We start from the raw sequence: 144179 nt of genomic DNA on the forward strand, positions 1-144179 counted from the left end.
GATAGTGAAGATGGTTGTGAACGATTGCAGCAGGATCTTGATTAATTGGCCAAGTGGGCTGAGGAATGGTTGATGTAATTTAATACAGAGAAATGGGACGTGTTGCATTTTGGGAAGTCTAACATGGACAGGACCTACACAGTGGGGCTCTGGGGAGTGTTGTAGAGCAGAGGGATCCAGGAGTGCAGGTGCATGATTCCTTGAAGGTCGAGTCACAGGTAGATAGGGCGGTCAAAAAGGCTTTTGGCACATTGGCTTTCATCAGTCAGAGTATTGAGTATAGAGGTTGGGAGGTCATGTTGCAGTTGTATGAGACATTGGTGAGGCCACATTTAGAGTATTGAGTTCAGTTCTGGGCACCATGTTATAGGAAAGATGTTGTTAAGCTGGAAAGGGTACAGAGAAGATTTACGAGGATATTGTCCAGACTAGAGGGTCTGAGCTAAAGGGAGAGGTTGAGTAGGCTGGGACTCTATTCCTTGGAGTGCAGGAGGATAGGGAGAGATCTTATAGAGGTGTATAAAATCATGAGAGGAATTGATCGGGTAGATGCAGAGTCTCTTGCCCAGAGTAGGTGAGTTGAGGACCAGAGGACATTGGTTTAAGGTGAAGGGGAAAAGATTTAATAGGAATCTGAGAGGTAATTTTTTCACACAAATGGTGGTGGGTGTAAGGAACGAGCTGCCAGAGGCTGGGACAATCCCAACATTTAAGGAACAGTTAGACAGGTACATGGATAGGACAGGTTTGGAGGGAAATGGATCAAATGCGGGCAGATGGGACTAGTGTAGCTGGGATATGTTGGCCGGCGTGGGCAAGTTGGGTCTATGGGGCCTGTTTCCACACTGTATCACTCTATGACTCCTGTCACTGAGCTCATGCGTGACACCAGTTCATATTGAAAGTTCAAGAGACTGAACTCTTGGCAACACCCTGGTGAATCAAGGTTACCACCATTTCTGTCCTGCACACGTTAAGATCAGCTGATGGGAAGACAGAAGAGCAAATTAATCTTGTCTTCGAACTCTTGCTCATGCTTCAAACCTGTGGTCGAACAGGAGCCAGTCAGAATTTATTTTCAAAATATTTGTCCCTGGGACATGAAGGACCAAATGGTGAGGCAGGATTTATTTGCTACTTGTGTTTGTTCACCCTCTCAATGGATAGCCTTGCGGTTGTTGAATCAGCCAAGCGGCACAGAGAGAGTGGGATCGAATCCAGCCATGGAAAAAGCATGGAAACTCATTTCAAAACGACTGAAACTTACTTTTAGAAGAGCAAATTGAAGAGGTGCTTTCAGTAGAGCGTGGAGTGGATGGCTAATTGACCGGTTTCGACGCTCAATTTCCTCTGTGATCCACTCTTAATTCCAAAGTTCGACCATGAAATCTGCCAGTCTTCAGTCACGTCAATCAGAGAAGGGAATTTGCCACTGTGAGGAGCGCAGGCCTGGAATTGACTTGAGTCCCACACGCTGTGCGGTTTATGCCCTCATGCCTTCAGGAAAGCAAGTGCTGGCCAGTAAATGTCAAAGCAGCTTATTTCCCGAGAATAATTGTAAGCTGTGAGTGTTCACAGATTTGGCTATTTGTTCTGGTCAACCAGACGTCCCCACGGGTTAATGTTACGCAGCCTTGTTTTACAGAATCAATCTCTGAAGCTTCCAAGGGAACTTGCAGCATGGAAATATAAGTGCAGCAGATAATGGTGATCCCCCGACACACTTTAACTCCCCCTCCCATTCCCACACTGACCTTTCTGTCCTGGGCCTCCTCCACTGTCAGAGTGAGTCCCAGCGCAAATTGGAGGAACAACACCTCATATTTTGGTTGGGCAGCTTACAATCCAACGGTATAAATATTGATTTTCTCTAACTTCAAGTAACCTTTGCTTTCCCTCTCTGTCCATCCCTCCCCCACCCTAGTCCTTCGACCAGTCCGACTGTCTTGCTGATTAAATTTTATCTTTGAACGCCTTGTTGTCACCTTCCCCAAGCTAACAATGATCTAATCCACATTTTCCTTCAACCTCGTCCCCTTTGATTTCTCATTTTCACACCTTACCCTTCCTTATCTCTGTGTCTCCCTCTCCCCTGACTCTCAGTCTGAAGAAGGGTCTCGACCCGAAACGTCACCCATTCCTTCTATCCAGAGGTGCTGCCTGTCCCGTTGAGTTACTCCAGCATTTTGTGCCTGTCTTTGGTACAAACCAGCATCTGCAGTTCCCCCCTACACTCATTTAGTTTGCGTTGAATATGGCGTAGCTAGAGAGACAGCACAATTTGTCCGAATTTAGAGAAATCCTGTCATACTGTACGTCTGTACTATTTATATTAAGAGGTAAACAAGTTCTTTGGGATTTATCAATACTGGGAAATATTTTCCAAGATTTCCCTTTTAAACATTGTGCATAGAGGAAGATGCCATGGTGCACGGGGTAACTGTGAGATTTCTACGTTTTTAGGTTATTTGTATACAATATGGTAGTTAGACCCCTTTGGTTATATCAAATATAGACACAGAATGCTGGGGTAACTCAACGGGACAGGCAGCATCTCTGGAGAGAAGGAATGGCTGACATTTCGGGACGAGACCCTTGTTTATACCACTCCATGCTTAGTTACTCCAGCTATCTTATGGCAGAGTGACCATATATTGTGCAGCCAATGCCATCAGTTCATAGTTTTTCAGTGTGCTACTTCCACTGGTAGCACAGTGACACTGAATAGAGAGAGAGACAGCCTCACAACTCCAGAGGCCCAGGTTCAGTCCTGACCTCTCGCACTATCTGTGTAGAATCTAAGTGTTTGCCCTGTGACTGCAAGGAGTTCCTCCAGACACTCCATTTTCGTCCAGCGTCCCAAAACGTGCAGGTCAGGAGGTTAACCTGCTGCTGTACATTTCCTCTCGTGTGTGGGTGTGAGTTTGGGTGGAATGCGAGGAGAACAGGTTGCAGAGGATGTTTGTGGCATTTGGTAGTGCTCGTCGAGCCTGCATGGATCTAATGGGCTAAATGGCCTCCTTCCAGGTGGGAAGGAAAAACTGGTCAGTAACGGCACATCATAGACAAGTAACCTCGCAGGACCCTTAGTGTGGTACATAGCACTGAGAGGCAACAGAGGGATCAAATTAAGAGTCATCGAAAACATGCAGTGGAGAAGGCAGGTCTGACCAATCGTTCAATGGTCCAACCATTCTTTATTACAACATGTACCGAGGTACAGAAAAATTATTTTTTCACGTACAGTTCAGTAAATTATTACTATACATAAGCACAATCCTAGATTAAGTACAAAGTGTATAGAAATAGTCAACTGAGACCACATACATGGGTCGCCAGATCTTGGCGCCATTTTCAGAGATCAACTTGCTCTACTTACAGCTGGCCTTAAAGGCCCATTGTCCTGCAGGCCTTGCAGGGTCAGAGTTCAGTTCAGTTCAGTTAGAGTTCAATTTGGTTCATTGTCACGTGTACCGAGCGAGGTACAGTGAAAAGCTTTTGTTGCGTGCTAACCAGTCAGCGGAAAGACAATACATGATTACAATTGTGCCATTTACAGTGTATCGATACATGATAAGAGAATAACGTTTAGTGCAAAGTAAAGCCACTAAACTCAGATCAAAGATAGTCTGAGGGTCACCAATGAGGTCGATACTGTAGTAGTTCAGCACTGCTCTCTGGTTGTGGTAGGATGATTCACTTGCCTGATAACAGCTGGGAAGAAACTATCCCTGAATCTGGAGGCGTGCGTATTCATACTTCTTTACCTTTTGCCCGATGGGAGACGGGAGAAGAGGAAGTGACCAGGGCATGACTCGTCCTTGATTATGCTGCTGGCCTTGCCAACAGGGTTAGCCTGGCCAAGCCAAGGTGCAGGTGTCCTCCACCGCTGCTCCACCGCTTCGTGCCGCTACATGTCACGTCCGGTCTGTACGTTCAGTCTCTAGGAGCGGTGCCCAAACCCCTGCCCAGCTTGCGTGCTTCAAAAGGTTTACCCACTCGATAACAACATCACCATTACATATCATACCACACTCCCTTACGAAAGCTTGATAAAGCTTCTCCCTGTCTTGATTCATTTAGTTACATGCACTTAACATGACACAGAAGAAGGCCATTCAGCCCATTTAGGGTCATTGCTGGCTCGTAGCATTTCCCCCTCTCCTTATTTCCATATGGTCTTTCTCCTCACATGTCAACCAACTCTACTTTGATTCTTTTGCCACCCACCTACAGCAAGGAGTAATTTATAATAACCAAAGTACCTAACGCAATCTGACCACATGCACACAGTCCCAGCTTTCAGACAGTGTCCTTATCTGTCTCAGCGACCATCTTGTTTCACTTGGAATTCGAAAATACCATCAGGTGAATTGCTAACAAAAGGTTGAGCTCAGATTTAACGGCAGGTTTTGCTTTTTCAGACTCTGCTTTGACCACAACCTCTGACATAGCCACAGACTATTAAATAAGTCGCAGGAGAGGCCCATTTCCACACCACATCCACACTTTTCCAACTATCCGATAAGAAGCAAGATGACCTTGATGTTGCTGGGATCAAGATGTATGATTAACCAGTGACATAGTACAGATTGACATAAACTTTATGCTGCAACACCACTATTAGGATATATGGTATGAATATCGACTTCTCTAACTTCAAGTAACCCTTGCTTTCCCTCTCTCTCCATCCCTCCCCTACCTAGTTCTCGGACCAGTCTGACTGTCTCCCTGATTAAATGTTATCTCTATGCTTCATTGTCACCTTCCCCTAGATAACAATGATCTATTCTACATTTTCCTTGATCCCCTTCCTCTTTGATGTCTTGTTTACACTCCTTAGACTTCCATATCTGTGTCTCCCTCTCCCCTGAGTCTGAAGAAGGGTCTCGACCCGAAACGTCACCCATTCCTTCAATCCAGAGATGCTGCCTGTCCCAGTTATGCAGTTACTCCAGCATTTTGTGTCGATCTTCGCATCTGCAGTTAATAGCTAACCAGCGTCTGCAGTTTCAAACATTGTCTCGTTGTTTCACGAGGTCCAATTTTGTGAGCCACCGACTTCAATTAAAACTTGTAAACTCCTACTGAAGCTGAGTCTGAGCCTTTTAGAGAAGTTCCCTTAGTCAGCAGCTGGTGACGAACGTGTAGCGATGTTTGGAGGAGCTGGTCACAACGCACAGGTTTGGCCTGCCTCCTTCGTGACATGTACTCACATGAACCCATGTCCTGTAAACGGCATGGAATATGGAACATGGAGCAGTACAGACAGGAACAGGCCAATGTCTGTGCCATACGTGATGCCTGTATTTGAGAGTGTTGGCTAAAAGTAAAGGTAGGACAAACGTGGATTGTTTTCTACTAAACCACTTTTGCACCCTTTCAATGGTCTTCACATCTTCCCTGCAATTGGGCAACCAGAACTGCACACAATATTCCAAATGTGGCACATTCAAAGACCTATAAAGCTCCAATATGCCTTCCCACCTCTTATACGCAATAGCCTGACGTATGGAGGCAAGCATACCGGACCACCTTTACCACTCTATCTACCTGTGCTGCCACACTCAGTGAGCGATGCACCTGGACTACAAGATCCATCTGCATATCAATGCTGTGAGAGTCTTGCCATTAAGTGTATACTTTCCCTTTACATTCAACCTCCCAAAGTGAAACACCTTACATTTGCCCAGTTTAAACTCCATCTGCCATTTCTCAATTAATTTTGCTGTAGCTGACCTACACACTGACAACTTACTTTGACAACCTTTCTCACTGTCCATAAATCCAGCAATTTTGGTGTAGTCCGCAAACCTATTAACCAACAATTCTACATTCACATCCAAAATATATGGGCCGGCACAGTGGCGTAGCGGTAGAGTTGCTGCCTTAGAGCACTTGCAGCGCCAGAGTCCTGGGTTCGATCCCGACTACGGGTGTTGTCTCTATGGAGCTTGTACATTCTCCCCGTGACCTGCGTGGGTTTTCTCCGAGATTTTCGGTTTCCTCCCACACTCCAAAGACATACAGGTTTGTAGGTAAATTGGCTTGGTAAATGTAAAAAATGTCCCTAGTAGGTGTAGGATAGTGTTAATGTGCGAGGATCATTGGTCAGCACGGACACAGTGGGCTGAAGAGCCTGTTTCCGCACTGTATCTCTAAACTAAACTAAACTAAAAAAAATCACAATCTAATAGAGGTCCCAGCACAGATCTCTGCAGAATTCCACTGGCCACAGAACCTCAGTCAGAATAACATCCCACCATTACAACTCTCTGTCTTCTATGCGTAAGCCAGTTCAGAATCCAAAGTATCAAGTCACCATGGATCTCATGGATCAGCCTACTATGAATGAGTTAGAGTCATGGAGTCATTTGGCACAGAAACATGCACTTTGGCCCAACTTGCCTATGCCGACCAAGTTGCCCCATCTCTCATTTGCCTGAATTTGACTCATACCCCTCTAAACCTTAGGTAGACATAAAAAGTAACTCAGCGGGAGGGGCAGCATCTCTGGAGAGAAGGAATGGGTGACGTTTCGGGTCGAGACCCTTCTTCAGATTCCTTCCTCTAAACCTTTCCTGTCAAAGTACCTGTCCAAGTGTCTTTTAAACACTGTTATAGTATCTGCCTCAACTACCTCCTCCAGTTGCTCATTCCATATACCCACCACCCTCTGAGTGAAAATGTTGCCTCTCAGGTTCGAATTAAATCTTATACCTCTCACCAGATTCCCCTACCCTGTGTAAAAGACTGTGCATTGACCCTATCTATTAGCCTCGTGGTTTCGTACACCTCAAAAAGATCACCCCCTCAGACTACTGCACTCTAAGGAATAAATTCCTAGCGTGCACGACCTCTCCCTGAAGCTCAGCCCCTCCAGGTGGCACAGTGCCAGTGCTGGTAGAGCTGCTGTCTCACAGCGCCAGAGACTGCAATTTCATCCTGGCCTCGAGTGCTGTCTGTCTGTGTGGAGTTTGCACGTTCTCTCTGTGACCATGGGGTTTCCTCTGGATGCTCTGGTTCCTCCCACATCCCAAAGATGTGGGGGATTGTAATTTAATTGGTCTCTATAAATTGCCTCTCCTGTGCAGGGAGTGGATGAGAATATGGGATATTGTAGACTTTATCAAATGCTTTACTAAAATCTATCAATATATCATCCACTGCCCTATCCTCATCGATCACCTTCTCCACCTCCTCAAAAACTCAATCACATTTGTAAGATATGACCTTTCACAGGCAAAGCAATGCTGACTGTCCCCAAATAGCCCATTCTCTTCCACTTAGCACATCCACTTCAATTTTTTCTTAACATTGACCCTGAGTGGCTGAGATGGTGAACCACCCTGGTAGTGGACATTTCAGCAAGTGGACACATTATCCCCGTGTCAGCCTAATCATGTTTCACAATACATTTTTATTTTTCTGGAGATCACCTCTCATTCTTCTAAATCCAGGAGAGTAAACTCTCCTAATCTAACAACTTTTTGTTTGGTGTTGGTTTATGATTGTGTGTGTTATTGCTTGTTTTTATTTGCTCTTATTGTTGGACTATGGGTGATCTTTCATTTCACTGCGCATTTATGTGTATGTGACAAATAAAATTGACTATTAACTATTGACTATTGAACTCCCACGATCCTATTAAACACCATTATCATATCTGTGGATTCTAGGCACCTGTGTAAAAAAAACTTGCCCGGTCTGTGTCCTTTAAACTTTCCCCCTCTGACCTCTAGTCGTTGACTCCCACCCTGGGGAAAAGGATCCGACTGTTTACCCTAAGGTCACATTTCCAACCCAAAGTCATTTGTTAATTTGTACTCTCTGTTTTCTGTCTGTTTACTGATCCTCAATCCTCACCAGTCGCTCAATTTGCTAACCTGTTGTGTAGCAACTTTTTTTTAAAAATTATTTTTTTTAGAGATACAGCGCGGAAACAGGCCCTTTGGCCCACCGAGTCCAAGCCGCCCAGCGATCCCCGCACATCAACACTATCCTACACACACTAGGGACAATTTTTTTTACATTTTGCCCAGCCAATTAACCTACATGCCTGTACGTCTTTGGAGTGTGGGAGGAAACCGAAGATCTCGGAGAAAACCCCCGCAGGTCACGGGGAGAACGTACAAACTCCGTACAGACGGCGCCCGCAGTCAGGATTGAACCTGAGTCTCCGGCGCTGCATTCGCTGTAAGGCGGCAACTCTACCGCTGCGCCACCGTGCCGCACAAACTTATTGATTTGCCTTCTAAAAAAGTCCAAATATACCACATCCACTGCTCCGCCATAGGAATTAAGAGCAGCTGTGGGCCATCTGGCCCATCAAACCTGCTCCACTGGTCATCTAGGTCATGGCACATTCGACCACAACACTGATTTCCTGTAAGATCCCTTGAGGCCCTGGATGTCTAGATAGATACTGCGTCTATCTTAGGCAGTACTTGCTGTTTAACAGCCATTCGGATGTTACCTGTGGGCATGGACTACTTCATCATCTGAAGACAAACAAATGGAGTGTACTCTGTGCAATGATTCCTTTCAAAGGATGGAGGCTAGACAGATCCCATTACACTCTAGACAGCTCTTACTCATCTTACCCATCCCAGCATACTTACTGGAATTCTCTCTTCCCACCCTTTCCCCATATTGATCTGTTATTTTCTACTTTTTGCTATTTGCCTCAATTGTTCAATGTGTGAGTTGCTTCCACATCCCCACCACCTAATGTGGAAATAAATTGTCCCTGTGTTTGAACAGTTTTAATGGGTATCTTTCCTGAGTCATCTGAGCCTCCCTCTTCCTGGACAAGCACTCCATCTTGCTCCGTGTGCTCTGCTATTTTGCCGCGCCGTTACCCTGCTCTCATCTCATGACCATCACCCGACCCGCAAGGGAGAGGAGTGGTAGGAATGAGGTGAACAAGATGAACGTCTTTGGAAAAACTAGAGAAAGAACAGCAAAGAATGTATGTGGTAGGCAGCTCCGGTGATGCACGAACACCAACATAAAACTGGACTGGCAACTTTCCCTGGGCTGAGACTCACAAGCCTGCACCAGAGTGCCAGCAAGATGTCGTCAGTGGAATGTCTAATTCTGACCATACGCACATCGAACTACTGCACAGCATAGAACTAGACCCCACAGCCCACCACATCCACAGCCATTGTGCCTATCTATTATATTATTTATAATATCACTTATAATAATACTTTATATATAATAATTATTTATATTAATTTATGATTTATAAATAACTATTTATAACAATAATTATAATAATTCCATTTGCCTGCATTAATCTATCTATTGTATTATTTATAATATCACTTATAATAATACTTTATATATAATAATTATTTATATTAATTTATGATTTATAAATAACTATCTATAACAATAATGATAATAATCCCATTTGCCTGCATTAATTTCATAAGGTCATATAGGATTGGAGTAGAAATTAGGCCATTCGGCCCATCAAGGCTACTCCGCCATTCAATCATGGGTGATCTATCTTTCCCTCCCAACCCCTTTTCATATTTCACATCTCTCTCTGCCCTGCTCATTCAAGTGCCTATCCAGATGCCTCTGAAATGTTGTCACAGTTGCTCTCTCCATCACCTCTAGACCCCAGTGACATTTTACGTGACAAATCTGCTTTAAATCTCCTCCATTTCACCTTCAACCTCTGCCATCACGTTTTAGACATGCCAAGCAAGGCAAACAGACATTGGCTATCTACCGTATAGGTGACTCTGATCATTTGGTATACCTCTATGTATTCTATAAAACTTAATCATTCCTTGACAAATCATACCTTAATTAGACCTTAGATCTCCCTTTGGCTTAAGTTTATCAATCTGGTATGGAATGAGGCAGAAGTGCAGATTGTTAGTGAGGGAACATATTACACTTGGAGAAGCAAACACAAGAATTGCAGAATGCGGAGAGAGTGGGCTCTGGGACCGCACAAAGACCCCAGTAGAGTAATTCATCATGCAATATGAGCAGCTGGGTTGGTGATCTTCCAACCAGGCTTGCCAACCTTTGGGTTCCACAGATTCCCTGCAGCTAAGAGATGTAACTTGCTAAGAGGAAGCATTCGCATATTTCTTCCCACCAAGACTATCCTATCACTTGGTGACAGACACAAAATGCTGGAGTAACTCAGTGGGACAGGCAGCATCTCTGGGGAGAAGGAATGGGTGACGTTTCGGGTGGAGACCCTTCTTCTATCACTTGGTGTATCGGCTTGGAGAGTTACCTGTGATGAATACAAATTGGCTAAAGCCCCTGTCCAACTTAGGTGATGTTTTAGGCGACTACAGGTGACTAGGCTGTTGCCACACGGTCGCCGGGGTGTCGCCTGTACGGTCGTGAGTCGTCTCCAAAGAGTCGTAGCGTTTTTCTGGTCGCCGCTGGATTTTGAAATGTTTAATTTTTCAGCGACTGTTGGTTTGACGCCAATGATCGTAGCTTGACGTCTCCTGACGGGGGCGCTGTCGTAGGTTGTCACCAGGTGACGTAGGTTGTCGCCGGTGCTGACTTCGGTGAATTCCATTGGCGACTTCCTACGTCAACCTACGTCAACCGGCAACAGGTACCGGCGTCAAATCTGGAGGCCAAAATGACGTGAATTGTCGTCAGTTGTCGCCGACAGGGTCGTAGCTTGTCGTAGCTTGTCGCGGGTAGATGTAGGTTGACTTCAGTTGTCGTAGGTTGCCGCCTGTGTGGTCGTAGGTTGTCGTAGGCGCGGTCGTAGGTGGATGTCCTAAGTTGCGACGATTGGGTCACGGGTTGTCGGTAGCTTGACGTCGACTAGGTAGTAGGTTGTTGTAGCTTGTCGTAGACATTGTCGTAGGGGGGATACAGTCTTTCGGTGACCTACTACGACTATGACAGTCGCCGGCAGTCGCCTAAAAAATCGTCTAAGTGGGACAGGCCCTTAAGAATTCTCGCACACTTCTGACATAAGTCAAGCTAGTTAACCAAACAACAAAAGTACCCAGCCTCAACTACCTCATCTGGCAGATTGTTCCATACACCCCTAGCCCTTTGCGTTATTAGTTCCAACAGCAGATCACTGCAGTGTTAACTCTGCTTCTTTCTCCACACCTGCTGAGTGCTTTTATTTTATATTTCAAAAGGAAATCGTTTGCAGTGGACACATAGTCATCGGAGGTGTTGAGGAGAAGGGTCGCGACCGGAAAGGCCACCCATTCCTTCTCTCCAGAGATGCTGCCTGTCCCGCTGAGTTCCTGCAGCATCTTGTGCCTATCTCTGGGGGAGTTGGGGCGCTGGCTGGGAGCAGTCACACAGTGGTGACGTGTGAGGAGAGGTCTCTGCCCATCTGACATGGACGTCCAGAACTAGGAACCCTCTGTTCAACCCCGGGGGCCTTCACACCCACGATCGCTCACACCAATTCCTAAAACTCCAACAGCCGATTCGATATCTGTGCTTGCTGTTTACGAACGATGCAAGGGCCATCTGGACTGGAGCCTTAAACTGGTGCCAGCCTCCTGGAACATGACAACACCACTGCTTGTTTACTGCCCTCTCAAGCAATGGCAAGCATCCAGCCCAATAGTCAGCTGAAACAAGCTGCTCAAAGAATAATTAGGAGACGACTAAGAAAGGTCAGTCTGTGCATCATTAGCCGTCAGTGTAACCTGATTCTAAAGTCACAGTGGATGGCCACAAACCTGTTGCTCCTGTGACTTCGTGTTCATTCATGACATTACCATCTCAGGTGGCATCAGTAAAGGCAACGCTAGTCAGAACTTATTTATCTGTCTGTAATACCCTGGTTAACATAGATCCACAAATCAACAACAAAGTTATTGTCTATAATTTTACTGACTTGATTTTTCAAACATACATTCAAATATGATAAAATGTACAAAATCATGAGAGGAATAGATCGGGTAGATGCACTGAGCCACTTACCCAGAGTAGGGGAATTGAGGACCAGAGGACATAGGTTTAGTAGGAATCCAAGGGGTAACTTTTTCACACAAAGGGTGGTGGGTGTACAGAACAAACTGCCAGAGGAGGTAGTTGAGGTTGGGACTATCCCATTGTTTAAGAAGTAATTGGACAGGTACATGGATAGGACAGGTTTGAAGGTATATGGACCAGGTGCAGGCAGGTGGGACTAGTGTAGCTGGGACATGTTGGCCGGGTGGGCAAGTTGGGCAGAAGGGCCTGTTTCCACACTGTATCACTCTATGACTCTATGACTCCCTCCAACATTAAAGTTATCTCACTAGACATACACGTGGAGTGTGACTATTAGATGACCTTTCTCTATTTAGTTCAGTTTAGTTTAGGGCACGGAAACATAGAAACATAGAAAATAGGTGCAGGAGTAGGCCATTCGGCCCTTCGAGCCTGCACCGCCATTCAATATGATCACGGCTGATCATCCAACTCAGTATCCCATACCTGCCTTCTCTCCACACCCCCTGATCCCTTTACCCACAAGGGCCACATCTAACTCCCTCTCAAATATAGCCAATGAACTGGCCTCAAATACCTTCTGTGGCAGAGAATTCCACAGATTCACCACTCTCTGTGTGAAAAAAAAGTTCTCATCTCGGTCCTAAAAGACCCCCCTTATCCTTAAACTGTGACCCCCTTGTTCTGGACTTCCCCAACATCGGGAACAATCTTCCTGCATCTAGCCTGTCCAACCCCTTAAGAATTTTGTAAGTTTCTATAAGATCCCCCCTCAATCTTCTAAATTCCAGCGAGTACAAGCCGAATTCCAGCGAGTACAAGCCAAACAGGCCCTTCGGCCCACCAAGTCCGCACCGAACAGCGATCCCCGCTCATTAACACTATCCTGCACTAAGGACGATTTTTACATTTATACCAAGCCAATTAACCTACAAACCTGGACGCCTTTAGAGTGTGGGGGGAAACCGAAGTTCTCGGAAAACACCAACACTGGTCACAGGGTGAACGTACAAACTCCATACAGATAGCACCCACTACCAGGATGGAAGCCGGGTCTCTAGCGCTGCATGAGATGGAAGGCAGCAACTCTACCGCCCTAATTCTAGATGTATTCTAGATCAGATACGTTCAAAATATGAATGACTTTCTCAGGAACAGTCATAGAACCGTGCAGCTTAGAAGTGGTCCTCTCAGTCCACTGGTCTATGACCACTGTGATGCCTATCTAAGCTAATATCATTTGTTTGCCTTAGGCCTATTTTTCTCTACTCCTTTCCTATCTACGTACCTATCAAATACCTTTTCACAGAATTGCATCTGCCTCGACCACCTCCTGTTATAGCATGTTCCACACACCCATCATGCTTGGTGGGACCCACTTATCCCCAGATTTCCTTTACAGTTCTCCCCCCTCACCTTAAACCTGTGCCCCTAAGTTCTAAACTCCACCGCCAAAAGACTCTGACTTTCTGTCCTCTGTTTGTTCCTCATAATTTCATTAATCTCTGTAAAGTCTCCCTCTTCAGCTTCCAACATTCCAGGGAGAATACATACATCCTATCCAACCTTCTCCCCACGACCATCAGGCTATTAAAGTCTGAAGAAGAGTCTGAAGAAGGGTCTCGACCCGAAGCGTCACCCATTCCTTCTCTCCTGAGATGCTGCCTGACCTGCTGAGTTACTCCAGCATTTTGTGAATAAATACCTTTGAGGCTATTAAACTCTATAACCTCCAGATAAGCTCTGAACTACATAGACTTGGGGGCAGACACAAAATGCTGGAGTAACTCAGCGGCACAGGCAGCATCTCTGGAGAGAAGGAATGGGTGATGTTTCGGGTCGAGACCCTTCTTCAGACATGGGGGCATTGGTTTTGTCTTTTTGTACTATTATTGTTTGTTTGTCTTTTATGTGTATGTATGTGTGTATGTATGTGTGTATATATATATATATATATATATATATACCACCGATCAGCCAAAACATTATGTCCACCTGCCCAATATGCTGTTGGTCCTCCATGTGCCGCCAAAGCAGCGCCGACCCGCCGAGGCATGGACTCTACAAGACCCCTGAAGGTGTCCTGTGGTATCTGGCACCAAAACATTGGCAGCAGATCCTTCAAGTCCTGTAAGTTGCGAGGTGGAGCCGCCGTGGATCGGACTTGTCGATCCAGCACATCCCACAGATGCTCAATTGATTGAGATCTGGACAATTTGGAGGCCATGGCAACACCGTGAACATTTCATCATGTTCCTCAAACCATTCCCGAACAATGTGTGCAGTGTGGCAGGGCGCATTATCCTGCTGAAAGAGGCTACTGCCATCAGGGAATACCATTGCCAAGAAGGGGTGTACCTGGTCTGCAACGATGTTTAGGTAGGTGACACGTGTCAAATTGACATCCACATGAATGGCCGAACACAGAATTTACCAGCAGAACATTGCCCAGAGCATCACACTCCCTCCACCTTGTCGTCTTCCAACAGTCGGTTCAGACCAGACGGGATAGCCTTCGTTGTCCTCAAACATCGATGAGCCTTGTCCAAAACCCTGTCGCCGGTTTGTGGTTTGTCCCTCCTCAGACCACTGTCGGTAGGTACTCACCACTGCTGACCAGGAGCACCCCACAAGCCTTGCCGTTTCAGAGATGCTCTGACCCAGTCGTCTGGCCATAACAATTTGGCCCTTGTCAAAGACGCTCAGGTCTTTACTCCTGCCCATTTCTCCTGCATCCAACACATTAACTTCAAGAAGTGACTGTTCACTTGCTGCCTAATATATCCCACCCCTTGACAGGTGCCATTGTAACAAGATAATCAATGTTATTCATTTCACCTCTCAGTGGTCATAATGTTTTGGCTCATTGGTATATATATATATATATACTACTGTATACTATATATATGTGTGCATCTGTATATATATATATATATATATATATATATATACGCACACTGAACTTTTTTTCTCGTTTATTATATTGCTTACAGTGTACTATGTTTACATATTCTGTTGTGCCACTGCAAGTAAGAATTTCATTGTTCTATCTGGGACACAAAAGAATAAAATACTTTTGACTTGATCTCTCATAACTACAACCCTCCCATCCATGTGAATCACTGCTCCACATTCTCTATTGCTACCAAATCTTTCCTGTAGTGTAGCGATTAGACCTGCAGATGATACTCGAAGTGCCCCAAACTGATTTAGATTTAGATTTAGATTTAGATTTAGAGATACAGCGCGGAAACAGGCCCTTCGGCCCACCGAGTCCGCGCCGCCCAGCGATCCCCGCACATTAACACTATCCTACACACACTAGGGACAATTTTTTAAAAACTTTTTTTTAACATTTACCCAGTCAATTAACCTACATATCTGTACGTCTTTGGAGTGTGGGAGGAAACCGAAGATCTCGGAGAAAACCCACGCAGGTCACGGGGAGAACGTACAAACTCTGTACAGACGGCGCCCGTAGTCAGGTGCAAGTGCAAGTGCACTCAGATGAGTGCAGGTGCAGCTGCAACTTGATGTCCCACTCTTATATTCAATACCTCAGGTTACATTCAGGCATACTGAATGCCTTCTTCACTACCCTACCACTAATGTATGCTGAATGTTTGACGGCTCTGGGCCTGTACTCTCTGGAGGAGATCTCTTTGAAACTGACAGAATAGTGAAGGCCTAGATAGAGTGGATGTGGAGAGGGTGTGGATGTGGAGAAGGAGATGGGAAGGAATTTATTTCACCAGAAGATGGTGAATCTGTGGAATTAATTGCCAGAAATGGCTGTCAAAGCCAAGTTATTGGGTATTTTTAAAGCAGAGATAAACATGTTCTTGATTGGTAAGGTTGCCAAAGGTTACAGGGAGAAGACAGGAGAATGGGGTTGAGAGGGAAAGATAGATCAGCCATGACTCAATGTCCTTCCTTAAATTAGGAGACCAAAATTGCACACAATACCCCAGGTGCAGTCTCACCAAGGCCCTATTCAACTGCAATAGGACCTCCTAGCTCCTAAACTCAAATCCTCTCGCAATGAAGGCCAACATGCCATTAGCTTTCATCACTGCCTGCTGTACCTGCATGCTTACTTTCAGTGACTGATGTACAAGTACACCCAGGTCTCGTTGCACCTCCCCTTTTCCTAATCTGACACCATTCAGATAATAATCTGCCTTCCTGTTCTTGCCACCAAAGTGGATAACCTCACATTTATCCACATTATACTGCATCTGCCCACTCACCCAATTATTCAAGTTACCCTGCAGCCTCATAGCATCCTCCTCGCAGCTCACACTGCCACCCAGCTTTGTTTCATCCGCAAACTTGGAGATGTCACAATTAATTCCCTTGTCTAAAACATTAATATATATTGTAAACAACTGGGGTCCCAGCACCGAGCCTCGCGGCACCCCACTAGTCACTGCCTGCCATTCTGAAAAGCACCCGTTAATTCCTGCTCTTTGCTTCCTGTCTGCCAACCTGTTCTCTATCCATGTCAATACCCTACCCCCAATGCCATGTGCTCTAATTTTGCACACTAATCTTTTGTGTGGGACCTTGTCAAAGGCTTTTTGAAAGTCCAGATACACCACATCCACTGGCTCTCCCTTATCCATTCTACTTGTTACATCCTCAGAAAATTCCAGAAGATTAGTCAAGCATGATTTCCCCATCATAAATCCATGCTGACTTTGACCGATCCTGTCACTGCTTTCCAAATGCACTTCTATAACATCTTTAATAATTGACACAAGCATCTTCCCCATTACCGATGTAAGGCTAACTGGTCTATAATTCCCCGTTTTCTCTCTCCCTCCTTAAAAAGTGGTTACATTGTCTACCCTCCAGTCCACGAACTGATCCAGAGTCGAGAGAACATTGGAAAATGATCACCAATGCATCCACGATTTCTAGGGCCACCTCCTTGAGTACTCTGGGATGCAGACCATCAGGCCCTGGGGATTTACCTGCATTCAGTCCCAACGGTTTACCTAACACCATTTCCTGACTAATTCACTCGTGTTGTTTAAATTGCCTTTGTCCATCCTAATAAAATTTCCATTCCAACTGCGTGGCCTCACTCTTCTCTCAGTTTATTGTCACGTGTACCGAGGCACTGTGAAAAGCTTTTGTTGCAAGCTACCCACTCAGCAGAAAGACAATACATGATTGCAATCGAGCCATTTACAGTGTGCAGATACATGATAAGGGAATAACGTTTAGTGCAAGGTAAAACCAGTAAAGTCCGATCAAGGATAGTCCGAGGGTCACCAATGAGGTAGATAGTAGTTCGGCACCCCTCTCTGGTTGTGGTAGGATGGTTCAGTTGACTGGATGTGGCTAAACCAAGTTCAACAACCCAATGGTATGAACTTTCAATTTTCCAATTTCAGGTCATCTCCACACCCTGTGTGCCATTTTCTCTCCCTCTCATCCAGCACAGTTTCAATCAGCCATCATTTCCAACCCCATTCCACTGTTGGGCAATTTTGCTTTCCTCCCCCACTGGTTCCATCTACCTATCACCCTCACATTCTACCTACTGGGTCTTTAACCTTCTTCCCCAACTAGTTCCTTCTGCCCATCTGGTTTTATCTGGCTCCATTTACCTTCCTCATTTATCAGATTCCAGTATATGCAACCTCCACTTACCACCTTCCAGCCTCTGTCCCTACCGCCCCCCTTCCCTCCCCCTACCTGGTTCCATCCTGCCCCATTTTCTTAATCTGCCTCTACCCCTCACCCACCAGCTGCCGCCTCCCAACTCCACCTCTCCCCTCCCCAACCTGGCTCCATTTGCCAATGGACCTCCCCCCCTCACCCGGTTCAACCCATCACCTGCCAGCCCCTGCCTCACCCTCCCACCTCACCTCTTTATACCGACTCTTTGTGCTCTACGCTGCCAGTCCCGATACAATGCCAACCATCCTTTTACCTCCACAGATGCTGCCTGGCCCTCAGAGTTGCACCAGAATTTTGTTTCTTGCTTCATATTTGAGCATCTGCACTTCCTAGTGTCTCAGTCAGCAGGATGTAACGTGTTGGGCAATTTGGCACGGGAGTTGCAGTGTTCTCATTGACGTCCCATTGTTAAACTTGAGCACCTGATAATAATTGTTTCTATAGTGCCTCTTTGGTCATTCTCAGTGATCCCATTTGGCACTGGATGTAAATAGCAGGACCAACAAAGGAAAGTCAGTGGATGTTGTTCACTTGGATTTTCAGAAGGCATTTGATAAAGTGCCGCACGTGAGGCTGTTAAACAAACTGCGAGCCCATGGGAAGATACTACCATGGATAGAAGGTTGGTTGAATGGCAGAAGGCAAAGAGTGGGAAGAAAGGGGCCATTTTCTGGTTGGCTGCCAGTGACTGGTGGTGGTCTGTAGGGGTCGGGGTTGGGTCCATTAATCTTAACGATGTACATTAATGATTCAGATGATGGAAATTATGGCTTTGTGGCCATTTGCAGGTATTATGGAGATAAATGGAGGGGCAGGTAGTTTTGAGGAACCTGAAAGGCTGCAGAAGGACTTGGATAGATTGGGAGAGTGGGCATAGGAGTTGCAGATGGAATACAGCACAGCAACATATACAGTCAAGCACTTCGGTAGTAGGAATAAAGGTGTGGACTATTTTCTAAATTGGGAGAAGATTCAAAAATCGGAGGTGCAAAGGGACTTGGGAGTGCTGGTGCAGGATTCCCAAAAGGTTAAGTTGCAAGTTGAATCGGTAGTAAGGAAAGCAAATGCAATGTTAGCATTCATTTCGAGAGGATTAGAATATAAAAACTGGGATGTAATTATGAAGCTTTATAAGGCACTGGTCAAAAAGAAAAGCAGACCAGCATCCATATCCTCCGTGAGGGTAACATCTCCAACAACCGATTCCCTGCTTTGCATTGTGCAGGCCACAGCAATCACACGCCCAACACCTGCCTCCATAAACAGTCTATTGCACGTTCCCTCACCACAAGCATTACCAGGCAGACAGAGAAAATAATTTACGGTTGTGCTCAAAACCCATTTGAAAAGTGCAACATCGCTCGGCAAGTTACTGATTTTCTGGCCCCTCGCCACTCAAATTGGAACAGGAACATTCAGGATGGTCATGAAAATCTCAAAAACATGTTCCTATTAAATCTTGCCTCTCTCACCTTAAATCTGTGCCCTGGATAAAAGACTCTGTGCATCTGTAGACAAACTCTAGGGAGGCATAAGAATAACAGGGTTATAGTAGTTGGTCATTTCAACTTCTCCAAGATGGCACAGTGCCAGGCGCAGCTGTAGGTTGCTGCCTTACTGCACCAGAGACCCGGGTTTAATCTTGACTGTGGGCGCTGTCCACATGGAGTTTGTATGTTCTCCCCATGACTGCGTGAGTTTTCCCGGGTGCATGTGGGCATGTAGTTTTCATACCCACTACAAAGACCATACTGAAGGTATTTATTCACAAAATGCTGGAGTAACTCAGCAGGTCAGGCAGCATCTCAGGAGAGAAGGAATGAAGAAGGGTCTGAAGAAGGGTCTCGACCCGAAACGTCACCCATTCCTTCTCTCCTGAGATGCTGCCTGACCTGCTGAGTTACTCCAGCATTTTGTGAATAAATACCTTCGATTTGTACCAGCATCTGCAGTTATTTTCTTACAAGGACCATACCAGTTTGTAGGTTAATTGGCTTTGGTAAAAATTGTAAATTGTTCCTAGTGTGTACAACAGTACTAGTGTACGGGGATCGCTGGTCGTCACGGACTTGGCAGGCCAAGGGCCTTGTTCACACGCTGTATCTCTAAACTGAAGCTAAACTAATATTTTCCAGATCATCTCAGTGTGAAAATATTAGCGGGGAAGACATTCAGGAGAACCAGCGCATTGATAGCCCTGCTGAAGAGGGGGCAGTAATCTTGTAGTTCGATTTAGTATGTCTTTCAACAACAAGTGGGAATAATTCCTAAATTAAATAAGGAGAGTACAGGACCTGTGTGTTCCCCTTATGGTGAATGGTAAGGACAACATAGCCAAGGGATCCTAGGTGTCATGGAATATCAAATACTAGATAAAGAATATTAAAGGACATTTATGAAGTGTGGAGAAGTGAAAACAGGGGAAAGGACCTTCAGGAGTACAGAAAGTGTGAGAGGTGTTTAATAAAGACATTCTGGGGTCAAAGAGATAGAACAAAGTATCACTGAAGGACAAGATTAAGAGAAATCCCTAAGCATGTCATGTGTATATTACGGGTAAAGGGGAAACCAGGCAGACCAGAGAGGGAATCAGAGTATGGAACAAGGGAACGTAGATTAGGTCCGCAATTAATTCCTCATTGAAGAAAAATATATTGTTGGTGAAGAATGCAAGGACATTGGGTCTGTGGAACGCCATGGAACTCCAAAACAAATTGTCATTAGAAAGGCTTAAAGTGTATAAATACCCATGACCTGATGCCATGTGCCATGGCAAGGCAATGGATGAGGCTGCCAGGGCCCCATTAGAATGGTTTGAATATTCACTGGCCACAGAAGAGATGTCAAATAATGACAGGGTGGTGAATGTGGTATTTTTCAAGAGGGAAATTTTTGGAAAAGACTCTGAGGGATAGGATTAATCTGCACTTGGAAAGGTCGGCATGATTTAGTTTAGTTTAGAGATACAGCGCGGAAACAGGCCCTTTCGGCCCACCAGGTCCGTGCCGCCCAGCGATCCCCGCACATTAACTCTATCCTACACCCACTAGGGACAATTTTGACATTTACCAAGCCAATTAACCTACAAACCTGTACGTCTTTGGAGTGTGGGAGGAAACCGAAGATCTCGGAGAAAACCCACGCAGGTCACGGGGAGAACGTACAAACTCCGTACAGACAGCACCTGTAGACGGGATCGAACCCAAGTTTCCGGCGTTGCATTCGCTGTAAGGCAGCAACTCTACCGCTGCGCCACCATGACCGCCCTCTTGGTAAACTATGATTACAGATAGCGTGGTTTTATTAATGCAAGGTGCTGCCTGAATAATGTGATTGAATTTTTCAAGGATGTTACTGAGTGTGTTGATGTGGGGCAGGTGTAGTCGGCAAACGCTTTAGTGGCTCCATCATGGTAGACTGGCCCAATAGGTAAGAATCCCTGAAATCCAGGGCAACTTGGCAAATTAGATCCAAAATTGGCAAGGAGATGGGAGATAGAGAGCAAAGGTAAAGGGTTGTTTCTGGGATTGGAAACCGATAAGTGGTGGTGTACCCTAGGGAGCAGGGCTGGAGCCACTGATACTTGTTAAATACTTGAACAACCTCAATGTGAATGATGGAGGGATGATAGTAAGTTTGTGGATGAAGCAAATCTTGGCAGGATTAGGTCGTAAGGGAGAGGAGTAGAATTAGGCCATTCGGCCCATCAAGTCTACTCCACCATTCAATCATGGCCGATCTATCTCTCCCTCCTCACCCCATTCTCCTGCCTTCTCCCCATAACCCCTGACACCCGTACTAATCAAGAATTGGTCAAAATAAGGAGGGTCATCTTTAGTGACAGAGTGGGCAGATCAATGGCAGATGGAATTTAATTCTGAAGCATGTGTGGTGAAGTATTTTGGGAGACATCATAAAGCTGGGAAACACACGATGCATGGTAGGGTCCAAAGAAATATTAAGGAACAGAGGGACCTTACCTGAGGGTGTGTATGTCTAAGGATGCTGAACGGTGGCAGCACAGCTTACTAAAGCAGTTCTCAAGATATACAAGATATCTTCATTAGCTGGGGCATAGAGTACAAGAGAGAGATTATGGTGCCACTTTCTAAAACATTAATTAGGTTACAGTTGAAGTTCTGTGAGCAGTTCTGGTCACCATATTATAGGAAGGCAGGATTACATTAGCGAGTGTACACAAGAGATTTACCAGGGTATTCCCTGGGACAGAGCACGTCAGCTTTGAGGAGAGATTGAAAAGGTTGATTTGTTACCCTTGGAGTACAGGAGACTGAGAGAGGACCTGCTGGCAGCATACACAATTATAATTGGCGTAGATAGGAAGGGAAATCTTGAACTTGAAAGCACAGGTTTAAGTTGAGCAGACAAGGGTACAATTTTCACATAGATGACGATGAATATCTGGAATGAGCTGCCAGAGGAGGTGGTTGAAGCAGATACAACGACAATGTTTAAAAAGCGTTTGGACAAGCATGTGGATAAGAAAGGCATGGGCGGGAACCAGCCTAATGTAGGCAAATGGGATTAGCTTACATTGGCATCATGGCAAGCATGGACAAGGGGGCCCGAAGGGCCTGTTTCAATGCTGTACCATGCTATGAAACCACATAGCGTCCAGTGACTGGACATCTCAGATCTACTGGAGGAGGGACAAAGGTCAAGCAGGTCACTAGATGAACATGAAAACAGCAACAAAGGTTAAAAACAAAATGCTGGAGTAACTCAGCGGGTCAGGCAGCATCTCTGGAGAGAAGGAATAGGTGACGTTTCAGATCAAGACCCTTCTTCAATTCCAAGTCTGAAGAAGAGTCTCGACCCAAAACGTCACCCATTCCTTCTCTCGAGATGCTGCCTGTCCCGCTGAGTTTCGTATCTATCTTCGGTGTACACCAGCATCTGCAGTTCCTTCCGACACGTGAAAACAGCAACATTCCTGCTGACGATTCAATTGGAAGTTTCCAGAAGGAACCAAATATTTCCAAGACCAAGAGCAAATTTTTAAATATGTTCTCGCATTTAATCATTGAGGCAGTATAGCCTGCTTCAAGGGACCTGTATCATACATGGAAATGAAATAAATAGTTGCTCATAATGTAGCTTTAACAGAAAAGGATTTTTTTTCTGATGTGTAGCAGCATACAATAGCTCTGTCCAGAACAAAGGACAAGTCACAGTCACACTTTGGAAAAAATAGTTTGGATGCCTTGAGAAGCATTTTGAGATCCAGGAACAGTTCCCAATCCTTGTATTTCCTTCCGCTGGAAGATCATCTTCATAACTTGGAGGAGTCAGGTTTGTACATCCATCCATCTTCTCTTTATCATTCCGTTCTCCACTCCCAGCAGTGCCGCCGGTCTCTAAAGAAGGCTTGGGCTATTTCATTGACCAGGTCTTTTCATTTCCATTGTGATCTCGGTTTCTCTGCGTTTTATTCAAATTACATTTTCAAACCAACAGCTTTCCTTTAAATAAGGACAGGTTGATTACATTAAAAGGGTTGGAACAAATACGTACAACTCCGCTGTCCCCAAAACCTGCCGCACGATATACAAAAATAGATCTTCTTCCTTTGGTTACTTTTCTTTATTAATAATAATGATGCAAAAATAATGCTCTGGGACAGTTCAGGGTTGTGAGGTGTCCTAACTGGACTTATTGGACTTTGAAGATCGTATTCGCTTAGTTCTTTTATTAACGGTGGTGAATTTAAATGGAGCCTGGGTCTCTCCTTGGGTCTTGGGATACCTTTTCATGAAGTGCACTTCTTGCTGGTTTTGCTGGGTTTTGGGGCCTTTTCTGGGCCTCCCCTTTTTGGTGAACCCCACATACCAGCCTGTGTACCTGGCAGACATTAAGGCCGTGTAGTTGTTCTCCAGCACAATCTCAATGAAGACACACTCCTTGCTTCTCCCACTCAGCTGCAGAAAGCGAAGAAACAAAACGGCAGGAGTTAGTGATTCATTGCCCATTACACCAGTCTATGCCCATCACCCATATCCACCAACAAGCCTCCCATCCCCCTTCCTCCCCTTTACCCTGAGCTGCTTTGAATGAGAATGGAATAGCGGACACGCGTAGTGAGGGGAACTAACTGAACCCAGCAGAGAATCGCACGGGTGACATTGCCTTGCCCATGGTTGCACAGACTACCTTTACTAGCTGTAGTGCCCAGGCAGCTCAATCCGTGACATCCAGATGTGTACAACACAAACACAGCCACCAGCAATACACTCGGAGTCAGGGTCTGGTGTATGCAATCTTTTTCATTTCAAAAATATAACCTTATGCATTAAAAAAATCTACAAGTATTAAACAGAAGATAGACACAAAAAGCTGGAGTAACTCAGCGGGTCAGGCAGCATCTCTGAAGAAAATAAATAGGTGACGTTTTGGGTCGAGACCCTTCTTCAGACTGAAGTCTTCAGACCGAGTCCGAAGGATGGTCTCGACCCGAAACATCACGTATCTCTTTTCTCCAGAAATGCTGTCTGACCCACTAGGTTACTCCTGCTTTTTGTGTCTATCCGGTTTATACCAGCATCTGCAGTTCCTTCCTGCACATGTACTAAACAGGGTAGGGCTTTCAGGGATATAAAGTGAGAACGTGCCACTTTGGCCATGCTTACCTTGCCCACCAGCTTCCCTTTCTTGTTCATGCACAGGTAGTGATCCGTCTCCTTGCCCTTGATCCTCACCTGGCTGCCAAACGTGTCCGTTTCCACTAGGAGCTGGGCTTGGAAAGTAAGAAGAGAGAATCATTAAGGATTGAGAGTTCCCATCACATTTTTTAGTTTAGTTTAGTTTAGTTGAGAGATACAGCGTGGAAACAGGCCCTTTGGCCCACCGAGTCCGCACCGACCAGCGATCCCTGCACATTCACAACATCCTACACACACCAGGGACAATTTACATTTACACCAAGCCGATTAACCTACAAACCTGTACGTCTTTGGAGTGTGGGAGGAAATCAAACATCTCAGAGAAAACCCACGCAGGTCATGGGGAGAACGTACAAACTGCGTACAGACAAACACCCGTAGTCAGGATTGAACCTGGGGCTCTGGCGCTGTAAGGCAGTAGCTCTACCGCTATGCCACCGTACTGCCCAAACATTGACAACATCTGTTTACGACTACCTAACTACAGGTCCGATCACACACAACAGTCATGCTCTGAGATGGACAGTGATCAAACTGGCAGAGTAAACCACCTGGAGGTGGAAATGGCATGAAGACCTCAATCACTCCCAGGTCAGGCTGTGGGAGATACCAGCACCGAGAGGCATACTGACTGCTGAGTATTCCCAATGTTGCCCGACCTGCATTTGCACTTGTGAAATCCACTCTAAACCATTCCATCAAACACCCTCATGGCAGAAGAAGGGTCTCGAACCCGAAACGTCACCCATTCCTTCTCTCCAGAGATGCTACCTTTCCCGCTGAGTTACTCCAGCATTTTGTGTCTACCCTGAGGGCAGATGTGGCTTGGATTGAGTGCAGGCCTTACCTCCCTCTACACTGCATTGTTGTATATGGAGAGAGGGCAATACAGCACAGACTGAAGTGAGAATGGTCCGCCTGTAACACGGAGCAAAAATATAAATAATGTCATTCACAATTGGCTAATCTGGCAGCTAGTTATGAGGAAGTTACTGTCGAGGCCGTGAAAAGAGCCAACAGAAAATGAATCTGGTAGGCAGAGATACAACGGGGAAACAGGCCCTTCAGCCCAGTGAGGCCATGCTGACACCAACCATCTATATACTAAAACTCTTGTTTGTTTGTTTGTTTGTTCCTGAACTACAGCCAAAATGGTACACGATAGCGCGACAATTTTAGGCCCACCTTATTCACCGTCGTCCCTTTGGTGCGAATGGAAGAAGTTTCATTGAAATCAGTGTTATATTTTTTAAGTTATTCACATCTTAAAGTTTAAATCTATCTCCTAGGGATGGAGGGAGGATGGAGGGGGAATGGGGGAGGGAGGGAGGGAGGGGGGAGGATAAGGGGGGTTGAGGGGGATGGAGTGGGGGGGAGGGGAAGGGGGGAGGGGGAGTGGAGAGGGAGGGGAGGAGAGGGGGAGGGGAGGAGGGAGGGAGGGGGAAAGGAGGCAGGGGGAGAGGGGGGAGGGGGGAGGGGGGAGGAGAGGGTTCTGCATCAATGCAGGAGAGGTTTGGGCCCAACGGGTCCACTTGGTCTAGTTTACAATAATCCTAACCTCAACCATTTTATTCTCCCCACATTCCCATTAAGTCCCCCACAAATTCTATTACTCATCTACAATGGCAGGTTATCTACCGACCTGCATGCCTGTGGAAGTGGGTGTAAACCAGAGCACATGGGTGGCAAGTGTTGGGTGAAACCCATCTGATCACAGAGAGAATGTGCAAACTCCACACAGGCAGCACCCGAGGTCAGGATTCACCTCGGGACACTGGAGCTGTGAGGGAGTATCTCTACTAGCTGTGCCATGTACTTTGGAGGCTCAATTTCCCACAAGACTTATTTTGGAGGCACATTTAACAGCAACAAGCAACATCTACAGCGGGAAGCAATTCACCAGTAAAATGTTTGCACTGGTCTCTGATCATCTGTTGCTGTGTCTTTACCTTCTTACTGTAATGAAACTTCTCTTCAGTGCATCTCTCCTCACGTTCAGTCCCTGCCTGGCCTGGGCTTTCCCAGCGTTAGCTCCTGTGTCATTACTTTGCCGTTACAGCACTCCCACAGCAGATCTAATGGCACCATGCACAATGGTGCCACACTCTGCCCCTCACCAATAAACTTACTGGAAATGCACGACCCTAGAACTGGTGCTAAATACCTCTCTTCTCCTTCCCCCTCCCATCTTTACATTATCTTCACCCTTCCCTCCCAATCGTCTACCCTCCCTCCCACTCTCCTTACCCCTGCTTGATTGCATTACTCCATGGTGCATCTACTCTCTCACTACCTGGCTGCTGGCTGCCCTCCCAATGCAAAGAACCCACGGCCAACCAACAGAAAGAGTGAGCACCATGTAACAACAACAACAATACCAGCAGGCTCAATGCATTCCTGTACAAGCAGGCACACTGATTCACTGCACCAGCGGAACAGGAGACATGTGGTACCAAAGTACTCCCGCTGATTCTCAGCACCCATTTCCAATAATGCCACCCTTACTGGAAGAATGCACAGCTGCACCAGCAGGCTTACGTCATCAATCTATAACCGCGCTGGGAGATGTACTGCAACAACGCACAGAATAACATCGGACATGTTTTTTTTTAGATTTAGAGGTACAGCGCAGAAACAGGCCCTTCGGCCCACCGGGTCCGCGCCTCCCAGCGATCCCCGCACATTAACACTATCCTACACCCACTAGGGACAATTTTTACATTTGCCCAGCCAATTAACCTACAAACCTGTACGTCTTTGGAGTGAGGAAGGAAACCGAAGATCTTGGAGAAAACCCACGCAGGTCACGGGGAGAACGTACAAACTCCGTACAGACGGCGCCCATAGTCAGGATCGAACCTGAGTCTCTGGCGCTGCATTTGCTGTAAGGCAGCAACTCTACCGCTGCGCCACCGTGCCGCCCGTTACGGTGACATCTGTTGTGTCAGTGTCCATACATAGAAATAGACTTTCTGTGACAAGGTACAGGTACACTGTACCAACTGACTCACCAAGTCCATGTAAGTTTATGTCAAAAGACTCAGTGTTCATTTCATGTACACTGAATGACACAGTACATCATTGCACTGAATGACACCAGCAGATCTTCTGTATCAACGTATCTATACACAATCAGACACAATCCTTCAGTTTACAGGTACACCAACATTCATTGGCCCTGGTGACTTGTATACCACCAGACTCGCTGTGCCACGATGCCTGTATGTCAACTGAGCCACTTTACAAGCGTATCTGCTGCAAACAGATGTTATTCTCAGGGTACATTCATACATTGCTTGACACTTCATACCAACTTAATCACTGTGTCATGTTTCCACACATGGCAACTAGCTTCGACAAGCAGATGAATTGGAACAATATCCCAGGCCTTTCCCTCCCTTTCTCCAAGCCACCCACCCTTTCATCTCAAGCTTTATTGTATCTGCACTTTCTCAATGCCCGATGTACTCTGCCTGGATAGAACACAAAGTGTTTCACTGCATCCCACCAAATGGATATATCACACACAGTTACTCTGGAATATATCGCTTAGTTTCCAGTACGTACTAAATGTGGATTATGGCACTCAGCATTCATTTAAAAAACTTACACTAAGAAAACTATTTTTTCTTTCAGGGAATGCTCTGGGACCAGACAGCATTGCAGGCAGTTGTGCCGATTTTCTCTGATCAGCCAACCAAGTCTCTAGTTAAGCTGCAAGAAGCAACTGCAAATGCTGGTTTAAACCGAAGATAGACACACAAAGTCAGAGTAACTCGAGGGGTCAGACCGCATCTCTGGAGAAAAAGAATAGGTGAAGAAAACTGAAGAAGTCTGACAATCTGAGGAAGGGTCTCGACCTGAAACATCACCTAAACTTTTTCTCTAGAATTGCTGTCTGACTTGCTGAGTTACTCCATCTTTTTGTGTCCATGTCTGTTTCAACTGCTCCATAACATTGCGGCATTGGTAACCATCCCACACTGTGGAAACCTGTACGAAGATCTCCCCAGTCGACAAAAATGAATGCAGTCCAGCTAATGACCATCCAGGCAATTAATATCTGTCACCAACATTAATAAAGTGATGGAAAATACCATAAATTGTATTATCATGTGTTACCGACTAACATCTTGCTCAATGATTATGTCAGGAACATATTACTCCTAAGATCAGGATAGATTTGCACCACGAAACATGGTCAAAGAGGCTGACTTCCAGATGTGGAGTGAGCAACTGCCCTTGGCAGCAAGTCCACATTTGGCTGATTTTAGCATCAAGCGGCCTTGGTAAAGATGAAACTGAAGAGACACAAGGGAAAAATTCACCATTGACATAGACTCATGTATCACATATCACATATCTGAAGAAGGGTCTCAACCCAAAATGTCACCTATTTGGAGATGCTGCTTATCCCAGCATTTTGTGTCCATCTTCACATAAAGGAAGATGGTTTTGGTTGCTGGTGGTTAAGTGGCCAGGACATCACTCCTGGAGTTCATCAGGGCAAAGACCTGCTTGCTTACACCATCTTCAGCAACCTCATCAACAGCCCCTTTCCCCCACAGTGCAGGCATACACCGATGATTGCACAATGTTTAATTCTATTTGCAAGTCTCAGAAAATGAATCATTCCGTGCCTGCATGCAAAAGACCTGGAAAACTTCAGGCAGATAACTAGAATCTGACCATTGACTTGCAATAATATATTAATGATACAACTCTGTGTCAGTTACTATTGTACAGAAATGCAAGTGTCCATTCACACAAATACTGCAGCTACAAGAGCAGGTTATAGTCCGTCTACACACCAGTCACTGTGGCAGGTATCAGTTACAAAACGCACCTCAGCTAATTTTCCATGCTTGTCTGACAGTGTTTTCCAAACCCATAATTTTACCAAGAAGAAGGACAAGGGCAGTGCGTGAGTAGGAATGCCTCCGCTGCAGTTTCCCCTCCAAGTTGCATACCATCCTGACTTCGAAATCTATCGCTGGTCCTTATTCATTGCTGGGTACTCAAAAGCACAGCGGAGCTCCTTCAACTGCACACAGATGAAGGTTTGCAAGATTTCAAGGAGATGGTCCACCATCACCCTTCCCAAGGGAAATTGGGGATGAGCAATAAATGAGGACCTTCTTCACGCTGCAAAATCCTATAAATGAAATGTTTATCTAATAGTTCCCTTATGTAGATCATACTTGATTTATCATGTACAGTTCGTATTACAGATTACAATAGGAAGCCTTGTACCAAAGATCTGTCACCTAGATTATAGCAGTATTTCTCATTTGCATTTCCAGTATACAGCCTGCACCAGGATATGTTGCCCATGGCTTTATTGTAGAGATTACACAGTTCAGTTTATTGTCATGTGTACAGAGGTACAGCGAAATGCTTTTGTTACACAGGCTTTTATTCATTATCGTTATTAAAATAGCATTTGAATATCTCAGGGAAAGTTCCATATTAAAGATATAATGCATATAAGAGTTTGAGGATAATGCAGTAATCCTTTTAATACAGTCGTATGTTACGCCACAGATATTGCACTCTCAGATGTAATGCGTTTTCTAAAATGAAGTAGTGAGACTAATGGAGGTTTGCCCAGAGACAATAAAATGTTTGCTGGAATTCCTCCAATATCCATGTAGAACCCTTTGGGAATATAAAAACGAGTGTTTGTACATTCTCAGTGCAAGGCTTGGAGCTATTGAGATTGATCACCATGCAGGCATGAAGCTTTGCCTTGTGTGGATCAATCTGATTTTTAACTGTACATTTGAATTTAAACCTGTTATAACTACATTAAACTGTTGTACTCTGAACCAAAATATACCAAACTTACCAAACGATACCAAACTTTGGCGCAATTTCTTTCTTCGCAAATCAAGAGGAATGAGGTGCATGTTTGTATAAAGTTGTTAATGGCCAATGTTACTGCTAGTTGTTTTGGGTTATTAGGAACCTGTGTCATTTTCAAACAGTGCCGCCAGCATGCTCGGCTAAACTTCACAAGCAATCGCTTTGTTGAATCTAGTCATAATCTTGAAGGATAGGTTTTGAAATGGCAAAAGAGATGAATAATTGAGTGTGAATATTATAATGCAATCGCTGGGAACTGACCAAACTATTGTCTCCATGATCCCATGAACTCACATGTGGAAGGATACACACACACACAGCAGGTAGTGGAACACACCGTCCCAACACATAAACGTTCCATCAATTCACGTTCCAAACACACAACAGCCAGCTCGTCAGTCCAAAGCTGAAGAACAAAATAGCCCAAATGGACACAAAGTGCTGGAGTAACTCAGCGGGTCCGGTAGAATCGCTGGAAAACATGGATAGATGAAGTTTCAGAATGTAACCCTTCCCCGTCTTCAGACTAAATAACAAAATAGCCCATTACCACAGGTCTGGAGGAGTTCACCAGCTCAATAGCCTCCATCAGGTGAACTTACAAAATGCTGGAGTAACTCAGCAGGACTGCAGTCTGAAGAAGGGTCTCACCCTGAAATGTCACCCATTCCGTCTCTCCAGAGATGCTGCCTGGCCCGCTGAGTTGCTCCAGCATTTTGTGTCTACCTTTGGTATAAACCAGCATCTGCAGTTCCTTCCTACACCCCCCCCCCCCCCCCCCCCCATCAGGTGAACGTCACAAGGGGAACATTTCGATGCTGGAGGAATACACCGTTTCAATATCCCACAGCTGGTTAAATTCAAAAGCCTAATATCATATCATATATATATACAGCCGGAAACAGGCCTTTTCGGCCCACCAAGTCCGTGCCGCCCAGCGATCCCCGTACATTAACACTATCCTACACCCACTAGGGACAATTTTTACATTTACCCAGCCTACATACCTGTACGTCTTTGGAGTGTGGGAGGAAACCGAAGATCTCGGAGAAAACCCACGCAGGTCACGGGGAGGACGTACAAACTCCTTACAGTGCAGCACCCGTAGTCAGGATCGAACCTGAGTCTCCGGCGCTGCATTCGCTGTAAAGCAGCAACTCTACCGCTGCGCTACCGTGCCGCCCAATACCACAGAGTTGTAGGAACTCGCAAGCTAGAAATAGATTAATCTGGGAGAACACATGTTCAACAGCCCACAACTTCAGGAAGTCACTATCCCAACAGATATCCATTGGAGGAACTCACCAGCTAAACTTGCCACCGCAGTTGAGGCATGAACAAGTCCTATACTCCGCTGGAGAAAGCAAACCCATTACACGACTGGAGGAATGAGGCAGCCCTACACCTCACAACTAGAGGAAGTCCACAGCCAGACATCCCACAGATGAAATAATTCATTGGCCCAACAACCCACAGCTCGTGGAACACACCAGGCCACAATGGACTGAAGGTGGAACTCATCAGTCACCTGTGGCAGGGATTGAACAGCCCACTGCCTGTCAGCTGCACAAACCCACCAGCTCAACGTTCCATCCATGAATGATCTAACCAGAGCAAGACCCCACTGGGTGTAAGTCACCAGCTGGGGGTCCTACCAGCCCGACAGCCTGCATCTGGAGGAATTCAACCATACAACACTGCACACAGGAAGATTACATGGCCAGGCTGAGCCAGTCACCAACAAAGGGCAGTTGGGTGAATTCACCAGGCAAACACCCACAGCTGCAGGGATGAACACGCTGGGAAACAGCATCAATCCAATGACCCACAGCTGGAAGGAGGATAACCCAACATCTCATAGCTGGCACAGTAACAACCTGACACTTCACAGCAGGACCAAGTATTACCACCACACAGCAGGGACAACAACCCAGCACATCACAGCTGGACACAGCACACTGGCACCACACCGCAGGGACAACAACCCAGCACATCACAGCAGGACCCAGCACTACCACGCCACAGCAGGGACAATAACCCAGCACATCACAGCTGGACACAGCACACTGGCACCACACAGCAGGTGAAAGTATCAGGCCCAACAGCCAGAGAAACTTAGCAGCCCAACTCCCCCCCTCCCCCTTCATAGATGCACGGACACAACATCGCAAACAAGAGGATTTCACCAGATCAACCCCCTACAGCTGCAGAAATCACAGCATAACACACATCTAATAACTCACAGCTAGAAAAGCTCAACAGTTTAACACACCACAGCATTGGCAAAATAAACAGGCCCAACACCACAGCAGGAAGTCTATTGCCAAGCCAACACACTACTGGTGGAGGAAGTCACCACTCCTACCACACACAGCTGGAGTTATTCACTGGCCCAACAGCCCACAGTTGGAGGAACTGATCAGCTCAACACCCTGCTACTCTGGAACAAATAATGAGCCCTCAGTCCACACACGGCTGGAGGAACTCAACAGCCCAACACCCAGCCACCCCACAGCTCGATAGTCACCAGCCCAGTAGGCCACAACTGGAGGTCCCAGCAGGCCGACATGCCCCAGTTGGAGGAACTCTTTTGGCCAACAGCCCTCCTGAAAGTGTGAGTCTACAAATCTGGATGAGCTCCCCTGCACCACTGGAGGAATTCATAACAGGAGTGTCCCACAACTTCAAGAACTTGCAACCCAAATCCTCTTGCCAGTGGAACTCACTGTATGACACCCACAGCCTCAAAGCCAGTCACCGATGCACTGGTGCAGCTAGCAGTGCAAGTGCCTCCTCACAGTTCTTGGGTTCAATGTGACCTCTGTGTGGAGTTTGCACGTTCTCTGTGTGGGTTTCCTCCAGGTGCTCCAGTTTCCAGCCACATCCCAAAGACGTGCGTGGTGGTAGGTTAGTTTACCCCTAGTCTATAGGTGAGTTGTAGAATTGGAGGGGGGGGTGGGGAGGTGGATTAGTTGATGTGAGTGTGGATAGAATAGAGCAGGATTAACATAGCATTAGTGTAAGTGGGTGATTAGTGGTCAGCGCGGATTTAATGGGTCCATTGTTGTTCAGCTGGATCAATTCAACTATCTCACACCCCCAAATAGGAGGAATTAAACACAGTTGTGAAAACTCCCCATCCCAATACCTCCACAGCTGCACGAAGGAATCAACAGCTGGAGCAACTTGTGAATCCAAAATTCCACAACTGCTGGACCTGAGGAGCCCAACAGTGATCAATGGAGAAAATCACAAATCCAACCCACAGCTGGAAGCGGCCCAGGCTATGCAGTCCTACAGCTGGAACCAACCCAACATCACACAGCTGGAAGATGTCACCTGTCCAGCAAGCCAGCTGCAAGAACTCAGCAGCGCAACGCATCACACCACAGCTGTAGGAGCCCATCAGCCCTGCACCGAATGATCAAAGAGCCCACAGGTGGAGGAACACGTGTACGCATGGAACACTGCGTTTCTATGTCGGAGCCCACATCAAGAGAAGCTTACCATTCAGGAGCCCACAGCTGGTGGAATTTACCAAGCCACGAACACACAACGGGAGGAATGCACCAACCCAGGAACGCAAAGCCAGAAGAACCCAGTGGCTCAAGAACGTACAGAGGTGGGAACTCAACAACCAGGGAGGTCAAAGCTGGTAGAATTCAACCATGCAGTTGTGAGATCTTAGATCATTTACAAATTACCAAAGAGGGGTACTTATATTGTTAAAGTTTTATTGCCAAGGATAAATCCCCATGGCCTGACCAAGTGCCTTCTTGTGGAAAGCCAGGGAAGAAATAATGGCGACCCTTACAAAGAAGTTAGCATCTTCTCGGCCCGAGCAGCGGGAGGGTGGCCTCATGTTGTACCGTCATTTAAGAAGGGCAGCAAGAACAAGCCTGGGAACTACTGACTTGATGTCAGTGATGGGAAGTTGTTAGGTAGCTATCTGAGGGATAGTATCTACCAGCATTTGGATAGGCAAAGACTGATTAAGGAAAGTCATTATGGCTTTCTGCATGGGAAATTAGATTCTCACAAATCTGACACCATTTTTAGAAGAGTTTGTTGCCTTATCATTAAGGCAAGGCAGTGGACATTGTCCACATGGACTTAAGCCAGGCCTTTGGAAAGGTCCCACTGGGGCGGCTAATGCCGAGGGAACAGCTGGAGGGACACTTGAACCCAGGAGTCGATATCTGGGGACCTCACCAACACAGGAGCGCACACATGGAAGAACTCTCCAACCCAGGAGCACACAACTGCAGAACCATATGCATTCAGGAGCACAGCTGGAGGAACACATCTAAACAAAAGCCAACAGCTAGAGGAACATATCAATGTAGGAACCTACAGCTGGAAGAAGTCCACATCGCGGGAACACACAGCTGGAGGAACACACAAATGCAGAGCACACATCTGGAGCAACTCGCCAATCCAGCAGGCCACCATTGGTGAGTCTCACCAGTCCAGGAGCTCACAGCTAGAGGCCTGCACCAATCCAAGAGCCCACACCTGGAAGAAAACAACAACACAGGTACCCACACCTGGAGGAACACATCAACACAGCAACCCACACCTGGAGGAACACAGCAACCCACACCTGAAGGAACACATCAATGCAAGCCACACCTGAAGGAACACATCAATGCAGAAGGCCACACCTGAAGGAACACATCAATGCAGGCCACACCTGAAGGTACTCATCAATGCAGGCTACACCTGATGGTACTCATCAATGCAGGAGGCCACACCTGAAGGAACACATCAATGCAGGAGGCCACACCTGAAGGATATGAACACAGGAGTCCACAGATGAAGGAGCATGACAACCCAGGATCGCACAACTGGAGGATCTCACTGACCCAGGGGTCCATAGCTGGAGGGAATGACAAACCGGTGAGCTCCCAGTTCTATTAAGTCACTATTACAGAAGCACACAGCTGGTGGAACTCACCAACCAATTAACCCACCTCTGGAAGAACTCAACAATTCAGGAGCAAACATCTGGAGGAACTCAAGCAGTTCAGAAGCTCCCAGCTATGGATCTTGCCAATCTAGGTGTGCGTAGCTGGTAAACTCACTAACTCAGGAGCCCAAAGCTGAAGAATCTCATCCACACATCTGGAGGAACACGCCAACCCAAAACCCCACCTCTGGAGGAACTCCCCCACTAAGAGCGCACTGGGGAAAACCATCAGCTGGGGAACCCACAACTGGAGAGACAATAAACCAGGAGCACACAGCTGGAGAAATTCAATTAATCAGGACCCCACAACTGTCAGAACGCAGCGGCCCAGAAGCCCACAGCTGGAGCAACTCAACAACCATTAGCCTACAGCTGGAGGGACTCACAAATCCAGGAGTTTACACCGGAGTGAAGCACTCAGCTGGAACGACACACCAATCCATGAGGGTGCATCTGGAGGATTCACCCGCCCAGGACCCCACACCTGGAGGAGTTTAATAATCCAGCAGCTCACAGCTGGAGGAATTCACCAACCGACAGCCCACAGCTGGAGGAACTCACTAACCGAGTTCACTCTAGTGTGAACTCCTGGATTTGTGAGTCCCTCCAGCTGTGGGCTTATGGTTGTTGAGTTGCTCCAACTGTGGGCTTCTCGGTTGGTGAATTCACCATCCAAGAACCCACAGCTGGAGTTCACCAACTGAGAACCCACAGCTGGAGGAGTTCAATACCTCACCATGCCATTACTTCAAGAAATCAGCCACTTAACTCCACAGCAGGGGTGATGGACCTCTCTAGTCTGACATCCTGTGAATGGAAAAAAATACCTTTCCAACACTTCACAGTTGGATAACAGGCCAATGTTTCACAGCTGGTGCCCATCAGCCAAACACTCTGCAGCTGGAAGTAATCATCGATCCATCATCAGATTGCTGCAGGAATTAACCAGCTCAGTGCCCTGCAGCTGTCAGAACTCACAGCAGGGGAATCACACAAGACCAACACTAAATAGCCGGAGGAACACCACAGCACACTTCCACCCCTCAGCAAAGAGTGGGACTCATTCTGAGGAAGCCTCCAGCTGTACAAACTCACAAGCACGGCACTGCATCGGAGAACATCTGCAGCTCAGATTTGCACATCTGGAGGAACAGAATGGCCCAGCATCTCACAGCTGGAGGAACACACCACAACTGCAATAACTCACCAAACCAACACCACAGCAGGAATAAGTCATGAACTTAACATTCATCAGCTGGGGGAACATATTCCACCAGCCCAGCTGGAGAAGCACAGTTAAGAGACACTCACAGCTGGTGGAACTCACCTGCCCAAGACTCGCTGCTGAGGGGACTCACCAACATAACACCCACCAGCGGGGAAACTCAGCAGCTTAACACCCACCCCTGGAGGAACAGGAGACCAACATATCACAGCTGCCACACTTCATTAGTTCAATATCCAATTTGGGTGTTGAGCTGCCATCATTGTGGGGTGTTGCGATTGTGGATTTCTCCAGCTGTAGATCTTGGGCGTGAGTTCCTCCAGATGTGGTATGTTGGACGAATGAATTTCTTCAGCTAAACGTGATGTTGTATCACAGGTCACATACTTCTAATCATAAAATCATCCTTCCACCACTATCTTCTGACTCCAGATCCACAAGATAATATTGAACCCGATTAACTCATTCGCCTTAGATTCCATGTGCCTTAGTCTTCTGGACCAGCCTGCCATGCCTTACTGAAGTACATACGGACAATATCTACTACTTTGCCTTCGTCAACCTTCTCAGTTACCTTCTCGAAAAACTCGGTCACGTTAGTGAGGCAGAATTTTCTTCCCACAAAGCTTTGTTGACTATCCTTGTTCCATGGCTGGAGGAACTTGCAGTCCCAACAACCTATAATTGAAGGAACGGCAGCCCAAGATGTAACAACTGCAGGAATTCACATCACCTCACAGTTGAAGGAACCCACCAGCCCAAAAACTGCAGCCAGAGGAGTTCACCATCACAGCAGAGACTGCTGCTGGGATCCTTGTTGCTTGTGATATAATAGAAACGTAGAAAATTGGTACAGGAGTAGGCCATTCGGCCCTTCGAGCCAGCACCACCATTCAATATGATCATGGCTGATCATCCAAAATCAGTATCCCGTTCCCGCTTTTTCCCCCATATCCCTTGATTCCATTCGCCCCAGGAGCTAAATCTAACTCTCTCTTGAAAACATCCAGTGAATTTGCCTCCACTGTCCTCTGTGGCACAGAATTCCACAAATTCACAATTCTCTGGGTGAAAAGGATTTTCCTCATCTCAGTCCTAAATGGCCTACCCCTTATTCTTAATGATGTGGATGTTAAGGTAGGAGGTATGATTTGTAAGTTTGCAAATGATAACGTTGTTGGTGTTGTGGATAGCAAGGAAAGCTGTCTAAGGCTGCAGCAGGATCAGTTGGATAATTGGACAGAGCATTTGCAGATGGAATTGAATCCCAATAAGTGCAAGGTGCTGCATTTTGCTAAGTTAATGGTTGTAGTAAATGGTAGGAGTCCAAGGAATGTTGATGAACAGAGAGACCTTGAGGGTTCAAGTCCATAGATCCCTGAAAGTGGCAATGCAGGAAGATATGGTGGTGAACCTGACATACTTGCCTACGTAGGTCGGGGCACAGAATATCAATGTTGGTGTATTGTTTGCAACTTTACAAGATGTGGGCGAGGCTGCATTAGGAGTATTGTGTGTAGTCTGGTCGCCACATGTGATTGCCTGGGTTGGAGGGCTTTAGATAGACACAAAATGCTGGAGTAACTCAGGGGGACAGACTCTGGAAAGGAAGGAATGGGTGACATTCCGGGTCAAGACCCCTCTTCAGACTTTAGTTACAGGGAGAGATTGGATAGCCTGGGCTTGTTTTCCCTTAAGTGAACAAGGCTGAGAGTTGATGTAATAGAGGTATATAGAATTATTATTATTATTATTATTATCAGATAGTGTAGATAATCAGAATCTTTAATTCCATGGTAGGTTTATTAAAGAAGGCATTTGTTTAAGGTGAGAGGTGGGAGTTTTAAAGGGGATTTGAAGGGAAAGTTTTCTTACAAAGAGAGTGATTGATATCTGGAACTCGCTGCCAAAGAAGATGGTGATATCATTACGTTTGAGAGACATTTAAACGGACACTTAAATAGCAAGTCAATGAAGGATACGGTACGAATGCGGGTAAATAGGATAGGTGTAGATCGGTAAAAAGGTTAGCAAGGACGAGTTGGACTGAAGGGCCAGTTTCTGTACCGTCCAACTCGATCAATCTATGATCTCACAGGAAAAGAAGCACACAGGTTAAGGGACTCAACCCCAACTACATTCACATGGTGAATTAGCAGGCCAAATACACTGAGCTACAAGAGCACATTAGCCTGAGCTGCCAGAAGTGGATTCACTCAGCTGCACAATGCACAGTGGGAGCAATGCAGCAGCTAATTATTCCGCAGTTAGTGGTACTCACAGTACCAGACATCACCACGCCACACGTCACAGAGCAGAATGACATAGCATGGCCAACAGAGCACAACTGGAGGAACTCAACAACCCAATCGGACAGATCTGGAGGAATCCAGCACAGCACCACCACCAAGAAGGAAGTAGATTCCTGGCCATTACTGCATTGTGGAGGAACTTACCAGCGCAACACCCCGCTGCTTAAGAAGCACTGCCACACCACCCTGCAACAGGGAAGCTCACAGCACAGCTGAAGGAGCTCTCCATTTAATACCTTCACAACTGGAGGGGCTGATCTGCCCAACGCTCAACATCTGGAGGGTCACGTCCAAAGCCCTGACAGATGTTAGCTCACCCGCTGAGGGAAATCAACAGTTCAACGCACAGCAGCTGGGGTCTGTGACAAGTCCATGACTGAGTTACTCCAGCTTTTTGTGTCTATCTTCGGTGTAAACCAGCATCTGCAGTTCCATCTGATACAAGTCCATGACTCTTCAGCTGGAAGAACTCACCAGCCCAAAGTGTCATGGCTGGAGATGGTCAGCAGTCTAACATCACACAGCTAGCAGAAGTCAACTGACCAACAACACCAATTCCCTCCCCAGCAGCAGTAATTGATACTGCAGCTATTACAATATTACAGTTTAGTTTATGGTCACGTGTACCGAGGTACAGTGAAAAGCTTTTTGTTGCGCGCTATCCAGTCAGTGGAAAGACAATACATGATTACAATCAAGCCATTTGTAGTGTACAGATACATGATACGGGAATAATGTTTAGTGCAAGGTAAAGCCAGCAAAGTGCGATCAAGGCTAGTCCGAGGGTCACCAAAGAGGTAGATAGTTGTTCGGCAATTCTCTCTGGTTGTGGTAGGATGATTCAGTTACCTGATGCAATGAACTAGATTATCTCAGCTGGATGAACTCACCAGCCAACATCACAGCTCTTCATCACAAAACAAGTGGAAGTCATGACATAATGTGGAGGGAGGGCTCTGTAGCCACAACTGGAGGAGTTGATCAGTTTAATCTTGCGCCAGGAGGAAGAATCTGGAAACCTGTCACTCCACAACTGGAGGACCTCACCAGTGTAACAAACTGCTCCACATAAGTATCACAACCAACCGTAGCTGGAGAACCTCTTAGCTGTGAGTCCAGCTACCCAGGGTTTAAGGGCTTTTTGCATCTCAGCAGTGAGCAACTGCAGCAACACCAGTCCAATGTCAGAGGGGCGATACCGAAGATTATAGCAGCCAGGCAGAAGTCTCACATTCCATGCAAGTGAGTCAGTCAGATGAACCACTGATCCTTTTAGCGGATAGTTATCAGGACTGTGGGGGAAGTGGTATAAATCAGGATGTTGCTTTGCAATTAAGATTGGAAAAAGTCAATTTATCCTCTCTTAAATGAAGGAAATCTTTGGTCAGGTCGCACTGCACACTCTCTCAGCTACTCAACAAAACTGTGACCATGGACACACATAAGCATTCACATGAAACGTTTACAGGCTCGACTATGGCATATTCATCCTGCCTCACTGACCACAACTCTGGTACAAGTATGGCCCCTGCCTCACGGGTTGAAGTGGGGACAAAGCAAAGGTAAAAGTGAACAAGTTTACAGAAAGAGGCAGAGATCGGAACGTTTTGATTAATATCCGTAATCACATGACCAATGCAAGGCAGACGTGAATTATACCGTTGAAAGCAAGGATATGATATCAGCAACATTTTGGCGAGCAAATTTACAACAATTGAGTTACTGGGCACACCTTGGCTACTGGCCTGGTCTACTTTCAATTCTCACCATGGATTGATGAGATTAGTTTAATTCATTTGAAGCCTCCCAATCCAAGAAACTAGATGAAAATGTTCAAAAACACAGATGAACTTTGAATGACAAATTGTATAGGATCAAGAGGAATAATTGCTACGAGATCCAAGGGATAAGTGAGTAATACCTTGACAGATAAGATAGAGAACATGACACTCACGTACTTTGTTTCAAATAATGGGATTGTACATTAAATAACTCGTATATGAATCTGTGGCAGTTCTCCAATCAAACAATTAAGTATTTCATTGGCAATCCATCCTGAATAGTCCAGAGTATGCCAAACTTTTTCAGATCTTTGGTCGATTGAGGAATCGGGTATTTGCAGATCAAGACTTCAGATGTGGTATAAAAACATACAGTCTACCAGGCAACAGTGATACATTCCCTCCTGTAAACTTCCAAGACCTAGACTATATTTTCAACCCTTCCTACAGCACAGAAGGAGAACATTTGGTGATTGACTCTCTGTTGCCTGCAAAAACACTCCCATTAATTTCTTTCCCCCATTTATTTCACTAGAACACTCTCATTTACCTGGTGAATCCCCTCCAATTCCCCCATCAACCATCTACACCAGGGGTCACCTGCAGCATATGCTTGGGATGGGGGAGGAAACCAGAGCATCGGGAGGAAACACACATGACCACAGTGAGAACTTGGAAACTCCACACAGATAGCACTCAAGGTCAGCACAGAACCTGGGTCTTTGGAGCTGTGCTGCGCAAGGCCACCTGGAATTGGAGTTGGTTTATTATTTATAAAGCCACACTAACGTATTTCTGTTAGAATCTTTTTGCATGAGACTCAATAACCAAGAGCTGAGCAAAGGGCCCATGTTTATTATTCAAAGTCTCGTCAGTGTTAGGCTTCGCCTGTTGCATCCCTGCAACTTATTCTGAATCCTATATAACGGTATGATTATAGTTCAACTAATTACTAAATGATAACTTCTTATTAGCCCATCATATTGAACAAACCCCGGTAATGTTTGGCCAAAAAAAACAGCTAGATGATTCACATGTAGATTGTGATTTATGATTATAAAGCACATTTGACATGTGCTTTCTACATATATATGCTTTCTTCTCAAGATGTATTAAACACAATGCTGGTAAATTAACAGCTGCAGAACATGTCAGAATTTGTCAATGATAAAAATTAAATCAGAATATCTCAGTTCTGAGATAAATATTTCACAGATATATAGCTTATACTAGAATACACCATTTCTAGTTTTGTCACAATGTGCTGGCATGTATTAATCCCTCACAGATCTATATATAGATCACACAGGGATTTATCACTTACAATGCTTTTCTAAAGAATGAAAGGCGATTTATTCAGTGCAATGCAAATTACAACTAAATATTCACTGTCAGTCTTATGATAGGACTCCAGCACTTTGTATCTCAGCTCATTACATAGATTATATTGTTATACAATAACCTTTGTCACAGAGGCTACAGAAGACATTGTTTCAAAATGTCTTTTACATAGATAAACGTGCTTAGCTGACATTCAGCCTTGCTATTTATAACATATTAGTGTATAGTCCAATTCCTCTTCTCATATAGCTTAAGAGGCATCTACACCTCTATTTTGTGACACAGCTTGCATTATGATGGGTGACGTTTCGGGTCCAGTCTGAAGAAAGGTCTCGACTCGAAACGTCACCCATTCCTTCTCTCCAGAGTTGCTGCCTGTCCCGCTGAGTTACTCCAGCATTTTGTATATATCTTGCATTATGATGTATTACTCACAGTCCAATTATGTAGATTGCACCAGGATTTTTCATCAGTAGTTCTAGTTATGTACTTGTTTACAAAATAAAACAAAATAATGTTAAATAATACTAATATTAATCCCAGACACTTCAGTTATGGATTTTACTCCAATTCATCAAATTCTTGTCCTTTAGATTATGTTGTTGAATACCATATTCCATTCTGCCATTCCGTTAGGTATAAAGGGTTTCTTGCACATACTTTTAATACATAAATTGTCCTGAGATTGATCTTTCAGCAAATGATTATATACTCGAACTGGGATCTCTATCAGAGATCTATATCACATCTTACTTTGTACTTATAGTTGAGATGTATCACTGAGAATTAACGCTTATTACACGCGTTTGGCTAGATCACTCACTGTCCTGTTTTACAATGGACCGCATAAAGAGATTACTACATGCAGAACACTGTTAAACATTACATCATGATTTGTCACAGTTAGCACAATTAGAATACACCTCATTACTTACAGTTTTATTGTGTGATTTTCCCTGATACACTTCAATGATTCTCGCCTGAAATAAATCCCTTTGGAAGAAGCCATTCCATGGCCTACATTTCAACACATCACTCGTAGTATTGTTAGAGTTATTGGCCTGGATACCTGTTCACTGCTAAGACGCACAAAACCATGAAATCTTCTTTACACAGAACCAGCGTTGCAGAGTCAGAGAGAGATACAGCACGGAAACAGGCCCTTTGGCCCAACATGTCCATGCTAACCAAGGAGCCTACCTGAATTTGCTGGAGAATAAACAAAATCTGAACAGGCAAGGCCTTGTGTAACAGCAAAGTCTGACATATTGTTAACAGCTGGTGAACAGTGGTGAACAAACCTTTAACAGCTGCCAAAGCGTGTCGTCATATCCACCAACTAACAAAGCTGCCATTTGTGATTTTATCGAATGACCCTGACATTCTAAAGCAATGAAAAGCAATTAAAACTCAGCTTAGAAAATGCATTTCTTTTTACCATAAATGTCCTAAAATAAATCTTGAAACAGTTAAAAATCTTGCAGCAAACCAAACTAGTTGCTTATTCTACCATTCCTCCTCCTTCTGCTCTATTTAAACCAATATGCCCAATAATCCACACAGAATCCAGCAGTACAGCTTAGTCAGTAAATCTAAAGGCACTGAACATGCTGCTACACACAAACACATGCATAGACTACAGTGGTTTATACCACTCACTCAGTTCTGTTATGTAGCAAAGGCATCTACCACTCCGCACACACACAGATATATGTCCCGCCGAGGTTTGTCATTTGGACTATATTGAAATATATTATACAGTTTCTTCCAATGATTACAATGGGAAACATTATACATAAATGCACTAAATAGTTTTTTTAAAATGAACATAGAACTAAGAACAGTACAGCCCAGGAACAGATCCTTCAGCCTGTGATGTCTTTACCACTGGGATGTATCTGTGCACACAGTGTGTGGCATTGAGACGTATCACTCTCAGCCTTGCTCTGAAGAAAAGGCTAAGACATATCACACAATTTTAAAGCAAAATAGATACATCAATCACAGGTCACTACTGTAGATTAATTTCAGGAATATTCCTTAATGTTTTGTCATATAAATTACACTGTGATACGCTGCATGCTGATGCTCCATATCCTTGGTACCAGGATATCTTATTTTCGATGCATTGCCCTGGAATATATAATTTTCATTCAAACCCCTATAGTGTAGGCTATACCTCTCAGAGCAATGCTCCATCGTTCGTACTACAAGATGACCTAAAACGTTGTTATGTAGATAATGAGGACATATGTTCAGATATCACCAATATTTCTATTACATGAAGATGGCTACATTTTCCATGGTATAGATCGCCTTGAATCGATTAGTTTGTTATTACCTTGAAATGCATCAAACTTGCCGTTATTTGGTTAACAATCATATATTTCACCCACAATTACAATAAATCTTATAAGGAATGCATGAAACAATGTTCAGTTGGAGAGAAAACATTGAACCACTTCACCAACGTGTTTACTTATTATCCTGTGAGATATAATTTAAAGCTATATTGCAAAGGGTATCATAACATAAATTGTACACTAAATCCCGAATGGATTACATTCAGATATATCACTCAATATTCTAGTATATAGGTTACACTGGAACATATCATTCAAACCAGTACGTCTGGTGTATGGTAGGAAAGCAAAGATTCTGGTGAAAACGTATATGGGGAGAATATACAAACTCCATATTGTTGCTTATATTACATCAAACATATATATTTTAGTTGACTTTCTTACACTACAATATGTTAATAGCAGTCCCCTACACAGATTACACTGTGATATGACACTTGCAGTTTTCATATTCAGAACCCATTTGGATATATCATATTATTATTATTATTCAACCACGGAATGTGGACTTTGCCGGTTGACCCAGCATTTAATTGCCCATCTCTGGACAGCCCATTGAAAAGTTGCTGTGAGCTGCCTTCTCAAATCACAGCAGTCCTTGAGGTGTGGGCATCCCCACAACGCTGTTCAGGAGGGAGTTCTGACATTGTGACACAGTGGCTACGAAGGAATGACGATATATTTCCAAGTCAGGCTTGGATGGCAACTTCCAGATGGTGACGTTCATAGTCAAGCTACAAACATGTAAGTTGGAAAGATAACTTGTACTTGAATTATATTTGCTTCCAAGATGGCGCCCAACACAGGCGACTATTTGCGCACTAGGCACAGAAGCAGATCTACAATCACATATTACAATCGCTCCACACTCTTAAATCTCTATTCCTACAGCAACATTTCTTACTTTAACTATTATACACTGTAAATGGCTCAATTGTAATCATGTTTTGTCTTTACACGTACTGGATAGCGCCCAAGAAAAGCTTTTCACTCTACGTCGGCACACATGACAATAAACTAACCTGGAACTGAAATTTCCTTCACAATTTAAAAAAACCAATCCATCAGGATACGTCCTTCACAGTTTTATCACATCGATCATATTCGGCTTGATCTCTCAAATGTTGATTAAAAAGAGAACTTTGGGATCTATAATTGAAACCTGGTCTTCTACTTACACTGGGGTAAGACCAGCTTAAGTAGATAAAATTGCAATAGAGCACTTGTCCCACCTGTATTATACACCATCTGAAGGTCTCGTACAATGTTTGGCAGAGGTGTCATTCACAGACCGTTATATGGATACATTGGGCATCCTTTACACACCCCTACTGTATAGTTCAAGCTGGTCGGTATCAATCACATACCTGTGATATGAATTACACTGAATATATTACTCACTCTCCTCTTGCATAAGTTACAATGGTATATAACGTCCACTTTTGTTGCATGATTTATGTTGGTATTTTGCACTAACAGTTTTGTTTTATAGATATCATTCAAATCCTGTTTCCTACTTTACAGGGACATAGAGCACAAACAATTTGGTTGAACAGCCTAAATTGAGATATAACATTCAGAGTTCAGTGCTATGGTTTATATCGGTATATATTTTAAGTACTGTGATGTTTCACTGACAGATTGCACAGAAATGCCTTCGACAAAAATAACGAAAACCTGAAACTGGTGCAAGGTAAACTTATAATAACTGTTGGTGCTAATATTCCTTTTGTTGAGACCTTGTCCTTCGAGATCACCAAATAGGTGTGAAGGAAGGGTTTTACGGCTGATTTGATTCTCCTGGAGAAATACATCTTTGCTCTTGGAGTATGGTCACGGATGAATGGTCCCTCTTCCTGATGGGCCATTTCCTCCTTAAATTCTTAGCAGCTCTAGTCAAAAATAAAAGCAACATTTAGAAAGGTGACGCACAAGTGGACAAAAACACATCGCCAGGATGACAACAGAGAAAGCAAGTACTGCACAAAACATTCACATGCTCAGAATTTCAAATAGAGGTCAGTCACACTGTTGGGCTGCTGCAAGTAAGAATTACATTGCTCTATCTGGGACACATGACAATAAAACACACTTGACTCTTGACTACAAGGTATTGCTTTGAATTGGAATGGGCTATAAGCCAAATATCCAAGGCAAACACAACTGATGATCCACAGCTTCCAATCGACATCAGTGGCCACAGATCGTAGTGGTGAACAACTTCAGTTGCAGATCAACCTTAGAATGGATAATCATGGGTAGCCAACATACATCAGATTCTAATGAAACAAGGTAGCGATGATCCTTTATGGAGAGACCACTGTGGAGACCACTGGTTCATGAGGAACATCAATATTTGATGAAATTTAGTTCACAATTTCTCTCTTCCGATAAATCATAGTTGCTGATAAAATTTAAATTCCAATGAACCTCAGCTGATGATGAAGAGTACGGTCGATGACCTTCAGCTAACGGTAAAATATAGACGACGAACTTCAGCTAACGGTAAATACCATCGACGATGAACTTTAGCTGACAGGTGAATCATATGATCGATGAATTTAGACTAATGGTGGAACTTGCAATCGATGAATTTTAACCGGTGGTGGATCTTACGATTGATAAATTTTAGGTGACGGTGGATCTTACGATTGATGAATTTTCACTGGGGATGAATTTTACGATCCATGAACTTTCACTGCAGGCAGATCTTCCAGATCGATGAACTTTAGCTGGTGGTGGACATTACGATTGATGAACTTTAGCTGGTGGTGGACATTACGATTGATGAACTTTAGCTGGTGGTGGACATTACAATTGATGATCCTTAGCTGGTGGTGGACATTATGATTGATGAACTTTAGCTGGTGGTGGACATTACGATTGATGAACTTTAGCTGGTGGTGGACATTACAATCACTGAACTTTAACTGTTGGTGGATATTATTATCAAAGAATCTTAGCTGAAGATAGATATTATGGTGATGAAGGTCAGCTAACGGCGAATATTGCAGTCGACGAACCTTGCTGACATTGAATATAATGGTTGATGAACTCTGAAGATTCACTTGAGCATCTTAGATGCTGATAAGCCTTTAATGTCATTGTCCTTGGCTGCCAATGACACTCAGTAAAACTTAGTCTGTGAATCATTTGTTCCAATGAATCTTCCCAGTTGCTGGTCTGCAGAAACCTGCCTGAAAAATGAGATGGTGTTTAACTCTGTCATGCATTTCCACAAGTTCAAATAATGTTCTCTTATATACCTGGTCTTTGGTGAACTAAAGCCCCTAATATGAAATTTGTGAACATAGAGAAATTTGATGCTGGGCTGAGAAATATAATGAAGTATTAAACTACTGTAACATTCAAGTAAATTGTCATATTCCCTGTCTTGTACATGGCAATCTAAAACACGTGATCTGAAAGGTCATTGTCGAGAATGGGTCTAAATCTCAAACGTAACCAAATAACAGGACTAGAGTGTATGTAACACAATCCTGTTGTAGAAGCTATACTAGGATAAATGATGAAACATGCTGCTAAGCTTGCTGCAGAAAGCATAATCTTTCTGCAAATTATAATGGAATACATAACAAATAACTGTCATATGTAGATCACCAACTAATGGAGATAGACAACTCAACTGTTCTACCACTTGCTTAAATTGCACAGTTCTCATTTACAAATTATGCCAAAATATTTAACTTATAGTTCTGTTCTGTAAATATAATATAGCTCTATTGTCCATGGAGCTATACCACTGCACCCTGCACTGGAATATATGCCTCCATTCGGTTATAGGGGCCATGTTCACCTGCATCACTATAAGGTTAAAACATAAAAAACATATATTTATTTATTTATTTATTTCACAAAATGTTGGAGTAACTCAGCAGGTCAGGCAGCATCTCAGGAGAGAAGGACTGGGTGACGTTTCGGGTCGAGACCCTTCTTCAGACTGAAGAAGGGTCTCGACCCAAAACGTCACCCATTCCTTCTCTCCTGAGATGCTGCCTGACCTGCTGAGTTACTCCAGCATTTTGTGAAATAAATAGCTTCGATTTGTACCAGCATCTGCAGTTATTTTCTTACACTAGATATATATATAGATATATAGATAGATATATAGATAGATATATAGATATATATTGCACAAATATTTGTTATCACATTTTAACACTGGGCTAAAAACACAGAGCTCGGATATGTGATATATACCAGATATCAGATATCAGCTATTTACAATATACATTAATGACTTGGATGTAGGGATTAAAAGTACCATTAGCAAATTTGCAGATGATACAAAGCTGGGTGGTAGTGTGAACTGTGAGGAAGATGCTATGAGGTTGCAGGGTGACTTGGACAGGTTGTGTGAGTGGGCGGATGCATGGCAGATGCAGTTTAATGTGGATAAGTGTGAGGTTATCCACTTTGATGGTAAGAATAGGAAGGCAGATTATTATCTGAATGGTGTCAAGTTAGGAAAAGGGGACGTACAACGAGATCTGGGTGTCCTAGTGCATCAGTCACTGAAAGGAAGCATGCAGGTACAGCAGGCAGTGAAGAAAGCCAATGGAATGTTGGCCTTCATAACGAGAGGAGTTGAGTATAGGAGCAAAGAGGTCCTTCTGCAGTTGTACAGGGCCCTAGTGAGACCGCACCTGGAGTACTGTGTGCAGTTTTGGTCTCCAAATTTGAGGAAGGATATTTTTGCTATTGAGGGCGTGCAGCGTAGGTTTACTAGGTTAATTCCCGGAATGGCGGGACTGTCATGTGTTGAAAGACTGGTGCGACTAGGCTTGTATACACTGGAATTTAGAAGGATGAGAGGGGATCTTATCGAAATGTATAAGATTATTAAGGGTTTGGATACGTTAGAGGCAGGAAACATGTTCCCAATGTTGGGGGAGTCCAGAACAAGGGGCCACAGTTTAAGAATAAGGGGTAGGCCATTTAGAACGGAAATGAGGAAAAACTTTTTCAGTCAGAGAGTTGTGAATCTGTGGAATTCTCTGCCTCAGAAGGCAGTGGAGGCCAATTCTCTGAATGCATTCAAGAGGGAGCTAGATAGAGCTCTTAAGGATAGTGGAGTCAGGGGGTATGGGGAGAAGGCAGGTATGGGGTACTGATTGAGAATGATCAGCCATGATCACATTGAATGGCGGTGCTGGCTCGAAGGGCCGAATGGCGGCCTACTCCTGCACCTATTGTCTACTGTCCACTGTCTAATATATTCATATTTTTGAACCATTGGGATCTCTTCTGGGACAGAGGTGACCTGTACAAGAGGAACAGATTGGACCTGAAGTAGTAAGGGACCAATCTCCTCTGGCTCACTGGCGCTTCTCAGGAGAGTTTAAACTAAACTCACTTGGTGGCACGGTGGCGCAGCGGTAGAGTTGCTGCCTTATAGCGCGTGCAGCACCGGAGACCCGGGTTCAATCCCAACTACGGGTGCTGGCTGTACGGAGTTTGTACGTTCTCCCCGTGACCTGTGTGGGTCATAACAATCTTCCAACCATATGGTCGTCATTAACCAGGTCGCTGTGCTATTCCTGGGCATGGTAAATTGGAAGATTGGGATGTTCATCCCTAGCATTTCAAAGGTCCATTCAGGAGTCTAATAACATTGGGCAAAAAGCTGTTCTTGAATCTGATGGTAAGTGCTTTTAAGATTTCGTGTCTTCTGACCGACAAGAGAGGGGAGAATGAAGAATGACCGGGGAATGGGGGGAGTGGCTGGTCCTTAATGATTTGGTTGGTTTCTGAGAGAGCATGAAGTAAAGATAGTTAAAGGGGAGGGGGGGGTTTGGGGGGGGTGGGGAGCTTGTGTGAGTGATGGAAAGGTAGGATGCTTTCTATGGTGCATCAGTAGAGATTGCTGGCAATTACACAGGTGGGAAGGGAGATGTGGGCCTGCGCAGGCAATATAGGGAGTTAGGCAGTAGATTATAAAACAGAATCTCTGGTGTTGTAATCTCAGTTCTAATGGGCATGAAATAGTAAGATAAGGTCCCTCCTCCAATTCAAGAAGTGGCTCAGGAGCTGGTGCAGGAGGGAGGCCTTCAGGTATATAACATCATGGAGTCATACAGCACAGAAACAGGCCTTTTGATCCAACCCATCCAGGCTGACCAAGATGCCCATTTTTCTGTGCCTGGCACATCTATATACTAAAACTCTTGTTTGTTTGTTTGTTTGTTTGTTTGTTCCTGAACTACAGCCAAAACGGTACATGATAGTGCAACAATTTGGGTCCACCTTACTCACCGTCGTCCCTTTGGTGCCAAAGGAAGAAGTTTCATCGAAATCGGTGTTTTGTTTTTAAAGTTATTCACATTTTAAAGTTTAAATCTATCTCCTAGGGAGGGAGGGAGGAGGGAGGGAGGGAGGGAGGGGGGGGGGATAGGGTGGAGGGAGGAGGGAGGGGGAGGGGGAGGGAGGGGGGAGGGGGAGGGGGAGGGGAGGGGAGTAGGGGGGGAGGGGAGGGTGCTGCACCAATGCAGGAGAGGTTTGGGCCCAACGGGTCCACTTGGTCTAGTATCCCTCTAAACCTTTGCTATCCGTGGGTCTATCTAAACGTCTTTTAAAAGTCATTATAGTATCTGCCTCTGAGGTTCGACCCATATACTCACTACCCAATGAAAAATTGCTCCTCAGGTTCCTATTAAACCTGTTTCCTCTCACCATAAACATACGCTCTCTTGATTCCTCTACTTTGGGAAAAAGACTCTGTGCATTCGCTCTATCTATTCCCCCCATGATTTCATACACTTCTATAACATCACTGCTCAGCCCCCTTTGCTTTAAGGAATAATATCCTAGCCTGCCCAATCTTTCCTTATAGCTCAGGCCTTTATGTCCTGGCAACATCCGTGAGAATTGTCTCTGCTCTCTTTCCAGCTTAATGGCATCTTTCCTATTGCAGAGTGACCAAAACGGAATACAATACTCCAAATGTAGCCTCACCAACATCTTGTACAACTGTAACACAATGTCCCAACTTCTATACTCATTTCCCTGACTAATGAAGGACGCCATACCAAAAGCCTTCTTTATCAACATATCTATCTGCAACAGCACTTTCAGGGAACTACATATAGTATTTACACTCCCAAATCCCTCTGCTTTACAACACTCCCCAGGGCTCTGACATTCACTGTGAAGGTATTACCACTGTTTGACTTCCCAAACTTCCACACCTTACATTTATCAGAATTAAAATCTATTTGTCATTCCTTGGACCACTGGCTCTGCTGATCAAGATCCCACAGTAATTATTGATAACCATCTTCACTGTCTACAAATACCACCTGTTTTCCAGTTATCTGCAAACTTCCTAATCATATCATGCACATTCTCATCGAACGTTATTGATATAGCCGACAAACATCAATGGGCCCAGCATTGATCCCTGAGGCTTTTGGATAGGAAATGTTGAGAAGGATATAGGCCCAACACAGGCAGGTGGGACCAGTGTAGAAGGGGCATCTTGGTTGGCGCGGACAAGTTGGGTCAAAGCACCTGTTTCCATGCGGCATGATTCTATTACTCCATGATACACCATGAGTCACAGGCCTCCAGTTGAAAATATAATCATTCATCACCACCCTCTGTTTACAACCATTAAGCAAACTCTGTATTCAGTTAGCTAGCTCTCCCTGGATCCAATGCAATCTAATCTTCCAGAGTGGCCCACCATGCGGAACTTTATCAAGGGCATTGCTGAATTCACATAGACTACATCTATGGCCCTGCACTCAATAACCTTCTTGGTTACTCATCAATCGTCTTGCTTACTCAACATCCTTCTTGATTACATTGGGCTCTCTTCCAGGCCTGGTGGGATTTGTACAAGAGGGATGGGATGCATCTGAACTGGAGGGGAATCAACACCTGGCAGTATGATTCACTAGCGCTATCAGGGAGTATTTAAATTGGAATGGCAGGAAGGGAAAGGCCAGAGCAGCAGGTCAGCAAGTGGGGGCATTGATGGGAAGCAAGAGGTTATGACAGGTAAGTCTCAAAGAAAGGACAAGCAGGGACAGGTTAGTGTGCATGTTCAGACTAATGGGCTGAAGTGTGTTTAGTTCAGTGCACGGAGTATCACGGGTCAAGCAGATGAACGTAAATCCTGGATCAGTGCGTGGAACTGAGATGTTGTGCAATGAGAGACTTCATTGCATGAGGGGCAGAAATGGCAGCTCAATGTTCCAGGGTCTCAATGTTTCAGACATGGTAGAGGTGAAGGATTTGCATTTAAAATCAGGGAGAACATCACAGCTGGTCTCAGAGAGGACATTCTGGAGGTTCATCCACTGAGGCGATATGGGTAGAATTCACAAAAAGAATGGTGTAATCATTCTGATGGGATTGTACTATAGGCCCCAATAGCAAGATCTCGGAAACCGAAGATCTTGGAGAAAACCCATGCAGGTCACGGGGGAACGTACAAACTCCGTACAGACAATAATCCCCCATTGTAAAAGCAACAAGGTTGGTGTAGTGGGTGACTTTAACCTCCATTGTGCAAGAGGCTTGGACGGGGCAGGATTTGGTAGGTGTATCCAAGGGGGCATCTTGAAGCAATACCTGGATAATGCAACTGGAGGAGGAGCCATACTGCACCTCGTATTGGGAAATGAGCCCAGACAGGTGGATGGTCCTTCAATGGGAGTGCACTCTGAGAATTGTGGTCACAACCCTGGAATTTCCAAGATGAACAAGGAAAAGTTTGGACCTCAGGGAAAAGCTCTAAATAGGGGAGAGCAAATTACAACAATATTAGGCAGCAGTTAGGGAGAGGAAATTGGGAGGAGCTGTTATTTGGTCAGTCCACATCAGACATGTGGGAGGGTGCAAAGACCAGCTGATCAGAGGTCATGGTGGGCATGTTGCAGTAAAGAGGAGGGGCAAGGAAGGCAAGGTAAGGGAATCTTGGATGACATGAGTAGCTGTAAATCTGGTCAGGAAGAAAAAAGAAGCACACATAAGTCTTGTTGAGCCTCATTGTGTGTAACACGTTTGCACTTGGCACACAGCTAACAATGGCCTGTTTCCTTTATCATCGTTGCTTCCATGCGTTTCTTTCATTGATTTGTCCCATACCTCTCGACATCACTGTCTATATCTCTCGTTTTCCCTCTCCCCGATTCTCAGTCTGAAGAAGGGTCTTGATCCAAAACATCACCTATTCCTTCTCTCCAGAGATGCTGTCTGACCCGTTGAGTTACTCCAGCTTTTTGTGTGTTTCATAAGGTTTAGGAAGATGCAAAGAGACAGGACCTTCGAGGAATACAAAGAAATCAGGAAAAAACTCAGGAAGGGTCAGAGGGAACATAAATTGTCCCTGGCAAAGTGGATAAAAGAGAATCTCAATGTTCTTGCATACTGGCGTAAAACCAAGTGGGTAAATATTAAGAGGACAGGACCACTCAGGGATAAAATAAATAATTTATCCATGGAGTTGGAGGATGTAATCGATGTACTGAATAAGTACTTTGCAACAATATTCACCAAGGAGGACGAGGAATAGTGAGGGGTGTGGGATATGCTAAAATGCTCAAGCTCAGGAAGGGTCTCTTGAAGAGCATTAAGGTGGATAAATCCCCAGGGCCCGATGGGATCTATCCCGAGTTATTGAAAGAGACAAGAGAGGAGATTGCTGAGGCCTTGACGAAGATCTTTGTATCCTTTCTAGCCCCAGGCCAGGTCCCAGAGGCCTGGTGACAAGCTGATGTTCTGCCTCTGTTTAAGAAGGGAAATAGGGATAATCCGGGAAATTAGAGGCCAGTGAGCCTTGCATCCGTGGAATTGTGAAATACAAGAGAGCATAGGTTTAAGGTGAGAGGGGGGGAAGTTTAAAGAAGATGCGCAGGGCAAGTCTTTCACACAGAGTTGTAGGGCATAGGACACAATGCCAGGGGTGGTGAAAGCAGTTACAATAGTGGCGTCTAAGGGGCCCATTCCTTCTCTCCAAAGATGCTGTCAGTCCCGCTGAGTTACTCCAGCTTTTTGTGTCTAATCATTACAGAAGGATGTGTTGTGGTCACCAATGCTGCCCAACTTCCTTTGGTAGACCATTGCGCATGCATGCCTTGCCTCAGTTGATGGGTCTCTGTGTGGTTGGTTAGGGACTCTAGCTTGGTCCAGACTTGTCTCTCGGTGGCTCTGATGGCTTTCTGGAGGTCGTACCTAGATTTCCTGAACATGTTGGGATCACCCGACTTGAACTCCTCAGATTTGGACTTCACTAAAGAGTGGATCTCACAGTTCATTCGTGGTTTCCTGTTGGGAATATTTGGATTGACTTCTTTGGCACCCAGCCCTCAAAGCACTTACTGACAAAGTTCATTTCAGCAGTGGCATCATTATTGTGATTGGGTATGAATGATAGAATATGGGCCAATTCACCACTTCAAGCTATCACAGCACACATAGCCATCACAAGCCATCACCCGTTCCTTCTCTCCAGAGATGCTGCCTGTCCCGCTGAGTTACTCCAGCATTTTGCGTCAATCTTCAGTGCAAACCAGCATCTGCAGTTCCCTCCTTCACGTAGGAGCTTATCTGCTTCCTCAGACTATCACTGTATGACTTCCTGTACCAGATCCACACACTCACGTTTTGACTGGTAATCAGGGAACAGGAACACATCCTGATGTACAATCCTCATTCCAGGGCTTAGATGATTTTTCAACTGTGCATTTAATTTATACGTTGGTTTGTAATAATTTAGAGATACAGCGCAGAAACAGGCCCTTCGGCCCACCGGGTCAGCGCCGCCCAACGATCCCCGCACACTAACACTATCCTACACCCACTAGGGACAATTTTTACATTTGCCCAGCCAATTAACCTACATACCTGTATGTCTTTGGAGTGTGGGAGGAAACCGAAGATCTCGTAGAAAACCTACGCAGGTCACGGGGAGAACGTACAAACTCCGTACAGACGGCGCCCGTAGTCAGGATCGAACCTGAGTCTCCGGTGCTGCATTCGCTGTAAGGCAGCAACTCTACCGCTGCGCCACCGTGCCGCCCTTAATCTTTTGTAAAATGGTAGAATAGTTCCTAAAGTGTGGATGAGTGTCAACATTTGGTGAAACCTGGAGGGGAGTCAGTATTTGGTGAATTGAGGAGGAGGGTCAGTATTTTTTGAAGTGTGGAGAGCGGTCAATGTTTTATGAATGGTGGGGAGGGGATAGGGCTTGTGAAATGCAAATGGGGAGGTCTGTGTTTGGTGAAGTGTGTAAGGGGTTCTGCATTCAGTGATGTGTTAAGGGAGTGGATGTTTGGTGAAGGCCGGTTACTAATTTTATATCGGGCACTAACATGTATGTACCTGTGGACAGTGAGGAAGGCTACCAAAGGATCCTGCAGGATTTAGATCAATTACATTATATGGACTGAGAAATAACAGATTTCGTTTATCGCAGGTGAGGTGTTGCACTTTGTGAAGTTGAATGTAAGGTGAATCTGAGGTATCTGAGGAACAATGTGCTGGCTCAGGAGAGGGTCCAGAGAAGATTTACAAGAATGATCCCAGGAATGAGTGGGTTAACCTATGATGAGCGTTCGACAGCACTGGGCCTGTACTCGCTGGAGTTTAGAAGGATGAGGGGGGACCTCATTGAAACTTACCGAATAGTGAAAGTCTTGGATAGAATGGATGTGGAGAGGACGTTTCCACTAGTGGGAGAGTCTAAGACTAGAGGTCATAGCCTCATAATTAAAGGACGTTCCTTTAGGAAGGAGATGAGGAGGAGAATCTGTGGAATTCTTTATCACAGAAGGCTGTGGAGGCCAAGTCAATGGATATTTTTAAGGCAGAGATAGATAGATTCTTGATTAGTATGGGTGTCAGGGGTTATGGGGAGAAGGCAGGAGAATGTGGTTAGGAGGGAGAGATAGGTCAGCCATGATTGAATGGCGGAGTAGACTTGATGGGCCGAATGGCCTAATTCTGCTCCTATCCCTTATAATCTGATGACAATGGCAAGACCCTTAGCAGCATTGATGTACAAGTGATCTTGGGACCAAGTATACAGCTCCCTGAAAGTGGTAACGCACAGAGATAGAGTAGTGAAGAAAGTGTATGGTATGCTTCCCTTCATCAGCCGAGGAATTGCATGCTAGTTTAATTTGGCATCATGTTCAGGAACAGACTTGTGGGCCGAGAGGCATGCTCATTTGCTGCACTGTTCTATGTTCTACCTTCTAACATGATACCCAGTTAAACTAATCTCCTCTGCCTGCATATGATTTAACTCCCTCCATTCCCTGTACACCTCCGCTCCTTTTAAGCACTGCTATTGTGTTTGCCTCCACTGCAATCCTTGGCAGCATATTACAGGCACCCATCCATCTCAGTGTAAAAACCTTTGCCCAGATATTGCCTTTGAACTTTATGACCTTATGACTTTAAATCCCTGCCCTCTGGTCCTTGACATTCCCACCGTGGGGAAAAGGTTCTGTCCACCGTTACTCCATAGTGCATAATTTTATATACTCCTTTCAGATCTCTCCTCTGACTTTGATGCTCCAGTGAAAGCAATTCAAGTTTGAAGAACATCTCATTGTAACTGAAACATTTCATCCAGGTAGCATTCTGGTGAATCCTTTCTGCACCCTCTCCAAAGCCCCACATTATTCCTTTAATGGGGTGGGCAGAACTGCGTGCAATACTCCAAATGGGGCTTACCAATTTTTTATAAAGCTGGTGCATGACTTTCGGGCTTGTATGCAATTCCTCTGCTGATGAAGACAAGCATATCATGCACCTTCTTCACTTCTCTGTCTCTGTGTGTTAGGATCCTGGAGGAGCAGAATTAGGCCATTCGGCCCATCAAGTCTACTCTGCCTTGACAAGATCCATATCCCTCCATTCTCTACATGTCCATGTTCCTATCCAAAAGCCTCTTGAAAGCCACAATTATATCTGCCTCCACCATCGCCCCTTGCAGCATGTTCCAGGCATCACCACTCTCTGTGTAAAAAAACATGCCCTGCATATTTCCTTTAAACTTTGCCCCTCTCATCTTAAATCTATGCTCTCTAATCATTGGCATTCCCATTTAGGAAAAACATTCTGTCTCCCCTATCTATGCCTCTTATAATTTTATAAATCGTTCATATATCACAAACAACACAGGTCCCAGCACCGATCCCCGTAGAACGCCACTGGTCTCAGACCTCCGGCCAGAAGGCCACTCTTCCACCACAATCCTCTATGAGTAAGCTAGTTCTGAATCCAAGTCACCTTGGATTCCGTGCATCTTAATCTCCTGAATCAGCCTACCATTAGAGATTTATCAAAAGCCTAACTAAAATCCATGTAGACACTGCCCTATCCTCATCAAATATCTTTGTCACCTCCTCAAAATACTCAATCAGGCACAGACATTGTGGGCTGAAGGGCCTGTTCCTGTGCTATCATGTTCTATATTCTACAAGTGTGGAGGCTGGTCAATGCATGGTGGTGAGTGGGGGTCAATCAGCGTTTGGTGAAGTTGGGGGTGTCTATTTGAGGAAGTGTCCTTGGGTCAGTGTTTGGTGAAGTGTGGGAAGGGGCCAGTGTTTGGTGAAGTGTGGGGAGGGTCAGTGTTTGGTGAAGACAGTGTGGGGAGGGTCAGTGTTTGGTGAAGTGTGGGGAGGGGTCAGTGTTTGGTGAAGTGTGGGGAGGGGTCAGTGTTTGGTGAAGTGTGGAGAGGGGCCAGTGTTTGGTGAAGTGTGGGGAGGGTCAGTGTTTGGTGAAGTGTGGGGAGGGGCCAGTGTTTGGTGAAGACAGTGTGGGGAGGGGTCAGTGTTTGGTGAAGTGTGGGGAGGGGCCAGTGTTTGGTGAAGACAGTGTGGGGAGGGTCAGTGTTTGGTGAAGTGTGGGGAGGGGGTCAGTGTTTGGTGAAGACAGTGTGGGGAGGGGTCAGTGTTTGGTGAAGTGTGGGGAGGGGGTCAGTGTTTGGTGAAGTGTGGGGAGGGGGTCAGTGTTTGGTGAAGACAGTGTGGGGAGGGGCCAGTGTTTGGTGAAGTGTGGGGAGGGTCAGTGTTTGGTGAAGACAGTGTGGGTGGGTCAGTGTTTGGTGAAGTGTGGAGAGGTGTCAGTGTTTGGTGAAGTGTGGTGAGGGGTTGGGTTTTGTGGTGTGAAGAGAGTTTCCAGGCTTGGTGGAGAATGGAGGTGGGCAGTGTTCTGTGAAGTGTGGAGAGGTGTCAGTGTGTGGTGAAGTGTGGTGAGGGGTTGGGTTTTGTGGTGTGAAGAGAGTTTCCAGGCTTGGTGGAGAATGGAGGTGGGCAGTGTTCTGTGAAGTGTGGAGGGATCAATGTTTGGTGATACTGTGTGCGGAGGCATGTCGTGGAGACAAGTCTGTTTTTGGTGAAGTGTCAGGAGTGTTCTGTGCTTGAAGAGTGGAGCGGAGACTGAGCTTGGTGAATTGTGGAGAGGCATCTGCTGTCGATGAAATGTGGAAAGGAGTACAGGGGTCAGTGTTGGCCAAGTGTGGGTATCAAGTATTACTGGGATGTTGTTCAGCTCGGCAAGAGGGCCAAGGAACGGCTAATGCAGTTTAATTCAGATAAATGTGAGGTTTTGCATTTTGGGACAAGAATTAGAGGCCACAGGATTAAGGTGAGAGGGAAAAGATTTAATAGGAATCTGAGGGGAAACGTTTTGAACTATTTGGTTCAGAGAGGGTTTTTTTTACACTGACGTGTGGAGGGGTTCTTGGTTTGGTGAAGGCTGGAGTGGTCAGTTTTGATGACATGGAGGATTTGGAGAGAGTGCAGAAGAGGTTTACCTAAATGCTACCTGAATTTGAGAGTATCAGCTAAGGAGAGGTTGGACAAATCTGGACTGTATTTTCTGGAGCATCAGAGGTTGAGAGGAGACCTGTTAGAACAATATAAACCTATGAGAGACGTAGATAGGGTAGCCAGTCAGAATCTTTTTCTCAGGGTGGAAATATAAAGACTGGGCAAAGGTTTAAGGTCAGAGGAGGAAATTTTTAGTAAAATTTAAATTTGCGTCATACCCAAGAAGACGAGGCTGTAATCGCTGCCAAAGGTGCCTCAACAAAGTACTGAGTAAAGGGTCTGAATACTTATGTAAATGTGATATTTCAGTTATTTCTTTTTAATTACTTTGCAAAAATTTCTAAACACCTCTTCTCGCTTTTTTATTATGGGGTATTGTGTGTAAATTGATGATTAAAAAAAATGAATTTAATCCATTTTAAAATAAGGCTGTAACATACCAAAATATAGAAAAAGTGAAGGGGTCTGAATACTTTCTGAATGCACTGCATTGTGTCTTAAACATGCTGCTAGGATGGGTGGTGGAGGATGATGCAATAGTGGCATTTACAATGCTTTTCGGTAAGCACATGGATGTGCAGGGGATGGGGGGATATGGATTGCGTGCAGGCAGAGGAGATTAGTTACCTTGGCAGTTGTTCGGCAAGTTGTTAAGGACTGTGCTGAACAGCTGGCTGAGGTATTCACCAGGATCTTTAACCTGTCACTATCTCTGGCTACGGTTCCCAAGTGCCTGAAGTCGGCTATCATAGTGCCGGTGCCGAAAAAAGCAAAGATCACCAACCTGAACGACAGTCTTAAAACTGTTACAATTTGTTTTGTTGGGTTGTTGTTGTTTAAATTAATTAAATTATTGCATCGTATGGGAGGCGCATTCCCAATCTCGTTGTACCCCTGTACAATGACAATAAAGATATATTGTATTGTATTGTATTGTATTGTATTGTATTGTATTGTATTGTATTGTATTGTATTGTATTGTATTGTATGGACATTGTGGGGTGAAGGACCTGTTTCTGTGCTGTATGTTCTATGCTTTGTTCTATGTTTTGTGAAGAGTGGAGGTGCATCTGTGTTCACTGAGGTATGGAGAGGGATCTGTGTTTGGTGAAGTGTGGAGAAGGGCCAGTGTTTGGTGAAGTGTGAAGGGGCGTTTGTGTTTGGTGAAGTGTGGAGCGGAGGGATCATTTTTGGATGAGTTGTGCATGCATGCATGTTTGTTGAAATGTAGAGTGGGGTCTGCGTTTGTTGAAATGCGGAGGGAAGACGTGCTGGGAAGTGTCGATGTTTAGTGATGTGTAGAGAGGTACCCGCGTTTTGTGAAGTTTGGTCGGGGCTTTTGTGTTTGATAAAATGTGCAGGGTACCACTGTTTGGTGCAGTATGTCACAGAGTCACAGATTCATAAACCTCTACAGCATGGAGACAGGGGCTTCGGCCCAGCAATACCAACCAAGTTGGCATTCTGAGCTAGTCCCATTTTCCTGCATTTAATATAAATCTCTCTGAACCCTTCCTATCCACATACTCGTCCAAACATCTATTGGACTTTGTAATTGTATCAACTTCTGTACCTTCCTCTGGCAGCTCATTCCAGATATAAAACAAGCCTCTGAGTGAAAAAGTTACCCCTGAGAGCCCCTTAAATCACTCTCCTCTCACCTTGAGCCTCTGTCCTCTGATTTTAAAATCTTCCATTCTGGGAAATAGACAGTGAGCATTCACTATATCCCTGCCCCTTATAGAAACATAGAAAATAGGTGCAGGAGGAAGCCATTTGGCCCATCGAGCCAGCACCGCCATTCATTGTGATCATGGCTGATCATCCACAATCAGTAACCTGCGCCTGCCTTCTCCCCATATCCCTTGATTCCGCTAGCCCCTAGAGCTCTATCTAACTCTCTTTTAAATTCATCCAGTGAATTGGCCTCCACTGCCTTCTGTGGCAGAGAATTCCACAAATTCACACTCTCTGGGTGAAAAAGTTTTTCCCACCTCAGTTTTAAATGGCCTCCCCTTTATTCTTAGACTGTGGCCCCTGGTTCTGGACTCCCCCAACATTGGGAACATTTTTCCTGCATCTAGCTTGTCCAGTCCTTTCATAATTTTATAAGATCCCCTCTCATCCTTCTAAATTCCAGTGAATACAAGCCCAGTATTTCCAATCTTTCCTCATATGACAGTCCCGCCATCCCGGGGATTAACCTCATGAACCTACGCTGCACTGCCTCAATAGCAAGATGTCGTTCCCCAAATTAGGAGACCAAAATGATTTTGTATACTTGGCTAAGGTCAGCCCTCAACCTCCTATGCTCCAAAGAAAAATGTCCCAGCCTATCCAGCCTCTCCCTTTAATTCAAGGCCACAAATCCAGCTAACATCCTGATGAATTTCATCTGTCGTCCTTTCCTACTTAGAGTCATAGAGTCACACAATGTAGAAACAGTCCTTCGTCCCAACTTGCCCACACCGACCAACATTTCCCATCAACACTAATCTGAAGAAGGGTCTCGACCCAAAACGTCACCCATTCCTTCTCTCCAGAGATGCTGCCTGTCCTGCTGAGTTACTCCAGCATTTTGTTTCTATCTTCGGTTTAAACCAGCATCTGTAGTTTCTTCTGGCTGTATTTGGCCCATATCCCTCTAAATCTGTCCTATCCATGAACCTGTCTAATTGTTTCTTAAACATGTGATAGTCCCTGCCTCAACTACCTACTCTGACAACTCACACCCACCACCCTTGAGTGAAAAAGTTACTCCTCAGATTCCTATTAAATCTTTTCCTCTTCACCTTAAACTTATATCCTCTGGTTCTTGATTCCCCTACTCTGGGCAAGAGACTCTGTGCGTCCACCTGATCTATTCCTCTCATGATTTTATACACCTCTATAAGATCACCCCTCATCCTCCTGCTTTTCCAAGGAATATAGTCACAGCCTACTCTACCTTTCCCTATGGCTCAGACCCTCAAGTCCTTGCAACATCCTTGTAAGTCTTCTCTGTACCTTTCCAACGTTTGTATCATCTGCAAACTTGCTAATCTTGCCATGTACATTCTCATCCAAATCATTGATATAGATGACAAACAGTAATGGGCCCAGCACCGAACTCTGAGGCACACCACTCAGCAACTTTCCACCATCACCCTCTGCTTCCTTCCATGAAGCAAATTTTCTATCCATTCAGCCATCTCTCCTTGGATCCCACGCACTCTAACCTTCCAGAGTAGTCTACCATGTGGAACCTTGTTGAATGCTTTGCTGAAGTCCATATATACAACATCTACAGCTCCACCCTCTTAATGACATCCTTCCTTTAGCTGGGATACCAGGACTGTGCTCTGTACTCCATGTGGTCTCATGAACAACGTACAGCTGTATCATGATGCCCCAGTTGTATACTCAATACCCTTCCCAATGAAGGCTGACATTCCAAACATCTTCGCAGCCCTGCCCACCTGAACCACTACATTCTGGGAACAATGCACAAGTATTCCCAAATCTTTCTGTTCCACAACACTCACCAGGGCTCTACCATTGACAGTGTAAGTCCTGCCTTGGTCTGGCATACCAAAGTGCAACACCTTACACTTGACAGAATCAAATTCCATTTGCCATTCCTTGACCCACCTTCCCAACTGATATAGATCCTGTTATAAACTTAGATATCCTTCATCTCTGTCCACTATAACTACCAATTGTGATATTATCTGCAAATGTACTAACAATAGAAACATAGAAACTTAGAAAATAGGTGCAGGAGTAGGCCATTCGGTCCTTCGAGCCAGCACCGCCACTCAATATGATCATGGCTGATCATCCAAAATCAATATCCCGTTCCCGCTTTTTTCCCATATCCCTTGATTCCGTTAGCCCTAAGAGCTATATCTAACTCTCTTGAAAACATCCCATGAATTGGCCTCCACTGCCTTCTGTGGTAGAGAATTCAACAGATTCACAACTCTCTGGGTGAAAAAGATTTCCTCATCTCAGTCCTAAATGGCCTACCCCTTATTCTTAAATGGTGACCTGGTTCTGCTCTCCCTCAACATCTGGAACACTTTTCATGCATCTAGCCTGTCTAATCCCTTAAGAATGTTATATGTTTCTATAAGATCCCCTCTCATCCTTCTAAATTCCAGTGAATACAAGCCCAGTCGATCCATTCGATCCAATGTTAACTACATTGTTATCCAAGTCGTCAATATAAATAAAAAACAACAATGGACACTGTTCACTGGTCACTGACTCCTGCAGTACACCACTGGTCACAGGCCTCCAATCAGCCAAACAATCCTCCACAACTACCCTTTCACTCCTTCCTCCAAGTCAATTTTGAATTCAATTGGTTATCTCACCTTGGATTCCATGTGATCTAATCTTCTATTCTAGCCTACCTTGTCACAGGCCTTGCTAAAGTCCATACAGACAACATCCACTGCCCTGTCCTCATCAATCCTCGTGGTGACCACTTCAAAAAACTGTATTAGGGTTGTGAAACATGAACATGCACAGAACCATACTGACTGTCAATCAGTCATTGCCTCTTCAAATGTTGGTAGATCCTGTGACTCGGAATATAGACACAAAATGCTGGAGTAACTCACTGGGACAGACAGCATCTCTGGATAGAAGGAATGGGTGACATTTTGGGATGAGACCCTTCTTCAGACTCATTGTCATTCTGAACACGCTACAACAACTTAACCATTGATGTTAAGCTTACTGGCCTCTCGTTCCCTGGCTTGTCCTTGCTGCCTTTTTTAAATATTGGTAGAACATTAGCCACCCTCCAGTCTTCTGGAACTTTATCTGTGGCTACACATGATCACCTGACGATGGGCCACACAACATCACCCCCAGCTTCCCACATGGTCCATGGATGCAATTGGCCAGGCCCTGAGGATTTATCCATCTTAATGCACTTTAAAACCACTATTACATCCTCATTGGTAATTTGTACATGGTCTAAGACATCACAACTTACATGCATCAATTCCTCAGCTTCCACGATCTTCTCCTCAGTGAAAACAGATGAGAAATTTTAATTTAATATCTCCCCCATCTCTTGTGGCTTGGCACAAAGATGGCCACGCTGTCTTTAAGGGGACTTATTCTCTCCCAAGTCAGCTTTTTACTCTCAATATACCTGTGGAATTTCATATTTTTCATATTTCAGATACAGCGCGGAAACAGGCCTTTTCGGCCCACCAAGTCCGCACCGCCCAGTGATCCCCGCACACTAACACTATCCTACACACACTAGGGACAATTTTTACATTTACCCAGTCAATTAACCTACATACCTGTACGTCTTTGGAATCTCTTGAGATTTTCCTGTACTTTGCCTGCCAGATCCATTTCATGTCCTCTTTTTGCCTCCCCGATTGTCCTAAATATACTCCTATAGTTCTTATACTCACTGAGTCATTTGCTTGATCCTGACTGCCTAAATCTGACACATGCCTCCTACTTATTCCTGACCAGAGCCTCAACTCCTCTCTTCAACAAGGATTCTGTTAACTTGCAAGCATTGTCATTCACTCTAACTGGAACACACTGCCCCTCTAACCACTTTAACCATGCTAAAAAGGTTTTGCTCATTTTTTAAAACCACTTTGCTAGACATTCCCTTAACTGCAAGTGTGGAGGGGTCAGTGTTTGGTGAAGTGAGGAAGGCTCTGTGTTTGGCAACTTTGAGGGAAGATACGATTCGGATTTGAAGACCTCTACATGTGAGACAGAACTTGATGCATCTTATATCCTGGTCCATGAGGCAAATCACTCACAGTTATACAGTACTTGTACAACACACTGAGATATATCACTTGGGGTTCTGTCATTCGCATGCATCATCAGACACTGCTTTGTTTTAAAGAATTTGTCATATACATGGCAAGATGAGCGATTTTGCAGATGATATGCAGCGGTAGAGTTGCTGCTTTACAGCGAATGCAGCGCCGGAGACTCAGGTTCGATCCTGACTACGGGTGCTGCACTGTAAGGAGTTTGTACATTCTCCCCGTGACCTGCGTGGGTTTTCTCCGAGATCTTCGGTTTCCTCCCACACTCCAAAGACGTACAGGTATGTAGGTTAATTGGCTGGGTAAATGTAAAAATTGTCCCTAGTGGGTGTAGGATAGTGTTAATGTACGGGGATCGCTGGGCGGCACGGACTTGGAGGGCCGAAAAGGCCTGTTTCCGGCTGTATATATATGATATGATGATATGATATGATACGGTACTTGGCAAGATTAGCAAGTTTGCAGATGATACAAAAGTATGCGATATTGCTTACTTTTGGTGAAGATGGTTGTGAAACATTGCAGCAGGATCTGGATCGATGGCCAGGTGGGCTGAGGAATGGTTGGTGGAATTTAATACAGAGAAACATGAGGTGTCACATTTTGGTATGTCTACAGGTACATGGATAGGACAGGTTTGGAGGGATATGGGCCAAACGCAGGCAGATGGGACGAGTGTAGCTGGGACCTGTGTGGGCAAGTTTGGTCAAATGGCCTGTTTCCACACTGTGTCACCCTATGACTCTGTGACTATCTGCTAAATAGATTACACTACAGCATATCGCTCTCTGCTATCTGATATTGATCACTGATTACACTGGAACGTTTCACTCACAGGTCTGTTATGACAAAACTTGCAGAGTTTCACAGGACCATCATCTAATATAACTTGATGCTGACCTACAACATATCAGAACAATTGAAAACAGTCCAAAATAGATTTGAAGAATGTAATGAACAGATGCCATCTATCTCTTCAAACCTGCTCTGCCATTCATCAAGATTGTGGCTGACCTTCATCTGTGGTGTTTGCTTTCGTTGCCTCCATATCCCTTAAACAAACTCAATGACCTGGTCCCCATTACACCCCTGGGAAGAGAGTATCAGAGTCACCACCCTATGATTGAAACCATTTCTGTCCCCTACATCTTAAGGTTTCTGAGACTGTGGCCTTTGGTTCTAGGAGTTTTGAGGAGATCTAATGTTCAAAAATGATAGGAGCAGAATCAGGCCATTCGGCCCATCTAGTCTTCTCTGCCATTCACTCGTGGCTGATCTATCTCTCCCTCCTAACCCCATTCTCCTGCCTTCTCCCCATAGCCTCTGTCACCCGTACTAATCAAGAATCTATCCATCTCTGCCTTAAAAATATCCATTGACTTGGCCTCCACAGCCTTCTGTGGCAAAGAATTCTGCAGATTCACCACCCTTTAACACCCTCTCCTTTCATTCTTCTAAATTTTGGAGAATGCAATACCAATCCACTTGGAATTTCAATGAGAATTGTAACATCGAGGCTTTGCTGGACCAGGAACCAAAGTGGGTCGGTGAGCACAAGGTGACTATGGAACAGTGAAGGGCGAGGATGGGAGGTCAATGATAGCATGGCGAAGGTTTCAGATTACGTGGAGATAGTTTACACTCACTCCTGTTGCAAATGTTACAGTGAGATATATTATAACAACCTGTGCTCTAGATTACAATGAGGCATCAGCATGAAGCATTATATAGCATATAAATAACCACAGGACAAAAGCCCGAGGTGAAGTGCAGTAATCTGTAACTGGAGTCCAATGAACTATAAAGTATCAATGAACCGTACCTGCCAATAAACCCTAAGTCCTAATTATTCTTACGAGCCCATGACATTTAACCACTTATGAACTGTATCTACCCACACACCATTCCTGCCAATGAATGTTAGCAGCTGATGAACCCCACTGGGCTCTTAGGCCTACTCCATCATTCATTAAGCTCATGGCTGTTGTGATCTTGGCCTCAACATCATAAGCCTCAGTGTGTAGGAAGGAACTGCAGATGTTGGTTTAAACCGAAGAGAGTCACAAAAAGCTGGAGTAACTCAGTGGGTCAGGCAGCATCTCTGCAGAAAAGGTTTGGAAGAAAGGTCTCGACCCAAAACATCACCTATACCTTTTCTCCAGTGATGCTGCCTGACCCGCTGAGTTACTCCAGCTTTTAGTGTCCATCTTCACCATAAGCCTCAGCTTGTGTGTATAAACCAATGTGAGTAGTTATGTTAGATTTTGTGATGAGCAATGAGATTTGTTTAGTGAGCAGACTGATAAAACATATTAACATTGCTTTCAGAAGAGAAATTTCCAGTGAAGCTGTATGAAAAGCAAAATACTGCAGAGGCTGGAAATTCAACATAAAAACTGAAAGTGCTGGAAGGACTCTGTAGGTCAGGCAGCATCGAGTCGCCTCTTCAGATTGAAGACCCTTCATCAACAAAGGATCTTCAAGCTGAAACATGAACTCTGGCCCTCTTTCCAACGATGCTGCCTGACATGAAGGGTGCTTCCAGCACTTCCTGCTTTTATTTCAATCAAGGTGGGTAGATGGTTGAAACCCTGTCAGCCGATCAGAGGAACAGAAGTTAAAATGTCAGTGACAGATAGCAGTGGTAAAAGGAGTGAAGAGCCACACAAGTTCCTTCGTACAAAGAGTGGCTGCACTTAGTTGGCAAAAACAAAAGGGACTGAGTCCCAAAGGTAGAAATTATTTGAAAGGTTTCTGGACCAAAGTGTCATGGTCAAAAAGTGATCAAACACAGGAAGAGGCCCTTTGGCCCTCAACATCCATGCAACAATCAACGATCCGTTTGCAATAATTCTAACCCATATTATTCTCCTCACAGTCCCATCAAAACTACACTTGAGGACCAATTAACCTACCGACACACCTACGGGATACACAAGAAACACAGAGCGCCAGAGGAAATCCACATTTATGTTACAAAAATAAAGGGCATGAGAGGCCATTAAAAGATCAGTAAGAACTACAAACTGAAATAAGATACACTGCTCGGCAAGGCCAGCAGCATAATCAAGAACGAGTCGCACCCTGCACACTCCTCCTTCTCCCATCGGGCAAAAGGTACAGAAGTGTGAAAATGCGCACCTCCAGATTGAGGTACAGTTTCTTCCCAGCTGTTATCAGGCAACTGAATCATCCTACCACAACCAGAGAGCAGTGCTGAACTACTATCTATCTCATTGGTGACCCTCGGACTATTATTAATCAGACTTTACTGGCTTTACCTTGCACTAAACATCATTCCCTTATCCGTACACTGTAAATGGCTCAATTGCAATCATGTGTTGTCTTTCTGCTGACTAGTTAGCACACAACAAAAGCTTTTCACTGTACCTCGGTACACGTGACAATAGTAAACTGAACTAAACTAAACCGAGATCAATGCAACCTTGTTGAACACTGGAGTAGACAGAAGGGAGAGATTAACCTACTCCTGATTCAAAATCCCAATGTTCATCCACACAACTCATCTACAATGTAAATCTCACTTCTGTTTACTCTTCCCATTTTTTGATGTTTGAGAGCTAATAACCTCAACCTAACCAGCACTTTGTTTTTTGCTCGAGGTGGTTGGTACAATTTAATTCTGAGAAACGCACAGTGTGAAATATTGTGAGGAAGAATAGGACGAGGCCATTTAAACTAGAGGGCAATATAATAGAAGGGATAAATGAACTGAGGGATCTCAAGCTTTGCTTGCAATCTGTGGCATTAGTAGGATTTGCTGAGAAAGTGATTAAACACACTGGAAAATACTGGAGATAGACACAAAAAGCTGGAGTAACTCAGCAGGACAGGCAGCATCTCTGGAGAGAAGGAATGGGTGATGTTTTGGGTCGAGACGACCTGAAATGTTAACCATTCCTTCTCTCCAGAGATGCTGTCTGAGGAGATTTAATGAAAAGATTCCAAAGATGAGGTTCTTTACTTTTGTCGATAGATTGGAGAAACTAGAGTTGTTTCCGACTGGTAGAGAGGAGCATGTGAGGGGATTTAATGGGGATATTTAATATCATGAAGAGCAAAATTGTTCCGAGTGGCGAAAGGACGTAGAATGAAAGCAATCAGAAAATGAATCAACATGAGGAGGAACTTCCGTGGGCCCTGAGTGATTGGGGCCTGGAATGCATTGCCAGAGGAAGTAGTGGTATCAAATTTAACTAAGATCAGAAAGTAGCTGAATGAGAATTTGAAAGGATGTAATTTGGGGAGAGGAGGTTGGAGTGGTTCTAACAAAACTGCTCTTAATTAGAGTTACAGATTCAAAGGGGTGAATGATCTAGAGGGCATAGCTTTAAGAAGAGAGGAGCAAAGTTTAAAGCAGATGTGCAGGGCAAGTTTTTACGTACAGAAAGATGCGTGCTTCGAAATAACTGCCAGGGTGGTGGTGGAAGAAGATACGATCGTGGCGTTTGAGAGGCTTTTGGTTAGGCACATGGATATGGAGGAACTGTGATGTGAGGTGTTGCAGTTTTGGAAGTCTAACATGGGCAGGACTTACACAATGAATGGTAGGGCTTTGGGGAGTGTTGTAGAGCAGACGGATCTAGGAGTGCAGGTGCATGGTTCCTTGAAGGTGGATTCGCAGGTAGATCGGGTGGTCAAAAAGGCTTTTGGCACAATGGCCTTCATCAGTCAGAGTATTGAGTATAGAAGTTGGGAGATCATGTTGCAGTTGTATAAGACATTGGGGAGGTCACATTTAGAGTATTATGTTCAGTTCTGGGCACCATGCTATAGGAAAGATGTTGTCAAGCTGGAAAGGGTACAGAGATGATTTACGAGAATGTTGCCAGTACTAGAGGGTCGGAGCTATAGGGAAAGGTTGAGTAGGCTGGGACTCTATTTCTTGGAGCGCAGGAGGATGAGGGGTGAACATAGTATATAAAATCATGAGAGGAATAGATCAGGTAGATGCACAGAGTCTCTTGCCCAGAGTAGGTGAATTGAGGACCAGGGGACATTAGTTTAAGGTAAAGGGGAAAAGATTTAATGGGAATCTAAGGGATAACTTTCACATGAAGGTTGGTGGGTGTACGGAACAAGCTGCCGGAGGAGGTAGTTGAGGCGGGGACTATCCCAACATTTAAGAAACAGTTTGACAAGTACATGAATAGGACAGGTTTGGAGGGATATGGACCAAACGCGGGCAGGTGGGACGAGTGTAGCTGGGACATGTTGGCCGGTGTGGGCAAGTTGGGCCGGAGGGTCTGTTTCCACACTGTATCACTCTATGACTCGCTGACTCTAACTGGAGGGGTATGGATCACATGTAGGCAGAGGTTATTAGTTTAACTCAGCATCATCTTTGGCATGGACATTGTGAGCTGAAAGGTCTGTTGTAATGCCATACTGTTCTACATTTCATATTGTAACGATTGGAACTGTTTTATTAATTCCTCCCCACTTCCTTACTGGCCCACTCCCCCACAGCCACCTCCATTAGCACTAGACATTTGACTCAGTTTCGTTCTTCTACACAATGAGTAGTGTAGGACTGTGGACAGAGAAGCCATAATTCACGGCAGTTGAGCCAGTAAATGCCCCACTAATGTTGCAAATGCTCCTTGAATTAATCTAGTTATTGGTTCCAGTGAAGAGTTAGAAACCAGTGCTGATTACATGGATAATCTGAACTAATTCAGAATCCTGAACCATTTTGGGAATGGACCGTTTGGCAAGGTTGGCTAGCTGGAACAACTCTATAGATCAGTGTACAAACATGAACATGTGGCCTTGTAGCACGGCTGCTCTCGGCACTGCTTCACATTTCCACTGACCCACGTTCAATCCCCACTCCTGGTGGAGTGCCTGGACACCTGACTGGAGATCTGTGACGGTTTCATACAGTCACAGAGTCGTGAAGGCATACCACACAAAAACAAGCCCTTCCACCCACCACATCTACGCCAACCATTTTGCCCAGCGACACCAATTTCATTTGCCTGCATTAGGTCTATTTTGTTCAATGCTTTGCCTGTGTAAGTGCCTGCCTAAATGTCGTTTAAATATAATTTGAACAGGGGTGTGTGTGTGCGGGTGCGTGTGTGTGCGTGTGTGTGTGTGAGTGTGTCTATGTGTGCACATGTATATTGTGTGTGTATATGTATATGTGTGTATATGTGTATGTGTTTTTATGTGTATGTGCAGGGCTGTGTGTGGGTGTGTGTGTGTGCATGTATGTGTGTGCTTATGTGTGTGCTTATGTGTGTGTATATGTGTGTGTGTATTTGTATGTGTGTACATATGTGTGTGTGGGTGTGTGTGTGTGCATGTATGTGTGTGTTCATGTGTGTGTTCATGTGTGTGTGTGCGTACATGTGTGCATGCATGTGTGTTTAGGGGGCGGTAGTGAGAATGTGTGGAGAACAAAATGGGTCAGAGAAGGATTATTGTGAATGCATGATTGATGGTTGGCATGATCTTGCTGATTCTCTGCTACATCTCTCTAGAACTCTGTTACTCTGAAACTGCAGGAGCCATTTCCATGAAAGCCCCTCAGGATACTTGACCACTCTTGCACGATTCCCCCCTGACTGCTTCAACACTGACAGGAGTAAAAAGTCCAACCTCATTAACTGAACCGTTTCTTCCAGAATGAGTTCACTGTCACATCTACAACGTGGACATTATTTGGAATAAAATACGTTCACAGTAAATGACTAAATCCCTAGATTGTAGAGTTTACTAATGACAATGTATTGCAAATGTGAACCAGAATGGAATCACTCTGGCATTTCCCTATATCAATTCACCAGATATGGTAACATTTAAACTTTACAGCTCACAGCATTGTCTTTCAATCCCCCACGATCTCACCCAATCTCTGCAAGTAATCTTCACAAGTCTTACATCTGATTTATTTTCATTGTTTTAACGCTGAACCCCATGCCCATGGGAGCCCTGAAATCAGCCCCCTTACCAAAGACAGACACAAAATGCTGGAGTAACTCAGCGGGACAGGCCGCATCTCTGGGAAGAAGGAATGGGTGACGTTTTGGGTCAAGACCCTTCTTCAGGCTCACCAATCAGAAAGGATCAGAATCATCGATCAGAAAGGAAAGATCAGAAAGACTTTCCAGATCGGAAAGGTGTGTGACTTGGAGGATGGTTTTCCCCAGAATCTGATGCATTTATCTTCTTGGTGTTAGAGGTGGCAGGTTTGGGAGAAGTGGTTGGATCAGCTGAGGTGAGCAACTGCAGCCACTGTGCAGTGGCAGTGGAGGGCGTAAATGTTCAGGGTGACGGGCTGCATTGTCCTGGGCGGTTCGAGCTTCTTGAGTGTTGTTGGGGGCAAGTGAAGAGAACCCCTTCACATGTGTAGGAAGGAACTGCAGAAGCTGGTTTAAACAGAAGATAGACACAAAATACTGGAGCAACTCAGCGGGACAGGCAGCATCTCTGGAGAGAAGGAATGGGTGACGTTTTGGGTCGAGACCCTTCCTTTCTTTACTAATCTCCATTGATCATATCTTTCCCAATATTTTTTCTAGTAAATAGCTGAGTAACTCAGCGGGTCAAGAAGCATCTCTGCAGGACATGCACAGGCAATGTTTTAACTTGGGATCCTTCTTCAGATGGATTGTAGTGGGGGGAGAAAGTAGGAAGAGAGGTGAAGCGAGGACAAAGCCTGGCAAGTGATGGGCGGGTGAGAGAGGTTTAATAAGCAGATGGGTGAATAATGGCCAGGGACAGAAAGAATAAAACATACCGCGAGATAGGGAGAGAAGAAGTGTGAAATGGGTTTAGAGTTTAAAGATACAGTGTGGAAACAGGCCCTTTGGCCCACCGAGTCCATCAATCACCCATTCACACTAGTTCATAAGTTCATAAATCACAGAATTAGGCCACTTATCCCATCAAGTCTACTCCGCCATTCAATCATGATTCATCTGTCTTTCCCTCTCAACCTCATTCTGGTGCCTTCTCCCTGTAACCTTTAACACCCTTACTAATCAAGAGGCTGCACATCTCCACTTTAAAAATACCCAGTGACTTGGCCTCCACAGCCGTCTGCGGCAATAAATTCCTTCGATTAACTCTGACTAAAGAATTCCTCCTCGTGTCCTTTCTAAAGGTATGTACTTTTATTCTGAGGCTGAGCCCCCTTTGGTTCTAGAGGGTCCCGCTAATGGATCCATCCTCTCCACATCCACTCTATCCCGGCCTTTCATCATTCAGTAAGTTGCAATGATGTTTCCCATCATCCTTCTAAACAAACCTTGAAGATTGGTCTTTACTTCTCATTTATTTTAATTGTTTTATCATTGAATCCCATGCCCAAGACTGCCCTGAAATCAGTCCCTTTATCCTCCTTTAAGCATCTCCTTTGAACATATCTTTCACAATATCTATGAATGTATAAAAAGACATACAAGAAAAAAAGTTCTGTTATCCTTCATTTGCATCTTCTCCTGGTGCACTTGGGGCATTTTCCAGAAATCAATGAAACTACAAACCTGCACGTCTTTCGAATATGGGAGGAAACCAGAGCGCCCGTAGGAAACCCACGTGGTCACAGGGAGAAGGTACAAACTGCGCACAGGCCACACCCAAGGTCAGGACTGAAGGTGGGTCTCTGGTGCTGTCAGGCAGCAACTGTATTACTGCACCACTGTGTGGCCCAAGAAGGAGCCAGAGTTTGTGCAGAGTTTGTATGTTCTACCTGTGGCCATCTGGGTTTTCTCCGGGTGCTCCGGTTTCCTTCCAAATGCCAAAGACATGCAGGTTTGTAGGTTAATTGGCCCTAGTGTACAGGATAGAATGGGTGATCGTTGCTCAGCGTGGACTCGTTGGGACAAAGGGCCCGTATCTGTACTATATCTTTAAACTAAACTAAACTAAAAGTGACCAAAGACAACCCCTGTGAAGGGTCCATAAAAAGTCAGCAGCTAATGAAGTTCAGTTCCTTTTAATCTGTCGAAGAATTGAATGAGAATCTGCATGGGTGCTGACCTTTGAAGTGGATGGATCCTAACAGAACATCAATGACCCTCAACACTCCACTCATGGTCAGCTGACAATGAATCATATGTAGGAAGGAACTGCAGATGCAGGTTTAAATCAAACATGGACACAAAAAGCTGGAGTAACTCAGCGTGTCAATCAGCATCTCTGGAGAAAAGGAATAGGTGACGTTTCGGGTCTAGACCCTTTTTCAGATTGAGAGTCAGGGGAAAGAGAAACAAAAGATATAGAGAGATACAGAACAAATGAAAGAAAGATATGCACAAAAGTAACGATGATAAAGGAAACAGGCCATTGTTAGCAGTGGCCAAGGTGAGAACGAGTATCATTCTTGACAATGGGCCTTTGTTCTGGTTAAACCTAAGTCCCTGATCAGTGGACAACTTTAGCGCCCAATGAACGCTGGAAGCCAATCTCCACCAACTCCTGATGAGTCTCCGCAGTTGATTAAAGTTAGATGTTGATGAATCTTGCCATCCATTAAATGTTTCTTAATGTTATTGGGAGATGACAGCTGGATATTGATGTAGAATCTTTTTTCCAGGATTGAAAACTCAAATATTAGAGGTCATAGCTTTAAGGTGAGAGGGGCAAAGATGTGCAGTGAAGTTTTTTTACACAGAGGATAGTGAGTGCCTGGAACGGGCTGCCGGGGATGGTGTTGGCACTGTGGGGGATGGTGTTGGGGCTGTGGGGGATGGTGTTGGGGCTGTGGGGGATGGTGATGGCACTGTGGGGGATGGTGATGGCATTGTGGGGGATGGTGTTGGGGCTGTGGGGGATGGTGATGGCACTGTGGGGGATGGTGATGGCATTGTGGGGGATGGTGTTGGGGCTGTGGGGGATGGTGTTGGGGCCGTGGGGGATGGTGATGGCACTGTGGGGGATGGTGATGGGGCTGTGGGGGATGGTGATGGGGCTGCGGGGGATAGTGGTTGGCGCTGTTGGGGATGGTATTGGCGCTGTGGGGGATGGTGATGGGGCTGTGGGGGATGGTGATGGGGCTGTGGGGGATGGTGATGGTGCTGTGGGGGATGGTGTTGACACTGTGGGAGATGGTGATGGGGCTGTGGGGGATGGTGATGGGGCTGTGGGGGAGGAAGATGGGGCTGTGGGGGATGGTGATGGGGCTGTGGGGGATGGTGATGGTGCTGTGGGGGATGGTGTTGACACTGTGGGGGATGGTGATGGGGCTGTGGGGGATGGTGTTGACACTGTGGGGATGGTGATGGGGCTGTGGGGGATGGTGATGGGGCTGTGGGGGATGGTGATGGGGCTGTGGGGGATGGTGTTGGGGCCGTGGGGGATGGTGATGGGGCTGTGGGGGATGGTGATGGGGCTGTGGGGGATGGTGATGGGGCTGTGGGGGATGGTGATGGGGCTGTGGGGGATGGTGATGGGCTGTGGGGGATGGTGATGGGGCTGTCGGGGATGGTGGTTGAAGCAGATACGTTAAAGTGAGAGGAGCAAGGTGTAAAGGAGATGTGCAGGGCAAGGTTTTTACAGTGTAATAGTGGTGTGGAGTGGGCTGCAGGGGTCGTGGGGAAGACAGATACAACAGGGGCATTTATGAGGCTTTTAGATAGGCATATGGATATGCAGGGAATGGAGGGATATAACTTATGTGGAGGAAGATGTGATGTGTCTTGGCATCATGTTCAACACAGATATAGTGGGTCAATGATTCTGTTCTTGTACTGTACTATTCTTTGTTCTGTGTTGATGATTTGTTGTTGCTGATCACCTGAGCCTGCCTGTTTAATGGACAACAGGCCGACTGTTGGTGAGTTCATGAGGTATAATGTCAGTTCTGTCGCTTCTGTGTACGTAAATATCTCTAATATTCACTTGTCTTTCATTGAATGATCTGATCTGATCTGATCTGAAGTGGGACTTATGCAGATGTCGACATCTGAAGCTGGATAAATGGTGAAATCCTTAAATTAAGCAATTTATTCTGACATGGTTTATTGGGAGCCTAAAGAACAAGTCATTCAATTAATTCCAATCCACCAGGGCAGAGGCTGGTGGAGATGGAGGTTCTGAAGTCACGTCCTTTCTGTCAGGGAAAACTAGTACATAGCACAGACAGTCCAAGAATTCACACTCCGATATATTATCCATTTGCTATGTAGATGATATCAGTTTATAACACTTACAGTTCCCTCATGACGTTGATGAATCCCAGCTGCCAGTGAATGTTAATTCAGCCATGTCCGAGCTGTGGAGGCATCTTAGTTGACAGCGCATCATTGCTGCTGCAGACCCTCAGTTGCTGATGAATCTTATCTGCAACTGCCTGCTTGAAGGATAATAGAAAGATCATTGGTGAGGTTACATATTTTTGGTTAGCCAGAAGTCTGTAAACTGTTCCATTACCGCTTGCCACTTGCCTTGCTGAAACACATGCATTGTAGGAAATTTGGCGCCAAATAAATATTTAATGTTTTAAACTAATTGAATAATTGGCTCAATTCACCATGCTCTTGAGGCACAACAAAGGTAGAACAGCTGTTGTAATCAGGCAACTGAACCATCCAACCAACAACTAAAGAGCAGTCCTGGGCTACTATCTACCTCATTGGAAACCCTCAGACTATCTTTGATCAGACTTTACTGGACATTATCTTGCACTAACCATTATTCACATTGTACCCTTCATACATCTGTACACTGTGGATGGCTCAATTGTAATTATGTATTGTCTTTCCGCCAACTAGTTTGCACGCAACAAAAGCTTTTCACTGTACCTCGGTACACGTGACAATAAACTAAACTAAACTAAACCAGACTAAACTCTGGTCAGGGGGTATGGGGAGAGGGCAGGAATGGGGTACTGATTGTGAATGATCTGCCATGATCACATTGAATGGCTCGAAGGGCCGAATGGCCTACTCCTGCACCTATTGTCTATTATCAGTGTATTCCAGTCAGATCCACGAGATTGCAGCACACGGAGGGAATTAAACGTCGTGTCTAAGTTCTGTCAGAATTACTCTGGAATAAATGTTGCTTAAATCTATCATTATAGATCAGCATGAAATGTTCCCGTTGTGATTCTGTTCACGATGTATTGTGATATATCCCTCATTGATCTGTTATGTAGAATGCATCATTCCCAATTCTGTTATATCAAGACTTTGTTGGGATACATCACTCACAGTTCTTATACATGAAATCCATTGAGATACATCATCCACAATTCTTCAAAGAATTAGCTGAGATATATCCTTTTCAATTCTGCTGTTCAAAATTTATTTGGGTATATTCCTCATGAATGGAAACATGGAAAAATAGGAGCAGGAGTAGGCCATTTAGCCCTTCAGACCTGCTCCATCATTCAATATGATTGTAGCTGATCATTCACATTCAGTGTTCTGTTTCTTGAGGCCTTTCACCCTAAGAATGATATCGTATTTAAACTCCAGTGAGTTTAAATCCAGCCTAATTGTCCCAATCTCTCCTCATATGTCAGTGCTGCGATCGGAAGGATTAGACTGGTGATCATTCATCTCACTCTCTCCATTGCAAGAACTTCCTTCCTTAAATAGTGAGATTAAAATGGCACACAACACTAAAGGTCTCACCAAGTGTCTTTACAATTGCATCAAGAATTACTCTGCTCCTGTTCTCATATTCTCTCACTATGAAGACCAGCACGCCATTTGCTTTTATTATTTCTGCTCTACGAATCTATTGCCAGCACAGAGTTATTGAGTCATAGAATCATGGAGTCATTGCCTCAGACAGTACAATTGTCCCACCTTGTCTGGGTCTGACTAATGAAAGAAATATCCTATACGCTTCATGAACCATGTCTACCTGTGCTACTGTCTTCAGGTATCCTTAAGCATATACACCAGGATCTCTTAGGTCCTTTATATTTTGGGAGGGCCTATAAATCCATATATCCTGGCCTTATTAGTCCTCCAAAATAAAGTGCTTCATGGGATTTCAGGATGAAATTCCTTGTACTATTCCTCTGCCCATCAATATTGTTCAATAGCCAAAGATTACTTTCCTCACTATAAATAACAGCGCCAATCTTCCTACATTCGTATCCAGATCATTAATGAATGCAGCAGACAGCAAAGGTCCCTGCAATGATCCTTGTGGAGCAAAGATACCACAGAGTTCTGCTCTGCAGAAATTATTAGGATATATCATTCCTAGTTTTTATGCAAAGAAATTATCATGATACATCAATCCTAGTTATCCTATGTAGAAATTATTGAGGTATATTATTCCCACTTTTTCCGCAAGGAATTTATTAGGAGACATCAATGTCCTGTAATATTTAATCTGTTTCTCCTCTGTGGTCTTACCTGACCTGATGAGTGTTTCCAATGTTTTCTGCTCTATTATTATTATCCATCGGTTATTTATCACGTTCAAGCATAATTCCACTTCCCCTCACTAGAGTATAGGCTGTGGGAGGATCATTGGTATTGAGCTTCTCAAATCTTGTTCGTTCCTGGCAAGGCAAGGTGACATTGAAATATTGCTCAGTGTTCGGCAATGCATTACCTTTTACCTTTTACATGCTTTGATCCCCTGTCAATATGTATTGTATTGTATTGCACTGTCTAATTGTATTGTACTGTATTGTATTGTACTGCATTGTCATCCCCTGTCTATATGTCTTGCATTTGTATTGCACCATGGCCCCCGAAGGCACTCTGTTTCGTCCCATTCGTTGCATGATCTGTAAGGAGTGGAATGACAAATAAACTTATCTATCTATAAGTGTTTAGTAGTATGTAACACTCAGGATAAATTGTGTGGATTAGCTGCTGATGATCATTTGCTCACATTTCAGGCTGAAGATAAACACAAAAAGCTGGAGTCACTCAGCGGGTCAGACAGAATCGCTGGAGAAAAGGAATAGGTGATGTTTTGGGCTGAGACCCTTCTTCAGACAGAGAGTCAGGGGAAAGGGAAATGAGAGATACCGACATATAGAGAGATATGACAGATAGGTATGTAGGTTAATTGGCTGGGTAAATGTGAAAATTGTCCCTAGTGGGTGTAGGATAGTGTTAATGTGCGGGGATCACTGGGCGGCACGGACTTGGAGGGCCGAAAAGGCCTGTTTCCGGCTGTATATATATGATATGATATATGATATGATATGATATGATATAGAGAGATATAGAACAAATGAATGATAGGTATGCAAAAAAGTAACGATGATACAGGGTACATGCCAATGTTAGCTGTGTGCTAGGTGAAAACGAGTTACAGACAATGAGACTCAACAAGACGGCTTTGAAGCTCGTACAACAAATTGGGTGGGGGAGGGATGGAGAGAGAGGGGATACAAGGGTTACTTGAAGTTAGATAAATCAATATTCATACCGCTGGGGTTGTATGCTGCCCAATTTGCTCACGATGGACCACTAATTCCAAGGAACCTTAGGAATCGACAAAGCTTATCTGCCATTGATCTTCAGCTACCTGCATGAAGAACAATAAATTGATGGTTGATCAGCTTGTAAAGTTTAGAATAAACCACTATTTTATGTATAAATTGATGAAACATACTCCTGGTCTAAGATTTGAGTTGCAAAAAAATTCTGATGCTAAATGTCCATTAATGATGTTACTTGATGAAACACTCTGGCCTGAAATGTTAACTGCTTCTGTTCCGTGATGCTATCTGCCCAGATGAGTGTTTTCTGCTCCATGTGATTAATTACTTGTGTTATTTATTGTATTCAAGCATGACATCACTTTATTGTACATGAGACCATCGGAGCAGGAGGATGTGACCAGGCTCCCCCAACCTCGACATTAAATATGACCATGGCTCCCTGCTCACATCAGCAGTGGAGGCCAATTCTCTGAATGCATTCAAGAGGGAGCTAGATAGAACTTTTAAGGATAGTGGAGTCAGGGGGTATGGGGAAAAGGCAGGAACGGGGTACTGATTGAGAATGATCAGCCATGATCACATTGAATGGTGGTGCTGGCTCGAAGGGCTGAATGGCCTACTCCTGCACTTATTGTCTATTGTCTATTGTCTATTAGTTCGTTTCTTAGTACCTGAACTGATGTACAGCACTTTGGTCAACGTGGGTTGTTTTTAAATGTGCTATACAATTAAAATTGACTTGACTTGACTATTATCTCATCTTCTATTCCATTTCTCCACACCCTTCTATTCCTCTATCTATCAAATATTACTCCAACTCCACTTTTTTAATGTACTTCCAATGTTCCACCTCCCGTGATGCAGAGAATTCCAGAGATTCACCCATTCTCTGTGACAAGACGTTTCCACGTACCTCAACTTTAAATAACCAGCCTCTTATCTTGTTTCCTTGTTTGATGCATCTCCTTTGGACTGCCTCCAATGTTACTATGTGTTTTTTTATGGAAAGGAACCAAAACTGCAAGCAGTATTCCAGGTGTGAAATGTTCTGTGCAACTGCCCAAAAGCTCAATATTCTTCAACTTCAAGTTCTTAGCAATAAAGGCCAAAGTGCTGTTTGCCTTCTGAAATACTCATTAGACTGGCCTTCTAGCTTTTTGTGATTCATGTGTTAGAAAACCGAGATCCCTCTGAACTACACTCTCATGCAGTCTCGCTCCATTTAGATAATATCTGCCTTTTGATTGCGGGCCGAATGGCCTGTTCCTGCAGTGTACTGATTCTCCTTACTGAAGTGAATGGCCTCACACTTCCCCACTTCCAAACTCCATTTGCCCACTCACTCCATCTATCTGTATCCTGATGCAGAAACAAAACAAGTCCTGTCACGTATTTTTGTATCAGCACCAACCTTACATACTGTGCCTTCCTCCATTAATACAAATAGTGCACAATTGAAGGCCAAAAATCAATACCTGGGGTAACAATCACTACTTACATCCCTCCAACTGAAAAGGACCCATTAATTCCACTAATGAGGCAACCAGCTTCAAACCATGCTAACACTCTTCCTGAAATTCCATGGACTTTTCATTTGTTCACCAGCTTCTTATGTGGCACCTAATCATGCCTTTTGGAATACTAAATACATTTCACTGACAGGTTCCCCTCTATCGACTCTCCCTGTGACATCCTCAAAGATTTCAAGCAAATTTGTCAAACGTGATTTACCTTTCATAAAACATATCAACTGGCTATTATTATATTCACTGATCATAAATGATTAGTTGCTTCCCCTTTAATTATGGATTCTAGCATCATGGCAATAATTAGCTGGCACTAAACATTATTCCCTTATCAGGTATTTGTCCACTGAAAATGGCTCGATTGTAATCATGCATTGTCTCTCTGCTGACTGGTTAGCACGCAACAATGTTTTTTCACTGTACCTCGGTACACGTGACAATAAACTAAACTCTAACTGTAGCTGTTGAACCAGATGGCCTGTCGGTCCCTGCCTTCTGCCGTTCTCATTTCTTGAACAAGTCACTTTGGCTACTTTTTGCTCTTCGTGTAATCTCCCAGAGTTACAGGTAGAAAGATTTTAAACAAAGAGCCCTCTATATCTGCAGCCACATCCTTCCAACCCCTAGCGAGCCCTCCACTGAGTGCTGGCAACTCTCCTGTGTTTCTCCAATAAATTATCCAGATTGTGTCTCTTTCTCATGGAATCCCTCTCTTTAATTGGGATAAGATGTTATTGAGTATTAACGATCAGCGGTTTGAATATCTGCCACTGTTCGCTCCAGACCTGTCTTTTAGCTGGTTTATCCAGCAATCCCCCCACATTAACACAATCCTGCACACACTAAGGACAATTTTACTTTTATAGAGACCCAATTAACCTACAAACCTATAGGTCTTTGGAGTGTGGGAGGAATCCAAAGATCTCGAAGAAAACCCACACGGTCACAGGGAGAACGTACAAACTCCGTACAGACAGCACCCGTAGTCGGGATCGAACCCGGGTCTCTGGCGCTGGAAGGCAGTAACTCTACTGCTGCGCCACCGCGCCGCACCAATTGATCTTCTCTGGCAAGGAAAGGTAATATTAGGATGTGTGTAGAAAGAACTGCAAATGCTGGTTTAAATCGAAGGTAGACACAAAATGCTGGAGGAACAGCAGGACAGGCAGCATCTCTGGAGAGAAGGAAGGGTGACATTTTGGGTCGAGAGTCTGAGGAAGAGTCCCGACCCAAAACATCACCCATTCTTTCTCTCCAGAGATGCTGCCTGCCACGCTGAGTTACTCCAGCATTTTGTGTCTGCCTAACATTGGGATATAAGGTACGCATGTACACTCACACAGACACACACGCGTAGAATTCATTGGGATTTGCCAGTCAATGCTACTGAACAAGGGTTATTGGACTGCCTCAGGCATCAGGGTTAAGTAGATTATATTAGGATATGTCACCTCATGATGGTGTTGAGCTTCTAACAGTAGAGAAACTCCCATCAGCCATCAACCATCCACTTACTCTGTTCCTGCACTCGTCCCTTTTGATTCTCCCCACATTCCCTTTAACTTTCCCCAGGTTCCACCACCCATCCACTCAGTAGTAGCAATTTGCAGCAGCTAATTAACCTGGCAACCGACATGTCTTTGAGATGTGGGAGGAAACCAGAGCTCCCACGGACAACCCCACAAAGCTGTAGAAAGAACATGCAAAGTCCACACAAACAGCACTAGAGGCCAAGATTAAATCCAGGTCACTGGAGCTGTGAGACAGCAGCTATACAAGCCCTGAACATATCGAGGTGAATCACTCAGTTATCTATCAATATGAAGTATGGTGGGGGCTCACCACTCGTAGCAGTTTATGTGAGATCTCTGCATGTTGTTGTATTCATGAAACTACATGTCAGTATGGACTAACTGTTCTTGAGTCTAAGGCATGATTCCATGCTCCAATATCTGTATGTCCCAGTCTGGGCAGTCAGAGAAGTTACTCAGAACAAAGACTGAGACATCTCAAATACTGCTGTGTAAAGCTAACATTGGAAATTTCACATCATTTGGTTGTACAGATTTTGCATTGATATACCTCAGATTTAGAGTTTTGAACTTTGATTGGATATACAAGTTGATTATATGGGGAACAAATCATTCCCAGCTCTGCTGCACAGATTTCACAAGGACATATAATTCACAAATCTATAATTGCATTGTGTAAAAACCAGATCTGTTATAGGTGACTCCATGCAGTTAAATGAGGTCACGCACAGAAATTGTGGTCACTGTTCTGCTCTCTGGATGTCTGAAACACACTCCTGATGCAAAGGTCCTGGTTTTCAGGTTTGTTGCAAAGGGACATCAAAGGTGACTGTGAATAAAAGCGGCCCACAAAAAAATGGACATTTAGTGGCACTTCCCCTATTCTGCCTGGATTTAACATGAGGTAACCAGGCCCATTCCTTCTCTCCAGAGATGCTGCCAGAGTTACTCCACCATTTTGGGTCTATCTTTGCAGTCAAATTATTATGCTGGCTAAGTAGCCCTTCGGGTTGAAGAATTCACAAACCACAAACTAAGAAGCAAAAAACGGAGACTTTATTTAACTTTTAAACATCTTACAGAAAGGTTTGGACACTTACATGAGATCGCGATAAAACTGAAATATAAAGAAACGGTATTTGAATTTTACAAATTTTTAAATTATAACATTTTAAGCGTTGACAAGGGAAAACAATCCATACATATTTTACAAAAAAGGGGTCCAACAGTAACAATATCTTGTTTTTCCATTAAACGCTTAGCCACAATTCAATCATCAAGGCTTAACAAATCCAAATTTATGGGAGAAAAATGTTGAAGTTCAGATTCAAGTCGTTAGCACCAATTTAAATCTGCATAATGGTAGTCAGTACTCAGATAAACAGCATTATCTGATTACTGGCTGCCAGCACCACTGGTAAGATAGCATGTATGCCCATCCCAGTTGTCATTCTGCCAAGTAGTTTGCCAGGTCATCTTAGAACACTGTTAAGAGTCAACATCACTAGTGTTGCCTGAGGATACACGTAAGGGGCAGGTCAGGGAAGGGCGAGTGGTTTATTTTGCTGAAGGAGATGGGTTTCACCACCAGCCATTGCAGGTCATTGATTACACTCAGACAGATCATAAACGGTTCTGTTATATAGTTAGACTGGAACCTATCTTTCAATATCTGAAAGAAGGCACTCGACCCAAAACATCACCCATTCCTTCAATCCAGAGATGCTGCCTGTCCCGCTGTTACTCCAGCATTTTGTGTCTATCTTCGGTGTAAACCAGAATCTACAGTTCCTTCCAACATATCTATCTTTTCTATTTTAGTTACATATTTGGAGACTTAATTCATGTTCTGAGGCACATTGATGAATTTGGGATACCTCCCATTCACCTAAAATATTGGAAATATAGACACAAAATGCTGGAGTAACTCAGCGGGACAGGCAGCATCTCTGGAGAGAAGGAATGGGTGATGTTTCGGGTCGGGACCCTTCTACAGGCTGAGAGTCAGGGGAGAGGGAGACACAGAGATAAAAGGGGATGACGCCCAATGTAGAATAGAATATATAGTCCATTCCAAATATCTGCCTTGTTTGATCACACCTGATTTTGTCATATACAATTGATATCAAATTCTAGTGTGAATATTAGAATTTTATTACATAATTTACACTGCTGCATCAAAGGAAGATCCATTCATAGTTCTGCATAATTATTTGCACTGAGGTATTTTACACAGAGATTCTTCAGGTGATTGTGTCATTAATGACGTTTAAGCAAGAACACACAGCTGAGGCAGTTCTCTGAGAGTGATCTCAAAGGGAAAGCTGCCTGGACCCTTCACTGCGGAACCGGTAACATTACAGGACTTCAAGGTGTGAATGGAGTGTCCAGAGCAAACTCTGCTGACAAGCTGAGACAAAGACCAGACTGACAACACTTGTCACAGGTGAATGCTACTGAGAGCCTCAGACATTCAGAATTATTCATGGTGTTACACAAAGTCATTGTCACATGGTTAGTATACATAAAGACATTAAAGTGATGCATTAGTCACACCTGTCATTTTACCAAGACTATGTAGTACTATATTTATGATCCATAGATCAACAAAGGTATGGAGTACACTGATATATATTATGTCATTGGCATAAACAAATCTCACTCATAGTACTCTTAAATAATATCCACAAGCAGTTCAGTTGTGGACAGTTATATTTCCCACTCCCCTGACTCTCAGTTTGAAAAGGGTCTCGACCCGAAACGTCACCCATTCCTTCTATCCAGATATGCTGCCTGTCCCGCTGAGTTACTCCAGCATTTTGTATCTATCTTCAGTTGTGATTACTCTGCAATGCATCGCTCACAGCTCAGTTTTGTAAGTTACATTGCGATATATCAAACACAGTTCTTTAATTAAATTACACTGGTTTCCATTAATGTTTGTTATCTTTTAAAGATCAGGCTGAAAGATTATTACCCACAGCTCTGCAATGGTGATACATGACTTTCAGTCATATTATATGAACTATGTTGGAATACATATAAAGGCACTGTCATATAAATTACACTTTGATAAATAACTTGCACTTCTGTTGTGTAGATTACATGGAAGGATTTCGCCCAAGGCCTTGTTGTACAGATTATTAAGAGCATGTCCAAAAATAGACTACACATACATTTATCATTCTGTTGTACGGATTACACTTGGATAAATTCTGAACGATTCTGTTATGTAGATTAATGGGAATGTTTTCCAAACAGTTCCATTAGTTAGATTATTTGTGATATACCATAGCTGGTAAACATGAAATCAGGATATAAAATGTACAGCTCTGTTACATTGATTACATCAGGATGTATAACACATGGTTTGAAGGTTCACCCTTGCGTTTATCACTCAGAGCCTGCAAAGGTTTCAGGCGTAGATAATACTGAATAAAAACATAATTACCTATTTTAAGCTGTATATGAAGTAATATGTCACATCATTATATTATATATCAGGCAATCATTTACATCAAGCATCATCTTGTTTTACACATTACATTGGAATATATCACCCAGAAATATGTTATACAGTTCACACTGGCTGAATAGAAACATAGAAAACATAGAAACATAGAAAAATAGGTGCTGGAGTAGGCCAATCAGCCCTTCGAGCCAGCACCGCCATTGAATGTGATCACGGCTGATCATCTAAAATCAGTACCCCATTATTGCTTTTTCCCCATATCCCTTGATTCCTTTAGCCCTAAGAGCTAAATCTAACTCTCTCTTGAAAACATCATACATAGTTCGGTAATCTGGAATAGTCCAACCAATATAATTCATAGATTGTTCTGTTATATATATATTAGACATAGAAGGCAAGGCAATATTTTACTTCTGACACCTAGCTAAGATATTTTGCGTGTTCGGTTTTACAAATCACACCAATATGTCACACAGCTACATTTTGTGGATTCAACCTGAACACATATCTTTCATTAACTTGTTCTACAGTATATCTCTCAATATCACCGTCTCTCATTTCCCTTTCCCCTGACTCTCAGTCTGAAGAAGGGTCTTGACCCGAAACGTCACCCATTCCTTCTCTCCAGAGATGCTGCTTGACCCGCTGAGTTACTCCAGCATTTTGTGTCTATCTTCTACATAAATGATAGTTATATTGATTGCATTGATTGGATATATCACTTGCTGTAAAACCATTTATACTGGTATACATATCACCCCACTTTCAGTTAATTACAATATATATAAGGTATAACTAATTGAACCTTAATATTAATTGCATTAGGATACAGGACACATGGATGCAACTGATGGCTTACTGATAACACAGTTCTGCACACTAAAATTCTTTATAACAGGCCAAGTTCTGTTTATATACCGATTTCTGAAATATCTCATCCCAAACACCACTACATCAATTACTTTAGAATGTATCATTTAACATCTCTGTAATATAGATTAATTTGTGATAGACTACCATTTTTTAATATAGTGGCAAGATCAAGGAGTCATGAGGGCATATAGACTAACATTGGAATAAATTTCCACACTTCTGTTATGCAAATTATATAAAATTATAATAAGTAGATACCTGCTTCATAATTTATACTGGAATAAGGTAGGCACTTTGAATAAATGCATTTGCCACTGACCAATGTATGCGGATTATATCAAGATACAAAGCACTGTGCCCTGTTAAATACTTCACAATGTGAGAGCTCTGGTAGTTTTGTCATTTACATTGCCCAAGATTGTGTTGCAATCGAAGTCCTATATCCAATGCGACATCCTATATCATGCCATTTATATCATACACTTCTGTTTGACAGGTTAAACCTTGCTATATTTTCTTTAATCGGTCAAATTTATTACATTGAGATATATCCACACATAGGTACAAAATCAACATTGATATCCAATGAGTACGCACACGGACAGTTTAGCAAGAAGATGATTGAAGGAGAGATTCGAACCTTACTCGTCAGTAGCACTGCCTTTGCTGAGTCCCCCATCATCAATAGCCAGGGAAGTCACCATTGACATGAAATCCATCTGGACTTGCTACATAATTCTGTAACAAGACTAGCTCAGAGGATAAGCATCCCACAGTGAATGACATACCAAGCCTTTCCACCATCCACAAAGTGCAAGGCAGGAATGTGATGGGGTACCGAAGTTAGACACAAGATGCTGGAGAAACTCAGCAGGACAGGCAGCATCTCTGGAGAGAAGGAATGGGTGATGTTTCGGGTCGAGACCCTTCTTCAGAATGATCTCGACCCGAAACGTCACCCGTTCCTTCTCTCCAGAGATGCTGCCTGTCCCGCTGAGTTACTCTAGTAGTTTGTGTCTATCTTCTGTTTATACCAGCATCTGCAGTTCCTTCCTACACATGTGATGGGGTTCTCTTCACTTGCCCTCAACAACACTCAAGAAGCTCGAACCACCCAGGACAATGCAGCCCGTCACCCTGAACATTCACGCCCTCCACTGCCACCGCACAGTGGCTGCAGTTGCTCACCTCGGCTGATCCAACCACTTCTCCCAAACCTGCCACCTCGAACACCAAGAAGATAAAGGCATCAGGTGCAGGGGAAAACCATCCTCCAAATCACACACCTTTCCGATCTGGAAATATATCAGCCGTCATTGATTATCTCTCTTTCGAAATCCTCAAAACCCTTACGCACAAACACTGAGGCGTTTTGCTGATTCAGTTTCAGTTGCCAGGGAGAGGGATGGAACTCATGTCCAGTTTTACTAATCTATTCCAAACATTTTGAGACTAACTAGCAGACAAGAGGGTGGCAATTCTGGAGTCTCTCACTGTGAATCACCAAAACTGTTTGCTAAGTGGCCATTCAAGATACAATCACAAAAAAGTATGGCTATTGGAAGAAAAAGCAGAAAATGCCTCAAAGACTCGGCGGGTCAGGCAGCTCCTAAAGGAGGAGAAATCCTAGAAGTTTCAGGTCCAGGACCCCACATCAATGCGACCTGACCGACTGACCTTCAACATTTTCTGTTTTATCTTCCAATTTATGGTACTTGCAACTTTCTTTTAATAATAACTCATACGATCGTTTGGCAATAGTTTAACAGAGAGACGACAATAATAACACCCTCATCTTCATGAGGCTGAAGTGGTTAACTCGTGCATTCACAATGTGTATCATTCAGCCACAGGAGGGGATGGAACGCAGTGTTTTCATGTTTATAAATGATCTAAACTGGTGGGCTGACACCTGCCCCTGTGTTCTCACTGGGTGTGAGGCTGGAGCATAGGTCCGAGGTGCTTGTTAATTTCCTGCTCCCTTCAAACTCACCAGGTTCACTGGAACATTTATTATACCACAATGTAATGTGAAAAGGTGAAATTATAGTATATTTGGGTATTAATAGGAATAACATCCAACAGTCCAGAAATCTGCCAGTCCAGCACCTCCAAAGTCTCGAGGGTGCTGGAACATCAGAGTTTTACTGTATCATAGAGTCATATAATGACACAGCGTTGAAACAGGCCCTTCGGCCCAACTTGCCCACACCGGCCAACAAGTCCCCAGCTACACTAGTCCTACCTGCCTGAGGTTGGCTCATATCCCTATAAACCTGTCCTATCCACGCTTCATTCTGGACTTGTTTTGAACCAATGTAACACACCACTATATCACACAAGGCTCTGCTCCATTGATTACACTGGAATATAACAGATCAGCTTGATCTGTCTGATGTATTATATTGGAACGTGTATAGCACGCAGATGGGCTAAATAGATTACAACGCAGTTTTGTAATATACATTACCCTGATATATATTACTTTTTCAATCTACATTACACTAATATATATGACTGTAAGTTCTATAGATTGCATTGAGAGATAACCGTTATAACTGTTCTAGTCATGTTACACTGGCCTGGGTCTGGTATTCACTGCTGAGCTTGTGCAAAACTGCCCAAAAGGAACAAACATTCCACATTGTGGATTTGAACTAAAGATACTAGAGGAGCAAGATAGACCACTCGACCTTAAAAACAGTAGTACGTCATGGCACCATTTTAGGAGGCAGAAACTTGCAGAAACATTTAAAAATAAAAATAACAAAAATCTGTGAATTGATAAGATGAGATATATTCTGCATTTTAATGGTATCATCATACATACTGCTCCCCCAAAACACTGATTACACTGCGAGAGGCATAACGAATGGCAGGTTTTGCCTACTAAAATGGCTCCTTTGCATACTGCACTTCATTATAGGCGATTTCAACAGAGTGGTCCATCTTTTTCCTCTAGTAGCTTTGATTTGAACTCTCCTGATGTCAGTTCTAGTCTAGCATCATCAATTAGTATTGGCAACCAATCACATTGAAAATTTAACACTACCAGTTGTGAACCCAGGAGATAACAGAAGTGCGTTCTGATCAATTTTCAGAAAGTGAAAATAAGGCTGGATCACACAAATGTAATTGGGCTGGAAGTTAATGCAACAAAACCAATCTTCAAATAAAAGGAACATTTTCCTTACATCCTATGGTAAGTCCCAGTACTCTTGGACACTGATTGCAGACAATGAAGTAATGTTATCTTAAATCATTTTTAATTACTCTGTTATCTGTATGTATTTATGGCGTTTGGAGCTAAAAATACTTTTTTCCATTTTTTAATTGAAATTACTTTTGTTTTATCTGCCTTTGACAGCCAGCAAAGCTGAAGGTCGGGCTCTACAGACTTTAAGACCTGGGCTCTTCGTTCCACTCCTAAAGACCCTATTGGTGTTCAGGGTAAGTTAGGCCAATAACATGGGGCCTTCCACATCACCACCAGATAGTTTGACCACTGGGTGACCATTAAGACTTGCATCCCCACAGTATTAAACTTAGAATGGATAAATTAATCAATTCCATCATTGCAATATTGCCTTTGCAGGGCCAAAGAGGTTGGTTCAGCAGTATTTCTAACCATGATAAACTAATTTCTTTTTTGTTCAAGAAAGCTTAACATCTCAACAGGAGGTAGACACAAAATGCTGGAGTAAGTCAGCGGGCCAGGCAGCATCTCTGGATAGAATGAGTATCTCTGGATAAGAAAATAACTGCAGATGCTGGTACAAATCGATTTATTCACAAAATGCTGGAGTAACTCAGCAGGTCAGGCAGCATCTTGGGAGAGAAGGAATGGGTGACGTTTCGGGTCGAGACCCTTCTTCAGTCTGAAGAAGGGTCTCGACCCGAAACGTCACCCATTCCTTCTCTCCCGAGATGCTGCCTGACCTGCTGAGTTACTCCAGCATTTTGTGAATAAATCGAGTATCTCTGGATACCCATTCCTTCCATCCAGAGATGCTGCCTGTCCCGCTGAGTTACTGCAGCATTTTGTGTCTATCTTCGGTTTAAACTAGCATCTGCAGTTCCTTCCCACACATCTCCACAGGAGGTGTTAATTAGAAGTTCTCATCAATTTTGGATTCGTTTTTCATCTGTTAGAACTAGAAAGCACGCCTTGGAGAGGTGTGGCCTATCACTGACTCCAGGATCTGCACAGTAATAGTGCATGCTTGGACTCACACACTTTAACTGCACGTGCTGCAGTATGTTTTACAAGGCGCTGACAGTTTTGTTCTCATTTCAACCACAAAATCTGGGTGGTAGATCACACTGTGACCCATCACAAACCACTCGGCATTATGCGTTGCTGAAAGATACAAGTTCTGTTTCATATCCGTGCTGGGATTTGTCAGAAATTGGTGTTGTATTGTCATGCATTGAGTGCATGAAAATATAATCTCACAGTGCTGTTATACAGGACGTATTACACAAAGCTCTGCTTCATAATTTGCACTTGCATGTTACACACAGTTCTGTAATATAGATTAGACATAAAACTCCAGTGTTTGACATCTTACCATCAGTTTTGTTACAGAGATAATCATCCTACCACTACCAGAGAGCAGTCCTAATCTACTATCCCCCTCTTTGGTGAATATCCTTGATCGGACTTTGCTGGCCTTACCTGGCGCTAAACATTATTCCCTTATCATGTATCAAAATGCTGTAAATGGATCGATTCTAATCACGTATTGTCTTTCTGCTGACAGGATAGCACGCGGCAAAAACTTTTCACTGTACCTCGATACACGTGACAATAAACTAAACTAAAACTGAATTCTGAAGATATATCCGCTGCGTTGTGATTATAAAGAACTAGCCTGTGCAGTGGTCTGGGATATACTGGCAAAGCCAGGGGTTAATTTGCCAGCATGCGCTGCCTATGTAATCACTAGGAAAAAAGACACAAAGTGCTGAAATAACTCAGCAGGTCAGGCAGCATCACTGAAAACATGCATAGGTGACATTTCAGGTTAGGACCCTTCTTCAGACTGATTGAGATGTGTGGGGTGTGGTAAAAGCTGGAAGAGAGGAGAGGTAGGACTAAGCCCGGAAAGTGATAGGTGGTTCCAGGTGAGGGGAGGGGGTTGATAAATGGTTGGACAAAGGCTCGAGATGAAAAGACAAAAGGTGTTAGTGGGGATAGAAGAGGTACGGATTGCGAAGCTAGATGAAGGAATATCAGCAAAAGAGAAGGAGGAGGAGGATGAGGTGAGGAATGGGTGCTTTGTCTAGGCCATGCACAGGGACCGGGGGGGAGGTGAGGGGGAGAAATGGGGAGTGGGTGGGGTCGGTAGGTTACTTAACTAAAATTGGAGAATTCAATGATCATATCGTAGGGTTGTAAGCTACCCAATATGAGATGCTGCTGCTCCAGTTTGCATGTGACCTGACTCTGACAATGGAGGAGATCCAGGACAGAAAGGTCAGTATGTGAATGGGAAGGGGAGTTAAAATGGTTGGCAACTGAGAGATCCAGTAGGCCTTGGTGCACTGAGTGCCAGTGTTCAGTGATGCAATAATCAAGTTTACACTTGAAGGAGGTCGCTTGGGGAACATTGGATGCAGTAACATAGAAACATAGAAAATAGGTGCAGGAGGAGGCCATTTGGCACTTAAAGCCAGCACCGCCATTCATTGTGATCATGGCTGATCATCTACAATCAGTAACCTGTGCCTGCTTCTCCCCATATCCCTTGATTCCGCTAGCCCCTAGAGCTCTATCTAACTCTCTTTTAAATTAATGCAGTGAATTTGCCTCCACTGACTTCTGTGGCAGAGAATTCCACAAATTCACAACTCTCTGGGTGAAAACGTTTCTTCTCACCTCAATTTTAAATGGCCTCCCTTTTATTCTTAGACTGTGGCCCTTGGTTCTGGACTCCCCCAACATTGGGAAACATTTTTCCTGCATCTAGCTTGTCTAGTCTTTTTATGATTTTATACGTCTCTATAAGATTCCCTCTCATCCTTCTAAACTCCAGTGAATACAAGCCCAGTCTTTCCAATCTTTCCTCACATGCCAGTCCTTCCATCCCAGGGATTAACCTCGTGAACCTACGCTGCACTGCCTCAATAGCAAGGACGTCCTTCCTCAAATTAGGAGACCAAAAGTGCACACAATGAAGTTAGAGGTGGTGCGTGTGAACCTCTGACTCACCTGGAAGGACTGCCTGGTCCATGGATGGAAGTGAGGGGGGAGATATAGGGACAGGTGTTACATCTCCTGCGACTGCAGGAGAAACTACCTGGGGAGGAGGTGGTTTGGGTGGGAAGGGGTAAGTGAACCAAAGAGTTGCAGAGCAAGCAGTCTCCACAGAAGGCAGAAAGGGATGGGAAGGTATTACTGGTGGTGGAATCACCTTGAAGGCGGCGGTAATGTCAGGGAATGACATTTTGGATGTGGAGGCTGGTGGGGCAGATGGTGAGGACCAGGGGAACTCTACCCTTGTTTTGCCCTGGGGGGAGGGGGAGCGAGGGCGGAACTATGGAAGAAAGAGTCCAGACGGGTGAGGAATCCATCGATGACAGTGGGGGAAACCACGTTTACTAAAGAAAGAGGACATCGCGGTTGGGCTAGAATGGCAGGCCTCATCTTGGGAGCAGAAGCAATGGAGTCTGTGGTGGTTAGCGTCTTTGCAAGAGGCAGGGTGGGAGGAGGTGTAGTCTAGATAACTGCGGAGGACAGTGGGTTTCTGCCCAGATCACTGTGGAAGTCGGTGGGTTAGTATCCAGATAAGTGTGGGGGTTCCTTACAGAGCCTGCTCTTGCTGGGACTCCCCAGCATCTGCTGAGATGTTCCCCTTGGGCCCCGATCCAGCAGAAACCTGCCACATGATCTGAGAGCCCACAAGGTTCAAGTATTTGTGTTTTCTAGGCTTTTGGTTAATGTTTTCCAATAGATAATTTTGCTTATTCAGTAATATTCATTGGTTTAAAACATACTGTCATAGAAACATAGAAACAGAAAATAGGTGCAGGAGGAGGCCATTTGGGCCTTCGAGCCAGCACCGCCCTTCATTGTGATCATGGCTGATCATCCACAATTTGTAACCCATGCCTGCCTTCTCCCATATCCCTTGATTCCGCTAGCCCCTAGAGCTCTATCTAACACTCTTTTAAATTCATCCAGTGAATTGGCCTCCACTGTCTTCTGTGGCAGAGAATTCCACAAATTCAAAATTGAATCTTTTAAAATATTCAAATCAATTAGAGGTCTAACTGCTGGCAAAGCTGTGTCTACAGCTGTGTAGGCAAGAGAAATCTCTCAGGCACAGGGTCTCTCACTGTCTAAGACCCAGTCTCCATCCACAACAAGTTACCTGAGTGCTAGGTGCGCAGTGGGGAAAGCCCCTCACATCCAGCTCAGCCAGTTTAGTTTTGTTTTAGTTTAGTTTAGAGATACAGCGCGGAAACAGGCCCTTCGGCCCACCGACGTTGCACCGACCAGCGATCCAAACCTACACACACTAGGAACAATATACATTTATACCAAGCCAATTAACCTACAAACCTGTATGTCTTTGGAGTGCGGGAGGAAACCAAAGATCTCGGAGAAAACCCACGCAGGTCATGGGGGGAACGTACAAACTCCGTACAGACAGCACCCATAGTCGGGATCGAACCAGGGTTTCTGGCGCTGTAAGGCAGCAACTCTACTGCTGCACCACCGTGCCACTGTGAGTATAGGTTCTGGAGATTGGCTCAGTTTAACTTATTCCAGCCCATAAATTGCAACAAGATACAGTGCCTCAGCTCAACACAACATGTATGGCACCCAGTCCATATACGGACTGTACAGACTCTTGATATCATATATAAGGGGTTTATCACCACCAGCATGTAGGTGAACTTAGCTGCTGTATCCCACACAAACCATTGAATGGATTAAAGTTAGCTTGCATAAGTTAGAAAGGGCTGTCTTATATTTCAGCAATTTGGAATTAGGTAGGTTAGAGCACAAAAATATCTCTACAGGCTACAAAAGGGATATATAAAGCATTATCTTGCTGTGTAGATGACACTGGGATAAATGCCTAACAATGCTGTATTCTAGATTACACTGGGCCTGTCACAGGAGACGGCTCTGATACATTGATCCAAACATCATCGTCTGTTGTAGTGTAGCACCCACTGCTGACCTCCATCAACCCTGCCTGAGATCTGTAAGCAGGAACTAGCAGTAAGGGATTCATTGCATCTCAGCAGCAGTAACGTCATCCAGCAGGTCAAACAACCCGGCTGATAAATCTCACACACAGTCGACAAAAAGGCAGCAAGTCTATTTCATTGCTGAAACATTTTGCAGAGTGTGGCATGATAAATTGATAATAAATACAGGATTCAGGTGGAATCGTTAACAAAATGTTATTATTTTTAAACCATCAGTTTTAAAATGTTACCAAAAGCAATAAGTCTATTAACTAAGCTGAGATATTTTATCAGTAATTATTGTTCACATTGTAATGAAACTCTGTCACACCTCAAACAACTAGTTCAATATTTTCGGTGCCTTTTTATAAGAATAATGCATAAAATGTTAAGGAATGTAGGAAAGAAAACTGCAGATGCTGGTTTAAATCGAAGGTAGACACAAAATGCTGGAGTAACTCAACGGGACAGGCAGCATCTCTAGAGAGAAGAATGTTAACATTTGCATCATATCAATGGTCACCTGTTGATTACATGTATGAAGGTTACAACCTCAGTCCACAGAAAAGCAACACCAACAACAACTGTTGAATATCTTTCTTAACATTACACAAGCTTAATCGGATCCCTTATCAGATTTACAGAGTAATGGTGGTAAATGTTGGCAGTGTTGCCATCAGTAAAGCTGCAAGTTCCAGGCTATTAATTCACACTTAGAAATATTACACAGAGTGATGTATATTGATTAGACTGTAATAAATCTTCTCCAGTTCAGCCCACCGAGTCCGCGCCGACCAGTGATCGCCCGTACAGTAACCGATACGCACGAGGGACATTGTTACAACTTACCAACGCCAATTAACCTACAAACCTGTACGTCTTTGGAGTGTGGGAAGGATCCAGAGCACACGGAGAAAACCTACGCGGTCACAGGGAGAACGTACAAACTCCATACAGACAGCACCCGTAGTCAGGATGGAACCCGGGTCTTTTAGATATGCTGGGAATTGTGGCAGCGGAGATTAACAGCATCATGTTCAGACATTGTTGGCTGGCCTGTTCTGTACTATAGTGTATTATGTTCTATTCCCTGGGAGTATATCACACTCATTTCTACAAGCTCCGTGTCTGATCAATTTGTGGTTTATTTCAGAAAGTATTATATTAGATTTAACCGAGTTAGATCATACTAAATGTTAAAAACAAACAAAAATACTCAGCAAATCAGGCAGCACCAGTGGGGACAGAAACATAGTTAATGTTTCGATTCAATAAACTTTCACTGGAACTTTCATTCATTTCACTTCTGGGTCTGTTCTGATGTCAAGGCAACAACTGGAAATGTTAACGCTTTTTCTTTCTCCACAGAAGCTGCCTGGCCCACTGAGTGTTTCCAGCATTTTCTGTCTTTATTTCAGATTTCCAACATCTGGGGTATTTTTTACATCATTCCACACCTGGTATGCAGAACATGTTGTTCTGTTCTGTAGAATGCACTGGAATAGATCAAACACAGCTCTCTTAAATAACCGTGAGATATATAATTTGCAGCTCTGTTAGATAAAATAATATGCTGGAGTAACTCAGTGGGACAGGCAACATCTCTGAGGAGAAGGAATGGGTGACGTTTCGGGTCGAGACCCTTCTTCAGACAGTCTTGACCCGAAAAATCACCCATTCCTTCTCTTCTTCTCTGATGGTGCCTGTCCCTCTGAGTTACTCCAGCATTTTGTGTCTATCTTCAGTGTAAACCAGCATCTGCAGTTCCTTCCTACACAGTGAAGTTCTGTAATACAGTTTATATCCCATTTTGTCTCATCGTATTGTTGTATAGATCATATTGAGTTATATCACTATTATGAAGGTTAAATGCCAATTCTCACTAACAGATCTACAACTTACATGAAACAAGGTATTTCACTTATCATTCAGTTGATCACATGTCTGTGTCTCGATCACATAAAGGTAGGCCATTCACAGGCCTGTTGTATATTGGCTTGTTATATAGATAACAGAGATATGAATGCTTAGTTATGGTATGGAAAGTACAACAGGATATTTTACACGGCTGACACATAATTTCAGGCTGTGACATCTTACACAGCTCTGATGTGGGACCAATGTGTTATATTTAATTTCCACTCTAGTATCTCACTCAGTTCCAAAGATCTGCAATTGACATTATAGCTGGATGTAACACATGCTATTATATAGACCAAACAGTATTCTATCACCACAATCTGTTATGAAGAATAAAACACTTATTCTAAGCTCTTTTTCTAATTAGGTTATTAAATCTCAAACTTAATTCTGCTATGTAGATAAATATGTGAAGTATTAAATACACAGTTCTGTTTTAGATTGAAGTGAATGCTTCAGACACAGTTCCATTCAATAGATTTTACTAAGCTGTTTTCTACTCAGTTGTTACACATTGTTCTGTTTAATAGATTAGGTGGACGCATTACACACCTTTTTCTTGTTCAAATAACATTACAAATTTCACACCCACTTCTATTTTATGGATTACACTGAGACACAACACTCACAGTTCTTTTTAGACCACACTGGGATATCGCACAACTAATTTTGCAATAAAGATTGAACACAGATACATTACACACAAATCCTGTATTATGTAAAAAAAAAACATCTGTAATATAGATTACACTGTGAAATATTAATGCAGCTTTGTTCCACTATCGCACATACTTTTGTTGTATAGGTTCTACTTACGTATGATCTGTTGAATGCATCATATTGTATATCAAATTTAGGATGATAATATAGCTAACATGGTTTATCCTGATGTAGATTATAGATTTAGTATTTCCCTGCTATCTAAATGACTTCACAATTGATCACATGCAATTGTGTTATATGATACGATATGATACGATAGAAATTTATTTATCCCAGGAGGTAAATTGGTCTGTCAAAAGTCATAAAACACAACAAGATACATGAAACATGACATTAAAGTGATGAGTGGAAAGTCCAGGATTGGGGACGTGCAAAGATTAGGGAGGGGGTGAGGTGGGGGGGGGGGAGTCAGTCTACCCCACGACACAAGGGGGAGGAGTTGTACTGTTTGATAGCCAGAGGGGGAAAAGGGTCTCCTGTGGCGTTCTGTGCTGCACCTTGGTGGAACCAGTCTGTTGCTGAAGGTGCTTCTCAGGTTGACCAGTGTGTCATGGAGGGGGTGAGCTGTATTGTCCAAGATGCTCCGCAGTTTGAGGAGCATCCTCCCCTCCAAGACCACCTCCAGTGAATCCAATTATGGGGGTTATAGAGCGATGATTCTTGCAGTTCTATTGCACAGATTAGACTTGACTATACACTTCATGGATAATGATTTGGATTTCCATGGAATATATATCCATGGATTATTTTACATAAATTATGCATGCTAACTCACACACCATCCTGTTTCATGGGTTAATCTGGATTTGAGACAAACGCAACAATATAGATTCCTTTGTGATCATGCCTTTGAATAGTTGCCTCTGCAGCATATCCCTTAACATCTTTAGCAAATATGTCTCAACTGCTGATTCAAAGCTAACTAATCATTAGTTGTCCTTTGTAAAGATTTCAAAAACCTGTAACTCTTTCAGTGTGGAAACAGTTCCGAAATTCATCCTGAAAGCCCAAGCACCAAGTGTAGACGCTGGCCATAGACACAAAGTGCTGGAGTAACTCAGTGGGTCAGGCAGCATCTCTGCAGAAAAAGGATGGGTGACATTTCAGACTGAAGAAGGCTTCCAACTCAAAACATCACCCATCCTTTTTCTCCAGAGATGCTGCCTTGCCCGTTGAGTTACTCCAGCACTTTGTGTCAATCTTTGGCATAAAACAGCACCTGCAGTTCCTTTCTACATACTTGTAGACTATGGCTCCTGGGCTAAGACTCTCCAACCAGCAGAATCGGTTTCTCCCTCTCTGCAACAAAGTAATTCCTTTGAATATGCTGAAAACTAATTAAATCACCCCTCCCAGAAATGTAATGTGAATGATGCTGGAAATGCTCAGCAGGTCAGGTGGTATCTGGTGAAAGAGAAATAGCTGTCTCTCAAATCCATGCATTTCCCTTTGTGGAAGAAAATGTGTGTGGATGGAAGAGATTTCCGATTATTTACACCATCAAACTGTAGCAAAATCCTCCACAGGTGCTGCCTGACCTGTTAAGTATCTATAGTGTAAGAAAATAACTGCAGATGCTGGTACAAATCAAAGGTATTTATTTCACAAAATGCTGGAGTAACTCAGCAGGTCAGGCAGCATCTCAGGAGAGAAGGAATGGGTGACGTTTCGGGTCGAGGCCAAACTGAAGAAGGGTCTCGACCCGAAACGTCACCCATTCCTTCTCTCCTGAGATGCTGCCTGACCTGCTGAGTTACTCCAGCATTTTGTTGAGTATTTATAGCACTTTCTGTTTTTATGTCATACTAGACCAAGGACCCGTTGGGCCCAAACCTCTCCTGCATTGGTGCAACACCCTGTCCTCCCCCCCTCCCCTCTCTCCTTCACCCCCCCCCCCCTCCCCTCTCCCTTCTCCCCCACTCTCCCCTTCCCCCCTCCCTCCTCCCCTCCCCCTCCCCTCCTTTTAAACTTAAAAATGTGAATAACTTTAAAAATATAACACCTATTTCAATAAAACTACTTGCATTATCACTAAAGTGACAATGGTGAGTAAGGTGGGCCTAAAATTGTTGCGCTATCATGTACCGTTTTGGCTGAAGTTCAGTCACAAACAAGATAACAAACAAGAGTTTTAGTATATAGATTTCCAACGTCTGTAGAATTTTGTTTTTATTCTACAAAGACCACTTTGGCGTGTATCACTCACAGAACTGTTATTTTACCACGACTTTGTCATTAGTTGCATGTTGTTAGATAATTAATACTGACATATATTGTCCAAATTCTGTATACAAATCACATATTCTATGCAGATGCTGAGAAACTGTAACCAACACTTGTTATTTACATATTTCAATTTTACATATTAGACCCTAAGACAAAGGGGCAGAATCAGGCCACTTGACTATTGAGTCTGCTCTGCTATTCAATCATGATATTTCAACATATTATATTAATATTTCACGTTTAAAGTTTGTTGCTTAGATTCCACTGAGGTAAATCTCTGAGAAAATCTGTGTGAAGGTTATATCATACTGTTATACTGATTATATCAAGAAACATCGCACCCAGTTCTAGTCCATGAACCATAGCATGATATATCATGAATGCCTCTGCTATGACAATTTCACAAGAAAAAGAATGCAGTCATTATATCGGTTGAACCAAGATATATATCACAGCTCTGGCAGTTTCACCAAGATATTCGTCACAGCTCTGGCACCATGAATGCAGAGGTATTTGTTGGAGCACATGTTTTATAGATTACAGTGGAATATAAAACACACTTTCTGTTACATCAATACCAAAAAATAAATATTCCAAATTGCAGTTATAAATATTTCACAGTGATGTATCTATCACTCCTCGTCTTGTTATATTGATCATACGTGACAATTCACACCCTGTTATATTATATAGCTCACACCTCATCCAGAAACATAGCTCGTCCAATGATGTAGCACACCCATCATGTATAGATCATAACAAAATGCATGACACAGTCATTTGGATTGCATTGTGAAACATTGTGCCTACATTACATATACTGTCCTGCCATATTATATAGATCACTATGATATATTAGTCCGAGTCCAGTGAAATATATTACAATGCAATATATAACATCTAGTCCTGTTGTATTGATAACTGTCATATATAATACCAGTCAGTTTACATAGATCTCAATATAACATACTGTAGCAGGTTCTATTATATAGCTCTGCCATGATACATCACCCAGAACTGTTAAACAGAACACACTGTGAAATGTCACGTCAAATACTGTTCTATAGATCGTACCATGAATCTATATATAATTCCTATACATAGATTACATTGAAGTATATCACACACTTTTCAGTATAAAGATTGTGGTATAACATATCATACATATTTCTGATTTAACCTCTGTCCAGGGATATATCATTGATAATTATTTTGTGGAGATTTCACTTGGATACACAGCACTATTCTGTGAGACAGGTTCCACAAAGATATATTATTCATGGTTTTTAATTCTTGTTCAAAACTGTGGAATCAAAACACAAAAAATCCTTTGTTTATGTCAGGGTGTTTCTTGTTTGGGCTGTATTGCACCATTTCTGTAACATTGATCACACATGGTCATATCATATAAGTATAAGAAAATAACTGCAGATGCTGGTACAAATCGATGGTATTTATTCACAAAATGCTGGAGTAACTCAGCAGGTCAGGCAGCATCTCATTCTGTCAGAGATGCTGTCATGTCATATAATGTCCTTTGAATAAAATGCATTGAAATATATATCACACAGTAATTCTGTAACATAAATTGTTTGTTAATTGATATCACCTACAATTCTGCATACATTTACAACAAAATATCTCCGCATTTCAAATACATGGGCAGTTCCTTTGTGTATATCAAATTCTCTCTCTTAAGCATTTCTGTTATCCGGAATACACTGCTTTATCTCACTCAAAGTTCATTCATATACAATGCTGGAATATAACACACTGCTTCATTATATGGATCCATTGTATGATCTTAAACACAGTTTTACCATGATAACTCTCATACTTTTAGAAGATGCAGATCACTCTGCATAATGCTAACTAGTTCCGTTACTTGAATTGCACTCTGCGATCTCACACATTATTTTCTTAACCAGGTTATCCCAGTTTCCTATCTTGATTATATTTTGACGTATCACTGGCAATTAACCCAAATAGATTACAACACAATTCATCAAACAATTTCCTTGCGTAAAGACGACACAGGGTTTTATCCCACATCGCTGGTATGTAAATCATGCTTATTATAGCAGGCTGCAGTCAGATACAGTAAACATAGTTCAGTTACACTGATCACAGCACGTCAAGTACTTTGTATATTACATTAGGACGTATTTATTTTATTAATTCTACAACCTAATCAGATCACTCGCAGTCAACAGAGATAGCTTTATTATGTAAAATCCACACATAATTTTGTTATATTGTATTGGGATAAGCCACTCATAGTTCCTTTACAATGATCATACCAGGATTTATTGCACACTGTTATATAGATAAAGGAGTATATTCCCGACAGCTTAGACAAATAGGTTGTAGCTATATTTTCCATACCTGTTATATAGAATATATCACAGAACTTCCTGTATCATAGGTTATAACAAATTAAAATCCAAACCTCTGTTATAAAGATAACAGCAACAATGTCATATGATTACTCTATTACACAAATTACAGTGAGCTATATTGTAAATTATGCTATCACGCACACAATGGGAATATTATTCACAATTCATTTATATATGTAATTTTGGACTAAATCATCCTGGGACATTATGTGCCATTATGCAGAGTATAATTTATCACGCAGTTCTTTTACAATCATTTCACAGAGAAAATAACACTCATTCCTATTATAAAGTTGACATGAGGCGTATTACTAACAGTTTCATTATGTTGATAGCAGTGTGGTATCACACAATGCTTAGTTATATTGGATTACACCCGATTTTTCAATGCATACACATAGGGCTGATACGCTGCTCTATTGCATTGATCAGCCTGCATATATTGCACCACCTCCATGTATGTTACAGTACTGGATTTTATTCATAATTTATCGTATGGATAACAAGCACATATATGAGATACACAATTTTGTTATTCAGTACACTATGACATCTTACAGACAGTTCAGTATGCAGAACACCCAAGGTTACATTAGTTGCAATGTTCTGATCTAGATTAAATATCAAAGAAGACATTTAAAAATGTGTCTAATCTATGCATTGTACCAAGATTGTGGCACGGTAGCGCAGCGGTAGAGTTGCTGCTTTACAGCGAATGCAGCACCGGAGACTCAGGTTCGATCCTGACTACGGGTGCTGCACTGTAAGGAGTTTGTACGTTCTCCCCGTGACCTGCGTGGGTTTTCTCCGAGATCTTCGGTTTCCTCCCACACTCCAAAGACGTACAGGTTTGTAGGTTAATTGGCTGGGTAAATGTAAAAATTGTCCCTAGTGGGTGTAGGATAGTGTTAATGTGCGGGGATCACTGGGCGACACGGACTTGGAGGGCCGAAAAGGCCTGTTTCCGGCTGTATATATATGATATGATGATATGATATGATATGATATGATAACTGCTTTATATGCGTTTACTCAGATGTATCATTTATAGTTGCCATGCTTCCTACATTATACCAATGGCAGCTACACTTCAAAGTCATTTCGTTGGTTCTGTCGATTAAACATATATAATCACACCATTGTGTAGATTACATTACTCATACCTTTGAAGTACAAATTGTACCTGTATTTGTCTAATCTAAGTCATATTATAAAGATTAGACCAGATTGCTGACCAGATTAGAAGAGATTGTGACATAGTATATGGTGTTCCTTTATTAAGGCTCACCACATTATTCCTCATAATGTTGCTGTATAGATTAAACTGCACGCAAAATATCACAGATATCCAAAATAGATTGCATTGAGAATAATTACATATCACAGACTTTTATACAGATTAACTTAGCACATATCACGCCCATTCTGGTTTTTAGGTTATATTGAGTTCCATTACACTAACATCATATTTAGTTTATTCTATTCAATGATTTATTAATCAGAGCTCTATTAAATTAAATTGATCATACCACATACAAATTATTTCAGAAGTTTCACAGTAATATGTTACTCATAATTTTGTTATATGTTACAAAATATTTAACTACTTGTATATATTAAATATATTACACTGTGAGATTTGACATGTTGCTTTGATTGTTTGATCACCATGGATACAATATGCCTAGTTTTCTTACATACTTTACACTGTGATACACAAGAACCCAGATAGGTTATTTAAATGATGCTGCTACTCAGAATGCACCTGGATATATAAGGCATATCTAATCGTTCTGTTGTATAGATTTTGTCAGAATACAATATTCAAAGCTTTACTGTGTAGATTAAGCAATGCACATAAGCGCCATGTAATATTCGTACATTAATTGAACTGGCATACATCCCAGAAAATGATGCAATATAAATAATACCAGGACACATCAGGGTATATAACACTGATCTGTAACATGGGTTATACTAGGATATATTATGATCTAACACGCATTATTGTGATAAAGTTTGGATTAGCACACATATTTCAAAACATTCTCAGTTCTATAATAAAAATAACATCCAGTATAACACATAATTTCATTATGTAGATAATATGTAGATAGATAGTTCACATTTCTGTGCACTATATATCATTAAATATTTCACCATCATCGTTGCTGTCAAGATTGTAACAGAACATCTAACTCATATTTCTTTTATATAATTTGTACTTCACCTTCTCTACTATTGCAGATTGCAAAGAGATGGTACACAGGATGCTTATGCTATATAGACCAGGCTAACATTTTCTATGATATAGATTATGACAGGATTTAACTGAAATAAAATGATATAAATATAAGCCAAAGTATTTGTGCTGACTGCAACTGAATAAATAACAGTGTATTGTAACACAGATTACACCGAGAGGTAGCACATGGTCTTGCATGAAAAAGGTTATGCCAAGACATATAAGACAAAAACGTCAATATAGATTCCACTTTGATGTATGATACAATGTCTTATTGTCACAGCAAGATCAATGTGATGTTCATGGGATTATTTTGAGATATTAGATTGAAAATTCTGAAACATAGATTAAACCGGAATGTACCATTCTTGACTTAATATGTTCATTCATTGCAATTTCATGGGCACAGATCTGCTAAATTGTAGAGATATATTAAATGCAGTTTTGTGACAAATTTCACAATAATTCCATTCAAAATTGCATAATGCAGTCTGCATTAAGATATGCTTCTATCAGTAAAAGATTCACTAGGATATGTCACACCTTTCTTTGCACAAAGAATAAGCACAGACACAGCCCCTTTATGAAGATTGCATTGTGAAAATAACACCCAAGCCTGTTTTATAGATTGCACAAGATAAATTGAAAGCAGTTCTGTCATATAGAGGGCAGAAGGACAAGGACACAGTTGTGCAATACAGTTTAACCGGCATATACTGCACACTATGTGTTCATCACACCACACTCATTACAAACCATTGTGTGTGTATCTGTGTATAAAACTGTAATATATTAATCATAACATGCTATTATATAAATTATCCTAAGGGTTCTGTTATACAATTTATTCCAAAACGTATCACTCGCTGCAGAGTTGCATAAGTTGAGGAGATATTTACTCTGCTTCATGGCAGCATCTCACATTCAACCTTGTTGTACACAGTGTACAGCAACATACCACATCCAGCCCTGCTGCAGAGTCAAGAGTCATGAGCCAAGAGTCAAGAGGCTGATACATTGATTGGCCAGAGATAAATCACAAATGCTTTATAATATACACTTTACACGGGGACTATATCAGCAAATACCCCGTCATCTATATTGTAGCAAGATACAGAATTCATATTTCTTTCCTAGTATCACAAAGTATGTGGGTGTGTAGTTTACACTGATTATTCCAGAAAATTATATAATCCATATTCATTTATTTGCTTCAGAATAACCTATGCACCGTTCTGTTTTATAAATAACATAGCAGTATATCGCTTATAGATTAGGACACAAGGTTCTGTTTCATGGACCATACTCGAAAACATGGTCGGGAACACTGTTACATGTGTTACACCAGAGCATAGCACATCTTTCATATCTTATAGAAGAACATCACTTGCAGTTCTTTTACATTGATGGCATTATACATAATATAGAGATTACATTTTTCAATGCACAGTTGTACTGTGAAACATTATGTAATTCACACTGAGCTTCAATCACACTGATTTATTTGCAAATAACATAAAAATATATTATACATAGCCATGAAGCATGGATGACTCATGAATCTTTGTGGATCATTAGTTATTTAATTCTCATTCAAAGTGCTTCTATTGTTTACACCGATCTACCCAGAGAGCTGTCATGAGATACATCACTTATAGTTCTGATTCAGAAATGTTGTAATATGTCACACATAACTCTAATATATACTATGAATGCAATATTTCATATGTACAGTTCTATTACACAGGGATATATCAGCCATGAGTCATCCACATAGTTTACACCCTCACGTGTATTTTTCTGTAACACTCACTATTCTGTGACAAATCATGCACAGTTTTATGAAACAGATTGCACAGAAACCTGCAGCACTTTGTCATATTGTACAGATTTCCACGGGTTTAATCTCAGAGAGTATGGTACTATAAATTACATAGTGATTTATTGCACACAGTTCATTATACTATTTTTCATCGAGCTTTGTTGCATAGATTACACAAAGACATATTATTCTCAGCAGTGGCATATTGATTACATTCCCCTGCTGTTTAGTTACACACTGCGGCTCTCATGATTTGTTATGTAGATTAATCCCAACAATATAATTTCCATGAATTATGCTACAATATACAGCGTAGCTCAGTTTTGCAATTTAAACCAAATTGCATCCCAAGTAAATTATGATGGAGTTTATCACAAACCTTTTTGTAGATTACATGCTGAGATATTGTTCATACGTTTGATTATCACATGCAATGCTTTATATTAGCTCCAATCTACACATTTCATATTGATTAAATACACGTGATATTGATTGCAGTGTGATGTATATCACTCAGAGTGTCTTATGGAACACACACAACATATTATACATTTTGTTACTGAAACTCCATGAGAAACTGCATGGAGATACTCATCGTTCAAAGTCCTGTCTATACAGATCCTGCTGATATATATGCAGTTGTGTATCATTGATTAACCACAGTTGAGTTATATAAATACCAATTACAATATACCGCACATACTGCTACATTTATTGAACTATGACATATAACACATTATGTTGCACAGGTCACTCATGTATTATTGCATACACATCTGTTCAATGGATTGGACTGCAGGATCTCACGTACAGTTCTGTTATTTCAATAACACAGGGATAAATTGCCCAGGGCTCTATTATATGGATTAAACCAAGGTGGATCACACTAAATTCTGTAATACGAATTAATCTGGGATGCATCACTCACAGCCAGACTTCATAGATTGTACTAACATATATCATATGTAGTTTTATAGATTCCAATGTGACGTAACATTTGCAGCTCTAGTATATACTTTGCATAATACTGCAAAGATCCTCCTATTATATCAATTAACAGAGGATGTGTCTTTCAAAGATACATTATACTAGAAGGTGCCAAACACAATCCATTTATATACATTGAATTGTTATACCGAGGAGAGCACTGTGGTGTATGTCACACTGTGGTGATATCACACTTTGCTTTGAAATAATGACTAAAATGGGAAGGTTAACACACAACTCCATTATCTGGATCACTCTACCATATTGCTCTGCTACAGAGATTACACATCAATATACCACACACAAGGATGGGGTACCAAGAGTTTTGAACAAAAGTCGTACTTTTTCATGCTCAGTGAAATATGCTTGGACCCACGTCTCTTCCCTCCCACCCCAAAAAAACATCTGGTGATATCATGGGCTACATGTTTTCATGAGTCAAGAGCCCCAGCGACAGCCAGCAGCCGACCAGTGGCTGGGATAACTGATGAGGTATTTGTTTGTATTCACTTCTACTTGATGTGAACTTTCCAGCATAAGTACCAGAGCATCATTTAAATCTCCCGGCAGGTAGCGCATTCCAGACTGGGAGGCATTGCACTCCCATTTGTCACCCACATTTCTGTGGTATATATCATACTGGCACATATAACATACAATGTGTGATAATGGTTACACCAAGATGTATCATACAAAATTGTACAATATGTTACACTGAGATGCATTGTTCATAACTCACTTAAATTGACCACATTGGATCTACTGCTCACAGTTCTGTCATATAAATCACACAGGCAAATTTCACATACACCTCACTGTGTACCCTGCACTATAACATTGTGTATAGTTCAGTTTAGTTTATTGTCACATGTACCGAGGTACAGTGAAAAGCTTTTGTTGCATGCTACGCAGTCAGCAGAAAGACATTACATGATTACAATCGATCCATTTATCGCATATAGATACAGTTCCATTATTTATCATATATCATTATCATATGTCATTTATCATATGCAGCTGTGTTTTACAGAATACATTGTTGAGACCTGTTCAGCTATATACCTACATTATACCAGAATGTGCCACTCACTCTCTTTTATAAGTTGTTCTGAGATTATATATCACACCTAGTTATGCAATGACGTATTATACATCAGTTTGCTACATAGATTAAATTTTATAGATATCTCACTATGAATTACAGTAAGATATATAGTGACGCTGGTTTAAGCATTGCACTAGAGTAAATAACTCACAAATCTGTGATGGTGGAGGGGCATTGCATTATAGTTCCAGTAACATACACATTATATCCATTAACTCTTCAACATCAGATGTACGAGGATATATGATGTGCACCTGCGGAACTGGATATGGCACAAAGCTGTTCAGTTCTACTTCATCAGTCAAACTACTGCGTACTGCAAACTGATGATTGAGATAGGTCATACACAGATAGATTATACTGAAACACATTACTCTACTTATTTAGTAAGTCCTTTGAGATAGGCCATGCACTGTTTCATTAACACTTGGATAAAGCAAGCTATGTTCTGATATATACATTGCAGTGGAAATCTCACAGGCATCTATTCTATTGATTATCCCAGTCTTTCACTCTCAGCACTGATATATAGATTGCCCCACAAGATATTATGCCTTTTTCTTGTACAGATTCTGCTGCTTTCTGTTCTTGAAAAGGATCTAGCCATCACTGACAAATCAGCATGTGTTGGTCTTGCAGGTCTTTCATCAGTCAGCCACACATTGCTGTGGCTCCAGTCATACACAGACCGGGTATGGAGGGCAGATTTCCTCCCCAAAGGACATTAGTGAACCAGCTGTTTCTTTTCAAACAATCCAGTAGCTTCACCATCCCAACTTTATTTTATTCCGTATTTATTTAAGTAACTGAATTTATATCCCCTCCCATTGCCATATGGGATTTCAACTTAAACCTTCGAATCATGAATCTAAGGCTTTGAATTAGTACAATAATTTAACCCTCTAACACCATAACCAAGAAAAACTATGGTATATCACTTGGCAGCCTGCTATATACATTACACCGGAAATAAACCTTAGCTTACATTGGGATATCTCACGCACTATTCTGCATTAAAATGACAGAATCAAATGCTGCTTATTGCTCTGGTTAATAGATTAGATTGGGATGGGTCAGTCACAAATTTACTTTACAGTTTACACTGAAAGGGCTGTCACTGTCTTGCTTCGTAGATTCTGATAAAATGTAGTTATTGATATTCTGATACATTCACCCAGGAAAGGGGGGTAGTGGGGGGGGGGGGGGGGGAGGGGGGAGGAGTGGGGAAAAGGTATTAAGTTTGTCAGCCAGGATGGGAAAGGGGGTAAAAATCCTACACTCAGCTGAGGCAAAGGTTTGTAGTTCAGTTTAGTTCATTGTCACACGTACCGAGGTACAGTGAAAAGCTTTTGTTGCACACTAACCAGTCAGCGAAATGACAATACATGATTACAATCGAGCCATTTAAAGTTTACAGATACTTGTTAAGGGAATATCAATAGAGGAAAAGGGTTTGTTATCTACACTAAAGTAAGAGAACTGGAGGCCGGGGGGAGGTTAATATTTTTACACAGAGGAGGGAAAGAGTGAAAGGCCTGCACCTGGAGACAAGGATGGGGAGGAAGTAAAGTTATGCACAGAGCTCAAGATCTACGTCCAAGTGCAGGGAAGGCTTGAGAGTATGCACCTGGAAAGGTTGGGAGAGTTGAAGCCTCAGGTCAGGGAGGGTTGTCTTTCCGCTGACTGGTTAGCATGCAACAAAAGCTTTTCACTGTACCTCGGTACACATGACAATAAACTGAACTGAGCTGAACTAAAACCCTGGCGATAAGGTATTAAGTCCCTTCCCACAGCAATAAGGAGGGGTCAAGGCACAACAGGTTGGAGGGAGGATTCATCATAGAGTCACGGAGTGATACAGTGTGGAAACAGGCCCTTCAGCCCACCTTGCCCACACCGGCCCACATGTCCCAGCTACACTAGTCTCACCTGCCCGCCTTTGGTCCATATCCATCCAAACCTGTCCTATCCATGTACCTGTCTAACTGTTTCTTAAACGATGGGATAGTCCCTGCCTCAACTACCTCCTCTGGCAGCTTGTTCCATTCACCCGCCACCCTTTGAGTGAAAAGGTTTCCCCTCGGATTCCTATTAAATCTTTTCCCCTTCACAAACCTATGTCCTCTGGTCCTCGATTCACCTATTAACAGCGTGTGATGACAAAATTCCACAGCCAGGAAGGGGAGCAACTAAAAGAATCTGGTTAAAAAAGTGGGAATGTTAAAACCTCACTGGGAAAATGGACATGTTAAAAACAAAGAGTAGAAGGAGTTAATGCTCGACTTCCCGAGAGAAGGGTTGGAGTGGTGTACATCCAAGGGGGAGAAAGAGGGAAAGGGTTAAATTCGATGCAGAGGGAAGGGACAGGAATTAAACCCTCAACCCAGGGAATGCATGTGCTCAACATTTCCTCAAATCAAAATGAAGAATGCTGGAGACACTCAGCAGGTCAGGCAGCCTCTGTGAAGAGAGAAACAGAGTTAGTGTTTCACTTCAAAGACCCTCCTCTGGAGCTGGAGAGTTAGAGAGCTTCAAATTGGAGAAAAGGGAAGGAAGGGTAGAGAGAACAGAGGCAAGGGTCCGTAGGATGGACTGAATGTGTATAAAGTCATGTGAGAGAAATAGATCAGGTAGATAGATGCACAGGGTCTCTTGCCCAGAGAAGGTGAATCGAGGACCAGAGGACATAGGTCTAAGGTGAAGGGGAAAAGACTTAACTGGAATCTGAGGGGTAACTTTTTCACACAAAGAGTGGTGGGTGTAGTTCGGACCACAGTCCCCTGCACAGGTACCTATTCCTGGGAGTCCCACGGAGACGCGAGTCTCCTTGGAGGACGTTATAGAAAGTAATCAATAGCCACTTTATGCTGTCCGCAGTCAAACAAAGGCAGGCAATTGGTTTGTGGTTTCAGATATCCAATACCAGGATGCGAGATGCTGAGTTTCAGCGTCAGAAACCAAACAGCGAGGTGATAGAGAAGGCCTGTTGTTCTTGACTGCAAAGCCCTGGCCGAAGGAGGAAACAACAGCGACTCCCCGCTCCTCCAATCGCCCCATCCATCACTCTGATTGATCGGCTTTGTACATAAAGACTGCTGTCAATTATACAAACAAGCCGGAACAAGGCCCCGAGGCGGGCAAGGTGACAGCTTTGCAAGGCCCTCACTTTGTCCTGCTTTGAGTATCAAATTAACAGCACATGATGGAAGAGGATGTCTACACTTGCCGGACCCTGCGATTGCTCCACTGAGACTGGGTCCCCCTTCTTCCTCTGTTGACCTTTGCTTTGGCGTAACTGCCATCTGGTCTACAACCTCTCCGCCAGGCGAAGGGGGCCGATGACTCGGGTTTTGTTTTGAAAGTCATTAGCTGTTCTCTACGATATTAAAGCCCGCGGAGAGGAAAGCGTGCAGGTCGTAATTCAGGCGACTGCAGGTGCCCTCTGGTGGATATGTGACAGTGTGGGAGGCCGCTCAACACAGTCTCTACACAGAGGAAAGAACTCAGCCCAACAAGCCCCGTCTCATGCTGGATTGTGACCAAACTTGATATTGGGGCGGGATAGAACTGAGTTGGGGAGGGATGTAGGCGATTGGAAATAACTGCCCTTTCAAAACAAACATCTTCAACGAGCAAAGGTGGAGAGGAAAACAAAATAGAAGTTCTCTCTCGACTAGTTTATGATAAAGCCGAGCGAAATAGGCAAACAAAACTCTTTCTACGTCTTAAGGGTAACAAACTCTTTCTACTTCTTAAGGGTAACAAATCAGACCATTTGCACACCCTGCTACCAAGTGTCCCCCCACCCCTCCCCAAACCCTCCCCAAACCCTCCAACCATGTTCACCCCAGCCTTTTGACCGACCCACTGGCTTCCAACCTTTTACACATGTGCCTGGGACTGATATCTGTTGTGCGCTGAACTAGAGATTAATTTTGCCCACTGCCCTTCAACTAAAGATACTGATTTTATAGCGTTGCTTGAAGAAGCGCAGGTAAATTCTCACTGACAGCTCGCCAACGTTATCCCAGGACTAACGCTGCCCCAAACAGACTCGTTATTCTCTTCCCCCTCTGGGTGCTTGTGGGATCTTGCTCTGTAACCAGCTGGCTGCCAGATTTTTTTGCCTTCAGAACGACTTCAAAGGTTGGCTTTGAAGCCTGCGGTTTGTTTCGTGGGTGTGAGAGACGGGGCGAGGACGCGCGTTCTCGCCGTCCATTCATTCACAAGGACGAAGATGGACCAATTATTCTGCTTACGTCCGGCCTAACTAGCTCTGCCTGGACACTGCCCAGCCGCCCGTTGCCCACCCAGGCTTGTGCGTGGAGATGGGCCAAGTGACCGGACTGCCTGTTCTAGCTGCAGAGGACATGTGCCCACAACACAACAAAAAAGACCTGCCCAGTTCACATGTGGCCATCAGGGGTGCCAGAGGGAAATTGGTCAAGCACCACACCAGTGCCCTTCAGTGACGGTCACAGTGCGCCTTATCCCCCGCCTCTCCTGCAGTTGCTTCCTACATTCAGTTGCTAACTGAGGAGCTGACACCTGCTGTCTGTCTGTGCAGCTTCGGCCAGCACGGCACTGAATCTATCAGCCAGTTCTTACCATACTTGTTCCCATCCTCGCCCTTGGCACTGATCCTCCTGCCCAGCACCTGCAGGTGTTTGCCACTGGTGCGACTATACAGCTGGTACAGCCGCACATACTTGCGGCTCGTCTCGTCCCTCAGCCTGGTGTGGTTCTCCACGTGAGGCCAGAAGTCCGTGTCCTCCTCCATCGAGGCCTGTGGTCAACGATAAACAAAAGAGGGGCGAGATGTAAGATGGCATGTTTCCCAGCACCAGCACCGCAACCCACCCAACTCTTAAAACAAACACTCCCGGATCGTGAAACAAAGGTCGCCTGTCCTGACCCTGCACCTGGGCTTTTATCCCTGGGATACGAGAGCTGGCAGCGGGGAGTTTCCATCCCTTGTGGCTTCCACCTTCTGTTGCCATGGCTCAGTGGCCAGCACTCGGGTCTCACGGGCGGAGGGAGACCTGTGGCTTTTGTCTCATTCCAGAGACACCTGCACTCAGTCTGAGCTGCCATGCTTACAGCACACAAAGGGAAGGGCCCTGGGTGAGACTTCAAACCTGGTCCCGTCTGCCCATTGAGCTGGGATGTGCCGTAATCATAGACTCCTAGAGTGATACAGCTTGGAAACAGGCCCTTCGGCCCAACGTGCCCACACCGGCCAACATGTCCCAGCTACACTATTTCCACCTGCCAGCATTTGGTCCATATCCCTCCAAACGTGTCCTATCAATGTACCTGTCTAACTGTTTCTTAAATGTTGGGCTAGTCCCTGCCTCAACTACCTCCTCTGGCAGTTTGTTCCATTCACCCACCACCCTTTGTGTGAAAAAGGTTACCCCTCAGATTCCTATTGTTCCTATTGTTCTTCCTGCCAGAAGAACCGAATGGGACCAAAGAGTTCGACTGGAGTCTGAGCTCATGTTCATCCTTCGGTTAACATTATCAAGCAGATGATCTGATGCCACTGCAATCTCACACATCCCAGAGCACCTCACAGCTAGTGATATGTATCTCGAGTGTGCTCCCTGCTGAATGTGCACAGCAACATCCCACATAGACCAGCATGGTAGTGGCCCTACATCCCACATAGACCAGCATGGTAGTGGCCCTACTTCCCACATAGACCAGCATGGTAGTGGCCCTACTTCCCACATAGACCAGCATGGTAGTGGCCCTACATCCCACATAGACCAGCATGATAGTGGCCCTACATCCCACATAGACCAGCATGGTAGTGGCCCTACTTCCCACATAGACCAGCATGATAGTGGCCCTACATCCCACATAGACCAGCATGGTAGTGGCCCTACATCCCACATAGACCAGCATGGTAGTGGCCCTACATCACACATAGACCAGCATGGTAGTGGCCCTACATCCCACATAGACCAGCATGGTAGTGGCCCTACTTCCCACATAGACCAGCATGGTAGTGGCCCTACATCCCACATAGACCAGCATGGTAGTGGCCCTACATCACACATAGACCAGCATGGTAGTGGCCCTACTTCCCACATAGACCAGCATGGTAGTGGCCCTACATCCCACATAGATCAGCATGGTAGTGGCCCTGTTTGTTTGGGAGGATACATTGACCGGGATCTGAGGAGTGCTCTACCATTCTGTTTTCAGCAGTCACTTCACCTAACAGGGGAGAAGGAACCAGGGTTTCTGCCCCTTCCGAAAGTTGGTACCCTGTCTCTGAAGCAGGATGTGACTCATGACCTGCTGACTGAGAGGAGATGGATAGGGCAGGTTTGGAGGGATATGGACCAAATGCTGGCAGGTGGGACTAGTGTAGCTGGGACATGTGGGCAGGTGTGGGCAAGTTGGGCCGAAGGGCCTGTTTCCACGCTGTATCACTCTTTGACTCTCGGTGAGGCACCACCCTCTGAGGCACGAGTGGACAGGGTTCCACATGGGCAAACATCTGTCCCTGCTGGTTTTACACTGAGAAAGTTGCATTTGTGTTATTGCAGACTCCCTGTTGTGTTCAGTGGACTCCACTTCGCTGTTTCACTCTGCATACAATTATTGTTGGATTTCAATCTAAGCCTTGGTCTGATGGTTTGTGCATTCATCCATTTACTAATAGGTTGCAGCTGGTGTTACATTGAGAACCACCTCCGGCCCAATGACAATGGCTGCAGCAATCCAGTCCAAACCCAAGCTCCCGAGGAGACGGGAGACAGATCCTTGGTGGCAGGGTCTATGAAATCTGCTCGTGGGACTCCCTCTGAAAATGTCTGGAGTTAAGGGAAGCCAAAAGAGGCTTCAATGTGTCCTCTACTGAACTGCTGAGATTTTCATTTTATCAGTTTCGTGAATTTTAAATCAAATCGTTTACTTTTGCAGCATTTCGCTGCAGATGGACTGTGGATTAAGTTATGAAGCCATCTAAAATGAAGCATCATACTCGATGAGGTTGAATAAAATAGCACTCGGTACAATTTCTTTGAGTCATTGGGTCATCCTAATTTGCCCCAGAGAATGTGAGAGGGGGCTATCGTTTTAGTCCTGTGTGATACATCTCAACTGCTAGTTGGTGCAGTGGAGACCAGAAGTTACAGACCTAAAAAAAGGGCAACATATTTCTGTCTGTGAAACCACATCGGTTCGCTGCTCACGATTCACTTATATTTGCTTTTTATTGCAGGTTTACTTAACCAGCCCAGGAGTGGCGGTGAGATTTACACCGACCAGTCCAGGGAAACATTAAGCGACTTAATGTACCTACATAGATAGATACGTCTTAGAGAAGGAAGTCCATCTCTTTAGGGAGAGTATAGATTTGAGTATGTGCAGGAAGGAACTACAGATGTTGGTTTAAACCGAAGATAGGCACAACAAGCTGGAGTAACTCAGCGGGTCAGGCAGCATCTCTGGCGAGAAGGAATGGGTGACGATTACAGTCGAGACCTGAAGAAGGGTCTCGACCCGAAACGTCACCTATTCCTTTTACCCAGAGATGCTGCCTGACCCGCCAAGTTCCTCCAGCTTGTTGTGTCTATGTAGATATAATCGTTTCATTTTATACCCGCTACTGTGATGTTATTTTATCGGGTGCTTTGTGCACTTACAGAGTCCTGGTTTCATGCACGAAGCGTGAAAGGCAAGTAAGTGCCTCTCACCGGCGACCCTCCAACCCCCTCAACCCTGGCGATTGCTTTATTTTCGTGAGAAACGGGTAAAATGTTCGCCACCCTTCGCCACCCCGGAGTCCAGCGTGCAGCAACGGCGGGGTCGGCACACGAAGCAGCGGAGAGAGGAACGGGGAGCAGCGCAGTCCACACTGGAGCCTTGTGGTGTGTAGTTGGGGGAGAGCGTGGAGATTGCCCCTGCGAGCAGTGTTTGTAGGCAACCCGTGTGCTGCCCGCTGTCTCTCAACGTGGGAGCGACATACACGGTGGCTGCAATGCCCTTGTCCCGGCCGAGCCCATCACCGGCCGGGCAGGTACTGTATGTATGTAGGCTGATGTGCGAGCCCTGTCAAACCTCATCTGTTCGCATCCCAAGCTCGGTCTCTCACTTTCATCCACGCAATTTTAGTTTTCTTTTCGCAAGCACCAATTTAAGAGAAGGTGAATACAAAATGCTGGAGTAACTCAGCGGGTCAGGCAGCGTCTCTGGAGAGAAGGAATGGGTGACATTTCGGGTCGAGGCCCTTCTTCAGACTTCTCTCGGCGGCAGAGAGAAAGGTCGCCGCCGTGTTGTGGTGGAGGAGGGAGTTTCTGATCGATAAACGACTCCGGACTGAAGCAACCGGTCACATCTGGAAAATCCGAGTTACAATCCTCCCCCCCCCCCTCCCCCCCTCCACCTCTCTCCCCCTCTCTCCCCTTCTCTTTCCCTCTCTCTCTACGTCTCTCTATCTCTCTCTCTCTCTGTTTAGGACGTCTATTTCGCTTCGGAATAGCGCACCATCTTTACAATAGACCGCCCAAACGTCAGCACAAAACATCAAGTCAAGTGTCACATAAAGGTGGCTGCCTCCTTTTTTAAAAAGCGCCGCTGTACACAATGGAAACATTTAGATTGTAACTTAAAACAGTTTTGTAGACTCGGCTGCCGAAGTGGCCAATTTTGGACATTAAGATTCCCAGGTCAGCCAGCGCCTTATTCCGTTTTTCTTAAACAAATATCGCCGACCCAGTCAAATAATAGGTGTTTCACAATCCCAGTAGAGTGTAAAGTGCTAAATAAAGTAGTAACTCACCTCGATTCCAAAGCGGAGAAGCCACACGTGTAAACATCTGAATGGGAAATGCAGGGGAAAAGATCAGTTGGATTATCTGCAGATTAAACTTGGCTTCATTTCCTCTTTATTAAAATATGTTAATAAAATGAGCATTAAAAACCACCCGTTAGTCCTAACCGATATAAAGTTGGAAGATGCTTACAGGCAGACGAGGGTTGTGTGGAGCGGTTTCATCGCTGCGACCTGTGGACGGTGTGGGTGGTGGAGCTGGTGGTGGGGCTGGTGGTGGGGCTGGTGGTGGTGGTGGACAGGCGGAGAGGCAGCGCTGCTGAGTCGGGCAAGGTGCAGCAAGTCAGTCGGGGCTGATGCCCAGAGGTGTGGGAGGGCGGGGGCTCCTCTTGCACTGAGCCAGTGTGTGCGGCGCCCAGAGGCGGTGGGGGGGGGGGGGGCAAGTCGGCTTCTTCTCGGTCGCTTGCACTCACAGACTCACTCACAGGTCGCTTCAACCAGCCAGCCTTGCCGAGCGCATCTCTCTCACGGCGGCACCGACTGCGATCAATCTACCGACCGCGGCGAATATCGGCGCTTACTGCCTCTCAATGTCCTCGGATCAGAGCTTCAATCCTTTCTCCAGAAAGTCCCTCTACCTTCTGATTCAGTCGGCGTGTGTTCTTGTAGTGCGAAGCGAAAGTGCTCTCTCCCCCTCTCTCCTTTCCCTCCCCTCTCTCTCTCTCTCCATCCCCCTCTCTCTCCCTCCCACTTCCTCTTTCCCTCCCTCCCTCCCTCTCTCTCTCTCTTCCTCCCTCCCTCCCTCGCTCTCCCTCTCCCTGCTCTCTCTCTCTCACCTCTCTCCCTCCCTCTCTCACACACACTGAGGAGGAGGTGGGTAGACACAGAGTGACAGCTCTCCCCCACGCCAGCCAGGAGTGGACCCTGCTTGCTTCCATCTCCCTCTCTCTCTCTCTCCCTCCCTCCTCTCTCTCTCTCTCTCTCTCTCTCTCTCTCTCTCTCTCTCTCTCTCTCTCTCTCTCTCTCCCTTCCTCTCCTCTCTCTCTGCTCTCCCCTCTCTCTCTCTCTCTCTCTCTCTCTCTCCCTCCCTCTCTCACACACACACACACACACTGAGGAGGAGGTGGGTAGACCAGCCAGCAGTGGACCCTGCTTGCTTCCCCTCCCGACCAGGCGCCCAGTGCCGGCGTTGGCCGCTTGCTCAGCCAAACACCCTCGCCTTTGCCTGCAGCGTCCAGCCAGCCCCTGCAACCCCTGCCCATGGACGAGTACTGAACCCTGCTCTACCCAGGGATGGGAATGCCTTCACCTCTGCCGCCAGACCCGGCTCCTGCCCCGCGTTACCTCCCGTCTCCCACCGCCCTTCCCCACTATAACGGGGACCAGACCATTCCCTCGCCCTCTCCACTGAGCAGCGAGCCTTCAGTGTTTGCCTGGCCGCTGGGGTGGGTGAATGAACCAGTGAGGAGGAGAGAGAAACAGCCGGCAGAGAACAGAGTGGAGAAACATACAGGCTGGACCAGAGAGAGGGGAAGGTATCGGCGGAGAGTGAGACACACAGAGGGAAGACTAGAGAGAGGTGCGCTGGCAGATGAAGGAAGACCGAGCACGGACCAGCGTTCCCTTCTATCTGAACCCCTCCTCCCCGCCAGTGTCGCCCTCCACAGCCTGGCCCGCCACCTTCCTGTGTTGGAAATCTGCCGAGAGACAGACTGCTGGCTGTCCAGAGACCCGCACTACAAACTGAGCAGCAACCAGGGCCCTGTGACCTGCACCCCCCCCCCCCCCCCCCCCCCCCCATGCACAGTCAGCAACCCACACCTTTACCCATCCAGCTCCCACTGGAGCCACAGCTGTCTGTAGGCGCCCTGCACTGATACATAACGCGTGGACAGAGAGAGCTCTCTGCACTGCTCCCTACACAGTTACACTACAGCTCCCCGGTTTACCACCTGCACCGTTACCTATAGAGTTCCATGCACTGCTAGCTACACCATTACAATACTCGCTGGACTCGCTGGAATTTAGAAGATTGAGGGGGGATCTTATAGAAACTTACAAAATTCTTAAGGGGTTGGACATGCTAGATGCAGGAAGATTGTTCCCGATGTTGGGGGAGTCCAGAACCAGGGGTCACAGTTGAAGGATAAGGGGGAAGTCTTTTAGGACCGAGATGAGAACGTTTTTTCCACACAAAGAGTGGTGAATCTGTGGAATTCTCTGCCACAGAAGGTAGTTGAGGCCAGTTCATTGGCTATATTTAAGAGGGAGTTAGATGTGGCCCTTGTGGCTAAAGGGATCAGGGGGGTATGGAGAGAAGGCAGGTACGGGATACCGAGTTGGATGATCAGCCATGATCATATTGAATGGCAGTGCAGGCTCGAAGGGCCGAATGGCCTACTCCTGCACCTATTTTCTATGTTTCTAAAGGTAGACACAAAATGCTGGAGTAACTCAGCGGGACAGGCAGCATCTCTGGAGTGAAGGAATGGGTGACGTTTCGGGTCGAGACCCAAATCCGTTACAATACAGCTCCCCGACTTGCTACCTGCACAGTTACCCATGGAGTTCCATGCGCTGTCACTTACAGAACACCCAGCACTTCTACCTATAATGTTCCTAGACTGCCCCGACACTGCAACCTACATTTACCCATAGAGCTGCCTGCACTAACTACCATTACCTGTGCTTGCTACTCTGCTCCCTACACTGTTCCCCATAGAGCTGCATGCACTGGTACCTGACCATTACCTGTGCAGCCCCCTGCTCTACCACCTACTGTTATGTATCATGCAGTCTGCACTTCTACCCACAGAGCCCACTGCTCTACCACCTACTGTCATGTATCGTGCAGTCTGCACTTCTACCCACAGAGCCCACTGCTCTACCACCTACTGTCATGTATCGTGCAGTCTGCACTTCTTCCCACACTGTTGCAGATAGATCTTCTTGCATTGCTGCGGAGACATCTTCAGTCCTAAGAAGGGTCTCGACCCGAAACGTCGCCCATTCCCTCTCTCCTAGATGCTGCCTAACCTGCTGAGTTACTCCAGCATTTTGTGATACCTTCTTGCATTGCTACAGTACCTACTGTTCCCTAAGCAGCTCTCTGGACGCTGACCTATACTGTGACCTACAGAGTCCTCTGTACTTTCACCAACACTAATACTTGTGCTGCCTGCACAGATACCTGCAATTACCCACAGACTTACTGAATATGCACCTTACATGCTGATGTACTGAGGACTCCATGCACTGCTGCCTACTACACCTATAAACTTCTAGGCACTTCTACCCACACTGTTATTTATAGAACAGTCTATACTACCTTCAGTTACCTAAAGAGCTCCATGTGTTGTTACCAATGGAGTACCCTGCACTCCTATGTACATTGTTATCTATACAGCTCCCTGCACTGCTATCTATCATTACCTATAGAGCTGTCTGCATTGCTACCCACAGCTACTTCTAGAGGTACCTACATTTATCTACAGAGCTGCCTGCAATGCTACCAATACTGCTCCTAGGGAGCTTACTGCACTGGTAGCTATATTGTTACCTGCAGAGTTCCACACACACTGCTACTTACTATTACCTATGCAGCTCGCTGCACTCCTACATACACTGTTACCTGCAGAGTTCCATACACTGCTACTTTCTGTTACCTATGCAGCTCGCTGCACTGGTAGCTATACAGTTACCTACACAGTTCCATACACTGTTACTTACTGTTACCTATGCAGCTCGCTGCATTCCTACCTACACTGTTACCTGCATAGCTTCCCATGCTTCCATCAAAACTTAGGGAGCTGCCTGCGCACCTACCTCCACTTACCCACAGAGCTCCCCTATGTAGGAACGTACACATGGAGCTGCCTCTACTGCTACCTCCGTTAGCTGCTAAGCTCCACGCACTCCCACCTACACTCTTACCCACAGAGCTCCCTGCTCTGCTGCCTGGATTGTTACTCTTCACACCCCCTACACTACTGGCAGCACTGCTAACGACACTGTTACCTGCATTGTTAACAGCACTTTCACCTACTCTGCTACCTGTTGTTAGTTTGCAAACTACAATCCAACCTGAACTGTACTATTTCCTACATTACATTGTTCCCTGCATTGTTTCATAGACTTCTACCTACACTATTACCTATAAATCTGCCTATACCTTACCCACACTTCTGCCTACACCGTGACCTGCTCTACTATCTTCATTGACAACTACACCACGACCTGCACTGCTAGCTAACCTACTACTTAAATTGTTACATAGTGTACTGTCTCAACTGTTAGCTAAACAGCTACCTACACGACTACCAAACTCCCAGCACCTACATTGGCACTTACAGCATGTTCTATTCATCTACCTAACCTGTAACTACATAGCTACCCACACTACAGGAGATGCAAGGAAATGCAGATTCAGGTTTACAACAAAACACAAAGTGACAGAGTAACTCAGCGGGTTGGCCAGCAACTCTGGAGAGCATAGATCGGTGATGTTTTGGGTTGGGTTCCTTCATCGTAATGATTCCCTTCCCCCCTGCCTCCATATGTTGTCCCCACATTGATTCCTTCCTCTGGCTTCACATGCCATGCAGCTTCACATGCCATGCAGCTTCACATGCCATGCAGCTTCACATGCCATGCAGCTTCACATGCCATGCAGCTTCACATGCCATGCAGCTTCACATGCCATGCAGCTTCACATGCCATGCAGCTTCACATGCCATGCAGCTTCACATGCCATGCAGCTTCACATGCCATGCAGCTTCACATGCCATGCAGCTTCACATGCCATGCAGCTTCTATCCTTTTCTCCTTATCTCACATTTTTTGTCTAGTCATCTCTGGCCTTTGTGCAACCATCTGCTAATAAAGCACCCCACCCCTCACCTGTCCACCTGTATCACTTCCCTGTTACTGACACCTCGACCTACACTGATACTTACACTACTACTTATGCTGCCACCTACATTGCAACCCACACCTACATTATATCTGGCATAGCACCTTACATTTTTACCTACCTGGGAACCTATGCTTGTATCTACATTGTTCCTTGTTATGCATGCTTTAATATTTATATGCACCTCCTCCCACACTCACTCTACATTGTTGCCTGTACTGTTACCTGGTTGTTACCTGCACCACTGCTTACACAACTACTACAATGTTACCGACATTGTTACCTTCACTGCTAATTCAATCTCCATCTACACTTTTACCAGCACAGCTGACTACAGTGTACCCTACACAACTGTGTACATTTTACCTGCACAGTTACAGTGCTGTTCCTCCAGTTAGCCTGTGGCCTCACTCTAGCAATGGAGGCCCAGCACAGAAAGGTCAATATGGGAATGGGAAGAGGAGCTAACATGGTTAGCAGCTGGGAGATCCAGCAGGCCTTGGCAGACCATGCGTAAGTGTTGAGTGAAATGGTCACTGAGTTTATGCTTGGTCTCACCGATGTACTGGTGACCACATCGGGAACACTGGATGCAATAGAGAAGGGTGTAGGAGGTGCACATGAACCTCTGTCTCACCTGGAAGGACTGCAGGATGTCCCTGGATGGAGGTGAAACGGGAGGGTATAGGGACAGGTGCTACATCTCCTGAAGTTGCAGGGGAATGCATCTATGTAGGGGATAGTCTGGGTGGGAAGGGTGAATTACCCAAGGAGTTGCAGAGGGAGCAGTCCCTGTGGGAGGCATAAAGGGGTTGAGCTGGGAAGATTTGACTGGTGGTGGGCTCACGTTGGAGGTGACCGAAATTTCGGAGGATGATGTGTTGTGGGTGAAGGTTGGTGGGGTTGAAAGGACCTGGGAAACTCTATGCTTGTTTCATCAAGGCGGAGGAGGAGGGAGAGCAGAACAATGGGGCACAGCGGAGACATGGGTGAGGGATCCAACTGTGACAGATTGGGAGAAACCACACCTACTAAAGAAAGAGGACAGCTCGTTATCCGAGAATGCAAAGCCTCATCTGGTGGAGGTGCAGGAATTGAGAGGAGATTATTGCATCTTTGCAGGATGTAGGGTGGAATTGCAGTTCAGATCACTGTGGGAGTTGGCAGGTTCGTAGTACACATCAGTCGATTGTCTGTCCTTGTGATTGAGACTGAGAAATCAAGAAAGGAGAGAGAGGAGTCAGAGTTGATGAAGAAAAGGGAAGGAGGTGTCAGAGATGACCAATGTTTCCTACATTGTTATTGATACTGCTGCATACATCAATGGTGTAGTTTTGAACAGTATGTTGAACAATATTGATTCTTATGACTTCAAAAGAGGTTATTTGTCAGGGTGAGGTTTGGGGTTCCATTTCTTTTCAGTTCTCTCAATTAAACTGTAGCTGATTTTTACTTTAATATACTTGAAGGATTGTTCAAAACTGTACTGTCCATTCTATCATATTTGCTTATGGATCCTTTCTTTGAGTGTAGTCAAACTACACTAGAGAACACGACAACCAAAAACCCCTTAAAGCCACTTCCATCCCCCACCAGGAAGATCTTAAAGCCCCTCGTTTCTTCCTCGACCGCAGCACCAACCAATTTCCGTCTACTAATACTCTCCTCCGCCTAGCAGAGCTGGTCCTTACCCTCAACAATTTCTCCTTCGACTCCTCCCACTTCCTCCAAATCCAAGGCGTAGCTATGGGCACTCGCATGGGCCCCAGCCATGCCTGCCTCTTTGTAGGGTATGTCGAACAATCCCTGTTCCAGGCGTACACTGGCCCCAGGATGAGGTGTTCCATACTAGATCATCGGAGATGTCCTCATTCATTAGGAAATATAGATTTAGAGATGAGGCTCTCACAAGGGTCTCTTCGATATCCCGCAGCTCTGCTCTTGCTCCCCCTCTCCCCATTTGCAACAAGGACAGAGTCCCCCTTGTCCACACCTTCCACCCTACCAGCCATCGCATACAGCATATAATCCTCCAACACTTTTGTGACCTCCAACGGGATCCCACTACTAGCAACATCTTCCCATCTTCACCCCTTTCTGCTTTCCACAGAGACCGTTCCCTCTGCAACTCCCTGGTCAACTCCTCCCTTCCCACCCAACCACCCCCTCCCCAGGTACTTTCCCCTGCAACCGCAACAGATGCAACACCTGTCCCTTTACCTCCCCCCTCGACTCCATCCAAGGACCCCAACTGTCTTTCCAGGTGAGGCAGAGGTTCACTTGCACCTCCTCCAACATCATCTACTGTATCCGCTGTTCCAGGTGTCAACTTCTGTACATCGGCGAGACCCAGCGCAGGCTCGGTGATCATTTCACTGAACACCTCCGCTCAGTCCGCCTTAACCTACCTGATCTCCCGGTTGCTCAGCACTTTAACTCCCCCTCCCATTCCCAATCTGACCTTTCTGTCCTGAGCCTCCTCCATTGTCAGAGTGAGGCCCAGCACAAATTGGTGGAACAGCACCTCATATTTCACTTGGGCAACTTACACCCCAACGATATGAACATTGACTTCTCTAACTTCAAATAGCCCTTGCTTTCCCTCTCTCTCCATCCCCTCCCCCTTCCCAGTTCTCCCATCAGTCTTACTGTCTCCGACTTATCTCTGTCCCGCCCACTCCCCTGACATCAGTCTGAAGAAGGGTCTCGACCCGAAACGCCACCCATTCCCTTTGTGTCTACCAAAAACAAAAGATAACCTGAAATGTTAACTCTGGAAAGATACACATCCCTCCAGTTCTCAAAAACCTATGGGAACTGCTGCCCCTTAAACCTTGAGTTTGCAATGGGATTGGTATTTGTATTGGTTTATTATTGTCATGTGCACCAAGACAATGTGAAAAACTGTGTTGCCTGCTGTCCATTCAAATCTTACCATACATGAGTACGATCAAATCATACAAAAGCACAAAGAGAAAAATACCAGAGTAATGAATATAGTGTTACAGTGTTATAGGGTTACAGATACAAAGAAAGTGCAGATAATGAAAAGTGAAGGGGCGCAATGAGGTAGTTTGGAAGATCAGGACTTCACCCTTGGCTTATGAGCATTTGAGCTCTTGATCTCATGGTTGAAGTCTGCACTGTTGTACTGAAGGTGACAGTGAGTTTCATCGTCAATATCCACTGCATCTAACTTGCACTGTTGCTACAACCAAACATCCCAAAACCCTAATGCACTCCAGCAGACAATCCACCAGTATCACCAACTTTTCCACAGATGCACACATTTCAACGCACAGGTTGACACTGGGAAACCTTGCCCCATGCAACGTGCCCTCCCCACACAGAGACCAGATCCATGGTCTGTCACATTCCCGGTCCATCACTCATTGTGGGCACAGGTCTCGGGTATGGTGCAGCACACATGTTTCTCCAGGACCAGTCAACACTGGTCCTCCAGAGGTCCATCCCTTCCCTGGCCCACAGGAAGCAGCTGACTCATCTTGAGGAAGCCGTGCCAGCCACATCCCATGCCAAGGCATGGTGTGATGTTTGCTGAGGCATGACTATTAATGAGTGTTACCTTCTCTCTCATTAGCTGGCCATGGATCTCCAGAAAGCTGTGGGTTTTATTCGAGTTGTTGACTTCAGTTGGGTTAGGGCAGCCGGGGTAGAGTCGCCACTTGTTATTCAACACTGGATGGAGTTCACTGGAACAGGCAAGGCATTAGCCAAGAGAAACATGGAATTGCAGATGCTGCTTTACATAACAACACACAAAGTGCTCAAGTAACTCAGTGGGTCATCTCTGGAGAACACGTATAGGTGAAATTTCAGGTTGGGACCCTTCTTCAGACTGATTCACACTGATTAGTCATGAGGACCAAGTGTTGGAGGAGCTCAGAGCTTGCATGGCCTTCCTAAGGTCATGTGATAGGAGTAGAATTAGGCCATTCAGCCCATCAAGTCTACTCCGCCATTCAATCATGGCTGATCTATCTCTCCCTCCGAACCCCATTCTCCTGCCTTCTCCCCAAACCTCTGACACCCGTACTAATCAAGACCTTGGCTGGGTGCACTTCTTGGTTTGAGCTTGCACATTCTTCTGTCAGATTTGAAGAAGAATTTATGGTCTGGCCCACTGAGGTAATCTGGGTCCATGCAGCGTGTAATGTAAATGCTGCACCAGTCCATTGTTTGCGTTGCAATTCTGCAGGTGGCGAATGTGAGCAGTATTTTGTTGGATTTAGTTGAAAGTTGACCAGTGTTCAGGCAAGACTAGTGATCTGCACAAAATCCTATGGTATTACAGTTACAAGGGTATTGATTGATTGCGTGAATGTAATAAGGATTGTCAATCTCACTGTATTAAGGCAGGTTGTTCCATTATGACAGCTGCAATTCTCTGACGTTTCTCATCATTGCAGGCAGACAATTCCTCATGTTGAAGACCTTCCAATGCACTCACTGACGCATGACATCTTTACAAGAACACTGGCTGGTGGAACGAGGAGCACTGTGTGTAGTTCTGGTCGCTAGCCTGTGGTAAGCGATTGCTCTGGAGGGAGTGCTGACAAGATTCACCAGATATTGACTTAAACTGGAAGACTTCAGAGTATGGGGAGTGGTGGATCGGCTGAGCTTGTGTCCCCTCGTGTGAAGGAGGCTGCTGGCTGACCTGATAGAGGTGTACAACATTTAGAGAGATATAGAGTAGATAGAAACATTATCCTGTGTTAAGGGTATCAAAAGCAAGAGGACATGGGTTCAAGGTGATAAAAAAAAGTGGTGCAAAGGTTTTTTGTTTACACAGGGAGTGATTGGTACCTGGAATACATTGCAGAGGAGGTGGTGGAGTAAAATACAATCACAACATTAAACAGATAGTTACACTCACGCCTAAAGTGCAAAGCATTGAAGGATACAGACCTAATGCAGGCAAATGGGTTTAGTAGATGGGCAAAGATGTTGCCCTGGATGTGGTGGGCAGAGCAGCTCAGAGAACCGATGATAGAGAGTATTTGCATTGCAGTGACCAACTTGGTATTTCACAAATTTGGTCTGTTGTTACAAAGAATGTGAACTATTGCAGCACAAAGAACAGGACATTCGGCCCATAATAGGGCCGAACATGATCATAAGGTCATAAGTGTTAGGAGCAGAATTGGGCCATTCGGCCCATCAAGCTTACGCTGTCATTCAATCTATCTCTTTCTCCCAACCCCATTCTCCTGCCTTCTCCCCATAACCCCTGACACCCGTACTGATCAAGAATCTATCTCTGCTTTAAAAATATCCACTGACTTGGCCTCCACAGCCTTCAGTGGCAAAGAATCCCACAGATCTACCACCCTCTGACTAAAGAAATTCCTCCTCGTCTCCTTCCTAAAGGAACGTCCTTTAATTCTGAGGTGATGGCCTTTGGTCCTAGACTCTCCCACTAGTGGAAATATCCTCTCCACATCCACGCTCTTTAAGCCTTTCACTATTCGGCACGTTTCAATAAAGTCCCCCCTCATTCTTCTAACGAGTACAGGCTGTCAAACACTCATCATCATATGTTCAAAGGGTCAAAGGGTATTTTGTTGTCACGTGTACCAATTAAGGTACAGTGAAACTCGATTTACCATACAGCCATACTATAAAAAGCAACAAAACACACAACTACATAAAGGTCAACATGATTTTTACAAAATCATGAGAGGAATAGGTCGGATAGATGCACAGTCTTTTACCCAGAGAAGGGGAATCGAGGACCAGAGGACATAGGTTCAAGGTGAAGGGGAAAAGATTTAATAGGAACCCCAGGGGTAACTTTTCCACACAGAGGGTGGTGGGTGTATGGAACAAGCTGCCAGAGAAGGTCGTTGAGGCTGGGACTATCCCATCGTTTAAAAAACAGTTGGACAGGTACATGAATGGGACAGGTTTGGAGGGTTCTGGACCAAGCGCAGGCAAGTGGGACTAGGGTAGCTGGGACTAGGGTAGCTGGGACATTGTTGGCCGGTGTGGGCGAGTTGGGCCGAGGGGCCTGTTTCCACACTGTATCAATCTACGACTCCATAAATATCCAGCACAGCGGATTCCCCACATTCCTCACTGTGATGGAAGGCAATAAAATCGAATCTTCACTCTTTATTCTCCCGCGGTCGGAGCAGTTGAAGCTCCCAAACCCGCACTCGTTCCTGGGATCATTCTTGTAAATCCCTCTGGACTCTCTCCAAAGCCAGCACATCCTTCCTCAGATACGGTGCCCAGATTTACTCACAGTACTCCAAATGCGGCCTGACCATCACCCTAAAGTGCCTCAGCATTACATCCCTTTTTTCAATGTCAGGATGCCAGGTTAATCTAACCCTGTCTACCTGCACATGATCTCTCTTCCTCCATTTCTTACAGATCCATATGTCTCTCCAAAATCCTCCTAAACACCTGTGTCACATTTGCTTCTACCACCACCCTAGAGAGCAGGTTCCAGGCACCAGCATTCTCTGTGTAAAAATCTTGGCCAGCACATCTCCTTAAAACTTCCTGACCTTAAACCTACGCCTTCAAATATTTGGCAATTCCAACCTGGGAAAAGGGTTCTGCTTGCCCCCTCTATGCCTCTCATTATTTTACATAGTTCTATCAGGTCTGCCCTCAACCTCCGATACTCCACAGAAAATGATCCAAGACTGAGGTTCAACAATAGGCAGCTTGCCCCGCTGGATTCCAGCTTGTTCAACAGTGAGTTATTCCTGTCACTGAGGATGAAACACCTTCAAAGCTCATGGATAAGGCAACGCAATGAGATTGCTTGCATGTTTTTCTGGGCAGCACAGTGGTGGAGTTGCTGCCTTACAGCGTTAGAGATCCGGAATCGATCCTGACTACAGGTGTTGCCTGTAAGGTGTTCTCCCATACGTTCTCCCTATGACTCCATGGGTATTCTCCGGGTGCTCCAGTTTCCTCCCACACTGGCTTCTGGTAAAGTTGTAAACTGTCCCAAGTGTGTAGGATAGTGCTAGTGTACGGAGTGATTGCAGGTCAGCGCGGACTCGGTGGGCCAAAGGGTCTGTTTCAATGTGTAGAAAAGAACTGCAGATGCTGGTTTAAATCGAAGGTAGACACAAAATGCTGGAGTAACTCAGCGGGACAGGCAGTATCTCTGGAGAGAAGGAATGGGTGACTGATCATTCATCAGTCTGAAGAAGGATCTTGACCCGAAACGTCACCCTTCTTTCTCTGCAGAGATGCTGCCTGGCCCGCTGAGTTACTCCAGCATTTTGGGTCTGTTTCTATGCTGTACCTGTAAAGTAAAGTATATCTTGAGCCTGAGACTTATCGATCCAGCTTCAAAGGTGTGACAATGTTGGCTTTAGACCCCCAGCAGGTAGTTTGTCCTTGCGCTCTCAGGAATCAACCCCTCTTCATTTGTTTATGGTGGACTATGCCCAAGCCTATAACTTTGCCAGTCTTTGTGCTCAAAATGCCTTTTTCCATTTCGGCTGCTGCAAGTCAATCAGTGGCTTTGCCTACCGTGCTGTACTCATACACTTGTTCCCTCTCTCACAAGACCATGAACTCCCTTCTTTTCATTCTTTTGCCACTCACCTACACACTAGGGGAGGTTTACAGCTGCCAATTAACCTACCATTGCACAAAGCTTTGGGATGCAGGCAAAAGCCTGAGAAACTCAGAGAAACCCACGCTGTGATGGAGAATGTGGAAACTCTACCCAGGATCATATTCAGGACCGTGGGGCAACAACACTCTGCCACCCGGTGGTTGTGCACATTCAGATACAGTAAGAGGTCAGTTCAGGTGTGATTCCTCAGCAGATTTTTGCACCACATTGACCTAATGTACATAGGTTTGATTGTTAGCTCGTGCTTTGGTGAGGAGCATGCGTCAGCTGCAGGAACACTTCAGTTACAAGATCGTGCATTAAATACATGTACATTCAATTGATATAAGAAATCAGATCAGGTGCAGGGTATGTGGGTGAAATGGCAGAAGATGAGTCAGAGAGATATACAGCACGGAAACAGGCCCTTTGGCCCAGCAAGCTTGAGCCAACTATCAAACCACCCATTTATACTATCCCTACATTACACCCATTTTCTATTATCTCCACCTTCTTATCAACTCCCTCCACATTCTACCACTCAGTCATACGCGAGAGGCAATCTACAGTGTCCAGTTAACCTATCGAACCGCACACCTTTGGGATATGGAAGGAAACTGGAGAACGCGGGGGAAACCCAAGAGTCACAGACACCTGGGAGAATGTGCAAACTCCCAACAGACAGGTCAGGTTGAAACCCTAGTGTCTGGAGCTGTGTGAGGCAGCTGATCTGTCAGCTGGGCACTGCTAGATGCAGAAATGTGGGTCAGACTGAGGAATGCAAGGTAAGTAAAGGAATGTGTGCTACAAACAGGAGCATTGCATTGATATAATAATAATGTATTTTATTTATATAGCGCTTTTCATATACTCAAAGACGCTTTACAGAGATTTAGAGAACATAGGGAAATTAATAAATAGATAAATAAGTAAATAAATAGACGAACAGAGAAAGGAGACAGAAGGTGAGGTGACCTTCAGTGGTTGAAGGCAGTACTGAACAGGTGAGACTTCAGCGATGTTTTGAATGTGGTGAGTGTGGAGGAGTCTCTAACGTTTTGGGGTAGTGAGTTCCATAGGGTGGGAGCAGCGATGGAGAAAGCCCTGTCCCCCCAGGATCTGAGTTTGGTCCGGATGTGGGGGGATAGGAGATTGGCAGCAGCAGAGCGGAGGGTGCAGGTGGGAGTGTGCCTGTGGAGGAGGTCGGTCAGGTAGGATGGGGCCAGGTTATGGAGGGCTTTGTAGGTTATGAGGAGGATTTTGTACTGGATTCCCATAATTATGCCCATAATTATGCCCATAATTATGGAAAAGGTTTCGCAACATCGGTTGCATACAGCATTTGAACTTGGACATTGGACACTGACCTGGGTTGGATCCTGACTACGGGTGCTGGCTGTACGGAGTTTGTATGTTCTCCCCGTGACCGCGTGGGTTTTCCCCGGGTGCTCCGGTTTCCTCCCACATGCACAGGTTTGTAGGTTAATTGGCTTCAGTCAAAAAAAATTGTAAATTATCCCTAGTGGGTAAGATAATAGAGCCTGGACTCAGAGCGCTGAAGAGTCTGTTTCTGCACTATCTCCAAACTAAACTAAATTAATGTGTTCAAAATGCAAGGATCAGAATCAGAATCAGAATGACCTTTATTGTCATCCAAAAAAAACAAGTCTTTTGGACGGGATTTCGTCACCCACAGTCCAACAGTAACTGTGGGTGACCAAATCTCGTCCAAAAGACTTGTTTTTTGCACAAGTGGAAGCAATGGATGTAGTGGCAAGAGTAAATGTGGAGGCAACTGATACAAATGAGAGAACACAAATATAATCTGAGGAATGATATACCATGGATTATACCTACGGGAGTAGGAGGTAGATACATGATCACCACGGTACAGATAGGTTGGAATCAGGAGTCCGAGTTAAATACCAGTGTGGGTTAGAGCAGCATCATGAGACAGAAAGTGGAACATAGATCAGTGAAAATGGAAGGTAAGGCAGAGCTCTGCGAGTTAGAAACCACACCACGGGTTAGACATACTGTAGCTCATAATGTTAAATACATGAACAGTACATACAGATACACTTTTGTATATAGGCACATGGCTTAAACATAGGAACATGTATGCCAAAAGAATGTGGGTTGGATGCAGAACATAGGTAAGATACTCGAATACAGGAAAGTGCATTGCATGTGGGGATTTAGATTAGATGTATAGACAATAGACAATAGGTGCAGGAGTAGGCCATTCGGCTCTTCGAGCCAGCAGCACCATTCGATGTAATCATGGCTGATCATTCTCAATCAGTACCCCGTTTCTGCCCTCTCCCCATACCCCCTGTCTCCGCTATCATTAAGAGCTCTATCTAGCTCTCTCTCTTGAAGGCATCCAGAGAATCGGCCTCCACTGCCTTCTGAGGCAGAGAGTTCCACAGATTTACAACTCTCTGACTGAAAAAGTTTTTCCTCATCTCCATTCTAAATGACCTACCCCTTATTCTTAAACTGTGGCCCTTGGTTCTGGACTCCCCCAATATGAACAAGAGTTGGGTGCAGGAACATGGGTTAGATATAGGAATGTGGATTGGCACAAGAATTTGAATTGAACACATAAACTGGGGTCGGACGCAGGAACATGAATAAGATATGAGAACACATAGACACAAGAAACTGCAGATGTTGGAATCTTGAGCCAAACACAAAGTGCCATAGGAACTCAGCGGGTCAGGCAGCATCTGTGGAGGGAATGGACAAAGAACTTTTCAGGTCGGACCCTTCTTCAGACTGTGACAAGAACAGGCGTTAGATGAACATGGGTTTGAGACAGAAATGGAGATTAGATTTAGGACCATATACTGGTACCTGGAACACGGGCCTGATTCAAGAACATCGGATAAATCCAAAGCTCTAGTTCAAGTGCACAGATGTAGCTTGGAATCAAGATCCCGCTTCGTACAGAGATGTGGATTAGATGGATTAACATGGGTTAATTGTGACAAATTGGATGAAATACAGATACTTAGGCGAGGTATGTGCATTGGATTAATGGGGTTTAGAGGCAGTAAAGTGTGCCACGTATAAAATGTGCATTGAAACAAGAACATTTGTTACATATATACAACCATTGGCTAAAGGTAGAAACGTGCATTCAATATGTTAATTCAGGTAGGATACAGGATCGTAGGTTACATATAACAATCTGGGTTGGATGGTGGATTATAAATTTGATGTTGTACAGTGTGGATCAAAGAGTAGCTAGTGTTATTCTTTTATTTAAGAGAAGTTGAGTGAATCATAGGCAGAGGAATTATAGGCAGAGCCTTGCGTCAATGGTAGGGAAACCATTGAAGTGGATTCTTCAGGATAGGATTTGCTCCCATTTGGAAGAGAATGGGGTAATTAGGAACAGTCAACATAGCTTCGTACACAGCAGGTGGTGTCTTACGAACTTGATCGGGTTTTCTGAGGAAGTTTCGAAGATGATCAATGAGCGTAGGGCAGAGGATGTTATTATATATAAGGAGGGGGGAGGGGGAGGGGGGAGGAGAGGGGGCTGCACCAATGCAGGAGAGGTTTGGGCCCAACGGGTCCACTTGGTCTGGTGTGTTCTAATTTGAATGAATGAATGAATACGTTTATTGGCCAAGTATGCATATACAAGGAATGTGCCTTGGTGCTCCACTCACAAATGACAACACAAACATACAGTTAACAATTAAGAATAAAGCATAAACACATCAAAACAATAAGGATATACCATTACGGTCTAAACATGTGGGTGAAAATAAACCAATTTTGGACACTAATCTCTTGTGTGGGACCTTGTCAACGGCTTTTTGAAAGTCCAGAAACACCACATCCACTGGCTCTCCCTTATCCATACTAGTAAAGCATTTGATAAGTATCCCATGGTAGGCTGATCCAGAAGATTAAAATTCATGGGATTCATAGTGACTTGGTTCTATGAGTTAGGAACTGGCTTACTGAGAGGAGACAGGATTGCAGTGGAAATACAATATTCAGGCTGGACGTTTGAGACCTACGACGTGCCACAGGGATCTGTGCCGGGACCTCAGCTCTTTGTGATGTAGAAATAAATGTAAAGGTAGACAGGTTGGTTAGTACGTTTGTAAATGACACCAAGGCTGCTGGGGTCGCAGATTGTGTGGAAGGCTGTCAAAGTACACAGCAGGATATAGATCAGCTGCAGAAACGGGCAGAGAAATAGCAGATGGAGTTTGATTTGAGCAAATGTGAGATTTAGTGTTTAGTTTGGAGATACAGTGCGGAAACAGGCCCTTCAGCCCACTGTGTCCACACCGACCAGCGATCCCTGACTTAACACTACCCTACACACACCAGGGACAATTTTTTACACTTATACCAAGCTAATTAACCTACAAATCTGCACGTCTTTGGAGTGCGGGAGGAAGCCGGAGATCTCGGAGAAAACCCACGCGGTCACGGGGAGAACGTACAAACTCTGTACAGAGAGCACCCGTAGTCAGGATCGAACCCGGGACTCTGATTCTGCAAGTGCTGTAAGGCAGCAACTCTACCGCTGTGCCAACGTGCCATCCCGAGTTGTTGCACTTTGGGAGGGCAAATGTAAGCGGAAAATATACAATTAATATCATGGCCATTAACAGCATGGCCATAGGGATCTTGGGCTCCAAGTCTAACTCCCTGAAAGGGCGGCACGGTGGCGCAGCGGTAGAGTTGCTGCTTTACAGTGAATGCAGCACCGGAGACTCAGGTTCGATCCTGACTACGGGCGCCCTGCGTGGGTTTTCTCCGAGATCTTCGGTTTCCTCCCACACTCCAAAGACGTACAGGTACGTAGGTTAATTGGCTTGGTAAATGTAAAAATAGTCCGTAGTGGGTATAGGATAGTGTTAATGTGCGGGGATCGCTGGGCAGCGTGGACCCGGTGGGCCGAAGGGCCTGTTTCTGCGCTGTATCTCTAAATCTAAAAAGTGGCAACACAAGTGGGACAAGTGTAAAGAAGGCATATAGTATGCTTGCTTTCAAAGCTCAGGACTGATTATAAGAGTCAGGAACTCAGAATGCAGCTTTATAGGACTTTGGTCGGTCGCATTTGGAGTATTATGCGAGGTTCGGATCGCCCCCTTACAGAAACAATGCTGCGGCTTCAGAAAGGATGCAGAGGTTGTTTACCGGAACGATGCCTGAATTAGTGGCGTATTAGCTACAGGGAGAGGTTGGACAGACTGTTTGCTCTCGAATGCTGGAGGTTGTGCAAGACCTGATTAAAGTATATATAATTATGAGGCATAGATAGGGTAGACAGTCAGAACCATTTTCCCCTGAATGGAAAAATCAAATAGGAGAGTGCGTAGCTTTAGGGCTTGGGAAGTGCTTTCTGAGTAGCATCGTCAATAGACGTACAGGTGTGTAGGTTAATTGACTGGGTAAATGTAAAAATTGTCCCTCGTGTGTGTAGGATAGTGTTAGTGTGCGGGGATCGCTGGACGGCGCGGAGTCAGTGGGCCGAAGGGCCTGTTTCCGCGCTGTATCTCTAAATCTAAAAATCAATAGATGTTGTACACAATACGGCCACTATGAAGTGGTTGTTGAAGGAATGCTACTCCAATGATAGGCACAAAAAGCTGGAGTAACTCAAGAGGTCAGGCAGCATCTCTGGAGAGAACAGTCTCAACCCAAAATGTCACCCATCCCTGTTCTCCAGGGATGCTGCCTGTCCCACTGAGTTACTCCAGCATTTTGTATCCATCTTCGGTTATAAACCAACGTCTGCAGTTCCTTCCTACACATTTCAGCTGCTCCAGTGAGCTCCCTCGAGTGTCTGAATGTTGAAACTGCACTGATCCAGGACAATGGAGGATATCACATCACCTCCTGACTTCGGCCCTGTAGATGGAAGGATTTTGGGATGTCAGAAGATGAGTCACTAATATATATGATATGATATGATATGATTACAGTGTCTGACTTGCTCTTTCAGACATGGTATTTAAATGTCAGTGTGGGAAGGAACTGCAGATGTTGGATTAAACCGAAGATAGACACAAAATGCTGGAGTATCTCAATGGGACAGGCAGCATCTCTCGAGAAGGAATGGGTGACGTTTCGGGTTGAGACCCTTCTTCAGACTGGTGCCTGATGCAGCTCAGTTTCTGGTTAACAGCAATTGTCACGGTGCGGACATTGGGGGCTCGGTGAGGTTAATGCCAGTGAAAATCGTGGGTAGGTGGATGGATTCTCTCATGTTAAAGACATTCATTGGCTATTTCACTTCATTTAATGCAAGTTGATGTGTTGAAACTGATTTCTGGAAAAGCAGCACCACCTAGTGTGCAACCTAAGCCATAACAAAGGAATAAACGTTTAATTATTTGCAGGCGTAATTTCCTCAGATATATTTCATTTACAAGGGGAAAAGAGATGGGCCTTGAGATGAAAAGTTGCTTTAGCCCATACTTGGAGTAACAACCTTGATAATAGCTCAGATATGCATAATAGTTTTGGAATTATTAAGTAGCTGCTTTCTATTTGAACTGCTTGCTGAAGGTCATAAGTGACTGGAGCAGAATTTGGCCATTCGGCCCATCACATCTACTCCGCCATTCAACCATGGCTGATTGACCTCTCCATCCTAACCCCTGACACCCATACTAATCAGCAACGGTCCAAATCAAGGAGGATGCAACCTGAAACAAAGTGTATGAAGGAACTGCAGATGCTGGTTTAAACCGTAGACACAAAAAGCTGGAGTAACTGGAGTAAGAAATATCAATCCTAAAGCAGGTTTTAATCTTAAATTGGATAAAAAGGGAAGGAGCGCCTTGGAGTTGCATTGTTTTCTTTGTTTGAACCAATCTGCCATTTTAAGACGGGTGGGAAAACAGAAGGCTTGTGAAGTATGTAGATTTTTAAAAAATGTTTAGGGCAGCACGGTGGCGCAGCTGTAGAGTTGCTGCCTTACAGCGAATGCAGCGCCGATAGACCCGGGTTCGATCCTGACTACGGGTGCTGTCTGTACGGAGTTTGTACGCTCTCCCCGTGACCTGCGTGGGTTTTCTCCGAGATCTTCGGTTTCCTCCCACACTCCAAAGACGTACATGTTTGGTACGTACAGACAGCACCCGTAGTCAGGATCGAACCCGGGTCTTCGGCGCTGCATTCGCTGTAAGGCAGCAACGTACAGGTTAATTGACTGGGTAAATGTAAAAAAATTGTCCCTAGTGTTTGTAGGATAGTGTTAATGTGCGGGGATCGCTGGGCGGCGCGGATTCGGTGGGCCAAAGGGCCTGTTTCCGCGCTGTATCTCTAAATTAAAAAAAAAAATCAAATCAAACTCAGCAGGTCAGACAGCATCTCTGGAGAAAAGGAATAGGTGACATTTCGGGTCAAGATCCTTCTTCAGACAGATTGTGGTGAGGGTGGGAGAAGAAGCTGGGAGATCTATCCCTTTTCTCCAGAGATGCTGCCTGACACGTTGAGTTACTCCAGCTTTTCGTGTCTATCTTCTGAAAAAGACTGCTGGAGTAACTTAAGCAGGTCAGGTTTAGGTGTTTAGAGAACATGGATGGGTGATGTTTAGGGTTGGGACCCTTCTTCAGACAGATTGTGGCGAGGGTGGGGGAAAAAAGAAACATTTGAGCTGGAGGCAGGCAGTACAGGTGAGAGGGTTTTTTGATAGGCAGATGGTTTGACAATAGTCAGATGAAAAGACAAGGTGTGGGATAAGGATAGAAGAGGTGCAAATTGTGTAACCAGGGGAAGGAATATAGATGGAAATAGACGAGGAGGGGGAAGCGGGAAAATGGGTGCAAATGTAGGTGGGACACAGGGAAAAGGGGCAAGGAAGGATGGAAAAAAGTTAGCCAAACTGCTGGAGTAACTCAGTGAGACAGGCAGCATCTCTGGAGAAGGAATGGGTGACGTTTCGAGTCGAGACCCTTCTTCAGACTGAAGGTAGACACAAAATGTTGGAGTAACTCAGCGAGTCAGGCAGCATCTCGGGAGAGAAGGAATGGGTGATGTTTCAGGTCGAGACCCTTCTTCAGACTGATTTCCCAGATTTAAACCAGCATCTGCAGTTTTTTTCCCTACATTTCTTCAATAGACAAGACAATAGGTGCAGGAGGAGGCCATTCGGCCCTTCGAGCCAGCACCGCCATTCAATGTGATCATGGCTGATCATTCTCAATCAGTATCCCGTTCCTAGCTTCTCCCCATAACCCCTGACTCCACTATCCTTAAGAGCTCTATCTAGCTCTCTCTTGAATGCATTCAGAGAATTGGCCTCCACTGCCTTCTGAGGCAGAGAATTCCACAGATTCACAACTCTCCGACTGAAAAAGTTTTTCCTCATCTCAGTTCTAAATGGCCTACCCCTTATTCTTAAACTGTGACCCCTTGTTCTGGACTCCCCCAACTTTGGGAACATGTTTCCTGCCTCTAACGTGTCCAACCCCTTAATAATCTTATATGTTTCGATAAGATCGCCTCTCATCCGTCTAAATTCCAGTGTATACAAGCCTAGTCGCTCCAGTCTTTCAACATATGACAGTCCCGCCATTCCGGGAATTAACCTAGTAAACCTACGCTGCACGCCCTCAATAGCAAGAATATCCTTCCTCAAATTTGGAGACCAAAACTGCACACAGTACTTCAGGTGCGGTCTCACAAGGGCCCTGTACAACTGCAGAAGGACCTCTTTGCTCCTATACTCAACTCCTCTTGTTATGAAGGCCAACATTCCATTGGCTTTCTTCACTGCCTACTGTACCTGCATGCTTCCTTTCAGTGACTGATGCACTAGGACACCCAGATCTCGTTGTACGTTCCCTTTTCCCAACTTGACACCATTCAGATAATACTCTGCCTTCCTATTCTTACCACCAAAGTGGATAACCTCACACTTATCCACATTAAACTGCATCTGCCATGCATCCGCCCACTCACACAACCTGTCCAAGTCACCCTGCAACCTCATAGCATCTTCCTCACAGTTCACACTACCACCCAGCTTTGTATCATCTGCAAATTTGCTAATGGTACTTTTAATCCCTTCATCCAAGTCATTAATGTATATTGTAAATAGCTGAGGTCCCAGCACCGAGCCTTGCGGTACCCCACTAGTTACTGCCTGCCATTCTGAAAGGGACCCATTTATCCCCACTCTTTGCTTTCTGTCTGTCAACCAATTTTCTATCCATGTCAGTACCCTACCTCCAATACCATGTTCTCTAATTTTGCCTACTAATCTCCTATGTGGAACCTTGTCAAAGGCTTTCTGAAAGTCAAGGTACACCACATCCACCGGACTGATGTCAGGGGGATGGGTGGTACAGAGGGAAAATGTAGTCGGAGACAGTAAGACTAACAGAACTGGGAAGGGGATGGAGGGGGAAAGCAAGGGCTACTGGAAGTTAGAGAAGTCAATGTTCATACCGCTGGGGTGTAAGCTACCTAAGCGAATGTTCCTCCAATTTGTGCTGGGCCTCACTCTGACAATGGAGGAGGTCTGGGACAGAAAGGTCAGTGTGGGAGGGGGAGTTGAACGATTGGGAGATCAGGTAGGTTAGGCAGACTGAGCGGAGGTGTTCAGCCTGAGCTTGGTCTCGCCGAAATGCAGGAGTCCTGGAACAGCGGATACAGTAGGTGAGGTTGGAGGAAGTGCAAGTGAACCTCTGCCTCACCTGAAAAGACTGTCGGGGTCCTCGGACAGAGTCGAGGGGGGAGATATAGGGACAGATGTTGCATCTCCTACGGTTGCAGGGGAAAGTACCTGGATGGGGAAAAAAGGGTCGTTTGTAGGTTAGTTTATAATTGGAGAATTCAATTATTAATACCATTAAGTTGTTAGCCACCCATGTGGAATGTGACGTGTTGTCTCTTCAGTTTGCATGGAGCCTCACACTGGCATTAGAGGGGGCACAGGTCAGAAGAAAGGTCAGTATAGGAATAGGGTGGGGAGTTAACATGGTTGGCCTTGGTGGACAGAGCACAGGTGTTTGGCTAAACAGTTGGCAAATCTACATTTTGTCTCACTGATGTGAACACCTGAGCAGATGAGCTTAGAGTAGGTGCACGTAAACCTCTGCCTCACCTGGAATGGCTGCTGGGGCCCCTGCCTGGATGATAGGGAGAAGGTATAGGGATAGGTGTTATATTTCCTGTATTTGCTGGGGAAAGTCTCCAGGGAGAGGATAGTTTGGATGGCAAGGGATGAGTGACCTCCATTTATACATCACGCAGCCTCGGCAAGGCCAGCAGCATAATCAAGGTCGAGTCGCACCCTGGCCACTCCCTCTTCGCCCCTCTCCCATCAGGCAAAAGGTATAGAAGTGTGAAAACGCACACCTCCAGATTCAGGGACAGTTTCTTCCCAGCTGTTATCAGGCAACTGAATCATCTTACCACAACCAGAGAGCAGTGAACTACTATCAATCTCATTGGTGACCCTCAGACTATCCTTGATCAGACTTTACTGGCTTTAGTTTGAACTAACCTTTATTCCTTTATCATGTACCTATACACTGTAAATGGCTCGATTGTAATCATGTATGGTCTTTCTGCTGACTGGATAGCACATAAAAGCTTTGTACTGTACCTCGGTACACGTGACAATAAACTAAACTGTTCAACAGAAACCAAAGAATCGTGGAGGTTTTCACGGAAGGCAGAAAGGACTGGAGATGGGAAGATGGTGATCATGTTGAAGATGGTGGAAATGTTGGAGAATGTTGTTTTGGATGTGGAGGCTGGTGGGGTGAACAGTAAGGACCAAGGGAATTGATAACCATGGAATTACAAACATTTGCAATAGATCTGTACCCTTGCTAGTTCTGCTGCATCAATGCTCCATCAGAGACAGAGGGGGAATAGTTTCTGCCTTCATCTCACTTTTAGCCAGCAAGGAGCCGATTCCAAGAGCATTCTAGATGTAAAAAGCACTTCCCTTCCACCCCTCTACCTCAAATCTATAACTCATGGTTATTGACATCTTTGCCAAGGGTAAAAGGCCCTTCCTATGCACCCAACCCAGACCTTTCAGTCTGAATGCCCATGATTAAAGTTGCCTTCTGCCTCAGAAAACAATCCCGACTCAGCCAATCCATCCGTATGATTAAACATCAGAAACCCAAGGCGTGGCAGTAGCAGGCTTTAGTGCCTGCTTTGCCATTCAATGAGATAATAGAACAGTACCTCACTGTTACAAACATGATGCTAAGTTAATCTGGCTGCATGGGATCCATATCCCTCCAGTCTCCATATGCCCATCTAAAAGCCTCTTAAGTGGCACTATGGTATCTTCCTCCACCACACTCATCACCATGTACAAACTTGCCCTGCACATCACCTTTAAACTTCGCCTCACACCTTATTGCAATGCCTGCTAGCCTTCTGACATTTCCATCCTGAGAAAAAGGTTGTCTACCCCATCTATGCCTCTCAATGTTATATAATTAATCATGACTGAAGATTACTTTGATAGGACCACTCAAGTTGGCTCAGCAATCTTGTGGATGAATTCTAGTGTATAAAGAGTTTAAAACATTGTGGCATCGCCATGGAAATAGGCTTTGTCGATCTGGTCAGGTGTAATTAGAGAATAAATTCATGATTTCACAATAATTCACGAGGAGTGATTGTAACATAATATGGCTTCATATTTAGTTTTAAATCGTGAAGCTGGGGTCTGAAGTAGTATCTTAAACTTAATAAGTGTTACAAAGGAAGTGTTGGGTAGAATAGATTAGGAAAATAGGAAAAAATGGGAAATTAATAAAAGTATTTCAGAAATCTCAATGGTATTGAGAAATTACAAAAAATATCATGTGTGTGTGGCTAACTAAGAAAATTGAGGATTGCATGAGTGGCCAGGGTCTTAACTCTATCTATATTACTAATTTAGTGGGACAAAATGCATTACAGCCTGACCTTCTGACTATATGACACACACAAAATGCTGGAGCACCTCAGTGGGACTGGCAGCATCTCTGGAGAGAAGGAACAGGTGACATTTCGGGTCGAGACGCTTCTTCCTCGACCCAAAACATCACCCATTCCTTCTCATCTGCCCCACTGAGTTACTCTAGTATTGTGTCTATCTTCGATGTAAACCAGCATCTGCAGTTCCTTCCTATGCCAACTGACTATAGAACAGGTGGGAAAGTAAGCAGAGATGCAGACAAGGAGTCTGCAGGAGATAGGTGAAGACCCAGAGATAACAATTCAGGAGCGTAACATGGAAAATGAAAGCATCCATTTTTCCTATATTTTACCTTTCCTTATGATATAGAAAGAAGGCCATTGAGTTTGGGAAACACTTTAGTGGAGTCCAGGTAGGCAAGGAAGTGTTTATTGTTAGTAGAGTCCAGGTATCGGCAGAGGGATCTGGGGGTCCTCACAAACAAAACGCATGGAGATACACAGAAAGCATTTACGCTGGCAAATAGAATATTGGCCTTCAATACAAGGATGGTGACATTCCCTTATGCAGGACAAGAATGTGGCACCACATTCACAGGCTTCCCCTTGGGAGCAGACACAAACCAGCACTATAAAACACTAGTGTAGGAAGGAACTGCAAATGCTGGTTTACACCAAAGATGGACACAAAATGCTGGAGTAACTCAGCAGGACAGGCAGTGTCTCTGGAGAAGGAAAGAGTGAAGTTTTAGGTCATGACCCTTCTTCAGACAAAGTCAGGGAAGGGGGAGACTAAGATGTGTAGAGGCTAAGGCGTAGAAATGACAGATCAAAGCAGACAATCATCAAGGAAATGGAGAATGGGTCATTGTTAGCTATGGGGAAGGTGACAACGATGCATACAATTAGAAAAATTAATCAGGAGTGAAACTAGTCAGAAAACTAGGGTGGGGAGGGACGGAGAGAAGGAAAGCAAGGGTTACTTGAAGTTAGACAAATCAATTTTCATACCGCTGGCTTGTAAGGTCACCAAGCGAGATATGAGGTGCTGTTCCTCCAATTTGTTTGGCCTCAATGTAACAATGGATGCGGCCCAGGACAGAAAGGTCAGTATGGGAATGGGAGTTAAAGTGTTTAGCTACCGGGAGATTGCGTAGGCCTAGGCGGACTGAGTGGAGGTGTTCAGCGAAATGATCGCCGAGCCTGCGCTTGGTCTCGCTGATATACAAAACGCTACGCTGTAAAGGAACAGAACAAAAATACCGTGAGACAGCAATGATTATAGGGATTATATTGAAAGGAGAGCAGACAGGTCTGTGTGTTTGCAATTCATTCCTTGATGGTTTGTTGGCTCCCTACTCCCCTTGTTAAGATAATTGTGGGATGTGGGAATCAGGTAGATACGACATTTCATTTGCAACTTTCAAGTGCTGGATAAGTAATTGGAAGAATTTTCAGTGTTGCAGTCAACTAGATTTTACTTAGTTGATGTAGTGGATTTAACATGTCAAATAGCCTCTCTGTGCTGTTATCATTCTTGTGATTCACACCACTATTTTGTGTCAAAATATTAATTTGGTCTGCAGACCACAGTCCAGGAGAGAAAGCATCTCCTACTTTCCTACCTTTCTGCACCAATTGGAGCTACCCCTTCCTCTGCCATCTTTATAGACTTTATGTATCTAAAGATTTTGCATCATTTTCATGTCTTTTGCTTCGATACTTTTGAAATTAATCTCATCTTTTTATATCCCTCTTGGCTTTCCAGTGCCGATGTCCCAGTAAGTCGTAAGCTTCATTTCTGTCTCATCTTACACCCATGTTCCCCAAAACCCAAGAATTTCAATATTAAGGGACACATCTTTCCCTTTCTTGATAGAACATGTTTGCCCCTTCAATGTTTCCCTATGCTATGAAAGAACTGCCTTTAAGGTAGAATCTTGAGTCCACTTCTCCTCCATCATCTCCAACCCTACTAATACCCCAATGTACTTGTTATCGTACTGTTATATTATCTGACTGTTCTGGTAACTCACAAAAACTGAATTTTGATTATACCTCCAGACAAACCTTTCACCAGCTCCATTCATTCTTTAAATTCTTACCCCAAGGACTGAACAACTTGTCCCATTCGAAATCTATGATGCCCCAGGGTTCATAAGTGATAGGAGCAGAATTAGGCCATTCAGCCCACCAAGTCTACTCCGCTATTCACTCATGGCTGACCTATCTCTCCCTCCTAACCCCATTCTCCTCCTTCCCATAACCCTTGACACACGTACTAAATCAATAATCTATCTATCTCTGCCTTAAAAATATCCATTGACTTGACCCCCACAGCCTTCTGTGGCAAAGAATTCCACGGATTCACCACCCTCTGACTAAAGAAATTCCTCATCTCCTTCCTAAAGGAACATCCTTTAATTTTGAGGTGATGGCCTCTAGTCCTGGACACTCCCTATTCATCCCTCCACACCCATCCCTTGTACTGAGAATCATGCATCGCTTGGGCAATGCACAATAGGTGACCATTAAGAGAAAATTGGGCTCAGGGATGAAAATAGCCATTCTCAAAATTGGTCTCAATACATCAACAGAAACCAAAATCCACTAATCATGTTTTAAAGTCCAAAAACAGGACTACTCCTAATTAACTTTAGGCTATCATTCTCAACCTCATTTGAGCATTTACTTTGAACGTGCA

The 144179-nt window shown here is 44.3% G+C and overlaps 1 protein-coding gene across 1 annotated transcript; it reads right to left on the bottom strand.

Moving 5' to 3' along the window:
• Window positions 1–23321: 23321 nt before the first annotated feature.
• LOC144599782 (fibroblast growth factor 18-like) lies at window positions 23322–117630 on the bottom strand. The gene is made up of 5 exons (XM_078411017.1): window positions 117223–117630; window positions 117039–117075; window positions 112850–113027; window positions 24306–24412; window positions 23322–23597 (listed from the first exon to the last, which is right to left on the bottom strand). The coding sequence occupies exons 1-5, from the start codon at window positions 117252–117254 to the stop codon at window positions 23322–23324; spliced, it is 630 nt and encodes a 209-aa protein (XP_078267143.1). The 5' UTR covers window positions 117255–117630.
• Between the last annotated feature and the right edge of the window lie 26549 nt (window positions 117631–144179).

This window comes from Rhinoraja longicauda, chromosome 14 (genome assembly GCF_053455715.1).
Source record: "Rhinoraja longicauda isolate Sanriku21f chromosome 14, sRhiLon1.1, whole genome shotgun sequence".
Classification (NCBI taxonomy): Eukaryota; Metazoa; Chordata; class Chondrichthyes; order Rajiformes; family Arhynchobatidae; genus Rhinoraja; species Rhinoraja longicauda.

Excerpts from the sequence above, each read along its gene's own strand:
- LOC144599782 (XM_078411017.1), bottom strand. The coding sequence starts at position 117,254 with ATGAAACCGCTCCACACAACCCTCGTCTGCCT. Across the intron at positions 117,076-117,222 it reads CACACAACCCTCGTCTGCCT|ATGTTTACACGTGTGGCTTC; the intron begins GTAAGCATCTTC and ends TTTCCCATTCAG. Across the intron at positions 23,598-24,305 it reads AAGGGAAGCTGGTGGGCAAG|CTGAGTGGGAGAAGCAAGGA; the intron begins GTAAGCATGGCC and ends CGCTTTCTGCAG.